This window comes from Ochotona curzoniae, unplaced genomic scaffold (genome assembly GCF_017591425.1).
Source record: "Ochotona curzoniae isolate NIBS_2020 unplaced genomic scaffold, NIBS_Ocur_1.0 scaffold_274, whole genome shotgun sequence".
In the NCBI taxonomy this organism is placed as follows: Eukaryota; Metazoa; Chordata; class Mammalia; order Lagomorpha; family Ochotonidae; genus Ochotona; species Ochotona curzoniae.
Window position 1 is genome coordinate 5,746,360 of NW_024467101.1, and position 141,011 is coordinate 5,887,370.

A 141,011-nucleotide genomic window follows, 5' to 3' on the forward strand; every position below is an offset into this window, starting at 1 on the left:
CTGCGCCACCGCGCAGGGCCCGAGGATCTTTTTTTCTGTCTCCTTCTCTCTGTAAATCTGCCCTCCCCCCCCCCCCAAATAAGCAAATCTTGGGGGAAAAAATAAAAAGAATGCCAACACTGATCCCTAGGAGAAGGTAAATCCTCGAGGGCCGCCCGAGCCGTGTAGCTCAGTGTTGCGGTCTGCTTTGCTTCTTGTGAAAGGCTTGTTCAGGCCAAGCTTGTGCCTGTTCCCGAGGGAGCTTTGCTGTGGGAGAGCCTCGGAGGTCTCGTGGAGCTGCTGGGCGGCTGGAGGAGCTGCCCAGGGAGTGCCTGACCAGGGGAATTGCTCGGCCTGGATGGGAAGTGGAGCCACTGGAACACTAACTGGCGCCCATATGGGATCCCAGTGCATGCAAGGTGAGGACTTTAGCCACTAGGCTGCTATGCTAGGTCCCCCCAGCTTTTTTTGTTTTGAGATACTTGAAGTGCTGTGCATCGTGTTTGTTGCTTCGCTCTACTTTGTGGTCTCCATGCGCCCAGAGGACTTCAGCAGGCCCCAAGAGATGTTCTGGTCAGTAGTTCCTTCATGACTGGACAGAGGCGCTAGGCCTCCTGAGGCATTGTGATGCTTTTAGTGGTCCTTGCTGTTAGTAGGGGCTGTTTAGGAAGCCTGGGGGGCGCCTTCATCCAGCTGAAGTGGTTGGTTGGTGTTTGACATATGGTACGTGAAGACCATCAGCGTTCAGACCCACTGCATTGGGGGCTTTTACTCCTGTGATTTGGAATGCATTTTAAATAATTTACATAGACCAAAAAATGTTTATGACCGAGACTAGAATCTAATTCCATTGCACACAATGCATTTTTAAAAAAGATTTATTTTTTTTAATTGGAAAGGTAGATGTACAAAGAGGAGAAGAAAATAGAGGAAGATCTTCCGTCCAATGATTCACTCCCCAAGTGAACCCAATGGTCGGTGCTGCGCCGATCTGAAGCCAGGAGCCAGGAGCTTCTTCTGGGTCTCTTGTGCATGGGTGCAGGGTCCCAAGGCGACAAGCAGGGAGCTGGATGGGGAGTGGGACTTCCGGGATTAGAACCGATGCCCATATGGGATCCCGGCGTGCTCAAGGTGAGGACTTTAGCCACTAGGCCACACCTCCGGACCTGATATATTTCTCTTAATGGCAGAGAGCCTATGAGATGTATTAGCAGGAGGCTGGAAGAGAAGTGCGAGGTAGCAGGGATGCCAAAGTGCAGCCTGGTATTGTGGTATACCAGTGGCAGCTCCACCCATTGTGCGCCAACACCCACTCTGTAAACAAAGCGTTTTTAAAGCATACATTGTGTTGCAGTACATTTAGCCGCTGCTTAGGATGCCCGAATTCCATATCCAGAGTGCCTGGATTCAAATTCCACCTCCACTTCTTATCCAGCTTCCTACTAATGCCCACCCTGGGAGGCAGCAGGTACCACTCAAGTACTTCGGACCCTGCCATGTAGGTGGGAGAGCCAGGTGGAGTTCCTGACTCCTGGCAGAAGCCTGGCTCAGCTCCAGCTGTCGTGGGCACTTGATTTCCTGTAGTACTTTTAAGTTAATGAATTTCCGAAGTCAACCTGTCATTTCCTCACCTTACTGGTGAGAAAAGCTGTGATGAGTCTGTTTGGAGAAGGTCTCGGGTCTGTCTGGTCATCTTCTGTACCCCCTGGGCTGATGCGCAAGTGGAGGGTAGAGCCGGAGCTGAGAGAACCCCTGATGGGGTGGATTGCTGAGATGAAGAGGGCAGAAGGGAAGGGCTAGGCATGTTAGGTAGCTTGGTCTTTACTCTGGCATTTTCTGTAAGGGGCAGGCAGGAAGTTGGGCAAAGGCTGGGACAGAGTCCCCAAGGTTTCCCTGCGTCTCAGTCAGTGTTAGTCATGGCAATGTGCTCCCACGCCTTATCATGTGGGGGGCGGGGCAGAGCCCCCTGCGCCCTGGCTCACAGTTTCTGCCACCAGACCAGTTGGTACAGTTTGTGTTACTTGAAGGCAAGCCAGTCCGGAGTGTTTGAGCACAGGCTAGGTAAAGTAGTCAGCAGGGCTGTAAGAACAGGCCTTTTCTTTTCCAGAACATTAGTCTTTTTTGTTTGTTTGTTTTAAGAGTTACTGATTTTGGGGTCCGCGTGCCGTGGCCTAGCGACTAAAGTCCTCACCTTGAATGCCCGGAATCCCATATGGGCACTGGTTCTAATCCCAGCAGCCCCCCTTCCCATCCAGCTCCCTGTCTCTGACCTGGGAAAGCAGTCAAGGACGGCCCAAAACCTTGGGACCCTGCACCCGCGTGGGAGACCTGGAGTAAGTTCCTGGCTCCTGGCTTCAGATCGGCATAGCACCAGCCATTGCTCTCACTTGGGGAGTGAATCATTGGACAGAAGATCTTCCTCTCTGTCTCTCCTCCTCTCTGTATATCTGATTTTGTAATAAAAATAAATCTTAAAAAAAAAGTTATTGATTTTGAGTTGAAAGGCATATTTACAGAGAGAAGGAAAGACAGAGAAGGTCTTCCATCGGTTGGCTCAGTCCCCGATGGCCGCGATGGCCAGGTCGGACTGATTGGAAGCCGAGAGCTGGATCAGAAGTGCAGTAGTCAGGACATGAACCAGTGCTCAGATGGATTGCCAGTGCTAGCAGGTGAGCAGTTAGCCTGTTGAGACACTGTGCCAGCTCTGGTTATTCTGTCGTAATAATAGGTGGAAATCTTCCTGAAACAGACCCTCACACCACCCCCCTCCCCTTTTGGTTCCCAAAATGGTTGCTCAGTCATCCTAAATAACCCTTAAATTTAAAAGCAGGCTTTCATTTTTGTTAATTATGCTACTCTCCCCAAAATGATGCCTGATGTCTTTCCAAACATGATATTATTGTAGAAACTGCTTTTCTAGCGCAGTTAACACTTGTATATATGCCGTAAGGGTGTGTCTGGCTTCAGCTCTGTGCATTGACAGTGTTAACTTCAACGCCTTTTAAGCACTGGAATCAAGTATATGCACTTTGGAGGATGAAGGTTGTGATTTTGCTTGTGGCTGTATAGAGAAGCCCTGGTTTCTGAACCAGATTTTGGTGCAGGTTTTTTTTTTTTTTTTTAAAGATTTATTATTTGGGGGGCCCAGTGCAATAGCCTAGTGGCTAAATCCTCTCCTTGCATGTCCTGGGATCCCATACGGGTGCTGGTTCATGTCTTGGCTCTTCCACCTCCTGTCCAGCCCCCTGCTTGTGGCCTGGGACAGCAGTGGAGGACAGCCCAAAGTCTTGGGATCCTGCACCTGCCTGGAATACCCGGAAGAGGCTTTGGGCTCCAGATTGCCTCAGCTCCAGCCGTTGCAGGTGGAAGACCTTTGTCTCTCCTTCTATCTTCCAATACAAATAAATAAATAAAAAAAATTGTTTTAATTCAAAAAGCAGAGTTAGAGAGGAAAGATAGAGATCTTCTATCCACTGGTTCACTTCCCCAAATGGCTGCAGTGGCCTGAGCTGACCAGTCTGAAGACAGGAACCAGAAAGCTTCTTTGGATCACCTACTTACATGCAGGGGCCCAAGGACTTGGACCAATTTCTGCTTTCCCAGACCACAAGCATTGAGCTAGATCAGAAATTACACCACGGTGCTGGCATTAGTGCCAATGTTTTGATCAATTTTTTATGGTGCTTCTTGATAAAAGACACATGCTGTATAACGCATTCAGCTCCGGGATTTCTGGAAACTCTTGCTGGCTTGTGTGTGGGCACAACAAACACTCGAAATTAGGGCTTTGTTGGAGAATTGGGCAAGTCCGGTCACCTGCAAACAGCTGCACCATGCAAATTGCCGGTTGTGAGCCCAGTGCGGTAGTGTAGCAGCTGAAGTCTTCGCCTTGTGTGCACCGGCATCCCCTATAGGTGCCGGTTCTTGTCTCGGTTTCTCCACTTCCCATCCAGCTCCCTGCTTGTGGCCTGGGAAAGCAGTCAAGGATGGCCCGAGGCCTTATAACCCTGCACCAGCATGGGAGACCTGGAAGAAAGAAGCTCCTGGTTTGGATTGGCTCAGCTCCTGTGGTTTGGCCACTTGTGGAGTGAACTGGTGGATGGAAGATCTTTCTGTCTTTCCTCCTCTTTGTAAACCTGACTTACCCATAAAATTCAATAAATTAAAAAAAAAAAATACAGTACCAGGCTAGTGAATATGTCATTGAATGCTGGAGGTGCTGGCCCCCGGGCTGTTGCTCATCAGTTCTGTTAGAGGTTGGGGTCCTCTTTTTCCTGGATCAAGTAGGGCGTACTGTGTAATTGTAAATAATCAATGCAGAGACTAATGTGCCTTGGGGATAGGCACATCCTGACAGGCTAGCCGAAGGGTTTCTCAGCCTCTGTCTTCCCGTCATGGCCTCTCCCTTCCAAGTGTTGTTTCACAAAGTAAAAAAAAAAGTCCTCACAAAGCTATTTCTAAGATGCTTTCTTCCAGTTTGAGTCTCAGCATCACGCTGTTTGTTTCTGCAGATTTGCTTGTCAATGCATCACGAAGAGGCAGCCCAGAATGAAGAAAGCAAGCAGGAGTGTCGGCTCAGCGCCTAAAGTGTCTGGGGTCAGCAAAACGCAAACCGTAGAAAAGGTCAAACCGGAAAACAACTCCTCGGCACCTGCTGGAGGCAAGCTTGTCAAACCTGGCACAGCAGCAGCCCTGTCCAAGGTATTTGAATCCACACCGGGTTGTTCTGAGGGTGACTCTAGGATGCTGTCACCTTTAATCCCTGACCGTCAGCGAGGCTGCAAGCTCCACCCGTGCTGGGAGCCTGTGGCCTTTGAAGCTAGTCTACCTTGAGGTGGTGGACCTCCTTCGTGACTTTGGTCTATCTGTATGAATGAACCCACGCAGCTGGCTTATGTGTGAAGGAGAGAATGCAGCCCCTGCCTTAGCTAGGGCAGTACACTGCTGTGAATCAGAGGTGGAGTCGGCCTCACGGGCGTGGACGGCGTCGCGTGTCCTGGGGTAGTGGGAAAGCAGCCAGTCTCAGGAAGGTCAATAGTGTGTCTGGTGCAGGAAGTTGTAATGAAAAACGTACTTGCACCACGTCTCCAAGGGCGAGCGTCAGGACCGTGTCCATGAGACAAAGACTGTTCTTTCTCACCCCACGCAACACTTCTGTACCATAAACTCCTGTTTTCCTGACGGGGTTCCAGTGTTAATCCTAGTTTAAACTGGGGGATATTAATCTGCTGAGAGCAGAGTTTATTTGTACTCTCTGAGAAGGCGACTTTAGTCTTGTTGGTCCTAGCATGGGTGTTACCGAAGGAGGCTGTGGGCTACCAGGAGCTACCGTGCAGGCTGTGCTCCGTAGATCTGTGCCCGTGGAACAGTGAGCGCTTACGGGACAGGAAAGCTTCCTTCTCAGGCCAGAGAGCCTTCGTTCTGCACTTGTTTGCTTGAGGGGTGTGGCGTTCCGAGTAAACTTTGGGTGCCAAAGACCAGGAGGGGGTTTCTGCAGATCTAATAGATGAAATGTAATCTGTTTAATGAAAGCCTTTTATTCAAGGCAGGACCTTAATAGATGGTGGCTCAATTATTTTAAGAAGCATTTTGGACCTGGCACAATAGCCTAGTGGCTAAAATCCTTGCCTTGCATGCGCCAGGATCCCATATGGGCACTGCTTCATGTCCCAGTGGTCCTGCTTCCCATCCAGCTCCCTGCTTGTGGCCTGGGAAAGCAATCGAGGACGTTCCAAAACTTTGGGACTCTGCACCCATGTGAGAGACCTGGAAAAGTTCCTGGCTCCTGGCTTTGCAGCTCCAGCTGTTGCAGCCACTTGGGGACTGAATCATTGGACAGAACATCTTACTCTTTGCCTCTCCTTCTCTCTCTATATATGACTTTCCTATAGGAATAAATAAATCTGAAAAAAAAAATCATCTGAAAGGACCGCTGATGGAAGACTTTCTTGTATATGCGTTGAAAGGTGTAGCAGGAAACGCCAGTTTGTCTATGCCCAGGTCGTTGGAATTGATCAGTCCGTGGGCTGCGAGATGTCTAGCAGATTGTCTCTTAGGTACAGTCCTAGCATGCTGCTAGATGTCATGCCGTGGCCTGGAGAATGGTCCCTGGAGCAGACCTTTGCCCTACTTCCCGTCTGGTCTGAGCCCATGTTCTGAGTGACCTCATTTCCTTGGTGGCAGTGCCTTCACTGGAGTAAGGCAGGTGGCATTTTTCTGACCTGACTGGTTACTCAGATGCCAGGAGTCTTGGGATTGGAGGCGTTTGTGGCTGGGTGACCTGTTACTTCCGTGACTGGAAGAACAAGTTGAAGCGCTGGCATTTGCTGCACGCCACTGCCTCACTCAGCCTGGCTCTGCCTCGCTCTGCCTCGCTCTGCCTGGCTCTGCCTCGCTCAGCCTGGCTCTGCCTTGCTCTGCTCGCTCTGCCTCGCTCTGCCTCGACAGTGGCAGCAGTGTCTGCAGGTTTACTTTGGTGCATGCGCACAGCAGCACATCACATCTTCTGCAGCTTGGATCTGGAGTTGCTGGTGGTTTGAACTTGAAGAGTGAGTACCTTTCCATTGTAAAGTGAAGATGGTATATCTGTTCTTGTCAGCACATGCCAGGTGTTGAAAGCTTTGTGCTGTCTTGGCAGGATTGTTTAAGTCTGTGTGTGTATGAGTGTTTCTTTGCCTAGTGTAAGTCATTGCTTTCTCATAACAAGACCATTGGATAGAAATTGAAGTAAGAAGAAAATGGGAAAATAAACAGACAAGTTGAAAACATTAAAGAACTCAGAGGGACTGGTGTTACCTCACAATAGGTGCTGCTTGACACACTAGCGTGTCTCATCAGAGTGCCAGTTCAGTCCTGGATGCTCTGCTTCCAGTCCAGCTCCCTGCTAATGTGCCTGGGGAGGCAACAAAATGTGGTGCAGGTGCTCGGGTCCCCTGGGGCAGCCTGGATGGAGTTCAAGGCTCCTTGCTTCTGCTTGATCCAGCCACGTGGGGAGTGAACCTATGGTGGAAGGTCTCTCCATCTCAGTGCTTCTCCCTTGCTTTGTTGCTCTGCAGATAAACAAGGAAGTAAAACCTGCCCCACTCATCTACTACTCTGATCTCCCTCTGTCTGTCTTGAACACTCCCTAGACTGGTGTTTCTAAGTTTTCCTTTTCCATAGATAATTCCCACAGCCTGAATTCCTGTATCCGCTGTGGTGTGATGATTAACCAGATGAGGTGTTTGACTTTCAATGACTTAGATACCATGTGCACATACTCAGCCATTTGTGTGTGGACACCCACGCCTGTTTATCTGTCACCGCGCGCTGTCCTCATGACACTTTAATTATGGTGGCAGGGCACGGGGCACGCATTGCTTCCTCCCTGTCCTCTGGGGTACTGTTGCAGGCTAGCTCTAGCCGAGGTGCAGAGAAGGACCGCTCTGCTCCAGGTCAGCGCTCTGCTGCCCGGAGCCCTGTGAAAGCACAGACGCACTGCAGCACAGGGAGCAGAGGGCAAGGATCCCCACTGTCGTCAGAAGCCATGGCTCTGGGCCTGTGTGGGGATGGCCTTCTGTGGGGAGGTGGTCCTCACCTGCGCTTCGCAGAACGCATGTGCCGTTCTGGTGGTCGTGCTCACACTTGTGAAAGTGGCATGCTTTTTCTTTTTTTTTTTTTTTTTTTTTTTTTAAAGATTTATTTTTATTATTTTTTCATTGGAAAGGCGGATATACAGAGAGGAGAGACAGAGAGGAAGATCTTCCGTCCGATGATTCACTCCCCAAGTGAGCGCAACGGGCCGATACTATGCCGATCCGAAGCCAGGAGCCTCTTCCAGGTCTCCCACGCGGGTGCAGGGTCCCAAAGCCTTGGGCTGTCCTCGACTGCCTTCCCAGGCCACAGGCAGGGAGCTGGAAGGGAAGCGGGGCTGCCGGGATCAGAACCGGTGCCCATATGGGATCCCGGGCGTGCAAGGCGAGGACCTTTAACCACTTGCGCCACCGCGCCGGGCCCATGGCATGCTTTTTCATTACACCAAGAATGACCCCCCCCAAAACAGTTGAGAGTTAATAACCTTCAGTTGCAATATTAAATAATTGGCAGCTCTTAACAGTTATTTGTGACCATGTCCCTGCTGAGTATAATCTGTCGTACAAGCAGACCAGCTCTGAAACTGAAAAGCCAAAATTTGAAGACCAGTCATAACATTTGAGATGAAGATGCACGCTTACGTAACTTGAACTTGACTTTGAGAATCATGTCTACCTGGTTGCAGTATTAGTTGTATCTGGAGATGTTTTTTTTTTTTTAACCAAATTATCTGAATTTCACATTAGTTAAGTAAGCTAAAAATTCATTCCTGCATGTTTTTGGACTGTTTGTTGGGAAGCAGGTGTTTGTATGGGAATGCCCATGTGTTTATAACATTTTGTAGCAAAAATGAAGAGGGCCCAGTGTGGTAGCCTCGTGGCTAAAGTCCTTGCCTTGCACGCTTAGGATCTCATATGGGTGCCAGTTCTAATCCCTGCTTCCCATCCAGCCCCCTGTTTCTGGCCTGGGTAAGCAGTTGAAGATGGCCCAAAGCCTTGGGTCCCTGCACCCGCTTGGGAGACCTGGAAGAGGCTCCTAGCTCCTGGCTTAGGATTGGCTCAACTCCAGCCATTATAGCTGCTTGGGAAGTGAAGCCACAGGTGGAAGATTTTCCTGTCTCTCCTCTCTGTATGTCCAACTTTCCAATAAGAATAAAATCTTAAAAAAAAAAAATAAAAAGAATAAAAAAAGTGTACAGAGTCCCCAGGGATTCTGTAAGTAGTTTAGTGTAAAACACAAGTTGGAAAGTACAGAGTGTTTCAAAATTGATTTGAAAGGCAGAATGACAAGGTGTTGAGGTGACTCTCATCTCCTGGGTTACTCCCCAGGGGCTGCATCAGCTGGAGTGAGAGACTCCATTTGTCTCTGCCCTGGGTGGCAGGTGCCCAGGTGCGAGGGCATTAGCAAAACAGCCAGGACATCAGTTAGCACTCCAGTATGGGTGGGGTATCCCAAGTGGTGGCTTCATCTCACTGTGCTACAATGTAGGTCCATTTCTTAATTTTGTTTTTATATTTTTGTTGAAGTGTAACACATCTGGAGCGGTTCATAGAATGCAGATGTGCTTAATGAATTGTCACACAGTGAACATAGCCTGTACCCACTGCCTAGCTCAGGAAGCAGAACGGCCTTCTCTCAGAAGTCTTCCTTTGGCCCATGCTTATTCACTGTCCATTCTCTTCTCCCCAGAAGTAACTATTGTCTTAAACTTCTTGTTTTTGAGAGCTTGTCTGGAGATTCTAGCAGGGGAGCGCAGCTACTCATGTACCCTTGACCGATGACCGGTCCTCCTCTAGCGGGGATGGTCGTCCTCTTCGACCGTGCACGCTGCTTCGGGAGGGACGCACATGGAGCGGTGAGGGAGGAAGGGGACCCCCGCCTAGCCAGCCAGATCAGCCGAATCAACCCTGGCGATCAATGGGGTGACAGATGTCGCAGCCAGATCGCCCTCACATCCAAACTTCTTGTTTTGAAAGAAGTATTTGAAAAGCAGAGTTACGGAAAGGGGGAGAGGGAAAGACACAGGGAAAAAGGTCTTGCATTTGCTGGTTCGCTCCCCAAATGGCTGGAGCTGGTTCAGTTTGAAGCCAGGAGCCTGGAGCTTCCCCTGGGTCCACTGCATGGCTGCTTTGGACCATAGTCTCCTGCTTTCCCAGGTACGTCAGCAGGGGGCTGGCACTTGAACCATTGCCCATATCCTGCTGTGCCGGAACGCTGGCCCCTCAAATAACCCACTCCGAGTGGCAGAGACCTCATTCATGTAACTTTATTATGGTATATTGTGTTAATTGCTCTGTTTTATTAGTTGTTGCTCTTAATGTTTTCCAGTGTTTATCTTATAAATTCTATCAAGGTATGTGTATGTAAAAAGATTATATGCAAATATATAGTTTATTGCTATGTATGGCTTCAGGCATTCCGTGATAATCATGGAACTTTATATCCTGCGGGTAATCGGGGACTACTGTAATTAGATTCTCAACCCTAGAATATATGGAAAATAGTTTCAGACTTGCTCATTCATATCACTGCAGGAACTAAATCTATCAACTGAAGTTTAGTATCTGTTTATACCTTAAAAAGTGTAAACTTGAAAAATTGTTAACTCCCTAAATGTCTGTGTGGGCCCTGACTAGGCCAGGGTGGAGCTAGGATCTTGTAGCTTTATCTCAGTCTTCCACGAGTGGCAGGGGCCCAAGGACTTGGGCCATCTTCTGCTGCTTTCTCAAATATATTAGTAAGGAACCGAATTGAAAGTGGAGCAGCTGTGTCCATACGGGATGCCTGCATTGTAGGCCATGGCCTAACCCATTACACCACATTGGCAATCATGACCATTTTTTTGGTAGTTAAATACGTCATGTATTAAAATGTACCGTTTGTGCTTTTCCACGATTGGTATCTGAGTGTAGCAGTATTTTGCATGAAGAGCTGTTTCCGTGAACAAGCTTATGTATAAGTATTATAAGTATTTTGTATTCTTAGAGGTATGAGGTGAGTTGAATTCCTAGAGGTAGGATTGCTGGGGAAAGGTCAGTGTGTGAGCTTTGTCGGCTCTTCCACTTTCATCAGGCGTGTCTCGGCCTGCCTTCCCACGAGCTGTTGAGGAGGTGCCTGTCTCCCACAGCCTTCGCAGAAGAATGTGTTGTCAGACTTCTCTGCTTTCGCCCGTGGGAGAGGTGACAGGTGATACCTTAATGTGTATGTTGTGAACCAGCTGTGTGTGTGTGCGTGTATACATTGATTGTCATTTTGCTAGTTTTCTTTTGGGCCTTTTCCCCTTCAGCTTTTCTGTGTTTTCTGAGAGACAGAAAGAGAGTTAGTTTTCATCCACTGGTTCATTTCCAAGATACCCACAGCATCTGAGGCTGGGCTGGGCCAGCATGGAGAACTGGGAACTTGGGTCCGTCTCCCACATGGCCGGCAGGAACCCAGTGCAGGAGCTGCGTGAGTGAGAACGTGCCATCAAATGTGAGACTGCATTCCAGTGTTCGCTGCAGGCACCTGAGCCATTAAACACCCAGCCGCCCCCCCACTCCTCACAGTTTTTCTTTTTTTAATTTAGTTAGTTAAAAGGTAGAGTTACGTAGAGACAGGAGAGTTTTAGCCATCTTTCATTCACAGTGATTCCCAGGATGACCCAGGATGAAGCCAGGAGCCTGGAATTGTAGCCAGGTCTCCCATGTGTGTGACAGGGATCAAGTCCTTGGGGCCACTCCCTACTGCTTTCCCAGGCACATTAACAGGGAGCTGGATTGGAAATGGAGCTGCCAGCCTCCCAGCCAGTGCCCACGGGATGCTGGCTTCACAGGTAGCAGTTCAACTCAGTATACCATGACACTGGCCCCAGGGATTACTTTGAATTTGCCATTTTTTAACATAGTTGATGGCTAGTGTTTGTCAGTAGAAGCAAGTCTTTTTTTTTAAAAAATGGTTGCTTTTGATTTTTTTAATAAGATTTATTTTTATTTATTTTCATTACAAAGTCATATATACAGAGAGGAGGAGAGACAGAGAGGAAGATCTTCTGTCTAATGATTCACTCCCCAAGTGACTACAATGGCCGGTGCTGCGCCGATCTGAAGCTGGGAACCAGGAACCTCTTCCGGGTCTCCCACATGGGTGCAAGTCCCAAAGCTTTGGGACTGTCGTCTCAGGCCACAAGCAGGGAGCTGGATGGGAAGTGGAGCAGCCAGGCTATGAACCAGTGGCCATATGGGATCCTGTGGGAAGTGGAGCTGCTGGGGTTAGAACTGGCACCCATATGGGATCCCAGCGTGTTCAAGGCGAGGACTTTAGCTGCTAGGTCACGGTGCCGGGCCCTAGGAGCAAGTCTTAGAAAATATGAACAGCCCTTCATGATTAATGTATTGTCTCCCTGCCTGTTGATATAATTTAAATTTATCATAATGTGACAACTCCCATTCATCTGATTTCATTCTTTGAGAGCATTGATGAAGTTTTTTCCCCTTCTCTTAAACAAGCTAACATCTTTTTGGTCTGCTATTCCTCACTGCTGCAAGTTCCAGAGAGTATACTCAGCAGGTTCATTTTAGCTCATGGGTTTTGGATGATCACGGTCCAGAGTCTGGTGAGCCCCACTGGTTTGGCTTTGGATGCAAGGAGGGGCCAGCAGAATGAGGAAGCAGAGGGAGACAGGGAGTGTGTGTTTTGGGAAGCCACCTGGTTTGGTCACAGGGTTCCCACCCTAACAGCTGACTCTGTAACCAGTCAGCTTTCCAGGGATCCACCTTCACATACCATACATAGTTGGGTTAGTGTCCCTCCTTAACCCATTGACATAAGATTCTGGAGTCTGGGCCTGGCATGGTAGCTTAGTGGCTAAAGTCCTTGCTTTACACATCCCAGGATCCCATATGGGCGCTGGTTCATATTCCAGCAGCCCCGCTTCCCATCCAGCTCCCTGCCTGTGGCCTGGGAAAGCAGTCGAGGACGGCCCAAAGCTTTGGGACCCTGCACCTGTGTGGGAGACCTGGAAAAGGCCCTGGACTCCAGGCTTTGGATTGGCTCAGCTCCAGTCATTGCGGCTGGTTGGGGAGTGAATCATTGGATGGAAGATCTTGCTTTCTGTCTGTCCTCCTCTCTGTATATCTGATTTTCCAATAAAAATAAATAAATCTTTAAAAAAGTTTCAGGATTTGAGCTGTTAGTGTGTGAGCCTCTGGAGGCTCCTCAGACTACTCTCTGTGTGGTCACACCTGCCTGATGACGCTGTGGTGCGTAGTAGCACTTTGACAGTTAAATGCCAGAAACAGACACCTGTCTGGTGTGGAGGTGATGAAGTTCAGAACCGGAAGACATTTTACAAATTAATTCTGAATCATTCCAATTTGTAGCAATGAATTTCTAATGATTAAGGTGCTTAAAGATGTGAGAATAGGTCTGTAGACAGAAGGCAGAATTTTTTTTTTTTTAGATTTATTTATTTTTATTGGAAAGTCAGATTTACTGAGAGGAGAGACAGAGAGAAAAAGGTCTTCCATCTGCTGGTTCACTCCCACAGTGGCCAGAACAATCAGAGCTCTGCCAGTCCGAAGCCAGGAGCCTGAAGCATCCTCAACGTCTCCCATGTTGGTCCAGGGTCCCTAGGCTTTGGGCCATCTTCCACTGCTTTCCCAGGCCACAAGCAGGGAGCTGGATGGGAAGTGGAGCAGCCAGGCCATGAACCAGTGGCCATATGGGATCCCGGTGCGTGCAAGGCAAGGAGTTTAGCTACTAGGTTTCTGCGCTCGGCCTGGAAGGCAGTATTTCAATCAGTGGCTTAATTTGTACCTTCACCTTGAATGAGGAAACCTTTTGAGTTAATTTCACAAATCCTTAACTCCTCTGTGTTTTCCTTTATTTCTAGGAAAAATTAAAATAACATTTTGCTTAAGTAATTTTGTAGCCAATCGCTTTATCTGTATTTTTTTTTCTTTTTTGAGAACTCATATTTCAAACCATCTTTGCAAGTTATGAATATTGCAGGGTCTTTTCCAAGAAGCATGATCATTTAGATAGACTATTAACTTTAGTATTATGTCTCTAGGTTTTTTTTTTTTAATTACTATGTCACCAGTCCTTAAAAATAAAATAACAAACTTAGATATTGGGTTCATCATTGGTTCACTGTAGTGTCATGAAGAATGTTTTACTGTCAATAAAATTTCTCTAGAGCAGGATGGTGCTTTCTGGGGCCTTCTGTGTAGTCGGCCTGTGTAGTCCCACCCAGCGAGTCCCCGTGTGTGAATCACGTCCTGGGGCAAGGATGATGCCTTTTCCTGTCCCTCAGTGCCTGCGGTGGGAGTGGCACAGCGACAGGTGCCCCTAGTCTGACTACATGGAGATTAAGTATTTTCAAAAGAAGTGTGTGCATCTTTATAAACCTGTACATAGATGGTTTTTGTCACATCCTGGGACGTATTGCCTGCCTTCAGAAACTCTTTGCAGAATTTTAGATTTCAACAACTTTGTTTAGTCTCAGGATATTGTTTAATTTTTGGTCTTTCTTCCTCTCTCCCTTTTTTTCCTGTGGCTCCTAGACCAAGAGCAATGATGACCTTTTAGCTGGGATGACTGGTGGGATAACTGTGACTAATGGTGTCAAAGGAAAAAAGAGCACCTGTCCCTCTGCAGCAGCCCCAGTGTCCGTCCCGGCCATGACCACCGTGGAGACCAAGTCCAAGAGCAGCTCAGGTACGGTCAGACATCACCACTTTTCATTTGGGTGGAGTGTGTTGGTTTTGGGGTGCTGTTCCATGGTGCGGGCCCAGGGCCCACATCTTTTTTCTTTTTAAGATTTATTTTTATCGGAAAGGCAAATACACAGATAGGAGAGACAAAGAGAAAGATCTTCCATCCTCTGATTCACTTCCCAGATGATTGATTGCAATGGCTGGAGCTGAGGTGATCTGAAGCCAGGAGCCAGGAGTTTCTTCCTGCAGGTGTGGGGTCCCAAGGCTTTGGAACATCCTCGACTGCTTTCCCAGGCCACAAGCAGGGAGCTGGATGGGAAGTGGAGCAGCAGGACATGAACTGGGATCCCACTCATATGGAATCTCAGGGGATGCAAGTCACTAGACTATCATAATTGTTCCAAGGTCTCACATCTTTAATGCCCACCTTTCCTATAGTTACTTTGAATCAAATTCCAGAATTCTATAATTCTGTATTTTTTTCCATTAAAGTTTTTTATTGTTTTTGAAAGGTAAGTGTTCTTTTATTAAAATATCTGTTTGTTTGAAAGGTAGAGTAACAGAGAGGAGAGAAAGAAAGCACGAGTTCTTCCATCTAATGGTTCATTCCCCGAATGGGTGCGACAGCCAGGGCTGGGCCAGGCTAAAACCGAAATCTGACATTCCATCTGGGTCTTCTGTGGGGGTGGCAGAGACCTAATAGGATGTGGACATCCCAAGTAGAGTCTTAACTCACTGTGCTACAGCACTGCCTAAGATAAGGGATCTTTTAAAAGTATAATTACAGGGCGAGTGTTGAGGTATATTGGGTTAATTCATCGCCTGTGCTGCCGGCATCCCATATGGCTGCTGGTTTGGGTTCTGGCTTGCCCACTTCTGAGCCAGCTCCCTGCTAGTGCATCTAGGAGTGCAGTGAAGGGTCACCGGAGAGCTTAGGCACCCGAACCCATGAGGGAGACCTGGGAAAAGCTGCTGGCTCCTGGCCAAGAGCCAGCCAGTGAAAGACACCTGTTTCTTTCTGCAATTCCGGCTTTGAAAGAAATCAAAGGATTAAAAAAAAAAACCCCACATAATTAAAATACCATTGCCATTTCTTATAATGATTAGTAGTGTTTAAATACTAATTATTCAATAAATATCTATTTTCAGCCAGTCTAATAATGCAGGTTTTACTGGTTTTGTTTGGATCTGTGTTTATTGAAGTTGATGTAGGAGGAGGTTTTAGAAGGTTCCTGGGAACTGTGCTTTTTGTTTGTTTGTTTAAGTTTTATTTGGGAGGGAGGGGGGAGAGAGAGAAAGAGAGGAAAAGGGAGGGAGAGAGAGACAGATTGAACAGTCTGCTGGTTCAGTCTTTGAGTTCCGGCCCTGGCTTGGCTGATCTGGGTTGGGATGGAGGCTGGGAGTTGGGGATTCAGCCCAAGTGTCCCATATCACTGAGCCCTCCTCACTGTCTATATTCCAGAATTTAGCCCCATGGGGAACTTAGACACTCTGGTGCGAGTGATGGGCGTCCTGATCTGTCCCCTAAATTCCCACCTTACGTCGAACGCTCTGAGGTTCCCTTGCATCACCACTGAATTGTCTTGTTTTGTTTTGTTTTAAGTCACCCACCCACCACTATATCTCTTACTAAGCTTTCCGTTTCCTAGTTTGCAGCTTTGGAAACAATTTCATACATTTCTTTGTATGCCCAGTTTTTGTGTATTGATTTATCTGTAGATTTACTTATTTATTTTCACCACTTTTGTGTTTTACTTATTTAAGGCAGAGTTATAGAGGAAAAGAAGGGGTGGTGTGTGATTAGCCAGAGTCTAAATTGAAGCCTTGCTTTTTGCTGGCATCATCTCTTTATCCTCACTCCTGCTCCGTGAGGTAAAGACTGCTGTTATCACCGTAGAGATGAGAAGGCGGCATTTAGGAACCTCAAGTGTCTTGCCAAAGGCCATGTGTTCATCTGCTCTGTAAATGGTTACTTGAGTCCCATTTTTTACCAGGTCCTTAAGCTGTAGTGCGAGAGTGCTGGTGTTGTGGTGCAATGGCATCGCGTCGTCCGTGATGCTGGCATCACATTGTCTGTGTTGGACCGCAGAGTTGAGATCTGGCTGCTCCACTTCCAGTCCAGTCCCCCACAGCCCACTCTGTCTCAGTCACTTATCTTTATCTCTTAAAAAGATTTATTTGTTTGAAAGGCAGAGTTACAGAGATAGATCTTCCATCCTGGTTCACTCCCCAAATGGCCTCAAGAGCCGGAGCTCAGTCAGACCGGAGCCAGGAGCCTCTGGGTCTCCCGTGTGGGTACTGAGGTCTGAGAACTTGGGCCATCTCACATTGCTTTCACAGGGACATTCGGAGGGAGCTGGGTCAGAAGTGGAGCAGCCGGGACTTCAGCTGACACCAACATGGGATGCCGGAGGTGCGGGATGCTCCTTAATCCATTACACTACAATTCTAGCTCCTTCTCCCTCATTTTATAACTCTGACTTTCAAATGGATAAAGTAATTTTTTAACTTCCCCTTAGGGGGGTGTATTATTGTGATGAAGAAATAGAATAATCTGAGATACCAGGCAGTGTGTTGGTGTGATGAAATCCAGCAGCCTGAGGGAGAGGAGGAAAGCCAGAGCACATGAGCTAAGAATTCAGGAGACTGCCGTGGGCTGCACTGTGTCCTGTGTGGGGCGGGAGCCCGAGCACTTGTTCAGCTCCCGTTGCTTTCCCACGTGCGTTAGCAGCGAGCTCGAATAACAGTGGAGCAGGACTGGAACGGACTCACGAGATGCTGGTGTGGCCTGTGGTAACCTGGCCCTCTGTACCACAGTGTTGGCGTGTGTGTGTGTGTGTTTCTCCCTTTGCTTTTTTTTTTTTTTTAAACCTCTTGGCTCAGCTGGAGCATTGTTAATTTTTTCCCTCATTGTCTCTCCTATCCTTTCGCTGTTGAGAGATTCACAAGACTCACGGACTGGCTTTTCGTTCAGTTGTGGATGATGGTAGAGATGGGAAAGGGTTTAAAGTTGGGAGAAGGGAAGTTGTACCATCTTTTCCTCTTCTGACCTCCATTTTTTTTTTGTTTGTTTGTTTCCCCTAATCCTATAGCTTCTGTCTGACTTCTGTTACCAATTTCTTTCCCCTTCTCCATTCTTTATATTTATTTGTTTGAACAGATACACATAGACAGGGGGATACATAGAGAGATCTTCCATCCTCTGGTTTGCTCCCCAGATGACTGCAGCAGCCCATTGCTGGGCCAGGTAGAGCCAGAAGCAAGCCAGGAACGCCGACAGGTTTCCTGTGTGGTTTCAGGGGTCCTAACACTTTTGGGCCATTTTTTGCTGCTTTCCCAGGCTCATTAGCAGGGAGCTGGATTAGAAATGGAGCAGTTAGGACTTGAACTGGTGCTCATATGGGATGTTGACATTGTAGGTACTGGCTTAAAACACTAATCCACAATGTCAACCTTGCTCCCACCCTTTTTTTAAAGATGTATTTATTTGCAAAACAACGAGAGAGATTCTCCAGGTGTAGGTTCACTCCCTAAATGGCCACAGTGGCCAAGGCTGGGTCAGAATGTGTACTCTGTCGGGGTGTCCAGTGTGGGTGGCAGGGATTCGGTTCCTCACACTGTCTCTGTTGCCTTGCAAGGCACACTACCAGAGAGCTGGGTGAGAAGCAGAGCTGCCAGATTTGAACTGGAGCTCATATGGGTTGTTGGTGTTGTAGGGTGGTGGCTTAATTTGCTGCTCCACAACATTGGCTCCAAGATTTAAGCATTTAAGCAAGACTGTGGGTCATGCAGGCACGGTTCATGCGTTAGCATTATGTGTCACTGTTTTTTGACATTCAGAGAAATGGTGTCAGATGGGTAAGGTACAGATTCCTGAACTGGACTATATGGGTTTCAGTCTTTTTTTTTTTTAAGATTTATTTATTTTTATTGGAAAGACAGATGGACAGAGAGGAGGAGAGACAGAGAGGAAGATCCTCCATCTGATGATTCACTCCCCAAGTGGCTGCAATGTCCGGCGCTGCGCTGATCTGAAGGCAGGAGCCAGAAACTTCTTTCTGGGTCTCCCACGCAGGTGCAGGGTTCCAAGGCTTTGGGCCGTCCTTGACTGCTTTCCCAGGTCACAAGCAGGGAGCTGGATGGGAAGTGGAGCTGCTGGGACTAGAACTGGTGACCATATGGGATCCTGGGGTGCATTCAAAGCGAGGACCTTAACCATTATGCTATCACGCCGGGCCCTGGGTTTCAGTCTTGTTTGGTCTACTTATGACTTGTGGCATGTTGGTGAGCTGTCTGGCCCTCTTTGGCCAGTGGGATGCTGATACCATGGTCGTTGGGAGTTCAGTGAGGCTTTTCCTTGTTAGCATGTGAGAGGGCCAGTGTGAGTGCGTGCAGTGAATGCTGGGGATTGTTAGCTAGGTTTGCAGTTCCTGTTGGGGCAGCTGTCTTTGTGGCATGCATGGAAACTCTCAGGCCTTTTCCAGGGTCACAGATTCTTGTGTTTCTTGAGGGCCCCTTAGATTTTTGGTTTGTTCTGAAGCCACTTTTCCCTTCTCAGTCAGCTTTGGACCCCTTTGCCATTTGTCTCTGCAGTCAGTTTCCTGGCTGGCCAGTCCTCACCTCGTTTTTGTCCAGCCTACCCTGGCTAATTGGCCTAGCACCCTGCTTTTGGACTCAAGTTAATGTGAATATCTTTTTATTGTAGAGCAGCTCTATTGAGATGTAATCCATATTCCATAATGCTGTACTGTCTTCAGGTCTATATTTGGGTATATTTCTTTTTTATTGGTAATTAAGAAAATGAATGATCTGCTTCTGATGAACAAGAGATTTAAAGAAAATAGGTCCTTCAGGCAGGATTCCCATGAAGTCCTGTGAAATTTATTCCCTAGATTTCACCTCCTGAGACGTGGGGCATGAACTGGAGGTCTTTCTCTTGCTGACATTCCTCCATTAATTTCTTCCCTTTATATACATAGGCACGAGTTCTTCAACCAAGCGGAGCACTTCGACAGGAACTAAGGAATCCGGTTCTGCCAGAGAGAGGTTACGGGAACGCACCCGCCTCAGCCAGAGCAAGAAGCTGCCGTCGGCAGGTCAGGGGGCTCCCGAGGCGGTGCTGGGCAAACGCTCCCGCAGCCGCACCACTGCGGAATGCGACGTGCGCATGAGCAAGTCCAAGTCGGACAATCAGATCAGCGACAAAGCCGCCCTGGAAGCCAAAGTCAAGGATCTCCTCACGTTGGCCAAGACCAAAGATGTGGAGATTCTGCATCTGAGAAATGAACTCCGCGACATGCGCGCACAGCTGGGTATCCAGGACGACCATGGCGAGGGTGATGAAAAATCAACAGAGAAGGAGACCGTCGTCACTCACCCATCCACTGATGTGGAGTCCACCTTGCTGCAGTTGCAGGAACAAAACGCTGCCATTCGTGAGGAGCTCAACCAGCTGAAAAATGAAAACCGAATGCTGAAGGACAGGCTGAACGCGTTGGGCTTTTCCCTTGAGCAGCGCATGGACCATTCAGAGAAGTTGTTCAGTTACCAGTCCCTGAGCCCCGAGATTGCTGCGGGCAGCCAGAGTGATGGCGGGGGGACCTTGACCTCCTCAGTGGAAGGCTCTGCCCCCGGATCAGTGGAGGACCTTCTGAGTCAGGATGAAAACACGCTCATGGACCACCAGCACAGCAACTCCCTGGACAACCTGGACAGCGAGTGCAGCGAGGTCTACCAGCCGCTCACGTCGAGTGATGACGCACTAGATGCCCCGTCGTCCTCGGAGTCGGAGGGCCTCCCCAGCATGGAGCGCTCTCGCAAGGGGAGCAGCGGCAATGCCAGCGAGGTGTCCGTGGCCTGCTTGACGGAGCGCATCCACCAGATGGAGGAGAACCAGCACAGCACGAGTGAGGAGCTGCAGGCCACGCTGCAGGAGCTGGCTGACCTGCAGCAGATCACCCAGGAGCTGAACAGCGAGAACGAGAGGCTCGGGGAAGAGAAGGTCATCCTGATGGAGTCCCTGTGCCAGCAAAGCGACAAGCTGGAGCACTTTGGCCGCCAGATCGAGTACTTCCGCTCCCTTCTCGATGAGCATCACATCTCCTACGTCATAGACGAGGACGTGAAAAGCGGGCGCTACATGGAGCTTGAGCAACGCTACATGGACCTGGCAGAGAATGCCCGCTTCGAGCGGGAGCAGCTGCTTGGCGTCCAGCAGCATTTAAGCAACACCTTGAAAATGGCGGAGCAGGACAACAAGGAGGCCCAGGAGATGATAGGTGCGCTCAAGGAGCGCAGCCACCACATGGAGCGCATCATCGAGTCCGAGCAGAAGGGCAAGGCGGCCCTGGCAGCCACCCTGGAGGAGTACAAAGCCACGGTGGCCAGCGACCAGATTGAGGTGAACCGCCTGAAGGCCCAGCTGGAGAACGAAAAGCAGAAGGTGGCGGAGCTGTATTCCATCCATAACTCCGGAGACAAGACTGACATTCAGGATCTGCTGGAGAGCGTGAGGCTGGACAAGGAAAAAGCAGAGACTCTGGCGAGCAGCCTGCAGGAAGATCTGGCCCACACCCGCAACGAGGCCAATCGCCTGCAGGACACCATCGCCAAGGTAGTTTCACAGATGGAAGTGGTCCGGGCCAGTGTGCCGCAGCAGCTGTGCTCAGAGTTGGGCCACGGGGTCCCTGTGCCATTACCTTGTATGTGCCCTGATACTTGTTAAAGCTTGAGAAGCGTTTCCTCTCCCCTCCCCCTCCAGTCTTTAGTTTGTTTATTTGAAAGGCAGAATCCTAGAAGGTGGGGGGAGACAGAAATATCTTCCATCCACTGGTTCATTCCGCAGGTGCCTGCAACAGCTGGGGCTAGGCCAGGGCAAAGCCAGGAGCCAGGAGCTCCTTCTAAACCCCCCTGAGGAAACATGAATCCAGCTACCTGGGCCATCCTCTGCTGCTTCCTCAGATACGTTGTCAGAGACTTGGGTCCGAAGTGGAGTAACTGGGACTCGAACCAGCGGCCTGATGGGCTGCTGCCTTTGCAGGTGGTGTTTTAATCCTTTAGGCCACAGCATCAGCCCCAGGAATCATTTTCTTTATTGGAATAGACTGAAGAGGATTCTGATGTCACTTTCACTGTCTTGTCTTCCGTTCTTTCCCTGCCAGTGAGGGGATGGGGCTGGATTTACAAACTACTGCCAGAATGAGACTGCGTCCTCTTTCCAGGCCTGCCCACGGAGCCAGCGTACAGTTTTACATCCTCAGCTTTTCTGCACGTTGGTGTAGACAGGGGATCAGTGTTCCAGTCTGCAGGAACAGCAGTTCCTGCTCCCACTTACCCTGCTGTGGTTGCACTTTTCCAGAGAGTTTTGTGAATTTAAAATATTCTTGACTCCCGAGTCTTCTGCTCCTTCAAGTCTGCCATTTATTGCTGGCAGTGACCTTCAGGCTGTTCCCCCAACCCCCCTGTTTGGCAGGTGTGCAGCGAGACAGTGATGGCACATGCTCGGGGTCCCCTGGCGCTGCCCTTGAAATGGCTTTTTTTTTTTTTACATGGGTTATAATCCTAACATTCTGTTTATTTTTTGTATTTGTTTTAAAGACTTATTTTATTTTTATTGGAAAGGCAGATATACAGAGAGGAGAGACAGAGAGGAAGATCTTCTGTCCGATGATTCACTCCCCAGGAGGCCACAACGGCCAGAGCTGAACCAATCCGAAGCCTGGAGCCTCTTCCAGGTCTCCCACACGGGTGCAGGGTCCCAAAGCCTTGGGCTGTCTTCGACTGCTTTCCCAGGTCACAGGCAGGGAGCTGGATGGGAAGTGGGGCTGTTGGGATTAGAACCGGCGCCCATATGGGATCCCGGGCGTGCAAGGCGAGGACCTTAACCACTGCGCCATCGTGCCAGGCCCCATTCTGTTTATTTTTTATTTATTTATTTTTTTAAAAAGATTTGTTTTTATTATTATTTTTTGGAAAGGCGGATATACAGAGAGGAGAGACAGAGAGGAAGATCTTCCGTCCGATGATTCACTCCCCAAGTGAGCGCAATGGCCGATGCTATGCCAATCTGAAGCCAGGAGCCTCTTCCAGGTCTCCCACGCGGGTGCAGGGTCCCAAAGCTTTGGGTCGTCCTCGAGTGCTTTCCCAGGCCACAGGCAGGGAGCTGGATGGGAAGCGGGGCTGCCGGGATAGAACTGGCGCCCATATGGGATCCTGGGCGTGCAGGGCGAGGACCTTAACCACTTTTGCCACCGCACCGGGCCCCATTCTGTTTATTTTTAAAAATCTTTATGCACTGCTCTTGTAAAGTAAGAATTTTTAGCATGTCACTGGTGGAAAACTTTAATTATTTAGCTTTTTTTTTCCTTTTTAGTGATTACTTTTCCTTTTTAGAGATACTATTAGAAGAAGATGTGAGCATCTGAGTTGAGGTCCATGTGAACAGCTGTACATTAGCAAAGACATCGCTCCAGAGCATTTTCCTTTTATTTATTCGTTTTTTTTTTATTTAAAGGCAGAGATAGGGGAGACAGAAAGAAAGATCTTCCATCCACTGGTTCACTCTCTAAGTGGCCACAAAAGTTGGAGCTGAACCAATCCAAAACCAGGAGCCAGACGCTTCTTCCGGGTCTCCCATGTGGAGCAGGGTCCCATTGCTTTGCCAGGCCACAAGCAGGAAGCTGAAAGGGAAGTGGAGCAGCCAGGATGTGAACCGGCACCAACAAGGTATTCTGGCACATGCAAGGCCAAGATTTAGCCACTAGGATGTTGTACCTGGCCCTGCTTTCTGTTTTCAATTCCACACTGAAGCTGTTACAGGACGCCCACTTTGTAAAAAGCACATGAATCTTTAATCAAATACATACCTTCATTCTAAACTTTGGAGAAGGCAGAATTTCCCCCAAAATGTCCTCATATAGCATCTAGGTGAGTTCAGTGATATGTTGCTGATGAAATTAGTATATGCACCAGTTTATACTTAAACACATTAAAGAAGATTTTATGTTATTGGCAGGGAGCTGGATTGGAAGTAGAGCAGCTGGAACTGAAGCCAGAGCCCATGTGGGATGGTGGCATCACAGTGGCGGCTTTACTTGCTGTGCCACAACTCTGGTCCCTGAGTCTTTTTTTTTTAATTTAAAAATTTTATTTGTTTTTATTGGAAAGTCAGATATACAGAGAGGAGAAAAGAGAGAGAGAAAGATCTTCTGTTGGTTGATTTACTCCCTAAGTGGCCTCAACAGTTGATGCTGCACCGATCTGAAGCCAGGAGCCAGGAGCTTCTTCCAGGTCTCCCACGCGGGTGCAGGGTCCCAAGGCTTTGGGTCGTCCTTAACTGTTTTCCCAGGCCACAAGCAGGGAGCTGGATGGGAAGCAGAGCTGCCAGGGTTAGAACTGGCATCCATATATTATCTGGCATGTACAAGGCAAGGACGTTAGCCAGTAGGCTTCAGCACTGGGTCCTTAGAGTGCTTTTAAAATGCTTTTTCACTGATACTACACAGGTTGTTTTAGTTCACGCATCGCAACTCACCCTTAGGTTCTGTTTGAAACAGGGTGTTTTTCAATTCTGGAACTTACTTCAGAACAACTCTGCTTTTCTAAATCTGCACCATTTGTTTTCCATAGGTAGAAGATGAGTATCGAGCCTTCCAAGAAGAAGCTAAGAAACAAATTGAAGATTTAAACATGACACTGGAAAAGCTGAGATCAGAGCTGGAAGAAAAGGAGACAGAAAGAAGTGACATGAAGGAGACCATCTTTGAACTTGAAGATGAAGTGGAACAACATCGGGCTGTGAAGCTGCATGACAACCTTATTATTTCTGATTTAGAGAGTAAGCAATGGGGGAACTTTTTCACTCCTGTTCTCCTGTGCTGGTTGGTGTGCGGGCCTGGCTTGCCATCCGGGATGCAGTACAGGTTAGCAGTTGTGGTGGGCACAGCAGTCCAACATCTGCAGTAGCACAGCTGGCTTGCAGACCTTGGGCCTCGTGGGTAAGGTGCCGTGTCCCGCCGCAGAGTGCCTGGCCTCAGCCTGGCTCTGCTTCTGCCCCCGTCTTCCGGCTCACACGGAGTCTGGGAGACTGCCGCGATGGCTCAGATAACAAGTTGTAAGAAGAATATAAAGCTTTTCTTTGTAGAAATTTTCACGAAGAACAGGGTAGTTGCGTGACCTTCAAATGTCTTCCCATAGACATTTATCACGGGCAAGTGAGGAGACGGGGCGTGCAGAAAAAATAGCCGGGAATTACACAGTGGAAAAACTGGGTAGGACTTGTCCTGGGTGAGTGACGGAGCCACACAGGAACGGAACACGACGCTGGCTGGGCTGCAGTCGGACCGGGACACACGGTTCCAGTTAGTCACAGAGAAACATTTCGACAGCCCAGTGAGGAATGTTCCACTGCGGAGGGGGCGGGTGGCGTGGTCCTCAGAAATACCAGTGTCAAAGAAGACAGTGGCTGCGCCCGTGTCCCCGATGCAGGCACATCCAGTTAAGCGCCTGGGTGAGTCTAGTTGTGTGAGGGCTGGTGTCAGGGCAGGATGACAGCCTGGAGATGTGGATGGTGGGTGAGGTAAAGGTGCAGTCAGTCATGAATTTACGTCAAATTGACTACTGTAGTCATGGAAGAGAATATCCCTGTTCTCAGGGACTCACGACGTTCAGTGTCTGAGGAGTAAACACCCATGATGCATACCCTCGAATGGTTCCCAGAAAATTTAGAGAGAGCTCGATGGGGTGAGATAGCAGCTGTTGAAGCTGGTGGCTACACTCGGCAACAGGCAGATCTGGTGCTGGTGTTTCCCTGTCCTATTCTGCACGGTTTTTCTAAATTTGAAATTATTGCCAAATAGTACATTCAAAAATTAAAGTACGTTTTCTTCCAATCTGGATTTCTCTAGCAGAGTTTGAAGGTGCAATGTTTTGATATTGCTCGGGTGAGCTGGAAAAGGAGAGTGAGGGTAATGTTTTTGACTTGTGAATTGCAGCTTTGTGGACTTGTGGTTCAGGCTGTAGCTCTCCTGGGATCCACCAGTTTATTGTTCCTTTTCATAGTGAAATGACTGGCAGGTCCAGCGTTAGGCCAGACCCATGTGTGACATGGATGTGTGAATGATGGACAGCGGAGAGTGGGTCACTGCCACAGCCCTCAAGTATGTCTCGTGGCGACTCTAAGCTCTCGTTAGCTGGTTCAGCTTCTGAGCGTTGACTGTAGGGCTTTCTGGAAGTTCTGAGGCCTCTTTGTGCAGAAGGAGCTCCCCTTGGGATTGTCTTTTGGACATGAACTGTCACAACTTGTGTTTGAAAATCTTTTATCATACTGCTCAGGTCTAGTTTGCGTTTTGAGCTGGTAGGGCTCCTCTAGTTAAATGAAGAAATCTGGAAAATGTTCAGATTAGTTTGAAAGTTCATTGCATTTTTCAGTTTCTCAAAAAGTTTAGAATGTGGAAGGAGTGACACCTTGTGGTAATTGCTGCAATAGCTAGAAGATTGTTAGACAAGATTTCTGCAACACAATTTTATGTCACCAGGTTAATGTTAATATATTTTCAGGGGAAAATGAAGATCCCGAATAAACTTTTTAGCCATGTAGCTTCTCTCTTCAATTTAAACATGCAAGTATGTAATTAGGAACTGGCTTAGCTAGCACACACTGTCTATAATTGGTGGTTAATATTTTTCACTCTCTGCCTACCTTATGTGTATGTATGTTTTACTGAAGTAGTTGGCAGTAAGTTGTAGGCATCATAACACTTACCTCATAGATATTTCAACGTACAACTCCTAAAAAAATTTCCACCGTAACCACAGGACTGTTACCACATCTAGTATAATTTGTCATAATTTTCTTCTATCATCGAATGGTAGTATGTTGATTTTCCCAGCTGTCCTCAAGTTTATTTTTGTTAATCTTCGTAGTGTGATAGAAGTTAGCTTTTTGCCTTAAGAATAGCATTTGAGGGCCTGGCTCGATGGCGCAATGGTTAAGGTCCTCGCCTTGCACCCGGGATCCCATATGGGCGCTGGTTCTAATCCTGGCAGCCCCGCTTCCCTTCCAGCTCCCTGCCTGTGGCCTGGGAAAGCAGTCCAGGACGGCCCAAAGCTTTGGGACCCTGCACCCGCGTGGGAGACCTGGAAGAGGCTCCTGGCTTCGGATCGGCATAGCATCGGCCGTTGAGCTCACTTGGGAAGTGAATCATCGGACGGAAGATCTTCCTTCTGTCTCTCCTCTCTGTATATTCACCTTTCCAATAAAACTAAATAAATCTTTAAAAAAAATAGCATTTGAAGTGCATGTTAAGGCAGCACTTAGTGTAGGCAAGTTGACAACAGGGAGTTTCATTAATCGAGAGATGATTTTCTTCTGTGGAATGTTTTAACAGCTATCATCACAAATTCATTTTAAACATTCTTGTCGTTTTTCAAAGAAACAGTGTCTGTCAGTAAGCACTCCTCACTTGCTCCAAGAAGGTCCTTCTTGCCTTTGGAATTCACAGATTTTTGTTTGATACGTTATTTTGTATATTTATTTATTTGAAAAACAGAATCACGGATGCCAGTCTTCACTGAGCAGATGCGTGTGTATATATAAACACACATACATATACACACAAACACATATATATGTATTTAAAGATTTGTTTTATTTATTTTTAATTGGAAAGTCAGATATAGAAAGGAATAGAGACAGCGCGGAAGATCTTCCATGTGCTGGCCCACTCTGCAAGCGGGTGCAATGGCCAGAGCTGGGCCGATCCGAAGCCAGGTGTGAGGAGCCTCTTCTGGGTCTCCCATGTAGTGCAGGGTCCCAAGGTCTTGGGTGTTCTCAGCTGCCTTCCCAGGCCACAAGCAGGGAAGCTGGATGGGAAGTGTGGCCTCTGGGATATGAAATGGCACCCATATAGGATCCTGGCACATGCAAGGCAAGGACCCCAGACGCTAGGCTACAGAGCCAGGCTCGATGCACAGATTTTTTTAGGAAGAGGGACAGCATGCTGGGATGGAGTGTTGGAGGAGAAGTTGATGGTGTTTGGGTTGCTGCAGCCCTCTTAGAGCATGATTTTAAAGGACAACACGGATTCAACAATCCAGTGCCCCAGATGTGCCCCTCAGAAGCAGTGTTACCAGTTTGCAGCTGTGCACAAAGGAAGGCCTGCTTTCAGCCTCTCAGAGCAGGTGGATTGCCCAGGCACACAGGGTGTCTCAACTCTGCAGCTACTTCAGGCTGAGGCGGCTGCCGAGGGTCTGTCCTGCCCACAGGAAGCCACTGGGCAGTGTACTACACATGCGTGGTACTTCCATAGTTAAAAACCAATGAGCGTTTCAAAAGTACCATGATGCTGAAATGGTAGGCAGACATTAAGAATGCTGATGTCTATGGAAATCTCTGCACTGAATAACTGTGTGTGGCTGTCAAATATATTTTTTACATTAGTGTCTGTTATCTACTGCTAGATTAAAAAGCTGATATAACAGTATAAATATTCTAATCACATTTTTCTTTTTGAAATTATTATTTTTTATTTGATTCAGAGATAGAGAAGTTCTTTTTTTAAAATTTATTTTTATTGGAAAGTCAGATTTTACAGAGAGAAGAACAGACAGAAAGATCTTCCATCTGCTGGTTCTCTACCCAAGTGGCTGCAGTGGCTGGAGCTGAGCCAATCCAAAGCCAAGAACCTGGAGCTTCTTCTGGGTCTCCCACATGGGTGCAAGGCCCAAGCCCTGGACTCATTCTCTGCTGCTTTTCCCAGGTCAATTAGGAGGGAGCTGCCTTGGAAGTGGAGCAGTTGGGACTCGAACCAGTGTCCTTATGGGAGGCTGAAACAAGCTGCAGGTGGCAGTTGTACCCAATATGCCACCATTTCGGTCCCAAATTGTATATTTAAAAAATTTTATTTATACTTGTCCTCTACTGTTTTCCCAGGACATAAGCAGGAAGGTGGACTGAAAGTGGAGCAGCCAGGGGCCTGGCCTGATAACCCAGTGGCTAAATCCTCTCCTTGCATCTGCTGGGATCCCATATGCAGTTCGTATTCCGGCTGTTCCACTTCCCATCCAGCTCCCTGCTTGTGGCCTGGAATAGCAACAGAGAATGCCCAAATTCTAGGGACCTTACAACTGGGTGGGAGACCTGAAAGAAACTCCTGGCCCCTGGCTTCAGATGGGCTCAGTTCCGGCTGTTGCAGCTACTTGGGAAATGAACCAGCAGGTGGAAGATCTTTCTTTCTGAATCTCCTTCTTTCTGTATATCTACCTTTCCAATATAAAATTAAAAAAAAAAAAGATCTTCCTTCCAGTGATTCACTTCCCAAGTGACCGCAACGGCTGGAGCTGAGCCACTTTGAAGCCAGGAGCCAGGAGCCTTTTCCAGGTCTTCCACACAGATGCAGGGTCCCAAGGCTTTGGGCTGTCCTCGACTGCTTTCCCAGGCCACACAAGCAGGGAGCTGGATGGGAAGTGGGGCTGTTGGGATTAGAACTGGCGCCCATGTGGGATCTCGCTGCTAGGCCACTGCGCCTGGCCCTCTGTCACGCTTGTCCTTTTCCTTTCCTCTGGAAATCTCTCTTGGAGGTCAGTGGGAAGTATGTGACCCTGGACAAAGCCAGATTAGCATGATGACAACACTGTGTGTGTGTGGCGGGGACTGTTCCTAGGATGAGTTGGCAGTGAAGGTCACTGTGAACTCTGACCCTGCACACTCCCAGAAGTCACGTGTCTGTGTGCTGCCTGGCTGATTGACAGAGTCTTGGTGGAAAAAAGATTATGCACTCCTTTCACAGGAGGGACAGTGTTTGGAAAAGGCTGGTCTAAAAGTAGTGAATATAGCTGTTGGCCTGACTTTTAGACTAAAAGTATCTTGGTTAAAGGGATCGCATTGTAGTTACGATCGGTGGAATGAAAGTTGCTGTTGAGATGCAGCCAGCAGGTGGCAGTGTGCGCCCCCCGGAGGCTTGGAGGAGGAAGGAAGCCGGCTGCCGGGCCTGCGGCTCTTCATCCCTCCTGCCTGGCCTGCTGAGTGGTCCCCCAGTGAGACCTGCTGCTCTCCCCCATTTCCAGCGAGGAGAAGCACAGTGTCATACACAGTCCTTTCTGTTGCTGGATGGACTGCAGACGTGATTGTCAAATGTAAGTCATACTCCCTGGGGAACCTTCACTGCACTTTTATTCCGTCCAGACACGTTCGCTGGGTGCCAGCCCCCTGCTTTTTAAAAGAACAGCCATAGGTGTGAAGTGTGCCAGGTTCAGAAGCGATGTTCTTTTAAGCATAGTGATTATGTGAATTCTGGATCAAGAGAAAAGGAATGAATGAAATTTGAGAATTTTTTTAAAAAAAGTGTGAGGAAGAGCAAGTGACTTCCCATATGCCAGTTTGCTTCCCAGGTGTTTGCTGAGACTGGGGCGGGAGTTGGGAAGAAGAGTCGGGAACACAACCGTGGTCTCCCACGGAGGGTGGTAGGGACAGAACGGCTGGGACTGTCACTTCTGCCTCCCCCAGCAGGCTGGGTGCAGGAGGACTGTGAGCCCGCCCGGGCGCTGCGGTCAGGGAGGGCATCTCGGCCAGGAGGCTGGGACTTCACGGTGAGCCTGAGAGAAGATGGCCGGGTCATACAAGGTGCCAGCGATGAAAAGGGAGCTGCAGTGGGCCTTGCGGTCCTGACTCTTCTCTGAGTTTTGTCCACAGTGAGTCCTTGGTAGTCAGAAACAGGAGAGCAGCTGTCGGTGCGTGTCGTGAGAAGCCGCGCGCTTGGCTCGCTTGCCCGTCGTAGTGAAGAAGTGTTTCCCGCATGTAAATGGGGAGAATCTAAAGCTGCGCTCCCTGCCGTCTCCCACATTAGCGATGTTCCGGTGTCCATCCCGTACTCCTTATCTGTGTCCGAGGAAGTCAGCCAGAAACGCCGACTTCATCTGTGTGTCAAGTCACGGAGCTGTGTTCCCTTGCTGGTTCCAGATGTCTGCCACTGGGGACAAAGATCTCAACTTTAAAAACACAACGATCCAAGCATTCAGTGAAAAGTGAAAAGCATAGACGGCATCCAGAGGCTCCAGCCGAGCAGGTCGCAGGCGGGACTGGGATGGGGAAGGCGAGCCCCCGAGAAGCGTCAGGGGCACGTGTCGGCAGGCTTGCTTTCCCAGTGTAAAGTCTGTCCGGGTGCCTGCTGCTAAGTACCAGAAGCACGAGAGAATGTTCTTTTCTCGGAAACGTCAATGGGCACAGTTGAGATGTTCCTGACGGTGGTTAAGTCCTGTTAATAGAACACTCATTTTTAAAAGCCTGGATAGTGGTTCCATTATTGCTTTCTTCTTCCCTCCTGTTGCCATTAGCTTGCATTTGTCTTCAGACACCTACTCCGTTCTGATGGCCTGCCATGTATGTGCCAGCGATGGGGACCGCATGGCTCCGGTCTTTAAGTGTTATCAGCCTGGGGGAGAGACGGATGAGCGAGGAAATGTGATACTATTGGCAGTAGCCTGGAGAGAGGCTGTATAAAGCAGAGTTGGAACACAGAGGAGAGCAGGGAATCTTCTAGAATGAGGGCACAGCATAAACCGGAGTAGAGGATTTGCCAGAAAGTAATTGGTTCCCGGGCTCCTTAAGTCACCAGCTGTGATAGGCTGAGTGGCTGGTGCCAGCATCGTGCTCCCTTCCCCCTCCAAGACACAGTTATTATTTATTTTAAAAGATTTGATTATTTATTTTTATTTAAAGATTTGTTTTTATTGGAAAGTCAGATTTTACAGAGAGAAGGAGAGATAGAAAGATCTTACATCTGCTGGTTCACTCCCAAAGTGACCTCAGTGTCAGAGCTGAGCCGATCCGAAGCCAGGAGCCAGAAGCTTCTTCCAGATCTCCCACATGGGTGCACATTCCCAAGGCTTTGGGCCATCCTACACTGCTTTCCCAGGCTGCAATCAAGGAGCTGGATAGGAAATAAAGCAGCTGGGACATGAACTGGTGCCCATTTGAGATCTTGGTGTGTGCAAGGCAAGGATTCAGCCGCTAGGCTTCTGCTCTGGGCCCCTGTTTAATTATTTGAAAGGCAGAATGACTGAGTGAGAGAGCAAGAGCAAACAAGAGTGGGAACCTGCTTCTGTCCTCTAGTTCATTCCCCAAATGCCTGCAACCTCAGGATTGGGCCGTGCTGAAGCCAGGAGCCTGGAACTCCATCCAGATCTCCCATCTGAGTGCCAAGGACTCCAGCATTTGGGCCGTCACCTGGTGCCTCCCAAGCACATGAACAGGGAGCAGTGTTGAAAGCACAGAGTAGCTGGGGATGTGAGCTGTAGGCCCTGCGAACAGAGGCTTACTGTGCTGCCTCACAGCACCTGCCCCATCCTGTGTGTTTTTAAGCACAACTCCCAAATGCTGGGTGGCTGGCCTTTCTGTTTCTGGTTCCAAGGAGACTGGCCTGTGCTGTGCCTTATCTTCATATCAGCACTCTATCCAGGAGGATTCTTTTCATGCTATTGATGTTCATTAAACATTAGCAGAGTGAATGAATATTGTTCTAAAAACATTCATGTTGTACAAAAAGAATTTGAGAAGTTGTTGATTTATGTTGATAAAGCTTTCCATATGATCTATTGAAGAAATGAAGACTCATTTGAAAGGCAGGGTGATAGAGAGAAAACGGTCTTTTTGTCTGTTGGATCACTTTCCAGACGCCCGTGACAGCTGGGACTTTGCCAGGAGGCACGTCGGGCTGTCCCAGATGGGTGGCAGGAACCCGAGGGTGGGGGCTGTCTTCCACTGTGATTGAGTGCATTAGCAGGAAGAGCAGTCCAAAGCATGGGGACTGGAAACAGGGGATGTGGGATCCTAAGCGGCAGCTTAGCCTGCCATCCCACAGTGCTTGTCCCCACAGGGTTTGTTTATGCAGCATCTCCCCCGAATATTAGATATTTAACTAAGTCACCACTTTTCTGGAACTTGCTTCACTCAGCATATAAAGGAACTTGGGCTTTAGGTCAGTAACCCTAAGATTAAAAACTTGTATTTTAGTAACAGCTGATTTTTGTTTCATTGGTTATGAGCAAACGGTGTGTGTGTTTCTAACAAAAGATTTGATTGAATTTTTTGCTTCAGAAGGAAGGAAGTGATCCGGTCACTGATTTTCTCAAAATCTTAGAAAGTAGTATTGTTTTTTTTTTCTAAAGATTTATTTATTTTCATTGGAAAATCAGATATACAGAGAGGAGGAGAGACAGAAAGCAAGATCTTCCATCTAATGGTTCACTCCCCAAGAGGCTATAACGGCCAGAGCCGAGCCAATCTGGAGCCAGGAGCCAGGAGCCTCTTTTAGGTTTTCCATGCAGGTACAGAATCCCAAGGCTTTGGTGCATCCTCAACTGCTTTACCAGACCACAGGCAGGGAGCTAGATGGGAAGTGGAGCTGCTAGGATTAGAAGCGTCGCCCATAAGGGATCCCAGCGCGAGGACTTTAGCTGCTAGGCTACTGCGCAGCTAAATGTAATATTGTGTAGAACACGAACTGGACATTCTTTTTCAGACCATTTATTTTGCTTGTTTGAAAGGCAGGTAACGGAGAGAGAAGGAGGTCAGTCTTCCGTTCCTGGTTTACTCTGCAGGTGTCTGTGTTAACACAGGAGCCTGGAACCCTTCCAGGTCTCTCTCGTGGGTGGCAGGAGTGCGTGTGCTCAGATCATGTTCTGCTGCTTTCCCAGGCCCCAGAACATTTGCATTGGGACTGATGTTTGGGTGTAGCCGATTGAGCCACTGCCTGCTGTATTGGTACCCTGGATGAGTGCTGGCTTGACTCCCAGCCGCTGTACTTCCAGTCCAGTTCCCTGTTACTGTGCATGGGAAGGCAGTGGAAGATGGCCTGATACTTGGGCCTCTGCCACCCGCAAGGAGACTCAGATGGAGGTCTAGGCTCCTGGCTTTGATCTGGGCCAGCACCACCTATTGCAGTCATTTGGGATGTGAATCAGCAGGTGGAAGAACTGTCTGTTTCAATAAATAAAAATAAAACCAATAACCAAAAACCGAAGTTTCAAAATGTTTATGCAGGATAACTTTTTTGGAATGTCATAAACAGATACCACTTCTCTTTGTATTATTTGTGTATGTGTTTGTATTGGTAAGAATGTTTTTAGGGGCAGCACCATGGCATAATAGGCTAAGCCTCTGTCTTTGATGCCAGCATCCCATGTGAGCATCAGTTTGTGTCCTAGCTTCTCCACTTTCAATCCAGCTCCCTGCTTGTGGCCTGGGAAAGCGGCAGAGGATGGGTCAAGCGCTTGGGACCTCTGCCCACATGTGGGACACTTGGAGGAAACGCCTGGCTTCTGGCATTGTATCTTTGTGGCTGTTTGGGGTGTGAACCTGTAGATGGAGGATCGCTCTCTCTGTATGTCTCTTGACTTTCCAATAAGGATAAATATTAAAAACCAAAAAACTGCAAAAGTCAGAATTAACCGAGGAGAGACGGACAGAGATCTCTCCACTGGTTCACTCCGCCCTATGGGATGCTGGCACCGCAGGTGGGGATTCTCGTGCCATGCTGCAGCACCAGCCCCTGTGTGACTGTTTCTTAAAGACAACTCTAACAATAGATATATTTTATTGTTTTTGCAGATACAGTTAAAAAGCTCCAGGACCAAAAGCATGACATGGAAAGAGAAATCAAGACCCTGCACAGGCGACTTCGGGTAGGATGCCTCTCTGCGTGCTGTGTTGCCATAAAGCACGGCTTTGTGAACTCTGACGCATTGTCCCCCAGCTTGTGGTGCTTCGTCCCAAGCCATGGGTGTGAGGACAGCGCTGACCCTGGTGGGCCTGGCACCAGAAGCAGGTGCCCTCCTCTTAAGCCAGGACTCGGGGGCTGGGCTTTGGGTCAAGGAGTATGTAAGTTATGTTAGGGACGATGGATTCAGAAGACAAGAATTGCATTTTGGAAATGACATTATTGTCATTTGATGGTAAAGTATCCCAGACTGAAGCTGTTGTTTTCCCGTGGGTCTGTGAGCTTGCCGACAACAGTCACTCCTGTGCTGCAGAGGTTGGTGTTGCTGGACGGGGGAGGCTAATCTCACAGTTCTGGTCCTTCCATGATGCCAGAAAATCGCTGCTGGGGTGAGCGGGGGCTGGGCCCGGGCGCAGCCCAGCTGTGGCCCCCGTGCCCGGGGAGGCCCAGGCCTGCCCCGCCGTCTGCACCCAGCCACGCCCGCATCCTCCATGGCTGTGGGAAGCGTCAGACCGTGTCGTTCTTACCGATTCTTTGTCTAGCTTTGTGTGTCTATATTGAGTTTTGTGTTTTTCTTCTGGCTTCCTCTTCCTTTTCCTTTACTTTTGATTTTTTTTTTTTCCTCCCTGTTAGTTTTTGATGTCAGGATATTTATAGTTTGTCACTGTATGGTTCACATACCATTTATATACCTTCCTGAGCTTTGCGGAGATAAAGCTCTGTAGATCTCAGTTGGTGTTTATTTTTGTAAGATTTCTTAGCTTTGAAACTTGCACAAGGAAGGGAAGCCTGACATTATTTCTTATTGACATTTATTGGGTGCTGAGAGTGCTGGGTGTCCCAGTAGGCAAGATCAGCTAGAAAAGTCTTTCTCTCTTTGATCACAAGTTCACTGATCATTGTTGCATTGCCCGATAGAAATAGCTGATAACACTTCTTCGGGATTCAAACAGATTATTTTTGGGAGGTTGGGGCATTGTGGCAGTCTAGTCCCAAGCAAGTGTAATGGCCTTGAAATGACTCTAAACTGCCATGTTTTGGAAATAAAATTTGAGTCTTTGGGCTGCAGGAGGAATCCGCGGAGTGGCGCCAGTTTCAGGCCGACCTCCAGACCGCCGTGGTCATTGCGAACGACATCAAATCGGAAGCCCAGGAAGAAATTGGCGACCTGAAGCGCCGTCTCCACGAGGCCCAGGAGAAAAATGAGAAACTCACAAAAGAGCTGGAGGAAATAAAGTCACGCAAGTACGTTCTGAGAAGCCCACCACGCACCTGTGCGTCCGGGTTGTGTGACGTGGTGTGATGGAAGGAACGCGGGCAGTCGTCGTTGACTGAGGATTGAATTTATTTATTTGGAAGGCAGGGTGGCAAAGAGAGGACAAGACAGAGAAAGAGATCTTCCATCCAATGGTTTATCTCTTCCAAATACCTGCAATGGCCCGAGCTGGGCCAGGCTGAAGCCAGGAACCTAGCACGTTGGCTAGTGCATTGGCTGTCTCCTGCTGCCTTGCCAGTAGGATATTTGTAGGTGTCTCGGCCCCAAGTGGAGCAGCCAGAATTTAAACTGACTTTCTGCCTGGGGTGTTGGTGTCCCAGGGGCTGGCTTCGCTTGCCATGCCACAACACTGGTCCCAAGTTACAGGGTTTAACCCTGTGGAATTTAGAACTTGTAGTGGAAACTACCTAAACTTCTCACACTGTATATTAAAATGCAGACAAGACCACCTGCTTTCTGGTGTCATTGCAATCATTTAATAGGACAATGGCCACCAGACGCCTAGGACAATAGCCAGTAGGCTTAGTTAAGTAGTATTTTTGAAAACCCAAATAGAGAATGTAAAGGGGGGAAAAAAAGCAAACAAAAAAAAAAAGGATTTAAAGGGAGTTTTTGTTCATCACCACTTGAGGAACTTGCACTTGTTTTATCTTATAACCACATGCATGTACATGGTGGCATTTTGTTTTTTCTTTACATCCCTGTTATAAGACGTGGGTGTCTGGATCATGAGGCTGGGCCTGCTGTGGAAAGCCTGCCTCAAAGGAAACATTCCACTGGATTCTAAAAGCTCAGCAGTCGTTGAGACCAAAAGAGGTAGCATACCCTTTTGGGGAACACTGATCCTTAAGATCTGCAGACTCCCGGGGGTTTTCAGGACCCCTATAGGGGCTTGATGAAGTCAGACCGTTTGCACAGTGCTGACATGTTTACCCCCGTCACTATGCTGCCTGCACAGAGATGAGCAAACAAGTAACAGTGGAAGAATCAAAATCAAGGCCTTGGCCCCAGAGTGTATCTGTAGGCACTAGAGGTCTCCACTGCCACAAGGTGGCTCCCCTCACGATGTCCCTGGGGAAGGAGTAAGCGAGTAATTTGGCTGAATCTCAGTCCGGAATATGCTTTCCAGTGCTTCACATGACAGGGTGGGCAGGCATGTATCCACCCCGGACTTCCACAAGGCGCCAGCTGGAGGAAAGCCCTCTGTGAAACTTAAGCCCTTGAGCTGCTTTCTGTTTCCATGGAGCACCATCATCCCTTGCCAGTGACTGACAGACCATCCCAATTATGTGTTTGGTGGACACTTCTTGAGAGTAATAGAGCCTGTCACTCAGGGCCACTGTGGGCCGTGTGGGGTGCACTGATGGAATAGGGCCTTCAAAGCGGGCATTAGGAGTTTGGAAAACTTGTAACTGTGGTCGCAGGCCTGGCAGCATGCCATGGTGAAAGACTTGTCTGATGAGATCATTGGAGACTAGCACATGCAGTTTAAAAATGTAATATAATGACAGGCATTTGGAAAGTCTGTGTAAGTCAGTGAACCAGTATTTTCCTTATGAGCCATGCACATTCCATGGTGAGAGCCATTCAAGGTTCAGGGTAGAGCAGTGGATCTTTTTTCTTAAAGGTGATTTTGAAAGGCAGTCAGTGAGGAGAGAAGGAGAGAGATCTTCCGTCCGTTGGCTCACTCTCTGGCCGGAGCTGGGCTGATCAAAGCCAGGAGCTCCCTCTGGGTCTGCATGGTGGCAGCAGTCCAGGGACTTGGCCGCAGTAGCAGGGAGCTGGATTGAATGGGAAGCAGCTGGAATTTGAACTGGCACCCTTATGTGATGTCACTGGTGGTGGTGTCACGTGTTACGCTACAGCATTGGCCCCTGCATTCTATAACTTTTCAGTAACTTCTGCTTGTTACATTCTCTTTCTTTTTTTTTTTTTTTTTTTTAAGATTTATTTATTTATTGGAAAGTCAGATACACAGAGAGGAGAGACAGAGAGGAAGATCTTCCGTCCGATGATTCACTCCCCAAGTGAGCACAATGGTCGATGCTATGCCTATCCGAAGCCAGGATCCAGGAACTTCTTCCGGGTATCCCACCACATGGGTGCAGGGTCCCAAAGCCTTGGGCCGTCCTCGACTGCTTTCCCAGGCCACAAGCAGGGAGCTGGATGGGAAGTGGAGCTGCCGGGTTTAGAACCGGCGCCCATATGGGATCCTGGGGCGTTCAAGGCAAGGACGTTAGCCGCTAGGCCACACCGCCAGGCCCTTGTTACATTTTCTTACGTTGTCGTGGAATAGGCTTGGTTAGCCAAGGCTATTAAAATAGTCTTCCCTTGGGGTCGCGGTGTTGTGTAGTAGATTAAACCTTTGCTTGCAATGCTGGCATTTCATGTGGGCAGTAGTTCAAGTCCTGGCTGCTCCACTTCCAACCCAGTTCCCTGCTAGTGGCCTTGGGAAGGCAGTGGAATCTGGCCCACATCCCTGGGGCCCTGCAACCACGTGAGAGATCAGATGAAGCTCCTGGCTTCTGGCTTCAGACCAGGCCAGCTCTTGGCACTGCAGCCATTTGGAGATTGAATCAGGGGCTGGAAGATCTGTCTCTCCAAATCTGCCTTTCAAATAAAAAATAAATCTTAGAAAAAGAATTCTTCCCTTTCTGTCTACATTATCCTCATGAGACCTGCTGTTTTCATATCATGGTTGGATTCAGGAAAAATGAGAATCTGTCTTACAGGCAGTTTAAGAGATATCACAAAACTCTACTACTCTTTTTGCAAAATTTTTAGTTTGAAATACATGTTTTGTTCCCAGTGCAATAGCGTAGCAGCTAAAGTCCTTGCCTTGCACGCACTAGGATTCCATAAGGGCACCGGTTCTAATCCTTACAGCTCCACTTCCCATCCAGCTCACCGCTTGTGGCCTGGGAAAGCAGTCGAGAACGGCCCAAAGTCTTGGAACCCTGCACCCGCATGGGATACCAGAAGAAGGTCCTGGCTTCAGATGGGCTCAGCTCCAGCTTTTGCAGCCACTTGGGGAGTGAACCAGCAGACAGAAAATCTTTCTCTCTTTCTCTCTATAAATCTTACTTTCCAATAAAATAAGTAAAATCTTAAAAAACAACAAAAACAACAAAAAAAAAACCCAAGTACCAATCATGACAGTTAGTTCCACCTGAGACCTTATGGTCCAAAAGCGCCAAATGGCTCTCAGTGGCAAATTTTCCTCACTACTGGCTTAATTTTTGTCCTCATATATACACGTTTAATAATTGTGTGGTGTTTATAAACTCTGCCAGTAATTGCCTATTCTAGGTGAGAGCTTTTCTGTTTGTCCCGTGCATTAGAGAGGGCCAGCAACGAGGCAGGATTGGTGAGTTGGGGCATCACACCGATCGCCTCTCAGACTCAGATTACCAGCCTGGGCCTGGGTTCTTTTTCCTTCATAGACATTCTGTGTGGATGCTGTAGCAGCTTCCTTCTGAACCTCTGACCTTGGGTCTGCGTCCTTGTGTGTCATGTGTGTCTGTGAGCACAGCACACACAGGACCTGTTGCAATTCCCAGACTCCTTGGCCCTAGGAGGAGACGCTCGGTGTGTCAGGGTCCTTGGCTCGTGTGGTGCTTGAATGTTCTCACCTCACTCAGATCAAAGTAGAACCTGGTGGTTATTTAAGTTACTTAGGATAACTTAAAATGAAAAATTTAATATCTCCTAGTACTTAGCAAGGAAGTGAAAGTGTTAGACTAGGTAATCAACTCAACTGATCTGGTTTTTTTAAAGATTTATTTATTTGGAAGGTGGAGTTTACAGAGAGAATGAGAGAGAGAGAGAGAGAGAGAGAGAGAGAGAAAGAGATAGGGAGAGATTGGTTTTTCATCCCTTGGTACACTCCTCAAATGGCTGCAATGGCTGGAGCTTGGCCAGTCTACAGCCATTAGAATGGAGCTTCTCTGCGGCTCCCATGTGAGTGGCAGGGGCCCAAAGACTTGACCTAGCTTCTGTTGCTTTTCCCAGGCACATTAACAGGGAGCTGGATTAGAAGTGGAGCAGCCAGGACTTGAGAGTTTGTACCCACATGGGATGCCAGTACTTGCATGTAGATGCTTTTCTTGTTATGACAGAATGCTGACCTTAACTGATACAGGCTTTTTTTTTTTTTGCTAAATTTATAGTTTATTTCAGAGAGAAAAAGAGATAGGGAGAAAACTTTCACCCACAGTGTCGCCCCTCAGATTCCTTGGCTGAAACTTGGAGCTAGGAGTGAAGTCTAGGTCTCGTCTGTGGGCAGTACAGACCTCATGACTTGAGCCGTCACCGCTGCCTCCCAGGGTCTGCACTGGCAGGAAGCTGGAATCAGGCTCTGGAGGTGGGACGTGAACTCAGCGCTCAGAGAAGAGCTGCAAGCATCCTAAATGGGGTCCCAACCACTAGGCCAAACCTGGCTGTTCCCATTGATACCAGGTTTTTTTTTTTTTTTTTAAAGAAAGGCTGGCATGTTTTCATGCTTTTCGCTCGGGAAGGGGAAGTGTTTATTTTCTCAGCCATGTGTTGAAACACCCCGACTTGAATGTCGTTTGCAGACAAGAGGAGGAGCGAGGCCGGGTCTACAACTACATGAATGCTGTGGAGAGAGATCTGGCAGCTTTGCGGCAAGGGATGGGGCTGAGCAGAAGGTCCTCAACTTCCTCAGAGCCAACCCCTACAGTGAAAACCCTCATCAAGTCCTTCGACAGTGCATCTCAAGGTGATGCTCAACTCTGCCTCAGGCCTGTGGTGCTCTCCCTTCGGTCGGCCTCCAGACAGTACTTCTGGGTTGCTGGGGGGTGAATTTTTAAAGCAGGCGGATCTGTTTGGATTCAGAAACATCAGGCTGGGGCTTGCATGGATTATAACAGTTAAGACTCATTAGTACGTAGGATAGCGTGTCTTTTTTAAATAAAATCACCTTTATTTAAATTCCCAATACGTAAATATATCTCCCTAGATGAACTTATAAACATTTTACACCAGAAATACATTTGTCTAAAACATGAAACCCCACATCTCTAGAAGTTTTTTTTACATTGTTTATCAACTTTTCCTGCCTAATAAAAGAAATGAGATGAATCGATATCCAAAAGTCAAGTGTAAGCTCATTTCATGGGTTTTTAAGCTCTCTTCCTCCAGTCAGAGAGCCATACAGGACACACACAGTTTGCACATACTTAGTTTGAAATAACTAAGTGACAGGAGGCAGGAAGCGGGCTTCTGGAGCCCAGAGTTTTCGTGTAGTCAGTTAATGTACAGTGGCACAGGAGGAGTCAGGAGGAGCCGGGTGTGGGGCCTCTGGAGGCATTCTGCACTATCAGTTAAACTTGAATGGAGTGGGAGGAAGTTGGAAGAGTGGGATGCGGAGCCTCCATTTCCATCCACACTGTGCCATCAATTACCCAGAAGTGGATGCTAGCTAATCAACCAGCTGCACGCACCCCTTACCCCATCACAGCAAGTGGCAGCTTAACACACAACGCTGGCCCAGAACACTTAATGCAAGAGAGAAAATGAAACGACAGGAGTAACCAGGATTAGAACCTTGACTACTCCGGGGCAGCAAACCATACACCTGTGGGGAAGAGAAGCAAGCGCCATTGCTTCTAGGCCTTTTGGCTAAGATCAAGTGAGAGGCGAGCGCCTGTATGCTGGGGTCAGACTCAGTGTTCAGTGTAGGTCAGGTCCTAGCTAGGGCAGAACATTGGTGATTCTGGGGAAATCTCTAAGTGGGCACCAGGCAAGAAAGCTCCCACTACATGAAGCTGTGTTGATTCTTTACTTAGTTATTTATTATTTGCTTTCATCTGTTTGTTTATTTTCAGTACCGAACCCTGCAGCAGCTGCAATTCCTCGTACGCCTCTCAGTCCCAGCCCTATGAAAACCCCTCCTGCAGCAGCTGTGTCCCCCATGCAGGTGAGTGTCTGGTCTTAGGAGAGCCCTCCCCCCGAAGCCGTTCACATGCATGTCAGGTGGGCCTGGCCTCCCCCGAAGCCGTTCACATGCATGTCAGGTGGGCCTGGCCTCTGGAAGGAGAGCCCTCCCCCACCCCCCCCAAGCCGTTCACATGCATGTCAGGTGGGCAGGTGATGGCCTCGTTTCTGAAAATGCTATGAATTTCTTCGAGATAAGTATAAATTGTGGTATTCTGAAAAACTTCCCGACAGTAAAGGTAACATCTGCCGTGTGCCGCATGCTGTTGTGAGTGCTTCATCGTGGCAGCTCATTTAATCCTTACGGCATCCCTCATGGGTGTCAAATGCTATTCATACCCCACTGTTCACTAAGGCCAAGAAAACTTAAAGGAAGAAGTGACAGCCCTAAGATCTGATCAGCATGGGAGTTTTGACCTGCTCTGTTTCTGGCCTGGGCTGGTTCACCCCTCCTTAGGCAACCTCATGGTCCCCCGCTCTCAGGAGGTCACCATATTGACCTCGGACACCCAATCGGCATAGCGCACTACAGCCCAGAACTCCTGGACTCAGGCGATCCTCTGGCCTCAGCCTCCCAAGTTGCTGGGACTACAGGCGTGCGCCACTGTGCCCGGCAGCCCTAAGATCTGAAGTGCCATGCATCACTGTGCCACCCCCGGGACATACCTCTATGTAGAGACTTCTTTAAGATTTCTTTTATTTTTATTGGAAAGACAGATATACAGATAGAAGGAGAGACAGAAAGATCTTCCATCTGCTGTTCACTCCCCCAAGTGACTGCAGAAGCTGGAGCTGAGCCCATCTGAAGCCAGGAGCCACTACCTTCTTCCAGGTCTCCCATGTGGGTGCAGGGTCCCAAAGCTTTGGGCCATCCTCTGCTGCTTTCCCAGGCCACAAGCAGGGAGCTGGATGGGAAGTGGAGCAGGTGGGGACACAAACTAGTGCTCATATGGCATCCCAGTGGTTGCAAAAGCAAGCATTTAGGTACTAGGCTATCATGCCAGGCCCTCTAATAGAGATGTGTGCTGCTGCTGTAGGGAGCTTGGATAACAGTCATGTTGTTTTCTATGTTGCCCTGGGTTTACTGGGTTTTCTTCACCGACTTTACTTGGCCTCACTCCTGGAGCTGTGCTCAGCCAGAGGTGGGTGGGGCCTGGCTTCCACATGAGAGTCAGCAGAGCTTTGTTAGATCCTGGACTGGAACCCGGGCAGTGTGGCTTCCATCCTTTCTTTTGATACCAAGCAGCAGGTTTCAGGGCCAGCTGCAATGCAGGGTGGGCTGAGGGCTGTGCAAAGCACTGGTTCAGAGAGGCGTGGCTTGTCCTTTGTGTTCAGGTTTTGGTAGCTGCTTCCCTGTGGATGGAGGGTTGGTACTGTAGTTCCCTCTGTGCCTTTATCTGTGTGCTTCTGTGGAGTGAGGCTGGGGTGGGGCAGTTCCACATGGGTGTGAGTGGCCTCAGAAAAAGTGGCCCAAAACTGAGTGACCCATGATAGATGGTAGCCGTGGTCACACCTTTTCCCAGAAGTGATAGAATCTGGACAGTTTCTCCTTGAGTTAAAGGTTTTCTGCTGTGTTTGTAGTGTCTGCGTGTTGTGTGAGTGAACCTATGAGCTCTCTGGGGAAGTTTGGTTGAAGTGTGTGCTCCCATTGCATGTATAATGCTGCAAGGGATCAAGCTCTGCATTTCCACACGTGTCCAAGACATTGTGACATTGTCTTAGTTTATATAGAGCTAAGGGTGTTTTATTGTCTACCCGTGATATTTAATGATTTCTCTGTTTTCTCGGAATCAGTTTTTTTTCCCGTAAAGATATAATTAAAAACAAAGAAAAGGTGCCAGGTATAATGAACCTCAACTAAGCTGTTTTTTTTTTTTCTGTGTAGTGTTTCTCAGTTGAAATTTAATGTACAGGGCATCATTTTGATAGATGGGAAATGAAAAAATGTCATTTCTGTAACTTGAGAAGAGCTGACAATTGCAAGTGACAGTTAGTAGCCCCGTAGCACATGATTGATGCAGTGTTTCTCAGACCTAATTGTTTGTAACAGTCACCTGGCCTCTGCCAGTGAACAGACTCTCTGGGGACTGGGGCCCAGGATGGAGAAGGTTGCTTTGTGAGCACTCTGGGTGGCAAGTCTGCCTTAGGCCTGGAGCGAGACAAGCGACTGCTATGGCAGATGGCGGGAAGGCCGGACAAGCCACAGGGAACAGCGGTTCTCAGACCTTGTGCAAAGGCTGTGCGATGCAGGTACCTGGAAAAAGAGTGAAGTGGAGAGGGGAAATTACCGCAGCTTGCATTTTTCCTGGAGGTATTTTCCAGACAGTAGGGCGGGAAGGATGATCCCCCACGCAGTAGGGAATGGTGAACCAATTGGATGTGAGGCATCACAGTAAGACTGCTAGACCCTGGGAAGAGCAGGTGCACGGACAGGCTCCTGAGTCTGTGTGGATGCTGTCTGTGCAAGCACAGGGAGCAGCGCCTCCAGGCGGGGCAAGACCAGCTTTCCAGGAGCAGCTGCGGAGCCTTCAGACAGATGGTCCCGCCAGCACAGGCCCCTCAAAGGCCATCCCTGCAACAGAACCAAACAGCCTGGGCTAGAGGCAACTCTAGGTCTGCTCTAGGAGACCCTAACAAACACCTTCAGCCCACCCAGGGAGGCCCAGAAGTAGCTGTGGCCAGCAGCGTCTGTGGTGACTCATAGAGTGTGGCAGCAGTGATGGAGTGTCCCTTTCAAGACAAGGAGATAAAAAGATGCACTTGGTCTCCAGTGTGCCTCTTGGTGTCTCCTGTTTCTGCTCGCTCTGTGGAAACCCAGTTACCTGGGGAGAGGCCCCCACCAGCTGCTCCAGAGTAGAGTTCTGCAACCCAGTGACAGCCGCGTGTCGCTGCCTTGTGAGAGACCTTGAACCAGAGCTGAGCTTGCGGACCCATAGAAACTGTGAGATCATAAATGTTTATAGTTTTAAACCTCTAAAGTTTCGGGGTAATTTGTCGTGTAGTATAGATAGCTAATACAGTAGCTTATTTACCCGCCAGAACAAAGTGTGATACTCTTTAAAGAACTGCAATAAATACAAGGCACAGTGTTGTAAAATACATAATGTGGCATGTAAAAATAATCACCAGACAACGATGAGGCAGGAAAATATGACCTGTAACCAGGAAAAAAAATATTAATCACTTGATACTGTCCTGGAAAAAATAGAAACGGTGGACTGATTATTCATTGATAGGCCCTATAGGCCTAAGGGTGTACAAGGGTTGTGTCCGTGGTAGGGAGAAGTGGCAGGTGAGTCAAGGAACCCAGGGAAAGACCAGCACGTTGCATGTCGTATCAGCGACCCCCCGTCTGGGATGAGGCACAGAGAGGTGAGAGGAGGAGGCAGGTGGGCTGAGCCTCTGACTTTTGGGGTGAAATCAGATGTCCTCATATATCCCAAATTTGAACCCAAGGAAAAAAGTGTTGGAAAAGAAAGAATAATTCAGGTTTATCCAAGCTGGGCAGTCACAGATCCGAGAAGACTCATTCACTAAGGCAAGGCAGACACATACAAACACATGTATGCTCCACAGCAAGGCACTACCCAAAACCCTAAGAAAATCTTGTTAATAAGGATTTATTTATATAAAAAGCAAGCCAGAGAGACAGATCCTTCAGCTGCTGATTCATTCCTCAAATGGCCACAACAGCAAGGGCTGGGCCAGGCTGAAGCCAGAAGCCTCTTTTTTTTGTTGTTGTTTTAAATTTTATTGCAAAGTCAAATATACAGAGGAGAGACGGAGAGGAGATCTTCTATCTGATGATTCACTACCCAGGCTGCTGCAATGGCCAGAGCTGCTCTGATCCAAAGCCAGGAGCCCAGAGCCTCCTCCAGGTCTTCCATGCCGGTGCAGGGTACCAAAGCTTTGGGGCATCCTTGACTACTTTTCTAGGTCACAAGCAGGAAACTGGATGGGAAGCAGGTGTTAGAACTGGTGCCTGTATGGGATCCCGGGCGCATGCAAAGCGAGGACCCCAGCCACTAGGCTACTATGCCAGGCCCTAGGAGCTTCTACCACATGTCCCATGTGGGAGAGCACAGGATTTGGGCTGTCTTCCATCGCTCTCCCAAGCACAGTAGCAGGGAGTTGGATTGGAAGTAGAATGAGTCGGATCTCCAACCAGTGCCTGAATGGTATACTGGCATTTGCAGGAGGCAGTGTGAGACTGACATCACCACGAATGCCACGTACCCGGGAGGAAAGGATAACATTTCAATAAAATGATTCTTTTTTTTTTTAAAAAAAAGATTTATTTATTTTTATTGGGAAGTCAGATATACAGAGAGGAAGATCTTCCATCCAGTGGTTCACTCCCAAGTGGCTGCAATGGCTGGAGCGGAGCCAGTCCAAAGCCAGAAGCCAGGAGCCTCTTCTGGGTCTCCCACGCAGGTGCAGGGTCCCAAAGCTTTTGGCTGTCCTCGACTGCTTTCCCAGGCCACAGGCAGGGAGCTGGATGGGAAGCAGGGCCACTGGGGTTAGAACCGGCTGCCATATGGGATCGTGGTGTGTGCAAGGCAATGACTTTAGCTGCTAGGCTATCATGCTGGGCCCAACAGAATGGTTCTTTAAGACTTCTGGTTTTTGTTGACAAAAAAAAAATTGATGAAATTTCACACACATTCATAGTAAAAACTTAATCAAATTAGAAAAAGAGGGGGACACCCTCATTCTAAAAAATGGGGTTTGTGCAAAGTCTCCAGTTAACATCATTGCTGGTAGGGAGACCCAGTACTCTGCAGCAGCACAGGGACCAAGGCGAGGAGGCTCGCACTCACCGATTTCATCGAGCGTTTGGCTCCTTTGTACAAGCAGGCCAAGGAAAGCAGTGAAAGCAGACTGGGAAATGAAGTGAAGCCATCATCATTTGCTGATGACATGGTCATTTATTTAGACAATCCCAAGGAAGCCACGGAAAAGCTTATGGAGATGCGCAGTGTTAACAGGTTACAGACTTGCTATTCAAAACCCACGCATAGACTTGGGTGTTCCAGCATGGACAGCTGGAAGTTGATGTACTTAGCAGTACTTGAATGAAATATGCATGAGACCTGCAGATTGGAAACTAGCAATCTCTAGAAGAATTAAGTAGTCAATGGGAAAAATATTAAGGTGTGGAAGATTCAACAATATTAGCAGCATTTTGGGATCCTTTGTTCTGAACAATCCCAATTAAGAGCCCAGCGCTTTTTTGGCTAGAGATGAGCAATTTAATGTAAAATTTAAATTGGAAATGCAAAAGACCCTGAATATTCAAAGCAACCTGGGGGACAAAAAAAGAACCAAACAAGAGAACTCCTACTGCACTTACACTAGGATCAGATCAGGACCGTGTGTTCTAACCTGCGTTTCAGCATGGTTCGTGGAATAGGTGCAAGTGCAGAAGCAGGCCAGTTGGTTTTCCGCAAGGGGACCAGGGCAGCCTAGTGGGTGAGTCGTAGTCTCTTCCACGAAAGATTGTGAAGCAGCTCAGTGTTCACGTAGTTTAATTACAGCCCTTACCTCGTGATACATCCAGAGGCTGAGACTGCGTCATCTTCCATGAAAAACCTAAAGCCACACAACGTCTGCATGAGAACCTCGCGCAACGCTATGATCCCCCCCCCCGTTTTGAATGTTCATGAATATTTTAATAACATTCTCTAATATTGAGACATCCACTGATGGTTTTAATATTTGTTGCTACTAACAATGAAATGCACAAGAAGCATGAATTTATCTTATACCATAGCAAATCAGGAAATCAGGACACAGTTGCCACTTCCAGTGTTAATCTTCAGACAGCAGCATCTCCACGAGGCTGATCCCCAGGCACTCGGATGCTACCAGCTTCTGAGGTGTTCCAGGTTTAAAGCGTGTCGGCACTGCCATTATCTTCAGCTTTTTTTCTGAATTCATTGTTGGGATCTTTCCAGTAAGGTTTGTCTCCCGCTTGGCAGTGCATGAATACACATCCTTTTGTAGCAGACTTCAGTGCCTCTTGTACAACTGGTTCAGCCTTCATGCAGCTGGGACACTAGCTTTTCCATCTGGTGTCCTCACACCCAGAAAAATAGGCAAAAACCATCTTGTCCTTGTATGTCTCCATGACCCAGCTGAACTTCTTGAAGCCAGAAATACACATCTCCTCGTAGCTGGCCATTGGGTGAGTGTGGACCCGGAGACTTGCACAAGTGGGTGGGGCTGCAGCCCACGTGGGACAGGTGATCATCACCTGTTAGAATCGAAAGTCATTTGCACACAGAAAGCAGGAGCCAGGAAAGCAAATTGAAAAATTTGGCATCAGAGTGTAGCGTGTTTTCAGAAGATACAAAGAAAATGCAAAGCCAAGCTTCAGACTGGAGAGACTAAATTCCTAATGTGTTTATCTGATAAAAGACTTGCATTTGGGAAAATGAAAAAGATTTAGGGGTGGATGGGTGGAGAAATAAAACATGTCTCCAGCAAGGGTGAACAAATGGCTTCCTGCCTGTGAGAAAATGCCCATCCTCCTTGATCATCAGAACAATGGAAATTAAACCTGCCCTGGGATTCTTCCCCGCAAGCCCTGGAGTGACCAGGATTAAAGACTGGCAGTATCAAGAGTAGGAAGGATGTGGAGGATCACTCATTTCCACTAAGCATATGAAAATAGTAGTTAGAAAGTACCTAGGTTAGAAAACAGGTGTTGGGGGCCTGGCGTGGTGGCGCAGTGGTTAAGGTCCTCGCTTTGCACGCCTGGGATCCCATATGGGCGCCAGTTCTAATCCCGGCAGCTCCACTTCCCATCCAGCTCCCTGCCTGTGGCCTGGGAAAGCAGTCGAGGACGACCCAAAGCTTTGGGACCCTGCACCTGCGTGGGAGACCCGGAAGAGGCTCCTGGCTTTGGATCAGCATAGCATCGGCCGTTACGCTCACTTGGGGAGTGAATCATCAGACGGAGGATCTTCTTCTCTGTCTCTCCTCTCTATATCCACCTTTCCAATAAAAATAAAATAAATCTTAAAAAAAAAAAAAAAAAGAAAACAGGTGTTGGGGGAGGGTAGTGATGTAGCACAGGGGGTCAGGCTGCCACCAGCATCCCTTATCTAAGCACTAGTTTCAGACATGGATGTTCTGCCTCTAATGCAGCTCCCTGCAAACCCTAAGGAAGCAAAGGAAGATGGCCTAAGTACTTAGGTCCTTGATACCCACGTGGGAAACCCAGATGCAGGGCTGTTGGCTCTGGGACCCAGGCCTAGCTGTTGGGGGAGTGAGCCAGCAGGTGGAAGATCTTTGGATTGCTCTGCCTTTCAAGATAGGTAATTAGATGGATGGGTGGGTGGTGGGTGGATGGAGTCATGTGCATCTTACGTAAGAGTTGGGGGAAGCTAAAGGTCTAAAGCATGAGAAAACACACAGATAAACTACGTGTTTGTGGAGATGTGGCAGGAGATGAAGCAGGGGAACTGAGGGGTTTGGGGTGCTTGTGGTGGACATTTCAGGCTGCTGGTGAATGCCTAAGTCTGGAGCAGAGGTGGCCAGGAACACAGCTGGACAGTATTGCTGAGTCAGGACCATGGCACTGGGACAAACGCATTGCGAGCAGGAAAAAGACTTGAGATTTGTTCGAAAGCAGGACGTGAATGATCAATAAAACTACAATTGGAAGTCATCTGTACATGTATTTGAAACCGATTTTTTAAAAATTTAGTGAATAGTATTTTTTAAGAATTCCCTTCTAAACGTCTTTTTAACATTTAATTTGAAAGAGTTAGGCATCGCCCATCTGTTGGTTCATTCCCCAACTGCCTGCAGCCGGAGCTGAGGTGTGCTGAACCCAGGAGCCAGGAACTCCATCCACATCTTCCACATGGGTGCTAGGGACCCAGAGACTTGAGCCTCTTCTGCTTCTAGCGTGTGTGTGAACAAGAAACTGGAAACAGTGGTCAGGACTTGTAACAAGAATCTCCAGTAGGAGGTACCTGGTTTGCAGCTGATGACTTGATGCCATCATAAAAGCCTGCCCCCGTTAAGAATTCTCTTTAAAAATAGGAATGAAATTGCCCTCAGAATACCATTGGCTGTCAGGTCTCTGGTGTAAGATTTGTTAATAGAGAAAGTGGGAGTGATTAAAATAGAGCCAGAGAAGAAATGGAAATGGATCGTATATAGCTGATACCTTGTTTGTGTCCGTGTCTAGATTTACTAGACTATACTATGAGAGGTGCCTGAGCTCTCTGATCTTGATTACAGCTGCATGTAAACGAATTTATAATTACAGCGTAATGAGTCTTTTAAAAAGTACATTGGTTACTTCTGTGTGTATTGTGTGTATTTGTGTTATAAAGTTACTGTGGTGGTATGGAAGGGATTATCTGCATTTATAACTAAGTGTCTACTCTCTCACATTCACTGCCTTTGTGAGTCACCGCACCACATAGAGCCTAACCTTGACATTGCTTATCTTGTGATTTCAGAGACATTCCATCAGTGGACCAATCTCAGCATCCAAACCCCTGACAGCCCTGTCAGACAAGAGACCAAACTTTGGGGAGCTCCCCGTTCAAGGTACAGCTCACATGTCTAACCATAGCAACATCTTCATACAAAGCTTATTAATAATATGTCTTAATTATAGCTCAGGAATTGGTTGTTCATAGTGCATGTTTCATGGCAGCTGGGTTTAGCATAGGAGGGAGCGCATGCACACCATTACGAGGCAGTCTTCATGGTTCCTCATGCAGAGGTGCTCTTGTTATCCTCATTTTTATAGATATTGCAGGTGCAGCTGCAAGAAGCTAAGTGGTCAACTGAACCCTTGGCAGCTGGACTCCAGACCCATTCTCCTCATCTCTGTACAGTGTGATTTAGGAGTTACAGAGAGAAAGAGAGAAGGAAGGAGGGTGAGGGAGAGAGAGAGAGAGAAAACTTCCATCTACTGGTTCACTTCCAGGATGGCAACAAAGGCGGGGGCTGAGCCAGGCCCGGCACTTGAACTGGCGCCCCCATGGCAGCCCCGGTGCTGCTCCCCCTCTCTACTGCTCTCGTTTTCCCAGCACCACGGACTCCTTTGTCTCCGCACCTCTGTGCTGACTGCTGTCTCCTCCATGCCTCGGGCCTCTTCTCACTCCCTGGCCTCTGCTGTGTGTGTGCGCTTGCTCTTGTGGTCAGTGTTGCCTTTCCTATGGCTTAGTCACTGTTTCTCTGCTGAGGATTGTCTGGCTGCTCCAGCCTGTTCATCTCCCCCCCCCCAGGACCCTACTCTGTGTCCAGTTTCCTACTTGACATCTGTTTTGATATTCACACACTGGAGGTGTCCAGCACAAAGTTCCCTGAGAGGTTCCTGAATGGCCTCTAGCTTCCCCGTCCCAGCTGACATCTCTGATGGTAGCTGTGTTCTCCACGAACCCTGGTGGCAACCTTGGTGATTCCGTCTTAGATCTGCTCAGCTGCCTACGAAATCCCATTGACCCTGCTTTTCAGGACTACTACGAATCATTGTGCTTCCTCTGCTGTCTCCCCATCCCAGCTGATGCTGCTCGGTGTAGTTAAAAAGGGAAAATCGAGAGAGAGAGATTGAAATCATTGATCCACTGGTTTACCCTCCTGTTGGCCAAGCTGAACCAGGAGCCTGGAATGCCATCTGGGTCTTCCATGAGGAAGACAGGGGCCCAAGCACTTAAGCCATCTTTCCCTGCTTTACCAGGAATGTTAGCCGGGAGCTGGATTGGAGGTAGAGCAGCCAGGACTCCAACTGATGCTCACGGGATGCTAGCATTGCAAGTGGTAGCTCTACTTGCACGGTGCTGGCCCTGGCTTCCAAAACTGTTTTGCATCTACATAGACTTACCTGTTAGTTCCATTTTGTATGAGCTTTTGGACAGCATCTTCTGGTCATGAGAAAGTGTGCCTTTGGCTGTATTCTCGCTGCATGCGCGAGGGTTCAGTACTATCTACACATGGTTGTGCTCCTGTCCAGTCACATCTCTTTTGCCCTGAAGTCCGTGCCAAGTACAGTCGGCCAGGAGCCAGGCATACCAAAGCTCTGGGAGCATGTGCAGCTTGAGCCTTGGGTGTGAGTTCCAGGCTGCAGGTGGCCTCAGGGGAGCAAGTGCTCTAGGAAGACATAACCTGACTTCATCTTGCCGAGCCAGGCTGCCGCTGATCCCCAGAGCCTTCTGCGTTCTCCTCTGCTGCTTTCCACATTCCCAGCAGGACAGGTTCCAATGGGGAAGGAAGTAAGCCGTACTCCTTCAGCTCTTCCACGTCACGTGATGAAACGTGGGTCCTGGGCCGCCTCCTGGTCAGCTGACCTGGGCTGTCCAGAAAGGGAACTCGCAAATGCCATCGTCCCATGTATTCCACGAGACTCAGGAAAGGATGAATTCGGGTAACTAGATAAAACTGGAAACTGTCCAGTTATTTGTTAGGTTGACTTGTGTGGGTGGAAGGGTCAGGTTCCTGAAAGCGCAGAGTGAAAGCATGAAGAATCTGTTCCTTGTTTTCTTATCTGGTGGACTTAGGGCATGGAGGTGCCACTCAGCAAGGGTGTGTGCTGGTCATCTGGGCTCATGCCCATCTTCTTCTTTTTTTTTTTTTTTTTTAAGATTTATTTATTTTTATTGGAAAGGCAGATATACAGAGAGGAGGAAAGACAGAGAGGAAGATCTTCCATCTGATGATTCCTCCCCAAGTGCCTGCAACAGCTGGAGCTGAGCCGATCCAAAGCCAAGAACCAGGCGCTTTCTCCAGGTCTCCCATGTGGGTACAGATCCCAACGCTTTGGGGCTTCCTCTGCTGCTGTCCCAGGCCACAAGCAGGGAGCTGGATGGGAAGTGGAGTTGCCAGGGTTAGAACTGGTATCCATATGGGATCCCGGCATGTTCAAGGCGAGAACTTTAACTGCCACGCTATCATGCCGGACTCCCACCTCATTTTTTACTTCACACTCCTACAATGTCTTAATATCGAGGATGGCCCAATGCACTCACGTGGGAGAACCAGAAGAAGCTCCTGGATCCTGGCTTCCGATCGGCTCAGCTGCAGCTGTTGCAGCCACTTGGGGATTGAATCATTGGACGAAAGATCTTCCTCTCTATCTCTCCTTCTCTCCTTATATCTGACTTTCCAATAAAATAAAAAATCTTAAAAAAAAATCTTAACGAGGCTTAGCTGGGATGTTTTAGATCTGTACAGGAGAGAGAGGCACACTTTGGGTGGATATTTATCCGGGAAGTTGTCACCAGCGTGATGTTTTAAACAGTCGTAAGAGGAGAGGAGTTGGAAAGCAGAACAACCAGTGAGTCCTGGCCGAGGGGAGCTGCTGTGGCCACGCAGGCTGTGATAAAGGACTAGGGTGGGATCTGCAGTCCCTCTTGAACAGCTCTGCTTCCTGAACTGTTTATCTTGGCACAAATCAAAAAAACTCAAACCCATGCAGTCTATAATTTTCATCTCAAAGGCTTAAATTGCCTCATTTCTGAAATTTTAGGAAGTACTGCCTCTTGTCCTGCTTACACTTGAATAAGAGAGTAAGCATTTAATAGTAGGTCTGGTATTCTGCTTTGTTGCATGTAGCATGCCTGCATGTCATTTGCAGCAAAACATTTTAGTCCAGGGAGCCTCATTAGAAGTGGGCCAATCAGATGTCCGTGTGTTAATACTGTTGGCAGTTGGATTGAGTTGCGTGAGGCATGATTGGAGCTCTTAGTGAACTTTTGTAGGTAGAAATGAGTTGGCATTTGTTTCCTATGCCAAAAAAAGAAAAGAAAAAAGGTGCAGATCGGTCCCCAGGTTGTAGGTTCTGGACATTGAAAAGGTCTTTATTTATTTATTTATTTAATTATTTTAAGATTTATTTTATTTTTAGTGGAAAGTCAGATATACAGAGAGGAGAGACAGAGAGAAAGATCTTCCATCCGTTGATTCACTCCACAAGTGACTGCAACTGCCAGTGCTGTGCTGATCCAAAGCCAGGAGCCTGGAGCTCTTCTGCTCCCACACAGGCGCAGGGTTCCATGGCTTTGGGCTGTCCTCGACTGCTCTCCCAGGCCATAGGCAGGGAGCTGGATGGGAAGTGGGGCTGCCGGGATTAGATTCAGACAGGGATCAGAACCAGACAGGAGCCATATGGGATCCTGGCATGTTTGAGGCAACGACTTAGCTGCTAGGCCTCTGCGCCGGGCTCTGTTTGTCCCCTTCTTGGTGGAGCTGGAAGTGTTGCATATGTGTGTGCCAATCCACACACTCACACTCTTACTCTCTCTCTCTCTCTCTCTCTCTCTCTCTCTCTCTCGCACACACACATACACACACGCACGCACACACTGTATGGCTGTCTGAACCTGTGAGTTAATACAAATGTTTGAACTTCACCAGTTATTCCAGCCTTCTGCCTTTCTTTATTTGTAACTTTGTTCTTGTGACAGTGAGAAACCCGAGTCTTCATTATCTATGTTATATCTACTTGTTTTTTTCAACCCTAGATTCTTTTTTTTTTATTATTGTTAATAACATTGCATTATGTGACACAGTTTTATAGGCACTGGGATTTCCCCCACCCCTCCCATAACTCTCCCCCCATGGTGGATTCCTCCACCTTGTTGCGTAACCACAGTTCAAGTTCAGTTGAGCTTCCTTCATTGCAAATATATACCAAGCATAGAGTACAGCATCTTATTGTCCAGATAAGTTCAACGGCTTCTTGGGGAGACCTTCTCTGGTCTGAAGGTAGAGCCGGCAGAGTAAAATCCCGGTCAGTTAAAAGCCCCAACAAAACAATATACAGTGTTATGGAATTAATTGACATAGTATTGAGTAAACAATATGCTGAAAATAATGCAAGTTCAATTTTTCAAAACACATGGGTTGAGACAGTATCAATGACAGGTTCAAAAAAAAATATTACAGGTTAAATTAAGGCAATTCTTATATAGTAATTTTCAGAATGAGTAAACGACACCCTTAGGAGAAACATTTTGTTTTGCTGGAAGAGAGAGGTCTTCCATGTGATGGCTTACCCCCCCCCCCCCCCCCCCACCACCATATGATTGCACCAGTCAAAGCTGGGCGCGGCCACAGCCAAGAGCTTCTGTAATTATCCCACACGAGTTCAGTGTCCCAAGTTTTGGGCCATATTCTACTGCTTTCCCAAGTACATTAACAGCTGGAATGCTAAGGGAGCAGCCAGGACTGAACAGGCACCCGTCTCGGATGCTGGCACTGTGGGGAGAGGCAGTGCTTACTACACTACAGCCCCGGCCCAGACAAACAACTTAGCAGAGTACAATATTCGTGTTATTTATTTTTTTTTCTCTGTAACGTCTCACTAAAGTACTCCCCCCTCCTAGAATTCCTTATTTCCTTTTCTGTCACTCCTTTCCTGTTGGTGTGGCTGTCATGCTTTCACAGTACGATTCATTTGCCCCAGTTTGAATTCCATTTACCCTCTCCCCCCCATTCTGGTTGCTTTTTAATTTTAATTATATACAATAGGATGTACTCTGTGTGGTGCGTGATTTAATGGGCTTTCAAACATGCATAGTCATGCATCTGTTAGCAGAGAATTCTGTCCCTAGGGTTCCCTCATACTCCTGGTTACAGTCAGCCCTCCCCCATACCACAACTCCTGGCAGCCAGCAATATGTTCTTCATCCTATAGTTGTGCCTTCCCCGAGTCTGCAGGAAATGAAATTGGCAATGTATAGCCCCCGGAGTTTGACTTCTCTCACTTAGCAGAATGCATTTATTTTTGCTGTTATTGGGGTACAGTTTTATAAATGAATGTCAATTAGATCTGGTTCGTTGTGTTGCCCAAGTCCAGGTCTTTTATTTCCTTATGAACTTCTGTCTACTTGTTATTAAACTCTGCACATCTAGTCAGTTTGTTTGTTTCTCCTTTCTGTCCTGTCACTGAGATGTCCTCGTTGAGTCCCTTTCAGCATGCAGGTAGGGAAGTTGTGAGGTGCACACATTTAGGATTGTTAGGTCTTCTTAGAGTGTGGCGCCCTTTATTGTCATAGAATGTTTCTTCAGGTCATACAACATTGCTTGTTCTGAAATCTGGTCCAGTACTTTGAGAGCTGCTTCTCCTTAATTTTTGACTTAGTTTTTCATTGTAAATTTATCTGAGAGAGGCTTACTTTCCTAATGCCTCCCAGGCGTTGGAACTGGCTTGGACCAAAGCTGGGAGCCGGGACTTCAGTCCAGGCCTGCCATCCATGTGATTGGTGAGAATTCAGTTTGTTGAGTGTAGCATTTCTCAGAACTCTTTCAACTGAGATTTTGCTTGTTTGTTCACTCATTGAGAGCATGTTTTCATTGATCATCCTTGAAATCATTGCTTTAAAATTATTTTCTGGTAATTCTAACTTGTAGGTGATCTTAACATACGTTTTCTTTTCTTTTGAATATGGATTTTTTTTTTTCTGTGTATGTCTGGTAATTTTTGGTTGTATCCTGGGTAGTGTGTATCACACTTGGTAAAGATTCTCGTTTCTGTTTTATCCCTCTGCAGAATATTGGTTTTTATATTAGCAAACAGTTAATTCCAAATTTTCTCTTGCAGTTGAAATACTTGTTCAGTTGTCTTTTCTTAATTCAGCTCGATGAAGAAGTATTCACACATGTACATTTCAAAGAATGGCTTGTCAGTTATTTGACCAGAGTTTAAATACAAAATGTGGGATCCTTTTCGTGTGGCTCTTCCCTCTTGGTGTTTTCCACACCCTCTTTTGTTTTTCAACAAATGTGGTTGTTCTGAAGCAGTAATATTATGGATTTTCTTTTTAAAGCCAGAGTTAGAAGAAGGAAAGACCTTCCATCTTCTGGTTCACTCCCAGGATGGCTGCAGTGGTCATCACTGGGCCAGGCCAAAACCAGGAAGCAGGACCTTCATTTAGGCCTTCCACATGGGCAGGAGCCCATCCACCTGTGCCATCTTCCCTGCTTTTCCAGACCACAAATACGGAGTGCGATGGGAAGTGGAACAGCCAGGACTCGAAGCGGTGCCCGTATGGGATGCCAGTCCTGCAGACCCTGGTTCATCTGTGTGTTTAGACTTTACCGTCGCTGTTGGCAGGAGCATTGGACCATTTAGAACTATTCTTCAGCTAACATAAGTTGCCTGTTCAGCTGCTGTCTTTTATTTTTCAGTTAATTAATTTTTAATAATTAGAGAAGATTCTTGTTTTGAGATCCTTTATTTTGCATTTAAATTGATTTGTCAAACAATAAAGGAACAATTGCTTCTGTAATTTTTGCAAGAGAGGCTGAAGGTTAGGTGTGCTCCTGGCTTCTCCACTTCCATCGTTGGCTGACAGTGGTACATATCCCCCAGGCTTGGCCCTTGGCGGGGCGTGGGCTGTCCCAGGTGCTGTTAGTGCAACGTTGACTGAGTCCTTTCTCCTCCGTCTTTATCCTCACCCTCTTTATTCTCTCCCTTCATTGTCCTTTGAAATGCTTTGCAACTGTCCTATGCTAGCTGGGGGTGGCGGGGAGAGGTGGGGAGACCAGACCCCCAACCCTCCCCCTGTCACCCACTCACTGCTGTGCTTTCTTTTTTACTCTTCACCATTTGATCACCCTGCTCTCCCCGTTTCCCTCTCACCCCTCAGCACATTCTAATTTGAACTTCTGTCCCTACCAATGTATTGAGGTACTCTACCAACAGCCAGCAGGGACCCCCATGCTACTGATCGCTTCCATCCCACCAGCCGTATGCTGACAATCTCCAAAACTGTGTGTTCACTTCCAGCTTTGTCCTGAACTGCCTCTCCCTCGTTGCCCGCTGCCATCTCCCTCAGTGCCTCAAAGGCGTTCATCTGTCTTCCTTCCCTAACATAACTGACCTTCCCTGTCTCTGTTATGCCGTACCTCCTTCCTTATGACCTCTGCATGCATTTGGGCAGCAGGTCTGTTGGTTCAGTGTCCTTGTAGAGTTCTTTGCCTTCAGTGATGCATCCGTGTGCATGTCCGTACCAGCTCTGGCCTGTGCAGTAACTGTTCACTGTGCACGCACCTTGCGTCTTCAGTCCACGCTGCCAGGCAGCGCCGATCCAGTAGACCCTCAGTGCCCAGACCCCTCACCCTGCAGTTGGCCTGCACGACCACCTTGCCGCCAGCCTGCCCTTGCCCTCCAATGGCGCAGTCCTGCATTTCTTCTGGTGCTTGCAGAGCACTTGGCCAGGAAGTAGCTTTCCCTTCCAAGCTCTGATTCTCCTTTGCCTGTATAAAAGCCATTAATATTCTAGTTTCCACTTCACTGTCACTTCCTGACAAGACCTTTCCGGACCTCCCCTCAAAATCAATCACGTGGCCGGCTGTGTTCCCAGAGCTCTGGGTGCTTACGGCAGCCCAGCACTCACAGCGTTAGGGCTGTCTGCTTCCATTCTAGACTTGGGGTTCCACGGGGACAAGCTCCAGTTGCCTTTCCTCTTTCCCCCTGACCTTTGCACCAGGCCCAGTACTGGCCAGTCCTAGCAGACACCCACTGATTTTTTGTTTGATGAATGGATTGAAGACAAAAATAACTCCATATGGCAGTAGGTTGGAATTTTTTTTTTCCAGTGGTATAATACAGTCTCTCCAGCTTGCTATGCAGTTTTCGTTTTTGTTTTTTAAAACAAAGTTGTAATTCACTTGGGAATCTTTGGCCTTTTTTTTTTAAAGATTTATTCATTTATTTGAAAGGCAAAATTAGAGGGAAAGAGACAGAGATCTTCTGTTCGCTGGTTTACTCCGTAGATGGCAACAATGGCTAAGGCTGGGCCAGCCCAAAGCAAGGAGCTTCTTCTGGGTCTCCCACATGCTCTCCCATTGGACCCTCTTCCCCTGCTTTTCCCAGGCATGTTAACAAGAGGCCAGATGGGAAGTGGAGCAGCAGGACAGCTGTGTGGGATTGCTGGCGTTGCAGGCACGGTTGAATCCACTACAGCCCTGTGCTGGCCCCAGCCTGCTCTACTGGCCATTTTCTACTGCTTTCCCAGGCCACAAGCAAGCAATGGCATAGGAAGTGGGGCTGCTGGGACACGAACCAGTTACCTATGGGATCCCGGTGGTGCAAGGTTGAGGATTTAGCCGCTAGGCCACCATGCTGGGCCCGAGATTGAGCTCTTGCAGGAAAAATACTTAGAGCACAGAGTGTCATGGTTGTGGAAAGTTGCCATGCATACTTATAGTGAACAGTGTATTTGGCCTGTGAGGCATTTTTGTACGTTTTTACAGAGTTCAGGTAAAGGACCTACCCAGGTGCTGGGCACACATGTCAGCAGTGAGTCCTGTGACCTTCTCCTCACTGTGTGTCCGCAGCGTGCCCTGTGGAAGAGGGCAGCCTTCGGGCTGCGTGTGGCTCCTTGGGTGCACTTCCCCCGGGCAGGGCCAGGATGGTGCCTGTGTCTGCAGCTGACGCTTTCCGTTTTGATTCCTCTCTCACCTCTGTTTTCGCTTTCTTAATTTGCTGCGTTATTTTGGGGGGAGACCAAGACTTTGAAGGAAGTGACCACAGTTTTGTAATCATTCGATGGAAATTTTTCTTAGATCTAAATGCCGATTTCTGTTTTGTTTTGTTTTTTCTTTCTTCAACGTCTGTGTCCTGCTGCCTTTGTTGTTTCTGTCAGGGTGTGAGTAAAATGCTCTTCCCGTAAGGATAAATGCCAGTTGTTGGCGGGACCCAGGATTCTGACCGATGCCTCCCGTAGGCTGTGTGCACAGGGTGGGGATTGCTCAAGATGGGCAAGCTGTAATGACTGCTGACAGTGTGGGGCCCACCTTTGTTCACATGCTCAGCCCGGGCTGCCCACTCCCCAGGCCAGGTCCCTCCTACTTCAGAGCAATGGAAGATGTCCTCTCCGGAGGAGAGACCATCAGTTGCCATTGCTTTTCACATCCTCACATTTTGAAGGGAGTGGTTGTTTAAATGGCCAGTTCGGAAGAAGTGGTAGGCATGCTGGGTTGGCAAGGACACCAAAACACACACACACCCCGCCACCACAGGCTGCTCCCCAGCTGCCACACACACACACACACACACACACACACACACACACACACACACACACACCATCACCACGGACTGCTCCCTGACATACACACACACCCCTGCCGCCTCAGGCTGCCCATGTGTGGACACACACACGCCACACACACTCCCCTCCTGACCCCCTACCCCAACCACCATAGGATGCACCCTGGCTGCCCGTGTGAGCTTCTCCTCTGCTGGCTCTGTTTCCCACCCACCCGAGGTCGCAGCCCTTGGGCTCTTGGTGTCTTCCACACTGACACCCTCATTATTCTTCTGGGGAGATGGGCTCTTCCCCCACCTCTCTTCTCTACAGAGCAGGGCCAGCTAGCTTTCCCTGCTGCCTGCTGGAGATCAGAGTGACTGGCTTTTCCGCTCGGTGGTTTTGTAGCCCGTTCTCGTTCTGTTGTTCTGAGGATCCCATTGGTCTTACTTGTGTGTGGTATGCGCATGGCGCCCAGGGACAAGGCTGTTCCTGAGTGTGTCCAGGGGACCTAGATGCAGTGAACCTGGGCTGGATTGTCCTGAAGAGGTGAGTGGCAGTCAGTAGTGTAGACGTGCCTGTCTGCATAGCTAGTGTGGCCCCCAGAAAGGAAACGCTGAACAGAATGTTCTCTCGTGTTCCTTCTCTTTTGGAGTTACTCTGGGTGAACAGACGTCAGGACTTGTTGGAGCCTGGGGGCTTGGGCTTGGGAAGGAGGGTGAGCCTTCCCCCGGCCCTGGTGCCCCTGGAGACCCTCCGCTTAGCATCTCATCTCTCGCTGTGACCTTTCTCCCTGTGCAGAGCATCTGCTGAGGACGTCATCCACCAGCCGGCCTGCCTCGCTGCCCAGGGTACCTGCCATGGAGAGTGCCAAGACCATTGCAGGTGACAGCCCTTCCCTAGGACGCCCCGAGAGTCACAGCCATCAGCCCACACCGCTCTCGTTAGGCCTGTAGTTGTGCTTGCCTCGGGCTCTTCACTTGGTTATTTTTCACTCTGAATTCACCTTGTAGGCTTTTCCAAAGTCTCCGGAGAGCACATTTGCAAAATGGGATTTAAAAACAGAAACAAATCATTAGATAGTTCCTTCTGTTGAACAAATATTTATTAAGTGTCTACAGCAGGGGTGGGGAAAGTCTGGCCCATTTAAGGGCTGCAATGTCATTTGGTCTGGCCCTGCCAAAGCAACTGCAGGCAAGACTCAAAATTCATTAAATCGACAGCAGGCTAGTCTTTATGTGAATTAATTGTTTGAGTGGCTTGCAAACTGTATTATAAATGGCCTTACCAGAACAGTTTGCCCACCCATGGCTTATGGTGTGTCTGGTGATACACTGAGAACACAGATTCGCTCTCAGTCAATACAGCATGAAACATTCAAGTTTTTCTCTCATAGAATGTCATGGCTGATGTTTGAATAATTATTTCAAAGCACAGCAATGGTTTTCTGGAAGTTGAAACTTTTCAAGTATGATAAAACCATCCCCCAAAATACTGAATTTAACAAGGTTATATAGTGTTCTAGAGCTAGTGCTTCTATTTTTCAATTGTTTGTGTTATTTTCCCTCTGTGGCCTTAGTTTATGCTTAATAGCTCATCAAGAAATTGGAGCACGAAAGGAAAAAATCACCATAAATCAATTAATGTTCCCCTTGTGTAAAGAGTGGACGAAGAGTTACACCATGAAAGGAAAATCCCCCGTAAAGCAGTTACCGTTCCCCTTGCTGATGGAGGGAAGTTAAGAACCTTTTCTGCACTTCAGAACCGAGAGTTAAAGTCCATGGGAAGTCTGGTGATGAGCTCAAGGACCATTCCAGGGTTCAGCTCCCAAAACCTTTCTCTGTGTGCTTTTCTTAGCACAGAGCCCTTTGGAGTCTCTCTCAGCCTACTTCCTCTGTTTCATATACAACTCAGAGAAGTGTTGTCATCCAGTTTCCTGGCACTCCACATGAAAGAACCTCCTGATGTTGAGCATGATAAGAACTGAGGGAGATGGGGAATTGATGGATGCTTTGGTGAGGCCACATCCACGTCAGAGGGTCTAGGTTCATCACTCCGCTCCCTGGGGGTGCTCATGCTGGGGAGGCAGCAGATGATGGCAGGGGGTAGTTAGGGCCCTGCCACCCATGGGGGACACCTAGGTTGAGTTATTGGCCCAACTATGGCTTCTGTGGACATTTGGGGAGTGAACTAGCAGATGGGAGGGTCTCTCTCTTCTCTCTCTCTCTGTCAAATAAATAAAAATAATATTTAAAAGCTCACAAAAATTATGATAGAAATTGAGAAAATTATGCCAGAAATATGTGCACATGTCATTTTAAGATCACTTCCTAGAACACGTGTGTTCCCAGTTCATCTTCAGAGCGTTGCTTTCCTAACCCAGGATTCTGTGTTCTTTGTGGTTACCCTAAAATCAAGAGTATGTTAGCCAATAAATCAAGAATATGTTAGCCAATAAATGGAGGGTACTTGGCAGCAGTAGGGCATGGGGAGTCACTGCTGCCTCACGAAAGTCCGTCCAAGGGTGAGACAGCTCATGCTTCCTGCCGAGCTGCAGGGGAACTTGTCTGGGGTTTGGGCCTTTGGTGTGTCACTTCATACAGGGCGCTCCTCAGCTCCCAAGGGCCCACCCAGCATTCCTCAGGGCCACCTCCTTTAGAACCACTTTTGTTTAACCGTTCTCGGTGCTGAAATGGCCACCTCCACCGAACTGGTCCTATAAAAGTCTAACAAGGTGCAGTGTCTTACAGCACCTGACAGTCAGAGTCTAGCTCTGGCTGCCTTGATCGAGTTTTGAAAACGCAGCCTGATTGACATGTGTGGGTAGCCATGTAATGAAGCATCTCTTTGCTTCTGGCTCCTGGGCAGGCAGCAGCTGCATTCATAGCGGCTGTGTTCATTGCAGCCGTGAGGGTTAGGCAGGGGTTGCAGCAGTGAGCTTTGGTTTTCATTTGTGTTGGGAAGGAAACGCATGTTCACATAGCACTCACTGCATGCTGTCTACATACAATAAAGGGTTGTCCTCAAAAACTCTTGATCTACTAAGAACCAGCGAGCATGTGGAACCCAGTGCAAGTGGTTCAACCAACTGCTCCCAGATTCTTTTGGTTTGCTTTTTAAAAGCATTCATCTGAGAGACAGAAACAAAGGCAGAGAGCCTTCATCTGTTGGCCCAACCCTCCAGAGGTCCGCAGCAGCCAGGGCTGCAAACCAGTCTAGGTCTCCCCATGGGTAGCCGGAGTCCACGTACCTGAGCAGTGACTGCCTGCCTGTCGGAGTCTGTCCGCTTGAGGCTGGATCCAGGAGCTAGAGACAAGTGTCAGACCTAAGCCCTCTGACGTGGCATTCTGGGGTCTTAACTAGCAGGCTGAACACACCTTCCTGCACAGATTTCTTAATGCAAAAGTAAAGAAAATCTCTCCCATTATACTTTAAGGGAACGTGCATTCCTTTTGGAATCTTCAGAAGAGAACGTCTCAGAAACTCAACCTAAGATTTTTTTTTTTTTTTGGTCACAAAATAAGTAATGCATGACTGTTTCTCACCCTCAGTGTCTCGACGGAGCAGTGAAGAGATGAAGCGGGACATCTCGGCGCCAGAGGGAGCCTCGCCAGCCTCTCTGATGGCCATGGGAACCACGTCGCCCCAGCTCTCGCTGTCCTCCTCTCCCACAGCCTCCGTGACCCCCACCACCCGAAGCCGCCTAAGGTAGAGAGAGGTCAACTCCGCTGGCTCTCATGCACCTCTCCTGGCCTTGAAGTGCACATGACCTGGCTGGAGAATGGTGTTGGCGCACTGTGTTCCTTGCCACTTACGGTGTTAAATGTTCACTGACTTATCCCACACCAGTTATCTTGTAAATGGTGTAGAATATACTGTTGTTTTTTAAAATTACACTTGAGTAGTTGGGTGCCGAAGTAAGCAATGTGAGATTTGAATGCTCGGAGTGTGGATAGGGTTGGGGAAGCCTCCCCAAGAGGGTGGGACTGAGTGGGCCCTTCAGGATGGTTAGCGAGAAGGTGACCATTGACGAGAACAGGACTTCCCTGGTGAAAAAGGACGAGCTGGGGTGAAGGGGAAGGAGAGGGGACATGGCAGGCAGGCAGGACTACGGATTCTGAGGACAGATGCCAAGAGCCAGGGCAAGGTGTCCTAGCTGTGTTGGTGTGATGAAAGATATTGAACAGGTCTACTCAAGGCAGCGGAGCCGCCGTGAAGTCAGGTGGGCCACTGTGATGTAATGGCAGCTCTATAGTGGAGTGAATAAATCTATCTAAGAAGGTGATCCAAGGAACACGCTGTCCTGGAGGCACATCAGGAAAAAGAGACGTCAGATCTGCAGAAGGGTGACAGCCGAGGAGGTGAAGAAGAGGAGGTGAAGAAGAGGAGGATTGGGCCAGGAGGTTTCCTTCTCCTTCTCCTTCATTCCTTCCTTTCTCCCTTCCTCCCTCCCTTCTTTCCTTATCCCCCTCCCTTAGCTTCATTTTTATTTATTGAAAAGTGGAGTTACAGAGAAAGAGAGAGGAAAGGAGGAAGGGAGAGAGAGCATCCATGCACTGATTCACTATACAAATGGCCACATGGCTGAAGCTGGGCCACTCTGAAGCCAAGAGCTTCTTCCAGGTCTCCCACGTGGGTACAGGATCCTAAAGTCTTAGGCCATTCTTTGCTGCTTTCCCAGGTACACTAGCAGGGAGCTGAATTGGAAGTAGAGCAGCCAGGACATGAACTAGCACCTGCTACCCCCACAGTGCTGGCCCTGCAGGAGGTTTTTCAAACAAAAAGATGGTTTCAGCAGCAGAATTTTAGGAAAAGGATCTGAAGTTAAATGCCAAAGGCGGTTCTAATTGTTTAGACTTGTTTGAGAATGTGATGCTACATTAATAATTGGTAAACCATATGTGACAGTGTAAGTTTATTTTGTTCATGGTTGTCTTGTGTCTGGAACCTCTTTGGACTGAGACATTAGGAACTACAGAGAAAAAAATGTCAAAAATTTAGCATCCATTGTTACAAAGATAAGGAAAAACCATTAAAGATAATTAAGAAGAATTAAAGGAAAGGTAGGTGTGGATTTCAGAAATTTGACCATACATTAATTTATCAGCTTGAGGATAAAATGGGATATTTCACACACCACCCCATCCCCACGCCCCAGTACCTTAAGCTTGCTTTAAAGCCCAGCTTTTTGGGATGGCAGTGGTCCCATGATTAGGGCACCAGGGAGACAGGTAGGGAGTGCAGTGCTGAGGGGAGCCAGAGTCTTCCAGTCTTTTCTGGTGGACTTCTTCCTCCCAGCTCCCCATTGAGGAGCTGTGGTCTGGCCTTGGTTTCCCCATTTTAAAATGGAGAGGTTAGGGGTGGAATTTGCGGTGACTGGGTTAAGCCACCACTGTCGCAAATCTAAGTACTTCCTTTGCAGTCCAACTCTCTGTTAATGTGCCTGGAAGGTGGTAGATACTGGTGTGAGAACGTGGGCCCACGCCTCCCCCAAGGGAGCTCTCACTCCTGGCTTTGGAACTCTCTGGGCATTTGGGGAGTGAACCAGCAGGTACAAATGCTGTCCTGCACGCTCTTTCTCTGTCAGTGACTCATCTGTTTCCCCCTCTCTTTGTCATTCAGTTTAAAAAAACAAACAAACAAACAAACTGACTTTTGTTAATGTGATGTTAAGGACGTAAGAGGTTAGAAACCGAAGGAAAGGTTGCAAATCAAAGCATAATGATGGTGGAAGGGAAGCGCCTGAATGAAGGATAGTAACACCATTTTCAGAAGCACCCCAGAGAGCATTCCGCCGATGGTGCAGGCATGTATGGGGTCGTTAGTGATTTCCACGTGGACTATGAGTGGGTCCCTCTCTTCGACAGCAAGGGTTCTGTGGGATTGTAAACTAAAAGTTGGCAAGATGAAAAGGGACAGAGTTGTGGAATGGTGAGCTCAGCTGCCCACATACAAGGCTGGCATTGCTTTGTCAGAACACTCGTTCAAGTACTGGGTGCCCCCTTCTGATCCTGTTCTCAGCTGCTGTGCCTGGAGGACAGTGCAAATGGGCCAAGTGCTTGGCTCCCTTTCATCCAGACAGGAGACCCAGATGGAGCTGTGGTCTCCTGGTTTCAGCCTGAACTAATAGGCCATCGACCATTTGAATAGTGAATCAACGTGTCTGTGTGTTACTCTTTTTCTCTCCCTTTCCCTCTATCACTGTGGCTTTCAAATAAATAAATCACTCTAAAACATTGAAGATATCTTTGCCATTAGATGGCCTTTGAATGTACATTTCTCCTGCTCAGAATGTAAACTAACTCTGTTTTCTTATTCTGATGCTTAAAACTGTTTCAACGTCAGCCACTTTGCTTTTCGCTTCCCAGGGAAGAAAGGAAGGATCCTCTCTCGGCATTGGCAAGAGAATATGGAGGCTCGAAGAGGAATGCCTTGCTGAAGTGGTGTCAGAAGAAGACAGAAGGCTATCAGGTAGTACACTCTTGTTGCTCACGTGCAAGCAGCTGTCAGAGCAAGTTTCCGCGCGTCATGGTTCACACTATGTAACTCTCATTCGCCATAGTCAGTCCTGCACTGAATCCAGGGACACGCACTCAGTGTCCAGCTTGAACTTGGCTGTGTAAAGTAAGTTTGTTAATCTTTCCAGAGCAGCCGCTTATTCTCAGCACTTTCTTATTGAAGTGATTCAATGAGCGTTTATTTATTTCAGTCACAGAGAGAACTTCCAGGGGCTAGTGTTGTGTTACAGAGATAAGCTGATGCTAGCACCCCATATGGGTGCTGCTTCGAATCCCGGTGTTCCACCTCCGATCCAGGTCCCTGCTGATGTGGTGGAAAAGCAGCAGAGGGTGACCCCAAGTGCGTGAGGCCCTGAACTCACGTCAGAGACCTGCAAGAAGCTCCTAGCTTTGGCCCGGCTCACCTTAGCTGTCCCTGTCTTTCCTCCTCTCCTTTGTCTCTGAATCAGCCTGTTAAATAAATATATATATTTTTTTTTAATTAAGGGGGAAAAAAAAGATCTCCTATCTGCTGTCCACTCTCTGTATGTTCACAGTGATCAGGCCAGAACCAGGTCAGAGAGGAGCCTGGCTCTCCATCCAGGTCTCTCCTGTGGGTGTCCAGCCCCAGTGCTTGGGCCATCTTTCACTGCTCTCCTGGGTGCTTTAACAGGGAGCTGATGAGAAGCAGAGTAGCTGGGGCTCACCAGTGCTCGTGTGTGATGTTGCCTAGCCTGGGGAATCACAACACCGGTCCCTGTGGCTAGCTTTTTGTCTGTCAGTTTTCCATTGCCATTGTGCTTTGTGTCTTGATTATTTCACATCTGGGCTGTTTTTAGTACTCAGCCATTTCCTCCCTTCTTTTTCTCTTTGAATTTCATTCAGAATTTATAGTTATTTTTAAATATTTATTTTAAACTTAGTTGAAAGGCAGAAATAGAGAAACACAGATCTTCTATCCATCGACTCACTCCCCCAAAAACCTACAATAGCTAGGGCTGGATCAGGCCAGGCCAGGAACCTGGAACTCAGTCCAGATCTTCTGCGTGGAGGACAGCAACCCGGCATTTTAGCTCCCAGCTGCTGCCTCCCAGAGTCCACAATAGCAGGAAGATGGATCAGAAGCGACAGAGGTGAGATTCGAACTGGGCTGTCCAGTATAGTGGGTGCAGGCCGCCCAGACTGGCGCACTAGATGCCCACACTTTGCCTCCCCATCCAGGTTTTAGCATTGTTAAAGATCACTCTCAAGTGGAGACTCATTCTCAGTACACAGTGGAAACTTGTGAGCTAGGTCCATTAAGATGTGGAAAAGTACAGTGTGGATTCCGGTTTCCTCACATATGGTCTTAGTTACAAGGAATCTGCCCAACCTGCAGCTGGTTTGTAAGAATCAAAGGTATTCTAATGGATAGAGCAGAACAATCTTAAATGAATGAGGATTTGCTGAAAATATGCAAGGGTGTAGCAAAATGGGTAGCTTTTGCGTTGTGGGGAGAATATACAATGAGTAACTGCCATGGGGAATATTATGATAGTACCTCAGAAAGCTTAGCAGAGAATTACCATGTAAACCAGTACTGTCACTTCTGCATGTGTATCAGAAAGAATCGAAGAGCAGGGGCCTGTGCTCCCAGCAGCGCAGTGCACCGCAGCGCAAACATGAAAGCCGGCCAGCTGTCCCTCGACACAAGGGCAAGTGTCGTACACACACATGGTGGAGTGTCAGCCTTCCTCAAAAAGAGATACAGGACTGTCCCGTGTGATTCCACTCTGTCTCTCAAATGAGTGATGGTGAGCCCAAAGAAGCAGAAGGAAAACAGTAATAGAGGTGAGAGAAGAAATGATACCAAAAATGAATGGAGAAAATTAATAAAAAACAAAAGTTGGCTGTTTGAAGAGATAACAAGTTCATAAGCCTTAGCTAGATTGATAAAGGCAAAAATTAAAAAAAGAAAAAGGCGGTTGGGGCTGGGGGAGAGAAAGACAAATCAGAGTAAAAGAGAGGACAGTGACCCTGCAGAAGTAAAATGCCACAATTATATGTATACAAATTGAATAGTCTAGGTGATACTGACAAATCTCTACAAAGACACAACTATCAAAACTGACTCAGAAAAAAAGAATGTAACTATACAGTTAAACAGTGAAAGAAACTGAGTTGGTAATCTGAAAACTTCAGTGAAGAAAAAGCCTTTACAGGAGGGCCCAGTGCGGTAGTCTAGTGGCTAAAGTCCTCACCTTGCATACATGCCGGGATCCCATAGGGGCACTGGCTTGTATCCCGGCTGCTCCACTTCCCATCCAGCTCCCTGCTTGTGGCATGGGAGAGAGGTTGAGGACAGCCCAAAACCTTGGGACCCTATATCTGTCTGGGAGCCCCGAAGGAAGCTCCTGGCTCCTGGCTTTAGATTGGCTCAGCCTTGCTGTTGGTGGCTGCTTGGGGAGTGAATGAGTGGGCGGAAGATCTTTCTGTAAATATGACTTCCCAGTAAAAAAAAGAAATAAATAAATCTTTTTTTTTAAAAAAAGGACCTTACAGGAATAGAGACTTCTGTGCTACAGATAAGTATATCAATACAAATTGGATAGTCTAAGATGATACAGACGAATCCCAAAAAGAGACAAGCTGTCAAAACTGGCTCAAGATGAGAGAATCTAAATACACAAATAGCAGCTAAAGAAATGATTGCTGTTCACAGAAGACATGATTTACATCTAGGAAGTGTTGAGGAGTTCTCAGAGTGTTGTAGCTAGTCGGCTTTCTCAGCCTAGTTGCAGGGTGTAAGATCCGTGCCGGGGGGGAAAGGGTGTGGGGGGCTGCTGTGGTGCGCCTGGAGACATTGCCTGGTACCTTCCTGCCTTCGCCTGGACCGGGGGGCTGTCTCAGCTCTGCTCCTGTTCTCAGCTTCCTGCAAGGCCGCAGGTCATGTCCCAGAGGAAGTTCTGTGCCTGTCAGCAGTCACTGCCCGCTTGTCCCTAGGGCCCGTGACCGCCACTGTCCTGTCTCTGACATTTGCTCGTTAAAGACATTTCACATCAAGGAGATCATACAATAGGTCTTTTGTGGTGGACCTCTTTCATTTATCGTTTTTGTTTTTTAACTTAAAGTATTCTTATTTGGAAGGCAGTGTGACAGAGAAAGCTAGCAGATGAGCTCCTGTCCACTCCCGAAGCGCCCACAGCAGACGGGACCGGGGTAAGACTGGGGACCTGGATCATGACCCTGGCCTCCCAGCACGAGTGGTGGGAGTCAGTTCCTGCAGCCGCCATCTGCTGCCGGCGGGCCCTCGTTGGTAGGATGCTGGCTCAGGAGCTGGCGCTCCCCTGCAGCCCAGGCACTCTGAGGTAGAATGGAAGTGCCTTAGCCTGTGCTAGCATCGTATTTTTGCCAAGTTCATATATGTTGTAGCATACTTGAGTATTTTGTGGCCTGTTTGGGATGAACCAAACAATTCATGATGCAGACACACCACATCTTATTGATCCAGTCTTCTGTTAGTGCGAAAGTGGAAATCTTCTCATTTGGGAAGGGGGTGCAGGGAAGCTGTTGAAATCTAGTGTGGCAGTGCACACTTTGGATACAGACTTTTGGACTGTCCCTGCTGTCAGGTGTGTTTGAAATTATGATCTTGGTACATATTTGTAAGCTGCTCCGTCTGTCTCCCCCTTGCCATCTGGTGGCTGTCCAGGATCCCTGCGTGAGGAGGAAAGCCGCTCGCGTGGGGTCTGGCACAGGTGGTGGTACTGACCGCTGCTTGTCCTAGTGGAAGCTTGGGCAGGCTCACCTTCCTGCCACACGGCCCTGTCCTCCCTCACCCTTCCTCCTGGGGACTGTGTGCTTCAGCTGAGAAGCCAGCCCCTGGCAGAATCGTGTTTGTTCCCCTTCCAGCCCTGCAAAGCTTCATCCCTCATCATTGTCCACACCCCCTCACGCACACCGAGCCAGGTTTTTCCTTAACTTGAACTCGGTCCAGGCTGGAATGTTTTTTGTCTGTTTTGTATTTCAAGGCATTCTTTTGAAATCTTTGAATAAATCACCTTCCCCATGGTCAAACCTGTACGATGTGTCATCAACTGAAGTTGCCAGTTTGCACACCTGTCTGCTCTCAGGACCGTGAGCTCCTTAGAAGGATCCTTGTGTGCCCAGGCTCTGGCCTGAGACTTGGACTGAGCAGAGCCAAGGAGCTGTCTGAACCTACCTGCTCCATCTCATGGGGCACCTGCATTTCTGTTTGAGAGACCTGGAGAGTGAAGGCCTTCTACTGATCACCTCTCAAATGCCTCCCGCTCCTAGGAGCCAGGAACACAGTTCAGATCTCCCCGTGGAACCCAATTACTGCCCTCCAGGGTCTGCCTTGGCAGGGGGTTGGAGTCAGGAGCCAGGACCAGGTAGCAAGCCCAGATCTTCTGCTGTGGGTCATGGATACTTTAATTAGGGTCAGCGCCTGCCCCGGTAGTTCATTCTTAGAACAGTGATGCTCAAAGCTGTGTTTGTAGGCAAGGGGCAGATTCCCAAAAACCTTAAAGGTGTGTGAGTTAAAGAGTACAAAGTGAGACCCTGGAATGTTGATTTTTCAAGCCTCTGCTCCCTTTCTCACCCCCGATCCAGGTATAGGTGGTCATGGGCCCTGCAGGAAACCTCACCAAGAAGAGGGGCTAGCACCTCTTGCTTTAGTGCTTGCTCAGTGTAAGCTCTGCTGCTTGCTGGGGTGCTGTGGCTGGGTCAGCCATGTTTCCATTTTCTGCGTTGGTACATGGAGCAGTAACCATGGCGGTCAGGCGATTCCTTTTCTCTAATTACTTCCTTGCTCGTTACAAGTGTCTGCTCATAGCTCTGCATTTCCCTGGCCCACTGCCTAAACAGAGTAGCTGTAGAGATGGTACCATCCCTCTCCCTTGATTGTAGAGTTGCACCTTATCTCCCGCTGAGCACCGAGAGAGAATTCAGGCATTGGATCTGTGACCCGACTAAAGTTGTGTGGCTCCTTCGAATGGAAATTTTCTGACTCTGTGATCTTAAGATGCTATTACTTTGTTTGGTTCAAAAAAATATTCCCTCATCAGCTGATTCAACGAACAGTATTTAAGTTTTTCCCGTTTTCCTGCTCTCCCAGTGCAGGAGTGATGCTGGTGTGCAGTAGGACAGTTAACTCCATAAGGAAAAGCCATCCCATGCACGCAGGGTCTGCCCCTGCTGCAGCCTTCTGCCCCCATCCCGTGCTTCCTCTGGACAGCTGGGTAATGATAGCTGTGTTTGGTTTGGGGACCGGGGGGATTGGCTTTCGTTTCCTGTGAGACTTGTCTGCTCTTGCCCTTCACATGTAGATAGGATGCTGGTTCCTTTTTGTCAAGGTCTGTGAGTTAAAACCATAGACAGTCTGAGATGTGTAATCCTTTCTGAGTCAAAGACATAACTGGTAGTGCTCTTAATTTGTCAAGAGCCATGTCGAAGTGCCAGAGCCCTTTCCCTACCGAGCTGGGACGTGAGTCGGAGCCCACAGCTCGTCCGGAGTTTGCAGGGAAGGGCGGGTGGTGACAGTCGGCCAGCTCGGCTGAGCAGGGGCTGTTACGTGACGTTTAGCACACACTGCTCTCCCAGACCCTGCGTGTGTCATTAGCGCCGGGGCCCTGCGTGCCCTGTGTCGAAGAAGCTGTCTAATCAACGGAGATAGATTCCCTAATACCCGTATTATCTTTCGTTAACGCTCTGAAGAGTCATCATAAAATTACTGTGCTGATCACTGTAATTTCATTAACTGTCCATTATGAAACAAGCCCTCTTGAGTTTGCTTTTTATCTGACAAATGTATTTTTCTGTTTTAAATTGTGCCCTGCCGTTTATTACTCACTGACGTTTGCAGATACTAGAGTATTAGCGTTGAAAGGACCTTGCTGTTTTAATTTATTGCCAGGTTTACCGACTTGGGGACACAGACAGTGTCACAACTATTGCCTTCAGTCTTGGCGCGCTCTCTCTCTCTCTCTCTCTCTCTCTCTCTCCTTTCTCTCTCTCTCTCCTTCTCCCTCCCTCCTCGGTGGCTGCCTCAGTTTGTAGTTACTTTTCAGGTTTTCCTTTTAATACGCAGTGAAATCTAACGGCTCTCGAAGCAACGACACTTCTGTTTTCCCATAAGCAACCACTTTGAGTTCTTTTAACTGTCTTCTTTAGGAAAGACGGATGAAGTAGGAGTGACCAACCAGGGGAGAGAGTAAGTAGTTTATGCATTCAGCGCACTTTTCTTTGGCTTGGAGATTCTGTATGTAAGAGCCTCATTGCTTCCTTTGGGAAAAACCTGTCTGTTTATCATCCAGAAGCTTCTGAAGGCCAATGTGAGAAAGCTTATCTCTGAGAATGGTGGCAGACCATCCTGCAAGGTGGCAGACACTGAAATGGATTGGTTAAATCTCCCGGAAAATGAAATCACTTAATCTAGTCCAAAACAATCTTGATAATTGAACAACAGATTTGAGCACTGGCCGAGGTAATTTAATCCCAGCCGAGCATTCGGAGTGCGTGGCTTTTCTGAGGGATGGTGCCCCGTTAGAAGATGGGGCATTTCTCAGTGGAGATCAGCAGGATGAGAACTGAGGGGGCCCGGATGGTTCAGAGGCTGTGCTGTGCTTTGCCTGCATCCTGGGGGGGACTCCCCCCTCCCCCAATTTAAAAGTTAATGGATCCAGTACACAGTGGGCTCTGGCTCAGGTACTGTTCTAGGTGTTGAAACAATCAGGAAATAGGAGCAGTTCTGATTGGCAGGAAGCTTAGGGCCTACTTGGTGAAATAGACATGGGTCTTGAAAATGTGGCAGTGGGGCTGCTGTGGGGCTTGGCTGTGAAGATGCCAAGCAGGGGGCCTGTGTTCAGATCCCAGCTTTGCTTCCCTTCCAGCCGTCTGCTGGTGCCCGAAGAAGGAGGCAGCTGAGGACGAGGTCCCCACCAGCCCCGGGAGAGCCTCGGGTTGAGTTCTGCCAGGTGCTCAGCTCTGGTCTGGCCCAGCTGCAGCTGTTGGGGAGCATTTGGGGGAGTGACTTAGCTGATACAAGCTCTCTGTTGATCCATGTTGCTCTGCCTTTCAAATAAATAAAAATAAGCTTTAAAGCTGGGACCATGGTGTTTTTAAAAAGTGGGAAAACTCACTATGCACTTGTGTTTGTAGTTATGGTAGAACAGCATACCTAAACCATGCTGTCTCAAGTACAAGAAATAAATATTCCCGAGGACACTGGGGACTGACCAGCACAGCCAGGACAAATGTGGCAGGAGCCAAAAGTGTGGAGGAAAAGAACACACATTGGGAGGCCCACATTTACCACTGCTTTTCCCCCTTAGGCATTTGCCAACTCCTGGAATGGAGCAGAAGCCAAACAGAAAGAAGCAGAGGTCCAGGGTTTGCTTTAGAACCATTGGGTAAGGAAAGGAAAATGCTATCCGAGCTACCAAAGCAGCCAAGAATTGAGGGTCTCAAACAGACAACAGCAGCCTGAGAGAGTAAACTCAACACTTGGCTTTTGCCACCTGGGGGTTTTTCAGATTCTAAGGTGATAAATGAGAAATTCAGTGAGAAGCTATGCTGTGGGAGCCAGTGCTGTGGCATAGCCAGTAAAGCTACCATCTGCAGTGCCGGCAGCCTGTGTCATCCGTATCATGGCTGCTCCACGGGGAGCAGAGCAGTTGCAGCCATGGAATGTCTTTGTTTCTGTCTCTGCTTCTCTATGCAAATCTACATTAAATCTTTAGAGAGAGAGAGAGAAAGGTTGGTTGGAAGTCATGAGCTGGACATTGACATCCTTCCCTGATGGGCTGGGGGAGTTGTGCTTCTTCCAGCTGCTGTAAAATGGGAAGTGTCTTCAGAGGGGGCGGCGTCATGACCCGCCCCTTCCATGCCTTGAGGTGTGGTACCCCTTATTCCATCATAAATCCCATCAGGCCAGTTCTAAAAGAAATGGAAGTCTTTCTAGCAAAAAAAAAAGGAGCAAGTAGTGCCGTCAGTCCGCAGTGTTTTAGGAAGCACTACAGCCCAGTGCAACCGGGGAGGAGAGCTAAGTGCGTGAGTAAGTAGGAGTGAATATTACAACCACGTCGTAATAAAAATGTCTTGTTAAAAGTACATGTGTGGTATGAAGTACCTGACACGGTGGCTCAAAGGGTTAAGGAAAGAGGAATAAACGTAATTAAGGTGTTGTAAAGTCCTTGCCTTGGCCAGCAACTTATGAAACTATTAATCTGTGGTAGACGCTAATGAGGGATGTACACTGTAAATCTTCAGGGCTGTTCTGTCACAGACGGCAGCTGTTGGCTCTGTGTGGTTGTCGAGCAGCGCTTGAAGTGTGGGGCTGGAATACCAAAGAAGCTTCATATTAAGAATGCTAACCCCCAGAGAACTCAAGAATCCAAAAGAACATTTTTTTTTTTTTTTGCATTGTGCTTAAGCTAACTTTTTGACAAAATGCCAAGACAATTCAAGAAAAAATAACAGATTTATCTTGTCTTGCTCTTAAGTCAGTAAGCTTTTTTTTTTTTTTTTTGTAAGATTTATTTATTTATATTGAATGGCCAAGAGATGGAGAGCTCTTCCATTCCCTGGCTTACTCTGCAGATGGCTCCACTGGCCAGAACTGGACCAAGCTGAAGCCAGGAGCCCAGCACTTCCTCCATTTCTGCCCCATGGCTGGGCCATCTTCTGTCTTTGCAGGTGCGTTAGCAGAGAGCTGGATCGACAGTGGAGACCAGCAGTGTGGGTGGCAACTTAACGCACTGTGCCATAACGCCCAAATAAGTGTTTTCTTGAGGCACCAGTCTTAAAGAGTGATAAGGTTTTGCATAGCTTTCCCATCTGTGTGGATTTGTAGGACATGTGGTCTCTGCTGCTCTGTCCTTGTACATCAGAATTAGCCATCGGTGAACACAGAAATGAGCAGACAGAGCCGGGTTTCAGTCAGCATAGACAGGAGAGCTGTGGTTTATGATCCTTTGCCTTAGAGGAAATCGTAGTTCATCTTTTAATTTGGTCTTTCACTGTTAGGCATAATGTTAGGATATGGTTTGTTTTGTTTATCAGGAATGGATGCTGACTTACGACAGATGTTTTTTTCTGCATCTACTGAGCTGACCCTACGGGTATTCCTTTTCACTGTGTTACTGTGCAAGGTTAAAGCAACCTTGCATCTGTGGACACATTCTACTTTTTCTCACTTTTGGGGTGGGGAACATCTGGTCCCCACAGTTTGTTATAAGGCCTATGAATCCACGGGATCTGGACCTGCTAAGTCTCACGGGCAGAACTCAAAACTGGTAGATCTATAGCAGTCTCATTTTAAAATTGATAATTTTGTTTGGCACAAACAATGTCATCTAAATGAACCCTGGCGGAATAAAAGTTTCCGCATCGCTGTTTGTGGGATTCTGTCTGAGATTGAGTCAGGTAGGATTTTGCCATCTGTGTCTATGAAGAATGTCAGGGTGCAGTTTTCTTACTTTACAATGTCCCTCACCAGGATCTGGTATTAGGATAACGACCTCATGGGAAAACTGTTTTTTTAAATATTGTTGCTTTATTTATTTATTTATTTTGAAAGTATGTATGGAGTTGGTGTGTAATTTCTTCCTTCTGTATTCAGCAGACTCTTCCCAGTGAGTGGGCATTGGTTGTGTTTCAGTCCAAATAACGCGGAAGGGCTGCCATTTTGTGGTCCTGGAGTTTTCCTGGTGGGGAAGTTCAAATTCAGTTCTGATCATGGATAGAAGACTATCCATTTACTCTTGTGAGCTGAATTAGTTGGCATAAAGCTGTTCATAATGTCCTTTTGTTATCTTTTTCACATCTGCAGACTTTTTGTATTCCTGGTACTATAATTTGTGTATTTTTTTTTTTCCTTCATTAACCCATCTAGAGGTTTATAAAATTGATTCGCCTTCTTGAAGAACCAGACATTGGCTTTATTTTCTTGGATGCTGGGTCTTCTGTTTCACTGACCGCTGCTCTGATGCCTCCCTGGCTTCTGTTTACTTGGAGTTCGTTTGCGCTTTACTCTCCTAAGGTGAAGGTGCCGTCTTAATTGAAACTTTTCTTCTTTTCTGATGCAACATTCCATGCTTTAAATTTCTGCTGAATGCTATTTTATTGACATACCATAAACTCTAATAAGTGTGTTTTTCATTCAGAATGGTGCCTACTTTTCCTTTTGAGTTTCGTTTCTTTGTTGGGTCTCATGGGTTATTTAACAAATATTTGAAAACTTTCCAGAGATCTTTCTGTTACTGATTGACTTGATTGTGCTCAGGCAGCATCCTTCCTCCATCTTGGGTGCCTTGGGGGTGCTGTTTCAGGTTTCTTGAAGCGCAGTTGTTTGCTGCCAGGAGGGAGGCAGCAGTTGATTGTTCTAGTAGTTGGGTCCCTCCACCTCAGCGGGAGGCTTGCGTTGAGTTCCCAGTGTCTGGCTTCAGCCTAGTCCTGTCCTTGAGGGTGTGGACGTCTGGGGAGTAAACTAGCCCAGGGAGAAGCATTTTTATGTTTCTGACTCTGCCTCTCAATTACATCTTAACGATTTGAAACTTGTTTTGGGTTCGGACTAAGATCTGTCCAAGTGTAATTTTTTGGACTTTTTTCCCCCCCAAAACATTTATTTGAAAGGCAAAGTAAGAAACGGAGAGGGAGGAGAAGGAGAGAAAGACTCCTCTGTCCACTGTTTCACTCTCCAAATGGCTGTGGTGACCAGGGGTGGGCTAGGTGGAAGCCAGGAGCTTCATCCAGGTTTCCCACAGGGGGTGGCAGGGCCTTAAGCATTTAGGCTGTCTCCTACTGCTGTTCCCAGGCACATTAGCAAGGGAGCTGAGTCAGAAGTGGAGCAGCCAGGACTTGAAGCAGTACTCAGCTAGGATGCTGTTGTCACAGGCGGCAGCTTTATCTGGCCCCGTGTGTGCAGTTGGAAAGGATGCTGTGTTGCTAAGGTTGAAGGCATGTTGGTGAATGGGATCTAATTGGTGAATTAAGTTCCATTGATTAAGAGTGTTGGTTGCATCTTACCTGCCCTTAACTATTTTTCCTCTACTTATTCTGTCAGCTGTTAAGAGAAGGAGATACTAGAATCCTTTGACTGTAGTTATGGATTTATTTCTCCTTAAAGTTCTCACAGTTTTTGTGTGTTTTGAAATTCACTAGATGCATAAGCATTTAGGGTTCTGTTCTTTGGAGAATTTGACTCTCTCATTTCAAAACTAATGATGCTTTGAAAAATATGGTTTATTTTCATTTTATATGGAAGCTAAAAAGATTGAGATCTTCTATCAGCTGGTTCACTTTCCACATGTCAGCAACAGCCAGAGCTGCGCCAGACCAAATGCAGGAGTTCAGAAGGCAGCAGACTGTGCTGTGTGGTTGGCAGCCATTACCATTGCCCTCCTGGGGGCACAATAGCAGAAAGACAGATCCGAGGAGTAGCGGGGATTCAGACCAGACGCTGGGGTAAGACATGGGTGTCCCAAATGGTGAACCAAGGTCACACCTGCCCCCAAACTTAGCTTCCTACAGTTAAGGATTACACTATAGATCTTGACATTTATTTGAAGGTCGGGATGACTGAGAGAGAGGGAGAGACAGAGTTCTAGAAATCTTTCATCTGTTGGTTCGGTCCCCAAGTAGTCTCAATGGCCGAGACTGGATTAGCCTGAAACCGGAAGTTGGAAGCTTCTGTCTAAATCTCCCACAAAGCTAACTGGTCTAGGTGCTTGAGCCATCCTCCATTGCTTTCCCAGCCACATTAGCAGGAAGCTGGATTGGAAGTGGAATGGCTAGGACTTGAACCACAGCTGATATGGGGTGCTGGCAAGCAGTGGGTTAGCCCCATGAGCCACAGTTCTGGCCCATATGCTACAAACTGTAAAATGGTTTATGTAAGGTTTTCCTGGCTAAATTTGGTACAAGAAGACAGCTTTGTTTCAATGTAGCTCCATTTCCTCCCTTTTCTTGTGTGCTTTTTGTTGCTGTTGTTAGACTTTTTGCATTTATTTTATCATATTCCCAAGAATGTGTTATTATAGTTACTTTAGAACAATGTCTTACCAGTTTAACAATTAGGAGAAGTGAGAGCAGTTTCAGGCAGGCCCCACTGCTGTTGCCTGGCACTTCAGCCCCTTTTATATCCTGCTCATTAATTGGCAGATGACCCGTGATCCACTTATAGGGCCCCCAAATGATTGTTTGTGGCCATGTTGTCTGGCCTGTTTATCCGTTTAAGTGACAAAGAGAAATGGAGTACGCTCCCATCTGCTGGTATCCCATCTGTTGCTCCCATCTCCCAAACGCCTGCAACAACTGAGTCTGGAGCAGGCCAAGGCTGGGAACAGGAAACTGTCCCGGTCTCCCACATGGGTGGCAGGGACCCAGCTACTTGCTAGATCACCTCTGCCTCCCAGGGTTTGCATCAGCGAGATATTGAAATTGACAGCCAGAGTCAAGAATTGACCCAGGCATTCTTAACATGGGACGTAGGCTTCCCAAGCAGCCTGTCCAGCGCTGGCCGAGTGGCTGCCCGTCTCTGCCCTCTGCAAGTACACAGAAACCAAAGAGCGTTAGCCTGGTCCTCGCAGAATTGTGCGGCCCCGGGAATGGAAGAGTCACTGTATTGAGAGCTAGGGGACAGACAAAAATAGCTCAGTCCCTCCCAACTTCCTTTGTCATTCCAGACTGTAGACCAGGGGAGAAGAGGAAGTTCTGGGGAATTGCATGAAGAGCTTCCTACGGTCCTTGGCACCCGTCTTACCACAGCTGGTGTCAGCCGCACTCCCTTAGCTGCTCCTCATACCCAGCGGTGCAGACTTGTGGACGTGGTGGCTTTTGCCACTGGGAGGAACTGTCCCCACCTGGAGAGGGAGTTTGCCCAGCAAGCACGGGTGGTTCTGATTCTGCCTGCTGTCTGGGTACTGGGAGAGAGGGGTGGGCAGGGGTGGCTCTCCTCGCTTGGTGCCTCTCCTCTCTGGTGGCTGAGATCGAGGGGTGTGATCCCTGCTGCTCCGGCCCATCTCGCCTGCACTGACTCCCCTCCTTCTTGTCTTCCTCTCGCCTCCCCGGGTGATGAGAGTCACGGCTGGGGCAGGGAGCCTGGAATGAGAACCTCTGGGGAAAGCTGGGAGTTCTGCCAGTAGAGAAAACGCAGCTACAAGAATGCGTGAGGAATTCCTGATGGTTGAGCCCAGAGCAAGAGTTGGTCTGCTTCCTTTTCTATAACTGGAACCTGAGGTCACAGGGCCCACTGGCCGGAGCCGTGAAACTTAAAAGGTGCTGGTGGCAGATAAGATTTTGACCTGAATCGAATTGAGGTTGAAAGTCTTGGCCTTTTTCGTCTCACATTGTCCGTCTGCCTGGGAAGTGTGTGTTCAGAAAGGTCTTATTGTCTGTAAATACCACTGTGTTCAGGGGTTAAGAATACTTGACAAAGGGGCCAAAGAATGGCCGATTTCATCGTCCCACCCATGCGTGCGTGGACAATGCCTGCTGCTGCTGAGTGCTCCCTTGTTGGAGCCAGGGAAACTCTTGGGGGTCTCTGGCTGGCTTGCAGGTCTCCACCCAGATGCTCCTGCAGGTCAGGTGAGCCCTGCATAAGCTGCCCCATGTTGTGTGCCGCATGTCGCAGGCCTTCCCTCCCAGCCTGAGTGCTCTGTGCTGCTCGCTACTGAGCTGATGGCTTCGTGGTCACAGCACACAGAAAGAACTGTTTCCTGTTTTCAGGGGGATTCCTAGTAATGCCAAATGCAACAGCTGGGAAGCAAACTTCCCAGAACTGCCACGGACTTCATTCTGTTTAAACATGATCTTGACAACGTCTGTTAAAACTTTATTTCCAGAAATGTCAGGGCTACATATTTTGTAAGTTTTATTGCTTAGTCCTATTACCGTAAGTGTATCTTATCATTTGCTTCGTAGGGAATGGATGAGAACACTCTATCAATTTTTTTATGCTTTTATGTTTTTTTCCCTCCTTGCACAAATTATTGATTGTGGCTGTGCAAAATGCCTGTTTCAACTTCCAGAGCCACCTTGTAGGGCCTACTGCTTGGCCAAGGGCATGGTCTGTGCCTGCTATAACTTTGATCCTGGAAGTGCTAGAAAGTGTGGGACCTGGAGGTTGGGCAGAGTGTCACCTGTAGCTACAGCTCTTCCACTCACAGATCTGTTCCCTTCCTGCCTTCCTTCTTCGTGTAACTGCCTGTGGTAGCAGAGCACACCTGCCGTGTGGAACTGATGGTCACTGCCCTTGCTTAGTCTCACGGCACTGCTCTCGTGCCACACCTCAGCATGCTTAATCTGCACTCCCAGATCTGAAGGAGCCTGAAGCCCCCATTTCACATGAGGGTGATGCTACTGTACCCCAAAGCAGCTCCATGCTTGCCTGGGACCATCTGATGGGATCTCTGGAGCCCAGGCCCGCACCCCCACACACACACTTGTGCACTGTCCTCCTGCCCCTTGGCCATGTCCTGGGCTCTGCAGTACATTTCCATAACTAGGTATTTGTATTGTGAGTAATGCTGAGAAATGGATGGGAAATCAGATAAGTAACATTTTCAAGAGCTGCTTAATTATTTTGCTAAAAGCAGCATCATTAAATTGTCTGGGTCGGATCATCTTCATACATCATCCCAAGGAGTGCACACAGGCCTGCTCCCTCACGTCCCGCGAAATCAGCCATACCCATGCCTCCCTGGCTCCGCCCTAGGATGGGCGACCGATGATGCACCGCGGTCTCTGCAGAGCTGGCTGGGCTATGTGGCTTGATTGCATTATCCCTGCGATTGCCCTGAGTCTCCATAAATAAGCTTAACTGGGGGGTCGTTCCGCAACCAAGCTTGACCTCTGCGTTTGTGAAAGCAGGTTGTTTGTAGCACTGCCCTCCTGCTGCCTCCTGGCAGATCCCTGTGCACGGTGGGCCAGCCTGTAGACTTCAGGCAAGGAGAAGCCGCTTTCCTTGCTGATGGGGCCTCTTGGGATCCCAGGAGGAAGGAGGTCTGGGTGTCTGCAGGCACCACCCAAGATGTCATGCCTCCAAAGGACCCCTGCAACTTACAGAGGAGGGCTGGGCGGGACTTGGGGGCACCTCCTCTCCCCACTCAGCCCCCTGCCGAGGTCACTTGGAGCTGGTGGGCCATGGGCCGTGATGGCAGTTGGGAGCTGAGGCCCTCTGGGCTTGCGGCAGGAACACTCACACGCAGCCTGTCTTACACACAAGCTTTCTCACAGCAGGCTGGCTGTGTTTTCGGGGCAGGTGTACTGCAGTGACGATGCCAGTTAGAGCACCCACAGCCACGTCAGGGTGCCAGCATTCAACAGCGGGCTCCACGCCCGACTCTGGGCCCTGGGAGGCAGCAGGTGATGGCTCAGGGAGTTGGGTCTGGGCCATCAGCTTGGGAGGCCTGCGTTACATAGCTCATAGCTTTGGCTCACCACAGTCCTGGCTGTTTGTTGCAGGTATTTGGGAAGTGAGCTAACAAATGGAAGCTTTGTTTGTCTCTTTAATAATAAATACACATAGGCATATTGAGGTCTGACTGACACATGTATAAATGACAAGATCACAGACAGCGAGCTTAGGACACAGGTGCACCTGTCACTGCCTCTGGGGACCCCCAGGTCATCACCACACAGGTTCCTTCGTGCATCCTCGTGCTGCCTTCATCCCAGCCTTCGGCCATAGGCAACCATGGGCTGGTTATCATTGTGTCTTATTTGTACATTTTCTCATTTGATGTAGACAGACTCATGGTGTGTATGGGGTGGAGTTCCGGCTCCTTTCTCTTACTGTGCTATTTGGAGATCACATCATGCGTATCAGTAGTTGTTTTTTTTTTCCACCAAGTATTAATCCATTGTATGGAATTACCACAGTTTGTGTGGTCATCGAGTGGGGGGACACTGGTCACTGCTTGTAGACAGTAAAGCTCTGGCGAACATTCAGTAGCAAGCAGCGCCATGGTGAGAAGTCCCCTGCAGTGTGGCTTGGAGCTGTCGTAACATCGGACCGTGGAACCAGCAGGAAGTAATTTCTTGCAGTTGCAGAGCCTGGTGGTCAGGGTGTCATGAGGGGCTGTCTTCTGGGTGGCCGATGGTCCTGTTGTCTTGTGGCTGAGCGAGAGGCGAGGGGCCTCTTTGTCGGGCATTCATCCTTCCCGAGGCCTCGCCTCCGCCCGCCACCCTTCTGCACGATTAGCATCCTGGCACACAGGAGCTTCAGCTCCGTTGGATGGGAACATGGTGGGTCGTGTGGCAGGTGTGGGTGTGACCCTTGAAGAAGCTGCGGACCCATCTTCCTGAGCGGCCGGCCGCTCTGCTTGACCTCTGGCCACCCATGAGGCGGCAGTGGCTGCTCACTGCCCTGGCCTTGGTGGTCTGCACATCCTCCATGTGCCTGCCGGCCTTGTGTGCCTGGATGGAGTGCTCAGTTCCTGGATGGAGTGCTCAGCTCCAGGTGGAGTGCTCAGCTCCTGGGTGGAGTGCTCAGTTCCTGGTGGAGTGCTCAGCTCCTGGTGGAGTGCTCAGCTCCTGGGTGGAGTACTCAGCTCCTGGGTGGAGTACTCAGCTCCTGGGTGGAGTACTCAGCTCCTGGGTGGAGTGCTCAGCTCCAGGTGGAGTGCTCAGCTCCTGGTGGAGTGCTCAGCTCCTGGTGGAGTGCTCAGCTCCTGGTGGAGTGCTCAGCTCCTGGGCTGTTTTCTTTTTATTCCCGCCCCTCTCCCCCGGGGATTTAAATCCTTTATAAAATACGTGATTTGTAAATGTTTTCACCTAATCTGGGACTTTTTTTCTTTTCCATTTTCTTTTTTAGATTTTTTTTTATTGGAAAGGTAGATCTACAGATAAAAGGAGAGACAGAGAAAGATATTATATCCACTGGTTTGCTCCATAAGTGGCCGCAGCGGCTGGAGCTGAGCTGATCCAAAACCAGAAGCTAGGAGCTTCTTCTGGGTCTCCCATGCAGGTGCAGGGTGCCAGGCTTTGTGCTGTTTTCTGTTGCTTTCCCAAACTACAAGCACGGAGCTGGGTATGAACTGGTGTCCATATGGGATCCTGGCATATGCAAGAAGAGGATTTAACCACTAGGCTATTGAGCTGGGCCCTTTGTTCCACTTGCTTAACAATGTCTTTGTTAGCCTCCCATTTATAAATGTGCTCTTTTCTTTTATGATACCTGCCTTCTTTTGTTGTTCAGGTGGTCAAAGATGCAGCAGTTAAATTATCCCTTGGGGCATAGCAGCATCCTATGTCAGAGTTCCTGGGTTTGAGTCCTGGCTTTGCTTCCAGTCCAGCTTCCTGCAGATACACACCCCGGGAGGCAGCAGGTGACACCCAAGGACTTCAGTTCCTTCGAGCCACAGGGGCGGCACGGATGGAGCTCTGGGCTCCTGGCTCCGGGCTGGTCCATTTAGGGACTGAAACAGCAGATGAGCTCTGTGTGTTCCTCCCTTTGAGCGCTGAGGACCCTTACTGAGGTGTGAGAGGGCGGGAGGAGACAGCGAAAGGATTGGAGACAGCATGGCAGAAGGGGGCGGAAAAAGAGCGTCTCTTCGCCACGGCAAGGTCATTTTGTCAGGAGTAACCATGACTGCTCCAGCAAGAACACACTGGGGAGTCCGCTGTGGGCCCCTGTTGTTAGAGGCACTGCCCCCCGTTCCTCTCTGCTCTTCTGAGAGGAAACTAGGTGTGCAAAGGGCAAAGGTCAGCGGCAGCGCTGAGCAGAGTGAGAGCGGCCTTGTGTCCATGGCAGAGCAACGGAGCCTGTTCCGGCGTTCCTGCTCAAGTGTCTCGGCTCCCTCCTCCTGTGAGGTGTTTTTTCTTCTGTGCCCTAAATCATTTCCGACCTGCATTTGTGTTTTTGTTTATTTTGTTTAAAGGTTTATTTATTCTTCTTGGAAAGGCAGATTTACAAAGAGAAAGAGAGACAGAAATTTTCCATCTGTTGGTTCGCTGTGCCAGGGGCCTGCTCCAGGTCTCCCATGTGGGTGCATTTATAATGCCTATTAGCACGCATGCACAGAGAGGTCACAGCACACAGTGAGGGCTTAGATGTGGTTTAGAGGGTGGTCTTTGCCTGCAGGAACTTTCCACATCGTTTCCGAGACATGCTCTGTCCAGGTCTTCTAAACGCATGCTTCCCTGGGCATGATGTAACCTTTGTCGTGACTCATACTTGTAATCACAAGCCAAGCACCCCCTCACTGAAGTCCACAGACACCTGGTTTTATGCGACCGCTCCCCTTCCATCCCCCACTGTCCTCCCTCCTGCTGCCCCTCACCCGCCTTGCCGCATCCCTGTGTCCTATGCCAAGAAAAAAAGAAAAAACAAAAGAGGTTGAGGGCAGCTCCTATGTAAAACAGAACCAGAAAACGGCCTGGGATCCAGAGCAGAATACCGCACCCTGGGCTCCAGCTGCCACCATCGCGGCCCTGGGGCCAGCCACGCTCTGTCAGCGACAAGGCAGTGGCATCTCCTCCTGTGGGGTCCACAGTCTGTGTTCTAGGGCTCCTCCCTGCTCATTTACTGCTCTGAAGGAAAGGCAGTGAGCCAGCGAGCCTGGGCCCGCCACACATGTATGCCTTTTATAGATGTCTTGCCATTTCCCTCTGCCAAAATGGTACCAGGTAGGTGTGGAAACGAATACGCTGGCAGATTCGAAAGGACACTTGAGTTCCTGCCCTGAGCAGTGCAGTAAGTTCATCCTCGGGTGAGCGGACTACAACGAGCAGCTCTTTCCTGAGATCATTTCCTCCCCAAGCCCAGGCAAGACCACGGGGCCTTTCCTGTCCACGCCACCGCCGGGGCTCGGAGGGTCTGGGGTCCGGCATGAGTGACGCCTTGTGAACAATCCCAAATACGGGAAGAGCCGTGCTCAGGGAGGCCGTGTGTGGCTCCCAGTGTCCTAGCTGTGCAGCAGGCAGGTGGCTCCATGAGGGACTGCCAGGAGGGCCGTGTTGCCCTCCAGAGCGCGCACGGGTGTCGCCGACAGCTGTGGCCTGGATTCATGGCATGCTACCGATTTAGCAGGGAAGTGGGATGCCCCGAGCCTAAATTATACTCCACAAATATTAGTATTTGGATGAATCCAACTGCATCACGTGGCTGACTTTGAGGTTTTATAAAGTGTCCAGCAGCACTCATTTTTAGAAACCATGAGGGTATTCTTTTTTCTTAAAAAAAAAAAAATCTCTCCTGAGGCTTTCAGATACTCTGGATACTTTCAGATACTCTTCCTTCCTAGTTTCCTGCAGATGCCAAGTTTTCCCTGCAGCACCAGGTCGAGACCCCACACTCCCTTTACCCTAAGGGAAATGCAGAGTCTCTGGGTAACCAAGTTTATGTGCTGTGGGCCCCTGTCGTTGTGGCTGCTCACGGAGCTCTTTGGTGGTGGTCCCTCACCCGGGGCAGGCAGAGACTCCTGATGTTTGGGGGCGCTGGCTAGAGAAGAAGAGTTCAGGAGCTGACACCCCCATCTTGTGCCACCCTGCGGCCTCTCTGAGGTAGGGGGAAGCAGGAAGGCTTGCATTTGGGAGCTGGGAGACAGAGAGGCTGGGGGTGAGGGCAGGCCTGGCAGAGGAGCTGCCTCCAGCCCTCACGGCCATCCTCTGAGGACATTGCCCTGACAGGCAGTTTTACAGTTTGCACAGGAGAAAAGTGAGTTAGTGAAATGGTGCCCTCAGGTCTCTAGCCAGGTGCCAGCACCCTCAAAGGCTTGGGGGTCTCCCCCAAGGCCTGGAGGCTTCTCTCATGCCCCCTTGGCTTTCAGGGACCATCCTACAGAGTGGCAACTTCCAGCTCCACACAAGGAATCCCCTAGGATTAGAGCTGGTGGGGCTGCCAGGTGTCAGGGCCTCATTCCTAACCACACGTAGGTTGGTTAGCCAGTTCCCTGCTGGTGGACATGGGGCTTGTGCCCCCGTCTTGGTTGTTAGCAATAGTGTCACAGTGGTCCTTCCTGCAGAGGGATCTGTTGGAATACCCGTTTCCAGTTCTCCCAGCTGGGTGTGTGGGACGAGGTTGCTGTGTCACACGGCTGCTTTGTGGGTCACACGTTGCCTCTCGGGGGAGCTGCCTGCTTCTCTTGATGTCCCCATCTGCAGTGCGCCAGGCCTTTCTCTTCTCCATGCCCCCGTGGACACATTCCTTCTGTTTTTAAAAAAAAGAACGGAGTCTCCCCCCAAGTGAGTGTGACAGACTACCTCATTATGGTTTTAAGTTGCATTTTCCTAATGATTACTGGTATTGGACCATTCTTGTCTTCTTGAAAAAATCGTTTACTTAGCTTCATTTTCTTTGAAAGGCACAGAGACCAGAGAGGCCTTCTGTCCACTGGTTTGCTTCGTGATAGCCAGTCCTGGGCCAGGCCAGAGCCGGGTGCCGGGACCTCAGCCTGGGAGCCAAGCAGCCATGTCACTGCTGCACCAGAACCTGAGCATCTTGTTGGCTGGTTGGATGTTTCCTTGGGAGGGACTGCTCTGCGAGTCCTTTACCACTTTTGCATGTGGGCAGTTGTCTCGTCTGCCCAGTTATGTGTGTGTGTTTGTGGAAATTTTCGTGTGTACTGTGAGGTGATAGGACCAGTCGCATAATCGTCGTAACTTCCCGGCTGTAAGCCATCAGTACAGGGTCCCCACGCGTGCACTTGCAGAATCCCACCACGAGCCTTGGTCTCTCTGTGGCTTCAGACTCGCCGTGAGCCAGGATCATCCCTCTTGAACTGAATTGCAGTGGGAGTCCTGGTTGCATGTGAGTTACATCTCCTTCAGCACCGGAACTGTCCTTCCCTCTCTTGGTTCTGTTACTTTGTTCTGGAAGGCACCTGGTCGAGTGTCTGGTGGATGCCCATCTCAGAGTGCTCTGGGCAGGTCCCTGGGGTTGCCCCTGGGACAGACTGGCAGACGGAGCTGGAGGATGGCCTGGTCTGTGGTCAGGGCTCCAGTTGGGCTCCCACCACCTGCAGGCCTTCCCAGACCATCTCCATCACGGCCCCAGGGCCTCCGGAGAGTGCTCTCAGGTGTCTCATTTCCCAGCGTCACACATGGCTTCAAGTTGGGCTAGGTGCATTTGGGAGCCTCCTCAGGAACTCTGGGAGATGGCCTCTCAGCCCATGCGGCTGCTGCCGTAACCTCCCACCTCCCACACTGCCGCTCCCTGCTGCCTCCGTGCGACACACAGGTCGCCTGGCGTCCTGAGGAAAGGGGTGGCCAGGTCTGCTGCAGTCCTGGGATTGGACACCCCACCCCACTGGCACAGTTGGACCCTTGACACCTAGGCAGTGGTCTGCATTCAGTGAGGGTGAGGGTCCTGGAGCCCCACCCACACGTGATGCCAGGCCCTGGCCTCAGGGACTTGCTGGCTCACCCTGGCCTACCCGCCCTTCCTCTCTCCTCCCTGGAGCAGGGCACCACAGTCCCCAGGGCCACACGGTCCCCAGGGCTACACGCTCAGGTGTGCAGTCATGGTGGGTCTGGCTGCCCACACTGTATGCCTCCCCAGCACCTGGCAGGCTGTGCGGCGTCCCCTCCCCCTCCCCGGGACTGCAGGCCTTCTGTGTTTAGCGGCAGGCTACGGTACCTGGAAGCATAAAACCAACTGAGTGGTTCCCCCCATCAGACATGCCATTCTCCCACCCCCACCCCAAGGAGCAAGGGGGCCTCCCCCACCCCACTCAGTTTCCCAACCCTGTGCTGCTGCACGGGAGCGGCCCTGCCAGCCTGTCGCCGGCAGGTTTGCCTGTCTGTGCCCAGTCGCTGTCCTGACGCAGCCCGTTGCCATGAGGACTGCTCGGCCCCTGGTGGGCCCTGGGCTCTCGGCAGCTGGATGGCCCTGAGGAAATGGGGCCTGCGCGTGTCACCAAACATGACTCACGCCTGGCTTCTTGCCCTGCATCCATAAAAAGTGGCCTTTCCTGAAATAGATCAGAACTTAATAGCTATTTAAGGAGCATGTGGTATTGGGGGGTGGGGTGAGGGTGTATTTTATGGCCCTTAATTAAGCCTGAGAAATTAAGACATCGTGAGACACTTTATGACATGCTGTTGATTCTTTTCGGAGAAGGGATGGTTCTTCCTGGACTTTCCCACCGCGCGCCTTCAAGTGCGTGCAGCAGGCCGCCAGCCCAGGGCCCACCTGACCCAGTGGTGCTGATTCAAGCCGGCCAGCAGGTGACCCCCCAGCCCCACTCCTTGCAGGGTGAGAGCGCCGGAGGCAGTTGTCCAGGTCCAAGTCCCTGTCTTCACAAGAGAAGGTGAGAAGGGCTTGAGACAAGCACTGCCTGTGGTCCGTCACATCTCTGGTCCACATTTCCCAGACAGACAGACAGACAGACACGCGCCTTCAGAAGACGAGGCTGAGCTCCACAGTAAGACTGCTGACCCTTCATGCTGGCCTTCCATGTCCCTCCTGGCGCAAAACTAGAGGTTTCCTGGTAGGTTGGAAAGCCCTAAGTCAGCCACGACCCTGGACGCAGATGCTCAGCCAGGGCCTTACGTCCCACGTGCCAGGACGGCTTCCGCCTCAGGGCTGCCCTGCCTTTCAGTTGCCCCTGCCTCAGTGGGTTCCCGGCCATGCCGGCCCCACTCTGCCCTTTCACGCCCTCTTGCTCGGGCACCTGGTATCTCGCCCCTCACTGGCCCTCTGTCCACTCGAGGCTGCTCCCCTTGGTGCTGTCAGTACAAGTTCCTGGGGGCTCTGTGCGAAGCCTCCTTGCCTCTCGCTGGTTGCTGTGGGTGTGTTCCCTGGGGTCCTCAGCGTTCCCTGTAGCATCACCTCTCTTTGGCCTTCAGATATCTCCAGGGAACCTTGAACCCAGCATATCGCACACTGCTTCTGCCACGGAGCCCCGTTCTCCATCAGGGACTCTGTGTCTGTCCCACTTGCACGTGCACTCCCCCGCTCTGCGCTCGTCTGTCTGACCAAGTCTGTTTTGCTGTAGGCCTCAAGTGTCCCTGGGTCCCTCCTCGCCTTTGCCCCCATCTGGGCCCCTCCCAGTCCCCGGCTCCTGCCTCCTGCTCTGATCCTGGTGCACCCACCCTTGGTCTTAAAGCCTCAGTGGAGCCCTGGACTGTGTCACGCTCTGTCTGGCAGGAGCGGCTCCTGAGGCCTGGCCCCATGGGAGGACTGAGTGGTCCTTAGAGAGCATTCGCTCCAGGCTCTGCCTGTAGGCCCAGCTGCCTTTACCTAGCCCATGCCTGGGCTGCAGAGCTGAGGATGACACTCCGCCCCCTTCTTGCCGAGGCGCAGGTCCCCCTACTGTGAGTTCAACAGTCCCAGAAGCTGTTGCAGACCTGTGCAGAGCAGCTCCGTGACCACCGCTCCTACTGGCGCGGCCGGCTCTGCCTCGGGGCCTGTGGACCACTTTCAGATCGGAGAGAGTGTTTCCCCACTGCTGTGGATTGAATGGATCCCCTAGGAGTTGAATTTGCCCACTTGAGATGCAGAGCAAAGCGAAGGCTCACTCCCATCCACTGGCGCGCCATGCAGCTGCCCACACCAGCACCGGATTCAGTGCAGGTTGTCCTGCACCATGGTGATCACAGCTTCGGGGTTCAGTAGCTGCTCACGTGCTCAGGGCCAGCCTCACTGCCAGATGAGGAACATCCCCCCAGGAGTTGGGATTTCCAGAGGGTTAAGACTTCCCATCAGCCCTGAGACAGAGAGGACCAAGACCCAAAGGCTGTGCGGTTTTATTCCATGTAAAAGATTTGTTTGTTTGGCTGCAGTGGGCCCAGGTGGGCCCAGACTGCACTGAAGTCAGGAGCCAGGAACTCCATTCTCATCTCCCGGGTGAGTGGGACCTGAGCCCAAGTGGGCCGTTTTCTGCTGCCTCCCCCAGTCACATCAGCAGGGAGCTGGATCGGAAGTGGAGCAGGCAGGACTTGAACTGTCACAAGGAGGACCATCAGAGGTGGCTGCACCGAGGAGCAGGGCTCCAGTGAGGAAGAGTGGCCTGAGGCATTCTAGATGACTTTGTGGCTGGGTGTCCTGCCTGGGGCAGAGCCCTGTGCCACACAGCACCTGTCTTCCCTGGCTGTGTAAAGCATGGCCCACAGTTGCCTCCTGTGTGGTATCTGTGGACCCCTTACAGGAGCCCCGAAACGTGTCTGGAGTTTCAGACATGCTGGGGAGCAGGGGAGAACAGGAAGGGAGAGTTCAGTTGTTTTATCCAGGGCACAAATCCCAGCAAAAATTTTCTTCTCGGTTGCCCTAAAAATCCAGGTTCAGCGCTTTGCTGACCCCACCTGTGGCAGGAGAGGGGCCCCACACTGCAGGGGCCAGCCCTCCGCAGGCAGTCACTGCCTTATGAGAAAGCATTGCATGGTGGCCCCCGGGCCCCAGGCCTGGAGCAGAAGCCTGGCGGGCGGAGCAGCGAAGGGCTTCTGCCGGCCACCTGTAGCTGCGCAGTGAGAACCCCAGGGACTTCACCCATTGCTGCCATTCCTGGCAGCCTGGAGCCCAGTGGGCCAAATGTGGGGACAGCTGGCAGTGCACGTGTGGTGACTCCTGTGGGCAGGGATGGGAGAGGCCCAGACTCTGGTCATCCAGGACACAGTTGTGGCTTTCCATATATCTCCTCTCTCACAAGCTTGCTAGTTGGTAGATTGATGTGCTGTGACAGCCGGAGCAAGTGGGGCACCGGGCTGGGGGCACGCTCTTCCAGCTCCCTGATGGCTGTCTGTACCCTGGTTCGGAGCCCCAGGGAGCCCGGCTGTGCCCATGCCGCCCTGGGTGTGTGCAGTCAGCATGATTGGTGACGAGACAGTTTCATGCCCGAGCGATCAGGCAATAACATCCCCGTTGAGGTGGGACAGGGCCTGTTCCCTCCTGCCGCCTAAGGAGCACCCCCACTTCAGGGACCACTGCATTTTTGCCCCCCGGGGCTCTGTGCACAGAGGTGGGAGCAGAGCAGGGCTTGCTGCAGCTTGCTGTCTCCTTAGGGACCTCCCCTGAACTTGGTCACAAGCATGAGGCCTCCCATGGGGGTGTGGGGACACCCAGACTCCCAGGCCAGGCAGCTGAGGCCCCGAGGTGAGGCCAGGCACGTCACAGCCCTGCACAGCCGCCTGCATCTCAGCGCGCAGAAGGGGCTGCTGGGCAGGAAGTCGGGGTTGGTTTTCCTCCAGAAGTGGCTGTGACCCCAGGGCACAGAGCTGGGGCTGGTTGTGTTGCTGCTGGGCTTCCTGTCTGTGCCCACAGCCTTGTCCTTCTGCACACAGGGCCCGGGGTCCCAGCCGTAACTTGTGCTGTAAGCCGTGGTACCTTCAGTAGATGTCACCCTTGGCTTTGCGAATGAGGAGCCCCGTGTTTCGTTCCCCCTAGACGCTGCTGATTTCACAGCTGGTCCCTTGGACCGCCCCTCGCTTGTCTTGCTTCCTTCCTTCCTTCTTCCGGCCTCTGCTCTGCCCCAGTCTAGGCTTAGCTCCTGGGCGTGGCACCTCATGCATCATCAGACCTCACCCCACACACACTTACGCACACGCCCCATGGGTCTCGGCCAGCAGAGCATCTCTAGAGCTCTCAGGCAGAGCCTTGGCCTCCTTGGAAAGTGCTCCTGGGGGGCCGGGCCGGGGCTGCTTGCCGAGCACCTTGGACAAGTCCCCTGGGCCAACTCACTTCCTCTTGGCTCTGCTGGCTGTGACTCAGGTGACATCAAAGTGGCGAGCACACGTGTATGTGCCCAAGCATGCATGCGTGTGCTGCAGGGAACTGCAGCGCTGTCTACTCCGAGGTCCCTGCATGAGGTCATTGGGTTCCTTGTCGCAGGGAAGAGAGGGGGTGACTGTCACGGCCAGGACGGAGACCCTGGGGGCAGGTAGCCTGGGGTGGAGCCCAGGTACTCCAGGCAGACACAGTTGGGATGGCAAGTGTGGTTCTCTCTGCGGATCCTGGGCCTGGAGGAGGGAGGGAATCCCAGGAGCCTCCTGCTCTGTCCTAAACTGTAAGCCGGGGTCGGCTCCGGGACGCCGGCACTCAGTCAGCTGATGGGACATGGGGCACGGCATGAGCAGCGAGATCCGAAGCGAGAGGTGTGTGTTCCTCACAGAAAACTAAAATATGTGTGGTTTCCTCTTCGGCAGACTGATGGCGGGCCGGGGAGTTCGTGGCACGCCCACCAGGCTGCTGTGTGGCGCCCGTGGTTGACCACCCCCCACAACAGGCTCCGTGTTGGCTGCAGATGGGTTTAATTTAGGCAGCAGATGGGGTGTCCTTCTAAAGAAAAGGGTGGGCCTGCTGGTCCTGTGGTTAAGACGCCCAACTTGCATGTTGGAGGGCCTGGGTTCAAGTCCCGGCTCAGTTCCCCATTCTAGCTTCCTGCTAACGTACACCCTGGGTGGCAACAGATATTGGCTGATTTATTTTTAAAATTTTTATGTACTTATTGAAGAAGCAGAGAGAGAGAGATCTCCTGTCCACTGGTTCACTCCCCAGATGCCTGCAGTAGCTGAGACAGTGCAGACTAAAGCTGAGAGCCAGAAACTCCATCTGGGTTTCCCTCGTGGACAGCAGTGACCCAGGCAGCCGTCCCCTGCTGCCTGCTGGGGTGTGCGTGTGCAGGACGCTACGGTCTGGAGCACCTGTTCTGTCAGCATGTGCTGCTGGCGCTGACTGCTAGAAGCAGTGGCAGGCATCATTTGTGGTGTGCCCAGGCCCCCACCTGTGCTCACGTGGCGTTGATGGCGTCCCAGCGTGTGCACACCCTGAGACCGAGGCCTGCTGGGAGGGTCTGCTGAGTGCTGGAGAGCCCAGTGTCAGTCAGCCCCGCTGTCCGATCTGCACTCCCTGCCACGGGATGTGGAGTGGCACGTGAGCGGTGTCACGGGCCAGGGTGGGGGCACGGTGTGCAGCTGGGCCTGGCAGAGCCGGCAGGTGTCTCGGGTTGCAGGCGCCCAGCCATGGCCGCACACTGGGGTTCCGTGCTGAGCTCACCCACGGGGTGTGCCGTGCATTTGGGAGGCTGTGTGGCGTCTGACGGAACTCACCTGGTGCCTGCCCTCCCCACAGAACATCGACATCACCAACTTCAGCAGCAGCTGGAACGACGGGCTGGCCTTCTGCGCGCTGCTGCACACCTATCTTCCCGCCCACATCCCCTACCAGGAGCTCAACGGGCAGGATAAGGTGAGCCAGGGCCCCAACCCCGGCCTCCACGTCCTGCTCAAGGGGGCAGGGCCTGGGATGGCAGACAGCCCCCTCTACTCCCAGCGGCCCCAGTCCTGCTCTGTCGCTTCAGGTGAGGCTGTGGGCACCCAAGCCAGCCTGCCCCTGAGTATCCTGTCTGAGGCATTGCTGTGCTGCATGCCAGTGAGAGCAGCTGGTCCTTCCCAGGCTGTGACAGGCCCAGGGCTTCACCAGGCCGTGGCCAGCATGGGGGTCCCCGGGCTGCCTCACCTTTGTCCTGGCCTTCACTGTGGGATCAGGACCCTGGGCCACCACTTCTAGGGAGCGCCTCAGCTCAGGGAGGAGGGACAAGCCTGGCACCCCAGCCCTTGAGCCCTTGCACCCTTGACTTCCCTGCAGACACCCGCAGATCTGCAGTGACTCCCGCAGGTGCCCACAGGAGCGGGAGGGAGGCTCATGGGGTGGGGTTTCCCACTGGGTGTCTGGCAGAGTGTTTGGCAGGCTAAGATAGGTGTGGCAGGAGGGAAGGGCAGCAGGCGTGGCCCGTGGCTGTGTAGTAATGAGGGCCCTTCTCAGGGTGTTTTGGACTCAGGTGGAGGTACTGTTGTCCATGGGGCAGGGGCAAGGCCACTCCCCCTGCCTCCTCACCTCGTCCTCACACTGTAGCTGTCCCATTCCTCTTTCAGAAAAGGAACTTCATGTTGGCCTTCCAGGCAGCCGAGAGCGTGGGCATCAAATCCACACTGGTGAGTGTAGCTGCTGCTCCTGGACCAGGGGGTGGGCCCGAGGAGGAGTCTCCAGCCATTGCAGGGGGCACTGCCTGTGCCCCTGCCTGTGGGGACGTCTCCCACAGACCTGACCATGTTGGCCTCCAGGCTGAGGGCAGGCCAGCTCCATGTGCCTGGAGGGGGAGCAAGCAGTGAGCTATACACGACCCACGTGTCCACAGGCCTGCACCGGGGCCCTGCCAGGGCTCCCCACTGACTGTTGCTAGCCAGCCTGGCTTCATGGGGGAACATGCCACATCCACCCCCTACAGCCTCTCCATGTCCCCCAGGCCAGCAGGTGCACAGTGAGCAGTTTCCAGCTCTCTTCAGGAGGCTGGCGTGGCATGAGCTGGCTCCTGCCCTCTGCCAGGTCACGGTGGGTGGCTCTCTTCTTGTGTGCTCGGCACCCGCAGGGCTGCACCCTCACAGCCGTGACCCCCCGGATGGGGCCAACATGTCCCTCAGGCATCATCCTATGCGGTTTCATCTCCCTCCCAGGCCCCTGGCAGTCGAGGCCCTGCCTGTGGTTCTGGGAGCCCCTGGCTCAGGGACAGCACAGCCCCCATTTGTGTCTGGCGTCTGAACCAGGTGGTTTGGCGCAGCCCGCCAGGCCAGGCCGGGTGGCGACCTGCAGACTGAACCAGGCGTCTCCTCTGTCAGGACATCAACGAGATGGTGCGGACCGAGCGGCCGGACTGGCAGAACGTGATGCTCTACGTGACGGCCATCTACAAGTACTTCGAGACCTGAGTGCAGCAGGAACCGCCTGGCGGCCGGGGCGCCCCTGTAATTCCTGAGCGCAGCACGAACTGCCCGGCGGCCGGGGCGCCCCTGTAATTCCTGAGCGCAGCAGGAACCGCCCGGCGGCCAGGGCACCCCTGTAATTCCTGAGCCACGCACTCCTAACATCGCCAATGACTCTAGGCTGCCCCGCAGGGAGGGCCGCCTCTGATCCTGCCGCCGGAGCAGGGCACAGCACGCCTCCCGCAGGCCAGCTTCAGGGCTGCCTTCCTCAGAGGACTCTGAACTCTCCTAGTGGAGCGCTGGGGTGGACAGGCTCGGGCAGGGCCCGGGCAGAGAGGGGGTGGCGATTTGTGGGGACTCACGGGATGGGGAGGGCTGAGAGGCCTGTGGCCCCCCCAGAGGATCTGCCTTCCAGCACGAGGGGAGCTGGCCTCTGCCCTCCATGTGGCAGGGCCGTCCCACACGGCCAGAGTTTGCTGCAGGAGCCGAAGGAGGGCCCTAGGTGAGGAGCAGGTGCCCAGCCTCACCCTGCCACCTGCGGGGCCGGGGAGCTGGCTCAGACCCTCGGGACGCCTCCCGCCTGGCAGCGGGTTGAGCTCCGGCTGCAGCTCCGACTCCCGAACGAGGACTGGGCTGAGGCGTTCTGGCTGAGGCTGACACTTGTTTTCTCGCAAGCAATACTGGGAAAAACATTTCCGTATCAGCACCAAAGTGAAGTCATTCGCAGAAGAATAGAAACAGCACCCAGAGGCGCGCACCCTGGGGACGCATCGCAGTGGGAAGTGAGGGACACGTGGCCGGGGACCCAGCCACGGGGCTTTGAGCCGCTGGACATCGTCCCCCTGGGCCGGCGTTCAGGAAAGTGCCTTAGCTCCTCGCCCGCTCCCCGGGGCACGGTCGGGAGGACCCGGCTCCCAGAATGCCACCGAGGCCTGCAGCTGCCGGGGCCCCGCTCTCCAGCCCCGCGCTAGACCAGGACAGAACACGCGTGGCAAGCAGTGTGCGTGTGCGCAGCGGGAGGCATTGTCCCTGGGCCTGCGCCCCGGCCACCCCCGCACCGTGGCCATTCTCTTCCACTCCCGTTGATGGCCGGGGCGGCTGAGCCGGGGGCGCGACTGACTGCTGGCCAGAGGAGAGTGTCGTCATTGTCAGTGGCCCTGCACCCTGCTCTGCCAGGTGTTACCTGCACACGCATTTGCCCCCAGGAGGCCCTGTCTAGCTCCCTGGGCACAAGCGTCCGGGTTGGCACCACCCACTTTATTTATGATTTCGTGGTGGGGGTGGGGAGCACCTCCTGTCCCTTGCTGGTCGCAGTTCATGGGGTCACCAGAGACTCCTAGAGGGAGGGTGGGGTCGCCTCGGCCTCCTACACTTCCCGCTGCCATGTTTGTGGGCAGCTGCGCAGGTGGTCAGACTCCAGAAATGGGACTTGTCACCTGTGGGCCTGGCCCAGGGCAGCCTCCAGCCTGGCTATCCCGAGGCCGCCTGCCCTTCTTCAAGCACAAGCTCCCTGGGGGGCTCGGGCCAGGCCGCTGGCCACTCCCACTCTGCCTGCTGGCCGCAGTACTGTGTATTGTTCTCATCTTACTCTCGAATGTATTAAACTTGCTTAACACACCAGGCATGCGTCGTCTTTGCCCTCAGAGGCCGGCTGCAGGAGTAGGCACCTGCACCCCGTGGGGACCCAGGACTGGACAGCTGTGGGCTGGGGTGAGGGTGGCGACCTGCTTGGCACCCAGAGGTGCTGGCACCATGCCATGGTGGTCGGTGGGCCGACACTCAGAGTGGAGGTGGCTGTGATCACCCTGTTCCCACTGAGGCCTCAGAAACCATCAGAGCTGCCCTGCAAGAGAGACCCCTACAGACCCCTGGTCAGAGTAGCCCATGGCTGGCTGTCTTGGTTGCTGGCTTATTGTTTTGAGAAATGTATCTTTTTAAAAAATAAGATTTATGTTTATTAGGCAGATTTATTACAGAGAGGAGAGACAGAAATAACTTCCATCCACCGGTTCACTCCCCAAGTGACTGCAACGGCCGGAGCTGAGCCAATCCAAAGTCAGGAGCCAGGAGCTTCCTCCAGATGTCCCACGCAGGTGCAGGGTCCTGAGGCTCTGGGGCGTCCTCTGCTGCTCTCCCAGGCCCCAAGCAGAGAGCTGGACGGGAAATGGAGCAGCCGGGACAGGAAGTGGCACTCATATGGGATCATAGCACATGCAATGGGAGGATTAGCCAATTGAGCCATTGTGCTGGACCCATAGAAATGTATCTTGGGGCCCGGCGCGGTGGCGCAGTGGTTAAGGTCCTCGCCTTGCACGCCCGGGATCCCATATGGGCGCCGGTTCTATCCCGGCAGCCCCGCTTCCCTTCCAGCTCCCTGCCTGTGGCCCGGGAAGGCAGTAGAGGACCGCCCAAAGCTTTGGGACCCTGCACCCACGTGGGAGACCCGGAAGAGGCTCCTGGCTTTGGATCAGCATAGCATCGGCCCGTTGTGCTCACTTGGGGAGTGAATCATCGGACGGAAGATCTTCCTCTCTGTCTCTCCTCCTCTCTGTATATCCGCCTTTCCAATAAGAAAATAATTTTTAAAATCTTAAAAAAAAAAAAAGAAATGTATCTTAAAGTGAATAAAACTAGAGGATAAAACTCCAAGCACCGCCCAGACAACTCCATCTTACACCTTACACCTGTCAAGGGAAGGGGCGGGGCTCTGACATCACCCACTTGGGCAGGTGGCCATCTGGAGGTGAGACTGCAGCCTCAGGGGTGTCCTCACGGGCATCTCCCACCCCCTGCGCACAACTCCGCACTGAGCACCCCCGGGTTATGTGGCAAGGACCCACATTGCAGCCTTCAGGCCTTGGGCACAGGCTGTACCGCCAGGCCCCACCCCATGCTGGGCTCCACGCACCCCACGGCCTCGTGTTCCACTCAGCTGCTCCAACTTGCTCTGTACTGCTGGAGCAACACTTGCAATGTGGGGTGGGGGACTTCCAACCTGAACTCAGGGAGCGTCCAGGACTCTTCTGAGGGGCAAGTCCAACAGACGGCCGCCACAGCACTGCCATCCACGGCCGCGGGGGTTCTGGGCTTGAGTACCTGCAGCTGAGGTCCAGGCCTGGGCCAGGGCCGCAGTGGCTGCACCTGGGTATCCAGCGCAGTGGGAGGAACTGGAAGGCGTCACTGAGGTGACGGCCCACGTACACCTGAGCTGCGCCTGGCCGGAGCCTGCAGCCTGGAGCCCAGACCCCGGACCCCGGACCCTGGACCAGAGGGTGGAAGACCTGGACAGCCTGTGTGTCCCCCGGCAGGTGAGGAAGAGGGTGTCAGTGGCCTGTGGTGCAAGGCTGAGTCCTGGCAGGAGGCCCAGCCTCGAGGGTGGGAGACAGGGAGCCCTTTGGGCCTGTGGTTGTTGGCAAACGCTGGGACGCACTTGGCATGCAGGGAGCGGTTCCCACGGCTTCCAAATGGTAGCCCCCAGAAGGGGCTTCCCCCAACCCTCCAGTCTGACAGCGACTGCAGGGAAGCCTGGTAGGGGGCGTGGGGAGGGGGACGGTGGGCTTGCTGGGGTGCTGTCCCAGTCCGAGCTACAGCAGCGGGGGAGGGGGAAGCTACACTCCCCAACATCTAAGTGGGAGGATGGGGGCTGCCTCTATGTGTGCGGGTATCTCGAAGCTTCTGCTAGCCAATACGGGTGAAGGGGGACCCTAGGAGGCTGGAGCCTAGAACCCCCCGAACGGGCAGGAGTGGGGTGGCTCAGGTGTGCAGGGCTCAGTGGGTGCTGGGGCCGTGCGCCACGCCCCGCCTCTCCCTGATGCAGCTCAGCTGGCCCCAGGGCGGACAAAGGAGGCCAGAGGCGGCCCAGGTGCATCCTGGGCAGGAACAAAGGGCCGAGGGCGTGGAGAGGGGGGCCCGCAGCCCGGCCACGGAGTCTGGGCCTGGACGGAAGGAAGGGCGGGCGCCCCCGGCCTTCAAAGGCGGCCAGGGCTGCGGGAAGGCCTGGGGGAGGGGCGCGTGGACGAAGGTGCGGAGCAAGCTGGGGCCCAGCCCGGGCATCCCCTGCTGGCCCGGGGGCCCAGGCACCTGCCCAGGTGGGCCGCGAGGTGTGCCGCTCCCCTCCTGTCTGGGCAGGGACCTTAACTGGGGTCTTTGTCAGCTGAGGGTCCTCGTGGCAGGCCCAGCTGTGGCTGGGGGATTGGGACAGGACCAGGGCAGGAGAGAATGGGGCTCCGGCCTGAGGGAGGGGTGGGGGCTGAGGATGACACGGGATGGGGTGAGTGGAATGAGGACCCCAACATGGATGGTCCCGGGGTGCAGGCTGCTGAAGGAGTCTGGGGGAGGCGGCCTGGGACAGGGGACCCCTAAGGTAGTGCAGGAACAAGCTAGCTCCTAAGGGGCGAGAGGCCGCTCCCCATCCGGGCCGGGAGCTCCTCAGCTAAGGGCCGAGGCAGTGGGTGCTTGGAAAGGCACTTGAGGCAGAGTTGTCCCTCGGGGTCCCAAGCTGGTCCCTGCCCCTCCTGGGACCCCTCCATCCCAATCCCGGTGCTTGCTCCTTTGTGGCCTCAATCTCCAGCCCCGCTCCCCCGAAGGTGCGGGTTCCGCCTACCTCTGCCGCTCGCCCCCACTCATCCCCACTCATCCCCCTCCACACAGTCCTCCCCCTCAACTCCGCAGTGCCCGCCCCCCACAGGATGATGGTCGGGGTCGTAGGCCAGGTTGTTCCAGTTAGAGATTTCCAGAATCTGGATAGGGAGACGAGGGGGGAATTCCCAGCCCAAGGGTCTGAGCTCCGAGGTCAGTCCTGTGGTGGCCCACCCCGCCACCCCGCCTTTGGGAACCCCTGCTGCCGGGGTCCTGGTGAGGTGCTGCTGGGGTGCTGACATGGTGCTGGCGGGGTGCTGCTGGGGTCCTAGTGGGGTGCTGATATGGTGCTGGCCAGGTCCTGCCGGGGTGCAGATATGGTGCTGGCTGGGTGCTGCCAGGGTCCTGGCGGGGTGCTGGATGGTGCTGCTGGGGTGCTGGCAGTGTGCTGATGTGGTCCTGGCGGGGTGCTGCCGGGGTGCTGATATGGTGCTGGCTGCTGCCGGGGTGCTGGTGGGGTGCTGGTATGGAGCTGGCAGGGTGCTGCTGGGGTGCTGACATGGTGCTGGCCGGGTCCTGGCGGGGTCCTGGCTGGGTGCTGATATGGTGCTGCTGGGTCCTGGTGGGGTGCTGGTATGGTGCTGGATGGTGCTGCTGGGGTGCTGGCAGTGTGCTGATGTGGTCCTGGCGGGGTGCTGCCGGGGTGCTGATGTGGTGCTGGCTGCTGCCGGGGTGCTGGCTGCCGCCGGCCTCGGTTGCCCCGCGCGGCGGGGCGGGGCGGGGCAGGCGCTGCGAGGGCCCGAAGCCGCCTGCAGGGGGCGCCCGCGAGCGGCGCGGCCGGAGCCCCAGCCCGAGCCCGAGCGGCCGCCGAGAGCAGCGGGATCCAGCGCGCCTGCAGGTCAGCAAGGGGCGCGGGGCGCGGGCCGGAGGGGCCGGAGGGGCCGGAGGGGCCGGAGGGGCCGGAGGGGCCGGAGGGGCCGGAGGGGCGGAGGGGCGCGGCGGCCGGGCCCGTCGGAGGCTGCGGGCCGCGAGGCGAGGTCGGCTCGGGTCCGCGTGCGCTCGGGGCAGCCCCGGCTGTGCGGTCCCTGAGAGCGAGTTCATGGGGTGCCGGGGGTGGGGTCCGAGCTCGCCCCGCACAGCGCCCGCCCGGGAGCCGCCCTGATGCGGTGCGGTCGGGCGGGCCAGGGAGTGCGGGACCGTCTGAGCGCCCAGGACGGGACCGGAAGGTGCGCGGAGAGGCGCGGAGCCGTCGGTGCGTGCCTAGGTGGAGCGCTGGGATGCATCCTCGGGGTGCGCCCTGGCTGCGCCCGGCTGGGGGACAGCGAGGCGCGGGTGTGCGCAGGTGGCGGGCATCCCGGGGGCCCCGGCGGGGCTGGGGCGGAAGAGCGCGCTCAGAGTTGCCCTGGGGGTAGTGGTGGCGGGAGACCCCCGGGGTAGGGGGCGCCCACTGCGCACTGGTCCTAGCCATCGCCCTCACCCTTGGCGGCCCTGGGCCAAGTAGGAATGGCGGGAATGGTGGTGGCTGTCCAGGCGTTTGGTGTGGATCCAGCCCAGCAGCCCCAGGAGGAGTCCCCGTGTCCCAGCCGCTGGAATTTGAGTTTCCCCGACTGCGTAGTGGGCGGAAGGGGACTGAGCTGCCTGTGGCCGGGGAGGCCGGCAAGGGGGGTAATGAGATGGGAAGCAGGTGTTCTGCGCCCTTGGAGAAGGGAGAGGCCAGCCGTCTTTAGCCTCTGCTTCCCCATCCGTCTCCCTCTGCCTGCCTGGCCTGCTCTTCCTGCCTTCCCGCATTTGCGCCCTCCACAAGTCTCCCGCTGGCCACCCAGGGCTGTTCCCGATGGCCCTGGCCCTTGGCAGCACGGAGGTGCCTGTGTGGGTGTGTCTGGTGGTGGGGGAGCTGACCACTGAGCTTGGCCCGGTGGACCTTGGGTGGGGCTGCGGAGGCCACAGACCAGGCAGGGGCTCCTGAGCACTCAGGAGCCTCAGCTCTGGCCTCTGGACATCTCTGGGGCCAGCGATGCTCCGATGCGCCAGTGCTCCGGGCAGAGCAGGTGCTGGCCTGAGCTGGGCTGGCCCAGCCTCTCAGTTTGTTGCCTGGAGGCAGCTAAGGACAGCCCCCACACACATCTGGCTGGAGCCGTGCCTTGCGCCAGACCTCAGCAGGCCACGGCCCCGACCTCAGGGGAAGCTGAGGCAGCTGGGATGTCCAGGTTCCCATCCGGGGTCTGGGGCTCATCCACGGGCTGCCCTGGACAACTCGTGCCACAGGAACCTCTTATCAAGCCAGTCGTATGGCTGTGCTGGACCACAGCTGTGATGCCAGGAGGGGCAGGTCCTTGTTGGTGCTCAAGCCTGGAACCTGGAGGAGCCTGGGTTGACCTCATGGGGCAGGGGCATGCCAGTTGACAGAGGAAAGGGTGGGTTGGGGGTGGGTCTTCAGCACCTGCTGTGGCTGTTGGCATGGGGAATGGCACAGCAGTGACCTGCACCCCACAGGCACCCTTGTTCTCTGACCTGCCTAGAGCCCCCTAACTCCGGGTGAGCCAGGAGGCCTGCTGTGTCTGGCAGGACGTGTTCTGGGTGCTGAGGGACAGCAGGGGTGAGAGCAGGTGGGAGGCCAGGCAGTGTTGGGGGGGTGGGTCAAGAGGTGGGGGGCTGCAGTGCCAGAGGACGAGACCAGGTGTGGGTGGGACAGAGCTGCGATGCAGAGGGGGGACTCCAGGAGATGTTCCTGAGTAGAGCCTGTGGCCCCGGGTGGAAGGAAGGAGCTGTTTAGGGGAGCCCCTGGAACCTGGGGGCTGCGGAGGGTCCGGGTCCGGAGGGAGGGGAAGCAGTCTTCCCCCTGCTGTGCCCAGGCCCAGGCCTTCTCTGATGTGCCTTTCCCACCAAAGCTGTTTTCTTTGCTAAAAATTTCTGCCCCAGCCCCTGTCCCATTACCTCTTTGTGCTCCCAGTCTGGACCAAATGACCCTTTCTCGCAGGAAGCCACCCTGGTTTGTCTTGGGGTTCACAGCTCTCCCACAGGGAAGGTGCTGTGCTGTGGACCCACCTGTGCGGGTGCTGTCGCTGTGTGGGCTCCAGCGGGGGCCACCGCAGGGGCTGCCTGAGCCCCGCAGAGAGGAGGGCAGTGGCGCTGGGTGCTTCTTTGGTGCTGGGCAGAGTGTCCTCCTGTAGCCCTAGAGGGCTTCATTGGTGCCCCTTGGTGGTGGCGTAGCCCATGAGCTCCCGGGGAGCAAGGGGAATGGGGGAACCAGCCCAGCTCAGGCCCCAGTGCGGGTCCGTGTCTCCCAGCAGGGCCTGGGTGCTCATGGCAAGCCTCTTTATCTGTCAGAGCCCCCAGCACCCACCACCTGCGGGGGCCGGGGTGCAGGTGCAGAGACAAGCCTATCGTGTGGCACTGTCTCATGGCCTGCGCATTCCTGAGGAGCTGCGTCGTGCCCTGCGTCCTGGCGAGTGTGTGTCCGGGAGAGGGTGGTCCCCATGTGGGCTGTTCCCCCTCCTCCCCCAGGGGGTCCTCAGCTCTAGTGTGTGTGGTCTGGCTACTTGGAGGACTCTGTCAGGTGAGGTGGCCTGTGAGGGGGTGAGTGGCCGCACCGGGAGGCGGGGAGCTGTAGGTGAGAATGGAGGAGAGGTGAGGCAGGAGCTGCCTGGAGGCCAGCCTCTGTCCGCAGGAAGCTGGTTCTGTACCGGGTGCTGCCCGAGGGCAGCAGCAGCAACGGAGCCACGGGCTGGGGCGGGCGCGGGCACTGCCGAGGGCGCAGGGGCCAGCAGCACCGAGAGGCCGTGCTGTGCTTTCGGATGCCTGCGGGAGGGACGTGGGGTCTCCTGCACCCTGTCCTGGGGCAGTCAGAGGCTTGTGGTTTGGGGACAGGAACCCAGCTGTCGGATTTCATGGTTGCTTCTTCACTGGTTGCCTCCACGCCGGCCTGCTGAGCTCATCCAGGCAGCAGCCGATGCCCCTGGGGCGGCCTTGCCCGGCTCTCGGCTCGCTCAGCGACTCGTCTTGGGGGGGCTTGTGTTATATATACTATATATAAGGATTTTCAATATTTATTTACTTAAAAGGCAGAGTTAGAGGAGGAGGAACAGAGATCTTCCATGTGTTGGTTCACTCCCCAAGTGGCCACAATGGCCAGAGCTAAGCCGATCCGAAGTCAGGAGCCCGGGGCTTCTTCCAGGTCTCCCACACAGGTGCAGGGTCCCAAGGCTTTGGGCCATCCTCACCTGCTTTCCCGGGCCACAGGCAGGGAGCTGGAAGGGAAGCGGGGCTGCCGGGACACGAGCAGTGCCCGTGTGGGAGGCGGACACTGCGGGCATCCCAATACTACCTGTTATGCTGCAGCTCAGGTCCCTGCAATTCCTGCATTTAAAGTGTTGTGTGTTTGTATTATCTGGAAGGTAGACAGAATGAGAATGATTTTGTTTTGCCCTCTGATGGTTCACTCCCCAAAGGCCTGAAAGAGCTGGAGCTGGGCCAGGCTGAAGCCGAGGCTAGAATTCCGTGACTTGAGGCAGGGGCCCAAGTGTGGGGGGCCGTCATCTGCTGCCCGGGGTCTGTGTTCGCAAGGAGCTGGATGGGAATGGGAAGCGGAACTGGACTCAAACCCAGGGACCCTGCCACAGGCCCTGGGCCTCTCAAGCAGTGTGTGTGTGTGTGTGTGCGCTGCAATATGCTTTATTTAGTAATACAGAGGGACAAAAGATGTTTAGTTTATTCATTCACTGCCCAAACGGCTGCAACACCCAGGGCTGGGCCAGGTAAAAGCCTGGAGCTCCATCCAAGCTCTCCTACTTTGGTGCCAGGGACCCCAGTGCTCGGGCCGTGCCTTCCAGATGCCTGGCCAGGGTGCTGAATCAGAAGCGGCAGTGTCAGCTCCTGTGCCACCATGCTAGTGCCTCCACCAAGCAGCGCTGCTGTGCCACCTGCCTGCCCCAAAGCCCCTCTCTGAACGGCCCTGTTAGATCCCTCTAGACCACCTTCCCTTTGGGAGTGGATGAGTCTCCATGGTTGATATACCCTTTGCTCATGTTCCTTCACCTTCGTTTCCCTCCCATGCATGGGAATTGTGTGTTGCAGCTCGTCTGGACTGGCAGCAGAGGTCTGGGCAGACAGTGGCCTGTGGGACCCCGAGGTCCCAGGGCAGTGATCACCTCTGAGGGGTTTCCAGGGTTCTTCTGGAGAATGCCCCTCCCAAACCCTGCCCCGCTGCGGGCCAAGCACGGGAGCAGGTGGCACAAAGAGCCCCGTGGACCCGCAGTCAGGATGCTGCCACCGCACAGAGCCGGTACTTAGTGGACGTCCACTGTACAAAAGCCCCCCGAGGATTCCTACAGATGGGAGCTTGTCCACCCAGCAGGCTCTGTGGATGGGGGTGTGTGAGGAGCCGAAAGTGGGCCCGGAGATGTTGGGGTTTGATGAGTTAAGTGGTGTTTCATTACCGTGGCCCGCTGGAGCCACGGCGAGCAGGCCCGAGTGGCGGTTTGGGGTGTCGAGCGCTGGGACTTCTGTGGGGTGGCTCAAGGCTGACGTGCCTTCCGTGGCCTGTGCATGTGCATCTGGTTTATATAGGACAATGCTTGCCCTCTGCCCTGTCCCGACAAGGGACAATCACAGGGAAATATCACATTATTAGTATTCAATTTCCTCTCTTGCCTAGCAACAGAGGACTCGAGGATTAATGAGATTGAAGCAACAGAGAGGGCTAGGAAATTGCCAGACGGTGGCCCCAGTCCCCTCCCCTCGGGCCCCCCGACTTTCCTTTGGCTCCTGGAGGGAGGCAGCGAGCACCTTGAGGCCCCAGCAAGTCCTCCTGCTGCCGGGCCACTGCAGCGCTGTGTGCCTACGCTGCCTCCCCTTGAAGTTCATTTCTGGGCTGGTGAAAACGCAGGCGGCCGCCGCTTCCCCCCATAGCTGCGCAGTTTGTCTAGGAGGCTCCAGGCAGGTGGACTCTTGGAGTAGGTTTTGGCAGCTCTCACCCACAGCCAGCTGTGTGTCTTGCCCTAGCTCTGGTCAGTGGCACAGTGGGATCCTGATATCAACCAGAATGGGGACAGGCCGGAGTAACACAGCATGGGCCAACTGACCAGCCTGGCAGAGCTCCCGGCCCCTCCTTCCTGTCCACCCCCCGTGGTACCTGTGTGCCAGGCTCTGCGTGGCCCTGCCTGGGGAGTGGGCTCTGGCTGGGCAGACACCTGCTGATGTTGACCGGGTCTGGGCAGGCTTCAGTGAGGATGCATGGGCAGCCAACAGCTGAGGCTGCAGGACTGCCACACCAGGCCTATGACGTAACCCCAGGCAGAAGGGCCGGGGTGGGTGCTGGGACCCAGTGCTGCTCAGCAGAAGCTGAGAGGGAGACCCTGAGAACTGGGGGTACACAGGCAGGTGCCTGTGGCTCCTGAGAGAACGCTTCGCTGAACAGTTCTGGAGATGGTCCTCGAAGAGCAGTCCCTGACGGGCATCACAGCTGACCCGTCAGTCCAACCCTGAGCCCCAATTCCCCCTGGCAGAAATGTCCTACCTTGTCAGCCCCCAACAGGGTAGTCCCGGGCTGTGTCACTGCGGAAACTCAGTGCCCCTCCTGAGCATATGACATTGGCCTGGGCTGGTTGGTTGGTCTGGCAGAAGGCGGTGGTTCCTTCCGGGGCAGGTGTCCCTAGGCAGGTCCCCAGGAGGCAGCATCCCTAGGGAGAGGTGGCTCCTCTCAAACTCGTGGGGACTGCATGGTCCTGGCTGGACGGTGGCCTGGGAACCTGCCTTCAGGCCCCTGGGCAGGAGGCAGACTGGGGCAGCCCCAGCTCTAGCAGCACCTGTCAGACCTGGGCCCGGGTGGGAGTTGGGTGGGCTGCCGGCCAGCAGCACTGAGGGACGTGGTGTACATCTGGGGATGGCACCAAGACGGTCTGGCCTCATCTTTGCCCTGAGCTCTGGGAACAGCGGGTCGACCAGCTCACCTCCCTTGCAAGGACTTCGCAGGACTCGACCCGTTCTCTCCTCCTGCCAGGGCCCTCAGTGGTGAGAAAGGGCCTGCTGGGTGCAGGAGATGCTCAGGTGTGTCCGCAGGCCTTGTGTGAGCCACTAACATCATTGCAGTTTGAAGGGAACCTGGGGTCCATCTATTTCAGCTTTCCTGTCACCTGGGCAAGGGGTGGGGACAACTGGCCCCGCAGGAGTGACCTCTCCAGGTCCCCAGGGAACTGCAGAGGGAAGATGTTGCCACTGAAAGGAAGGTGGCTACTGCCACCTACATGTGCCAGAGCCCCTGAGGAGAGGCATTTGGGGGTGGGCAGTTTGGGGGGTGGGCAGTAGCCTGCTTGCACTGACACTGTCACAGGATCAGGTAAGCTTGGGGAATTGGGGGCTGAGCTCAGGTGTGCCAGGGAGACAAGACGGTGCTGTTGACAGGTGCCACTGATGCCCTGTTTTCCCAAGATGCTCTGGTGCGGGGGGTGGCGGAAGGAGACTCCTTTCCTGTCATAGATGAAAGGTGGAGTGGTCTCCAGTAGGCAGACAGGCCCAAAAAGACCACAGCACCCTGGCCCCGCTCCCCGCTCCCCCAGCAAGCTCTGGCTGAGCACCCGCTCTCTGCCAGGCACCCGACTTGTCAGTCATCCGCTGTGTCAGCCAGGCAGAGGAGTGGGTGGGGAACAGGGTGTGGGAGGAGGGGGGGAGGTGGCTTCCCCGAGGAAGGGAAGCAGCTAGGGTGCCCGCCCCGCCCCGAGGCGGGGGCACCGGGAAGCAGCGGGGGCAGGCTTGTGGCTGCTCCGCTGTCGGGTACCTGCTGCCAGAGACCGACGGACAGCTCGCAGGCACCCTGGGTTGGAGCTGCGGGGTCCAGGTCGCCACTGTCCCTTAGGTGGGCACTACAGGCTCCTGTGGGCGCTCCAGAGGGATGCAACGGGCCGAGGCAGATGGAGAAGCTGCCCCAGCCAGCCTGGGTGGGTGGGGCAGGGGAGCCTGAGCAGGAAAGAGGGGCAGCAGCACTGTGGGGTAAATTTGGGGACCTGGGAGACTGGTCAGGCTGTCACAGAGGCCTGGAGAAAACTGAGTGTAGGAAGCCAACTTGGGCAGCTGAACTGATTTTGTTTTCCTGGAGGAGCGAGAGTCTGGGCTGGCCCTTGATCGCGCCCAAGGGGCTGGGACCCTGGCACCGAGGAGGTGGGGTGCTGGAGCCAGAGGGGGTCATGCTGATGGTCCCACAGGGACAATCCCTCCCTGGGCAGCAGCGGCCACCTCAGTGCAGTGGTTGGTGAGTGGGTCACTGCAGGAATCGCCCTGCATTTACGGAACCAGCTTTGCTCTGTGGTCCTCCTGGGCCACTGTCCCTAGCAAGTGAGGACTGAGTTCAAACTCTCCCATGTCCCTGCTGTGTCTGGTGAGGCTGGGTGAGGAACGGGTCCTTGAGCCTCTGAGTGGGACGGGGCTGGAAGCCGGAGCTTCCTCGTGGGGTGGCCATGAGGGACAGGCCAGCTCTTGGGTTCCACCGCTTACCAAGGCTCTCCCTTCGCAGGAGCCTTGAGGACGCCGAAGCTGAGCCAGCCATGCCACTGTCGCCCGTGTCCCTGGAGTGTGCCTGGTCTGGGAAGCCTGGGCGTCACCTGTGAAGAGCCCTGGACGAGTGGCACTGACAGGGATGCTCCTGACCCTCCAGTGAGGAAAGGGCTCTGGGGCCTGGGCCCCTGCACCTGGGCTGGCCAGACAGCTGGGCTGCAGCTATGCACCGTGAGCTGGCCTGGCCCGTGTCCCCGCTGAGCCTGCCCGTCCGTGGCCGTGCCCACCATGGGCTCCTGGGCGTATATCACGGTGGAGCTGGCCATCGCCGTGCTGGCTGTGCTGGGCAACGTGCTGGTGTGCTGGGCCGTGTGGCTCAACAGCAACCTGCAGAATGTCACCAACTACTTTGTGGTGTCGCTGGCGGCGGCCGACATCGCCGTGGGCGTGCTCGCCATCCCCTTCGCCATCACCATCAGCACGGGGTTCTGCGCCGCCTGCCACGGCTGCCTTTTTATCGCCTGCTTCGTCCTGGTCCTCACGCAGAGCTCCATCTTCAGCCTCCTGGCCATCGCCATTGACCGCTACATTGCCATCCGCATCCCGCTGCGGTGAGTCAGGGCCGGGGCTGCGTGCAGCCTGGGGTGTGGTTGGTGGTATCTGTGAATGGAGGCTGGGGCTGCCCACAACGGTGCCATGCCCAAGACACAACGCGCCTGGTCTTCCCAGAGCTTCCCCAGTGCGATGCCCACGGTTGGCTGCTGGCAGAGTGAGCGGCCTGGGCGTCAGCTGAGAGAGGAACATGGTGTCGCAGGCCCTCAGTGTCCAAGATTGCCCGCCATCAGCCTTCCTCAGCTCCCTGGGCCAGCCTCCCAGCAAAAATAGCAGGAAGATGACCCAGAGAGGGGGAAGTGACTTGGCTTGATGCCACAGTGAGTCACTGGGACCCACATGCAAATGCTGCTGCTGCCGACGCCCCGGGTCTCCAAGGACACGGCCTAGGCCTGCTGGAGGGGGTTTCACAGTGAAGCGTGTGGAGTGACCTTAGCCAAGCACTACGCAAGTGCACTTTCCTGGTGGCTGAGTTTACTTGGGGGGGCGGGGCCCTCTGTGCTTGCCTGGGCCACCGGCGAGGCTACAGAGGATGTCCCCCTCTGGGGGCCTGTGCCCCTGAGCAGCGCCTGCATTGTCCCCATGGCGAGGTCTCCCAAACACGGGGAGCGTTGGCCAGCGGAGGGAGCCCTACACTGGGCTCCGTGAGCAGTGGGAACTTGGCCTGTCAGACCTGCTGGGGCACTCACGGGTCATTTCCTCTCATCAGAGAAGGAAGCCAGCTTTCTCAGCGTCCTGTAAGTGGGTAGCAGAGCTCAGATGTGGGCTGGGAAGAAACGTGGCTTTCACCTTTTGGGCCACAGCCACAGGTGGTCCCTGTCTCCCGCAGGCTGTACCTAGGGTCCACTGGGGAAGGAGACATCCACGCCAGGTAGCCCAAGCCAGCTTGGTCTCAGCTTGCCCCGTGGATGCTCTGCGTTCTGGGGCACTGGACCCCTTGGAGAAGAGCAGGGGACTGAGAGAGCCAGCCACTCCTGGACACGGCCTGGAGATCGACTCAGGTCTCCTCTGTCCCCATTCCTGGCAGAACAGAGTCCGGTGGCCACTGTGCATGCCCAGGCCCAGGAAGGGGGTGTGTGTGAGTGCTGGCCAGGCTCCGGAGTCCAGCTTGGGCTAGTGGGGTCTGAGGACACAGGAGACTGGCCTTGGCTCTACTCTGAGTCTGGATGAGTGAATCCTCAGGCAGAAGAGAGGCCCACATCCCCACCTGTGAAGGGACGGTCTGTCCCCAGCTCACTCAGCCACTGGAGCGGCTAGGCTGCTGGGGACCCTGAACATGGCCAGCAGGGCCTGAACCCCTTGAGCCCTGGAGCTGGCCCTCAGCTGTCTGCTCTGTGCTGTGCTCTGGAAGGCTCTGGAAGGCCTCTGTAGGGAGCTGATGAGGACCATTCTGCTCCTCCCTGAGGGCAGGGTTTGATAGTGGCAGCCATGGCTGGGGCAGAGGTGATGACCTGCTTGTCACTCGTGGCCAGAGGCGAGGAGGGATTCCAGGCCATTTTGGTGTTACTAGTCCTTAGGACCCCTCATGTTCTGCTCCAGGGCTCTGGGCACCCTGAAGTAGCCACATGAGGGCTGACGTGCAGAGCACGTGTACATGTGTGTGTGTGTGTGTGTGTGTGTGTGCGCGCGCATGCGCGCAGATTAGACTTGGATGGCTCACCCCATCCTCAACTCTGTCAACTCCATCTCCGCCACAGTGGGGAGCCCAGCTCACTCCCAAGGTAACCTCTGAGAGGCGCCCTGGAGGCCCAGCCTGGAGCAGTCTGTCCTCTCTCCCTAGAGCTGGCTGGGCCCGGTGAGAAAGGAGCGTGGCCAGAGGCTGGGCTGCAGCTGTGTCCCTCAGAGGATGCTGGGAAACCAGGGTCCAGCCAAGGGTGCTTTATTCCACAGACTAAGGAACTCCTGCCTCTCTCAGGTGGCAGTTGGTGCTAGGGTGGGGGTCCTTCGCGGTGATGAGCACGGACTTTTGAGGGGCAGGCCGGGGAGGCGGGTGCCTGGTGGGTCTCGCAGGATGGGCAAGGGAGTTGAGGACATTTGGGGGAGGCAGGCAGAGGCCTTGAGGAAGGAGTGAGCCTGCAGGCACTGAGGGGCAGAGGACAGAGGGTTGAGGCTTGTTCTGTGGGTCACGGACTCCTCTGGACAACTCAGAAAAGTGCCCTCCTGGCCTCAGACACAGAAGTCCCTCCACAGCATCATGGACTCAGAAAAGGTATCTCGGGGACGGGGCGGGGGGGGGGGACTTCCCACCAGCAGACCCCAAGACGACAGAGGTTCTTTGGCTGTAGAACCACCGGGGACAGTGTGATGGAACGTGTCCGATTGTTGTAAAGTACAAATTTATAGAGACCAGGAAAGGGGAAGGCAGCAGGGTGGTCCCCAACAGTCCTCCCTACCCAACAATGACACTGCAATTGGCTAGAAGGCACGTCTGTTCTCCTCGACCCTCCAGTCATGTCACAGATCATTCTGCATGCATGACTGGGAGCTGTGCCACAGGTCATGGGCAGGTAAGCCGTGAGCCGTGCCCACCACACAGCAGGCAGAGATCCAGGGGCAATCTCCCACATCAGTTAATTTTAGGGGCAGTGTCATGGGTTAAGCTGCCACTTGGCTTGCGATGCGGGCATCCTATATCGGAGTGCTGGTTTGAGTCCCAGCACCTCCACTTCTGATCCAGCTTCCTGCTGGGAAAGCAGTGGAGGATGGCACAAAGGCATGGGCCCATGCCACCCACACGAGACCCAGGAGGCGTTTCTGGCTCCTGACCCAGCCCTGGCTGTTGTAGACTGCGGGGAGTGAGCCAGGAAATGACGGAAGACCCATCTCTTAGTCTTTCGTTCTCTTTTTTACTCTTTTAAATCATTCTTCATAGATTTCAATGGTTATTTTTTTTTTTTTTTGCAGCAAGATAGTATTTTTAGTGTTTTTATATGAACTTTTTGAGGACTCATTATAGGCATGGATTTCCAAATGTTTTGAACCAAAGTCAACCTCTTTTAATTCCATTTTCTATGAACTGTTCAGACAATAGGTAAGTTCCCCTTACCAATCATAATTGTTTATATAAAGTATACATATACACACATTTTTACTGAAATGGCAGATTTACAGAAAGATATCTTCTATGCACTGATTCACTTTCCAAATGACCACAGCAGCCAGAGCCAAACTAATCTGGGCCAAGAGCCAGGAGCTGCTTCCCATGCAGGAGCAGGCTCCTATGGACTCGGGCAAGCCTATGCTGCTTTCCCAGGCCATAAGCAGGGGGCTGGATAGGAAGTGGAGCAGCCAGGACTCAGACCGGTGCCCATATGGGATGCTGGCGCTTGCAGGCAGAGGAGTGGCCTGCTGTATCCTAGTGGCAGCCCCCATCAGGTGTGTTTTAGAAGGGGCCATGCCTGAGTGTGCAGGGGTCAGAGTTTGCCCTCACGTGGGGCTGGCAGAGCTCAGCTCAGCTCCCTGGAATGGCCAAATGTTGTACTGCAAGAGACTGAGTTGTGGCTGTCAGATATAGCCCAGGTGATGCGCCATGCCATGGCTTGGCCATGGTTCACCCTGTTCCTTTCTCCTTGCGCCCCTGGATCCAGAGCTGTGAGTGTAAGGAGGTTGGTTTTGAAAAACAAAACACATTTTTTTTTTAAGATTTTTTATTTTTATTGGAAAGACGGATAGACGAGGAGGAAAGATTTTTTGTTTGATGGTTCATTCCCCAAGCGGTTGCAACGGTTGGAGCTGAGCCAGTCCGAAGCCAGGAGCTTCTTCTGGGTCTCCCATGTGGGTGCAGGGTCCCAAGGCTTTGGGCCGTCCTCCACTGCTTTCCCGGGCCACAGGCAGGGAGCTGGATGGGCAGTGGGGCTGCTGGGATTAGAACCAGCGCCCATATGGGATCCCAGCGTGTTCAAGGGGAGGACTTTCACCACTACGCTATCACGTCGGATCCAACAAAACACATTTTAAAGTAAGCTTTGGCATAGTGTGGGTGCCAGGCCCATGTCTCCTTGCGAGAGGCTGTGTCAGGACCCCTCTTGGGGCGGCTTCCCCTGAGTGTGGAGTGCTGCTGACACATGGTATAGTGCAAGACTTCCCCGTGTGGGCTCCGTTCTCTGCAGAAGCCAAAGCTGGGCTGCCCAGGGATTTCCACTCTGCAGCCCCAGGAGGCTGCAGCTAGTCCCAGGCCCTGTCCCTCAAGCCTGCCTCTCCTCAGCTCTACTTCTCCAACGGAGAGGAATGCAGGGAAAAACCCCAGAGTGGCCGGCCAGAGCTCCACACCATCCCTGTGCCTCCACGCTTCCGGCCAACAGGAAGCTCGCCCTGCCTGGGGCAGTGCGCCTACATGACCCCCCTGTAATCTGTACCTCTGATGTTTCTGGGGTCCCATTTTGCAGAGGAGGAAAATGGAGGTTAGAGTGCCCAAGGGATAGAACATTCTTGCTCTACAGAAACGCAGCAGGCGGGGTATGATCCCAGGGAGGAATGAAGTTCTTGGGGGGTAAAGGTGTCTGAGTGGACGCAGCTTTGCCCCCAGCAGTGCTGTCTGTGGGGTACCAGGAACAGCACCTCCAGCAGTGATGGGGGTGGTGCCTGCCACCTCCCGGGAGACGGGCCAGGCCTGTCTGCAGAGCTGCGCACGCCCAGGCCCTCCTGTGGGGGCCCCTGCTAAAGCCACAATGGCAGCGCTCTGCAGAATGGGCCTGAATTGACACTCACTGTGGCCCAAGTTGCCTCACGCTGGCTTGATCACCATTCCTATCCAGGGGCCTTTGTTTCCGCATCTATGGAGATAGAAGTCAGAAGTCACCAGAATTTTGTGTGGTTTTTTAAGGTTTACTTATTTTAATTGGAAAGTCAGATTTACAGAGAGGGAGATGCACAGAGTGCGAGCTTTAATCTGATGCTTCATTCCCCAAATGACCATAATGGCCAGAGCTCAGCTGATCCAAAGCCAGGAGCCTCCTCCAGATCCCCCACGTGGGCACAGGGTCCTAAGGCTTTTGGCAATCCTCTATTGCTCTCCCAGGCCACAAGCAGGGAACCAGAAGGGAAGTGGAGCAGCTGGGATACAAACTGGTACCCATGTGGGAACCAGGCTCATGCAAGATGAGGACTTTAGCCACTAGGTTAGGGTGCTAGACCCTTGTGGGTCCCCCGCCCCAAGATTGACTTTTTTTAAATTGGAAAGGCAGATACAGAAAGATCTGTCTGCTGGGTCACTTCTCAAGTGACCACAGTGGCCAGAGCTAAGCCTATTGGAAGCCAGGAGCTGCTGCTGGGTATCCCACATGAGTGCACGGGTTCAAGCACTTGGGGCCATCCTCTACAAGCAGGGAGTTGGAATGGGAAGTGGAGCCAGAACACAAATGGGCATCCACATGGGATGCCAGCATTACAGGTGGAAGATTAGCATGGAAACCACCGTGCTGGCCTGTTTCCTTCTCTTTTTTTGGCAATATTTAAAACTTGGGAGACTTTACCCAAAAATCAGCTTCCCTACCCCTCCTGCGTTCTGGCAACATCAGACGCAGACTCCACACACAGAAGCAGGAATGGGGAGAATGCCCACCAACCTGGCATACATGTTTACCACCCTGCCTGGGGGCTGTCACTCCTGGAGTCAGGCCGTTGGTGTGTGTTCCTTGGTACCTGTCTCGGAGGTAAGTGCAGAGGCCCTCTGAGGGACGGGGCTGCTGTCCCCTGGTGTTCTGCTTGCTCCTCTCCCAGTTCTCTGCCCCTCCTCTGATTGAGCCACTCTCCGAGTCTGTCCGGGCATCCGCGTGCTCACCTGCTTCCCTGCTCTGAGGCACGTCGGGTCAGCGTGAGTGGGCAGGTCGCGTGTCCTCTCTGGATCTCCGTGTCGAGGCTGCTATGTGCATGTGGAGACGGGGTCACCTCATTTCTCTCCAGGAGGCTGTGGGTGTGCAGGTTTGGAGGGGGCATGGCTTCTCATGTGGCTAAGGGCCTCCATCCCTTCAGTGCCACTCCATGCTGAAGCTCCTTGGGGCTGCTGGAAATGGAAAGCAGCAGCTCTGATTAGCTGCTTCTACGCCCCCAGTCAGCGCCCAGGTACACCCTCAGGACCAGTTCCCCCGGCCCCGGCAGTTAACAGAGGGGGCACTCCTTCCCTGCTTGCTTCCAAAACCACACGAATCCCCTCATCTGAACTCCCATGCTAAGTCTTAGCATCACTGGTAACCCATGGTGCTTTCCACCTCCAGGGCACCCACTGCGTCCCAGGCCTTGTACACAGGCACCCGGGGCCCTCTGGGTCTCTCGTCGCATGGCCGTGCCTGACTTCCCAGCCTTCTGATGCGGGTGTTTTCTCTCTAGGTACAACGGCCTGGTGACTGGCTCGCGGGCCAAGGGCATCATTGCCATCTGCTGGGTGCTGTCATTCGCCATCGGCCTGACGCCCATGCTGGGCTGGAACAACTGCAGTCAACCGCAGGAGGGCGGGAACCACTCGCGGGACTGCGGGCCGGGCCAGGTGGCCTGTCTCTTCGAGGACGTGGTCCCCATGGACTACATGGTGTACTACAACTTCTTTGCCTGCGTCCTGCTGCCCCTGCTGCTCATGCTGGGCATCTACCTGCGCATCTTCCTGGCGGCCCGGCGGCAGCTCAAGCAGATGGAGGGCCAGCCCCTGCCCGGGGAACGCACCCGGTCCACGCTGCAGAAGGAAGTCCACGCCGCCAAGTCGCTGGCCATCATCGTGGGGCTCTTTGCCCTCTGCTGGCTGCCCCTGCACATCATCAACTGCTTCACCCTCTTCTGCCCCAAGTGCGGCCACGCCCCGCCCTGGCTCATGTACCTGGCCATCATCCTCTCCCACACCAACTCTGTCGTGAACCCCTTTATCTATGCCTACCGCATCCGGGAGTTCCGCCAGACCTTCCGCAGGATCATCCGCAGCCACGTCCTGAGGCGGCAGGACCCCTTCAAGGCCGGGGGCACCAGCGCACGGGCCCTGGCGGCCCATGGCAGCGAGGGGGAGCAGGTCAGCCTCCGACTCAATGGCCACCCCCCAGGGCTGTGGGCCAACGGGAGCGCCCCCCACCCTCAGCGGCGGCCCAATGGCTGCACCCTGGGGCTGGTGAGCGGGGGCAGCGCCCAGGCTGCCCACAGGGACAGCAGCCTCCCAGCCGCCCAGCTGCTCGGCCATGGGAGCCGCGGGGTCTACCCAGCGTCCCCAGGCCTGGAGGAACCCCTGACCCAGGATGGAGCAGGCGTTTCCTGAAATCCACAGAGTCGGCGCCTTCCTGGAGGAAGAGAACCTCGATCTTTGTTGCCATATGGAGAAGAAAAGCATGAGTGAGCTGAGACCCCTCAGGCGGGCTGGTTCCCACTTCAGACTGAGAGGAGGGAGCCCCGGGCTGGGGCAGCATGAAGCCCAACAGGAAAGGGGGTAGGCTCCGAGGAAGCAGAGGTATTGTACTGGAAAGCCCCTGGCTAGGGCCAGGGTCATGGCACCAGCAAGGCCCTGCCATCCACTCTCCCAAAGCATCTGGAAGCCGCCTGTGTCCGCAGAAGGTGCGACCTAGCATCCTGCCCTGGTCCTGAAGCTGGCAGTGACTCCAGTTGTGCCCTCCCCACCAACACACGCATCCCCCAGTTCTCCTAGACCCTACCAGAATGTCAGAGCTGCTGGCCTGGAGGTGGCATCTGTCACTTTTCCAGGAGAAAACGTTAAGCATGAGTCTACGGCTGGTCCTGCTGCTATCCTGGCACCAGACGTCTGCCCGGGCAATTGCAGGCTGCTCTGCAGCCACCCTGAGCTGCCCTGCACGTCTTGGCTCCAGGGTCCCCTCCTGGGGGTGACAAAGTTGGGCTGGAGGACAAGGGAGTTGTAACCGGGCCAAGCAGGGCCACAGGCCCCAAGGGAAAGGCTGGGGCCAGTAAGCCCCGGGCATTTGCCTGGAGAGCTCAGAGCTGTCCAGTTAGCGGCCCTGACTGCCTGCCTTTCCTCTAAAGGGAATTTTTTTGTCAGATAAAATAAAAATGAGCCATATTGTGTTTTAAGCCTGTCCAACAAGCATGATGTCTGGAGTTCCTTTCCCTGTTGCACAGCCAGGCGCGGCACACACGGGAGTGCGTGTTAATGGTGTGTATGTGCCTGCATCTGCATCCCAGGAGGGGACAGGCTGCCTGCCTACACCAGAACCCTCATGTCTGTGGGAAGTGGCTCCAGGGGTGAGAGAGGGTACTGTCCCCTGTGTTCCCCCACAGCCTCAGGCATTTTTCTGCTGGTCCTGTGAGCTCCCCTCCTGTCAGCTGTCTAGCCCCAGAGGTCTCTCTCAGGTTATCTTACCAGAGCCCAGCCCCCAGCTGGAGGCCACAGAGGCGTTTGGGGCTCAGCTGCCCCCTAAGTCACACCTTCCCAGGATCTCTGAGGAACCGCGTTTGCTGGGGTTTCCTCCTCGGCGGCTGGCCATGGAGTGTCAAGTCCAGGGGCCGTCAGCAGCCCAGGAAGGGGTCGGAGGGCACTACAACTCTGGGCTCTGGAGCATCCTCACACAACCCTGACTTACACATGATGAATCAAGTCGGAGAAGTCCACAGGTCACACAGCTACTCAGCAGTAAAAGGTTAAAATGCAGCTCTCTTGGATTGCAAAGTCCATGTGTTTTTTTTAACCCCACCTCTTTTAGGAGCTATTTTGACCAAATTAAACACTGTACACCAGGCACCCATCCCCACTCTGCTGCAGAGAGGAAACATGACAGCTGCCGCCTGTGTGGTCACCCTGCTTCCTGTGCCCAGGAACAGCCATCATCCTGGGTTCCAGGTTGTCCCCTGCTCATCTGGATACTGTCAGTACGGAGCACTCCTGGGATGGTGGCCCAGTCACACAACCTCCCAATGGCTACAGAGGGAAGACACCTTGGACGATCTGGGCCCCTTGCCCAAGGCTTAGGACTCCCTGCCTGCCATGGGGGTTCGTAGGCACAGCCAGGGTTAAGGACCAAGTTCAAGGGCAGAGTCAACACGTGAGCACATGGCACCCTCCCTGCTCCAGTCTGTGTGGGCTGAGGGCAGCACAGGGTCCTTGACTGGGCCTGTGCCAGGGAGGCGTGACTTAGGGGGCAGCTGAGCCCCAGACACCTCAGTGACCTTCAGCTGGGGCTGGGAGCTGGGAGCTGGGCTCTGGTAAGATAACCTGAGAGAGACCTCTGGGGCTAGACAGCTGACAGGAGGGGAGCTCACAGGACCAGCAGAAAAATGCCTGAGGCTGTGGGGGAACTCAGCAAGGGTATGGGAGGCCGCTGTTGGTCCTTGCAACCAGCTAGTGAGGGAGAGGCCAGAAAGAGAACTAAAGTGGAGAGAAGAAAGAGGCCTTCTCTGTCCAGCTTTGTCTGAGCCCTACTGGGAGGCAAGCTTTGGATGCAGGCTCTGTGAAAAAGCCAGGGCCCAGGGCATGAGAAAGAAAAGGATTCTGAGTATAACTGTCCCCCCCCCAGGTCCTCCTAGGGCCAGCCCAGCCCGCTCAGGTGGCGCCCATGGTGAGCAGGCTTCCCACCCAGGAACATGGGTCATTTCCCTGACCACAGAGGATACTTGTGGACAAGATCGCTGTCCACGGGAGGAAGCACTTAGAGCAGCAGGGGGCCCCTGTGGGACAGATGCGTCTCTGCACAGGGACCCACCCCACCATCACCAATGTTTCCTCCACTCTTTCTAAATAGCTGGGGGTGAGTGGCAGGTTTTGTGCAGGCCCCGGCGAGTTCAGGGTTCTCAGATCTCTATGCTGGTGGTCCCAGTACCTCTCCAAGGTATGTGGCCAGGGATAGCCAAGGCCTGGCCCAGGTTGGGTCTTGGCTCACCCCTGGCTACTCTGGGACACGCCCTCTGGTGGGTGGGCTCTCTTGTCCCCCTCCTGAACCAACAATTTCCCTGCTGTCCTTCTTGGAGGCAGCACAGAGGGTAGACTGGGGTAGCTGGGTAGACCCCAGTTCAGTGTGCTGACCAGGGGTGGCAGGCAGGGGGAGTACAGGCCTTCTGGGTCTTGGTAAACCAGCAATGGCCGCTGCTGCCTTTTCAACTATGGTAGAGGAACCGAGAGGCTGGGGATGCAAGTGCTCAGGAAGCATGGTGAGTTCTGAGAGCCGCGCTGGCTGAGGGACTCAGGAATCCCATGCGTCAGACATGGGACACGCTCCTATCCTGCCATTCCGTGCAGTCTCTGGCATGGCCGCTGCCCCTGTGGGTGCCCTCTGCTGAGGGAGACAGGACCGGGAGACCCCCAGCAAGCTGCGAGGCAATCAGCTCCTTCCTGGCCCTGTGCAGTCACCACCTCCTCCTCTCCCCATACCCATCCCTGTCCTGTTCCAAGGCACCCGCGCTGCAGCTGTCACACATCACTGTCAATGACTGTCACTGTTAGGACAGCCCTGTCAGGCTGCAGACCCAGGGCAGGGGGTGGGAGGTCAGAAGACTCACTCAGCAGGCAGTTGGACAGACACAGACAGCACTCAGGCACAGGAAGGGGGCGGGACTAAGTGACAGGCCAGGCCCTGGAACCCACACTAGACTGGGCAGGGGGCGTTATAACTTACCCAGGGGACTCTGAGGAGGGATTCCCCTCTACCCACCCACGCACACACACGAAAAAGGTTTGCATAGAACCATATGAATGTCTTTGCCCTGAGTAGGGAGGGGGCGGTGAGGAATCAGCCACTGGACAGACACACCTAATGAGCAGCTAACAACCAGATAAATGTGCACACAGAGCTAACAATCGCCCTAGGAGAGGGCGGAATGAGAGTCACGGAGGAGATGCAGGCCAGGGGAGGCCAGGGGAACAGGGGAAGCTGGCACTGCTGTGGCCCTGGCCCTTCAAGGTGCTGGGTTGGGACCAGGAGCCGGCGGTTCCAAGGAAATCTGGGCCTGATTTGCGTCTGCCTACACAGAATTATGCCATCCATTTGGAGGCAATTTTCAAGTTAAAATGTTGTCAGAGACCTGTCACAGTTTTGATCTTTCTTTTCTGTTCTCTCTCAATCCACCCACATTTTCTAGTGGGGTTGGGAAGGGGAGCGAGGGTGACAGAGCTTGGTTTAGACTCAGAGATTTTTGGAATTTTTAAAGGTAGACAGGACTTTTAGAAATTACTGAAATTTCACATACGAAACTTTTCAGGTAGAGCTCAATGCCACAACTGTTCCGTCACTTACAGATGGGTGGGGAGGGGGACTGCAGGCACAGGTACCCCTCGGTTAGCCTCAGGCTACGAGTTCAGAGACACTAAACAGTTCTACCACTTGCTCCCCTCAGCCGTGAAGGGGTGGGGGCAATCTGCACCAGCCCCGCTGCTGACGTCTGGCGGACTGTCGGGGGCTCACCCTCAGAGCGGCCAGGCTGGCTGTTGGGACGGGCGAACAGACATGCTGGAAGGTTTACTGCGGCAGTGACGTGCAGCGTTACCATCATTATCACTGCGGTAACAAACCCACGAGGGCGACGCATCAGCTGCCCTGGGGTTCTGAACGGAGCCTGAGGGAAGGCAGGCAGAGGGCAGAGACCTGCTCTCCCTGTTCTGCGAACCTCATTGCTCTGCCTTGCCGGATGAAGAAACCCAAGAGTGGTTATACCATGGGCATGTGGAAGCCTCTGGTCTCTGGGGATCCGGCGGCAGCCATGGACTGGAGTCTGAGCCCATCGAAGAGGTGAACAGAGAAGGGATAGAGTGAATGTCAGGTCAAAGAACCAGGATTCAAAATGACCTCAGGGGGCTGGACAGGTATGAAACCTCACGTGAGTGTACAAGTGAGATCAGGGAGAGAGGCCTAGTCTGCTGTCGGGTTACGACAACCCAGTGCGCAGGTTCAGCTGCTGACTGCAGGACAAGCCCAGGAACGCAGCGGCCACAAGCCTGTCCTGTGAACAGGTCACAGGGGCTCACTCAGTCCTGCTACAGCAGGAGGCTCGTGTCCAGCTCTCAGCACCACAGCTAGGCAACACCTTCCATCATGAGACAGCTCCCAGTGATACTCAGCTGAACGGAACCAAGGGCTCAGGACAGGGAGGGTCTGGAAGCTGACCATGGCTACAGGAAGCGAGGCTGGAGAATATTCAGGGAGGGCTGTGGCAGCAGGTGAGGACAGCATGGAGGAACTCCAGGGCTGTTCAAGGTACGGCAGATGTTCCAGTAGAAGCAGCCTGTTCCTGCTGGAGTCGACAAGGACGCTGGGTCCGTAGTCTGCTCCATGGACAGCCAGGTCCTGCTTTGCGGCCCTTTTTGGAGCCTCCACTGATCCTCAAAGCCACAGGGCCAGGAAGGATGGCTCAGTTCCTGTGGTCAAAATGATCAGTTTTTGCTTTCTGGACACCCAAAGCAGGTACAAGGGCTACAAACGGGATTGAGAGGAGAGAATGAGAGAGTGAAAAAAAATAAAGACAAAAAAGATGGAAAGAAAGGAAGGAAGTCACCCTGAATCAAGCTGGTGGGTACAGGGTGAGAGGTGATCATCTGGCTTGAAAGGAATCAGTAAGTGTCTCAACAGAACACACCCCAAGGCCTGTGGTGACCACGTCACCTCGACTGACGGCCCTCTGTGGTCGGGTGAGACTAGCTGCGGACACAGGGTGGAAGAGGTCCCATGTAGCTGGGGGTTAAGCCAACCTGGCCAACTTTGCCCAATGTTCTCACCTGGTGAGGGCAGGGGTCCTCACCACCTCCTCCATCCCACCCTCCCTGGTCCTGCCGCTTGTTACTTGTTCAATCGTTTTGATTGACAGGGATGCCCCTGCTTCCCTTATCTGCCTACATCCCATCTTATGCATGCTGCTGATTCTTTCAAGCATGTCCGGAACCTGTTCTATCCCTTCTGCTCCTGGTCTTGGTGAAGCCTCAACGTCACTGTCCACCTGGCCGGGCTGCAAACCGACCCCTCTGTGTTCTTCTCTTTCGTCAGAGTCTGTTCGGTCCAAGCAGTCAGAGCTGTTGTCTCCAAGCCCTGCTCCCTTGCTCCAGGACGTGCGGAGGCCCTAAGTGGATGTCAACCCCAGCTTGCATTTGCTGGTATGGGCACTCAGGGCCACAGCTGTGCTATCCAACCTTGTCTGTGGCCACCCACTTTTCCCTCACCCCACCCCTGCCAGAGCCTAACCTCTTAACTCACTCCCCGCCTCTGTGGTTCCGGCAAGCTCCACCAGCCAGGAGCCTTCCCAACGAGTGCTCGGTGAAGGGGGGAACCCTCCTTCTGTGGCCTGCACTGGAGCCCTCTCTGCCACTCCTTCCTGAATGCCAGCTTCTGGTAACATCTCTTCTGCTGCCAAGTTATGGGCTCAGCTCCTGGAACATGTGCTGGTTTTAACCAAAGTGTGTTCTATTTCCCTACTAGAGCCCACACTGTATTCTCACTATGGATTTCCAGGGTGTGGGGTGGGGGTGCCACTGACTCCACCCCAGGACTAAGCCTGGCACGGTCACCAGACGTGTTGAGAATGAACAGACCTAGGAAGGACAGGGACCTGGGTCCTAGCTTCTCTGTGTCATCAACTGGCCATGTGCCTTAGGGCCTGGTGGGCAAGTTTCCTTTCCTACTAAAAAGATGAGGCAGCTGGAGGGACACATATGTATGTGGCTGGGGACTGACCTAGCTCTGAGCCTAGCTAGGGAGACATGGACAAGCACTGGGAGACAGAGAGGGAGATGGTGAGCTAATAGCTCTGGAGGAAGGAAGGACATGCTGGGCTAATGGGATAATTGGATAATCCTCAGAGCTAGGGGCTGCCAGGCTGGGGCCAGCTGTTAGAAGCAGACACAAATAGCACAAGCAAAACAAGGGCGCTGGTGCAGGAAACAGCTTGCTGAGACGTGGAGAAGGGGCGGGGGTGGGGGTGGGGCAGGGGGACAAAAAGAAACCGGAGCCCCCTGCTGTAGGGGTGTGGGGGACAAGCCCTTAGGACCCCTGTGCGCTGGCCTGTTCATGAAGATCACACACAGGCACCCTAGACCCATTTCTGCACCAGACTGTTCTGAGGCTTACGCTGGCCTTCAACGTGTTCCAGTTCCTCAGGGCCATTAGAGGGACTGTCCACTGGGGATTACGTGCAGGTGGGGGCATCTGTTGGACATGCCTTGAGAAACTACTGCTGAAAATAATAGTTTCGGATTCAGGGCTCAGGGGCCCCATCCTGACGTTGGGCAGGGAGCAAAAGAAATTTTGGAGGTGGGAGGTGGGGCTGGTCTAGAGGTCAGAATCTGGCTTCCTCTGGGTCACCAAATCCATGAGGTGATCTCTCCCCAGCCTTGGAAAGCTCAGCCACCCATGGGGACCACGAACACTAGACTCTCTGCAGGGCTGTTAGAAAGACAAAACTGAGACTGTGAATAAGAAAGTCATGTGAAATTTAAAAGTATTTTGCAAAGGCCTTCATTTTCACTCCAACTTGGTATGATTTTAGAAAAACTTTCCCGAGTCCCAATTCCTTCTACCGCACAGTAACATCAATCTGGATGCTCTTTAAATTTAGTCTCAATCCTAATTCTTCCATAAAACAGTATATTTACTCCATAAACTCCATAAGGAACTATGAGAAAATGGAGGCTAATTTTATGCATGAACACAGAAAGGAAATATTTAACATCAGCCAACCATATCCAGCAATTTATATAAAAATATTATAAATCATGATCCAGTAGGGCTTATCCCAGGAAGGCAAGGATGGTCTAACATTAATCATTTATATCACATATAATAATAAAGAATACTACAACAGCACAACAGAAGCAGAAAGTGCATTTGATAAAAAAAAAATTGAGGGTCTGGAGGCGTGGCCTAGCAGCTAAAGTCCTTGCCTTGAATGCGCCAGGATCCCATATGGGCGCCAGTTCTAGTCCTGGCAGCTCCACTTCCCATCCAGCTCCCTGCCTGTGGCCCAGGAAAGCAGTCGAGGACGGCCCAAAGCCTTGGGACGCTGTACCTGCACGGGAGACCTGGAAGAGGCTCCTGGTTCCCGGCTTCGGATCGGCTCAGCACCGGCTGTTGCGCTCACTGGGGAGTGAATCATCGCACAGAAGATCTTCCTCTCTGTCTCTCCTCCTCTCTGTACATCTGACTTTGTAATAAAAAACAAATCTTAAAAAAAAACTGAGCACTGATTCATAGTAAAACTCAATAAATATGAAGTTATTTCATTTTCTTAACACAATAAAGCCTATCTTTTAAAACCCCACAGGAGGCATCGTAGTTCAATGATGAAATATAGCAGCCCTTGCTTTCTATCTGGTTCAGACCAAATCCACTGTTCTATTCAATATGGGTTTAGACTAGGGAAGGAAAGTGGATATCTACAATTAACCGCCTACATAGAAAAAACACAAAATATTCTGTTTAGAGTATTATCAAGAGTCATCAAGGTTGTTGGCTATAAGATCAACATAAGAAAGCCAAAAGCACTTCTGTATGTCAACAAGATTAATTAAATGATTTTTAAAAAAGTAAAAAGACATCATTTATAACAACAAACATAACGCACTAAGGAATAAATCTAGCAAATATAAACAAGAATGACCCAAAGGGATTAAGAGCCGCACCATGTTCACACAGGGGAAGTCCACATGCCAAAAAAAAAAAAACAAAACCCAAAAAGCAAACAACAAAAAACTAACAAGCATTGCAAAATCAATCTGGAAATCAAGTGTATCCCCTAAAACTTCCAGTAGGTTTTTCATGAAATTTGGCAATTTACTAAAAAAGAGGAGGAGCCAGAGTCTAGAAGAACCAAGCTACTTTCCTTCCTTCTGGAGAAGGTGGTGGTTTGCCCTGACAGATGTCTACAGAGAAAAGCCAACGTCATCCTGCCAGGATGCGGCAGCATCAGAGTGACCAGGCTGTGAGGCTGTGAGCGCTGCAAGCAGACCTGTCCCGGCAGAGGATGGCCTAGTGGCGGTCACATGACAACCCCCATGAGGGGGTGTTGCGTTCTCTCAACGGCTGAGACTGTGGAGTTCCAAGGGGAGAAAGAAAAACTGAAAACAGGGCGAAGGTGAAACACAGAACTCGAAGACTTTGAAAGGGTGAGAGAAGATTCCTGAACAGAGACAGATTTCTTTAGACAAAGGCCATGAAAGAAAAGGCTACCACTAAACTGGCTAATTTTGAAAAATTAGTTTCATTTTATTTGAAAGAGAGAGAGAGACAGAGACTTAGCCAAGTGTGCTGATCCATTCTGCTAAGGGCTGTGACAGACAAGGGTCATGTGACAGCTGACCCAGCACTTGAGCCATCAGTGGTACCTCGCACAGTGCAGATGCACCTCGGCAGGAAGCTGCACAGGCAGCCGAGGAGCCAGGACTGGAACACAACAACAGCCCATGTGACATCACAGGTGAGCCAGGTGGTAACTTAACCACTGTGTCACACATCTGTACCAACAAACTGCAACTTTGAAAAAAAAAAAAGTACAAGTACAAAGCCACAGACTGGGAGAAGATACCTGCAAAGCACACAATCAATAAAGGGTTATGTCCATATGTAGAGTCAAAAGTTAAGTTTAGGGCCCGGCACGGTGACACAGTAGTTAAGGTCCTCGCCTTGCACGCCCGGGATCCCATATGGGCGCCGGTTCTAAACCTGGCGGCCCCGCTTCCCATCCAGCTCCCTGCCTGTGGCCCGGGAAAGCAGTCGAGCGAGGACGGCCCAAAGCTTTGGGACCCTGCACCTGCACGGGAGACCTGGAAGAGGCTCCTGGCTTCGGATCGGCTTAGCTCTGGCGATTGTGGCCACTTGGGGAGTGAATCATTGGACAGCGGATCTTCCTCTCTGTCTCTCCTCTCTGTATATCCGCCTTTCCAATAAAAATAAAATAAATCTTTAAAAAAAAAGTTTATTTTGATATATTTTTTAATCCATGCAGATTTTAAAAAATATTTTATTTATTTATTTTAATCAGAAAGGCAGATTTAGCTGGTTCTGTCTCTAAATGGCCACAATGGTCAGAGCTGAGCCAATCTGAAGCCAGGAGCCTCTTCAGGGTCTCCCACATGACTGCAGGATCACTTTGGGCCATCCTCTACTGCTTTCCCAGGCCACAAGCAGGGAGCTGGATGGGAAGTGGAGCAACTGGGACATGAGCCGGCACCCACGTGGGATCCTGGCATGTGCAAGGCGAGGATTTAGTCACTAGGTTATTGCTTGAGGCCCAGGTTTTTTTTAATGATACACATTTCCATAAACTTGAAGTTTCCTCATGTAACTCCTACGAAAGCAAACAAAGAATGGGACTGCCACTGCGGTGCAGCTGATGAAGCCACTGCCTGCTGCATCCCACATCCCAGTGCAGGCTGCTCTGCTTCTGATCCAGCTCCTACCGCTGTTCCTGGGAAAGCAGCTGGGGATGGGCCTCTGCCAAACACCCCATGTGCACCCACACAGAGTTCCAGGGTCTTCAGTCTCTGGCCATGCGGCCAGCAAAGAAGTGAATCAGTGGATGAAAGATCTCTCTCTTCTCCCTCTTTCTCTGTGTGTCTCTCATTCTTCCTTTCAAATAAATACATATTTTAAAAATAATATAGACAACCTATTAAATATTCAGGTAAAGATATAATCAGACATTTGAGAATTAAAAAAAATTGAAATTGTTTAAGAAACATGAAAATAAATGCAGTCTCACTAGTTAGGGAAATTCAAACTCAAACATTTCACAGCCATCCACAGCCAATTTGCAAGTGTTGGTGGGGATGAGGATGGACGGACGGACGGACACACACACACACACACACACACGCGCGCGCGCACACACACACACACGACATCTGGCAAAGTTGAAGACGTCTACACCCCATGACCCGGCATTTTCCATTTTGAGGCCTCAACCTTGTGTGAAGTCACATACATTTCAAAACCCTTCACTGTGTCACAGTTACACTGAAAAAGCTGATGCAATAATTTTTACTATTTCGCATGTTTTAGAGATGAAATGGATATGGAAATATATGTGTACAACTACGAATTGTTCTTCGACAAATTGTCACACACAAGACAAATGCATTGACTTGATACACCGGTACCTTTCTATGTTCCAAGTTGATTTCCCTGTCTCTGGATTAGGCCTGGATCAGACTTTTCTGCCGGTACACACGGCTTGTTGTCTTTCTCTCACATTCAGCCCAATAAATTTTAATGACATAATTTAAATGCTGCTTCCTACTAAGACATCTCTGCGTTCTTTTAATTCTGACATTGCAGATGAGAAAACCAAGATCCAAATTAAAAAAAAAAAAAAAGTAAGTTGCATCGTGCTGAATTCCCATGGGCTGATAGATGGCGGAACTGAAACTGTGGCCTTGCGACCCCGTGGGGAGGCGAGGTCCCACACCACCTAAGAAGGTAGAACTCAGCGCTCCTCCCAGCGGGACAGCCCAGCCTCACCTCCAAAGCTGCTGCTAAGCCTGTCCGGTACGGGATCAGTGCTTCATCTGTGAACCGGCCATCATCCTTGCAGGGCTGCTGAGCTGCATATCTCGTGAGCAGAATCTAATGAAATAAAGTAGAAAAGTGCTAACTATGAGAAAGTCTATCACCTTATTAGACTCAGGAGCCAGACCTGCCTGCCGTCTTGCTGAGAGGTCCCCTTGCTGCAAATAAACTTGACTATGAGAACGTCATTGCTGAGGATGTAAGGTGGAGCGGTGGAGGGAGAGGCTGATCTTGGGAGAGCCCACAGGGAGATGCGGTGTCCCCGAGTTCTCAGGCACAGAAGGTCCCACGGATAGTTTGCTGTCCCTGTGGGCAGGACCGGTCAGCCCTGATCAAACACTGAACCCGGCTAAGCTTGTCTTTAGACTCTCTTCCCCTGTGCTCCCCTGGTTTGGCCTGACTTGCATCTCTCCTGCACTGCAGAAGGAAGGAGGGGTCTGGTTTCCACTGCTCCCAATTTCTGAGGACTGTGAGGTTGGGAACACACTGTGGTTGCCCCATCTGGGCAGGAAGCGAGCACTGTCACGTAGAGCTGAGCACCAGGCAAACTGCACTGTTTGAGGCCTCGCTCCATAACCAGCTTTGTGCTGAGCGGATCCCTTTGCTCAAACAGGAAGACGTCTGCTTAGGCCTCTTCCTACAGGCTCCTGGGGACATGGTCACCCCCCTGTGCAGGCCCCTGGAGAACGATACATACACAGAGGGATGGTCACAGAGGGTGGTGGACAGGGAACGACTTGGAGGGTTAAGGCCTGCGGCCTCCCTACCCTGCGTTCCCTGACACTGGCAGGTGGGTGGGCAGGCAGACTGGCAGCCTGGGGTTCCTAAGGATGGGGCTGGGGCTAACACAGCCTTGTCTTGCCAACAGTACAACAAGGGAATGTTCTCCAATCTCCTGCCTTGCAATGCTGCTAAGAAGATTAAATATGGAAATGAGCATGAAGGCGAGCGAGACAGGCAAGGAGTCTTCCAAGCCTGACTGGCCTGACTCCAGCCCGGCCGACCCGGGCTGCCTCCCAGGACCCTGCTCTCACCGGAACTAAGGACGTGAGGGCTCCACACGGGAGGCGCTGCCCTCTGGCGTGACCCTTTATCTACACAGGATTGTTTGCTCTGCCAAATAGACCAAAAGGAAGGAAGTCCTGCAAGACATTTAGTTCTTTTCTTAGCCCTTCCATGGCTGACATATCAGGAAACCAAATTTTGAATGGGAGCAGGAGGGATTCCAGTTCATTCCTCGTGCCTGCACAAGGGGTTAGTCCTGTAGGAGGCCCCATTCTAGAGCACGGGTACATTTCTAGAGCTGAAGGCGGGCCTCGGCTCAAAATCTTTTCCAAACTTAACGTTACTAGGCTTGGAAATCCATCACTAGAACCTTGTTTCCACTATACAAGTCAAAAGTTTTTGTTTGTTTATTTTTCACCTCTTTCAAGTCACAGAAAGTCATGCCTACAAAATCCTATAAGCCAGGCCCAGTGCAATAACCTAGTGGCTAAATCCTCGTCTTGCACTGGTCATATGGGTACTGGTTCATGTCCTGGCTGCTCACTTCCCATCCAGCTCCCTGCTTGTGGCCTGGGAAAGCAGCAAAGGATGGTTCAAAGCCTTGGGACCCTGTACCCATGAGAGACCTGGAAGAAGCTCCTGGCTCCTGGCCTGTCTCAGCTCCAGCCAGTACAGCCACTTGGGGAATGAACCAGCAGATGGGAAGATCTGTCACCTTCCCTCTGTAAATTTGCCTTTCCAAAAAAAATTGATAAATCTTTATAAAATCCTATCAATGGCCTCAGTGTGAGGTGAGAAAGTGACCCTTTCTCAAGTGCAGGCTCAGATAGAGGGCAGGCCAGAGCCTGGAGACTGCCAGGAGAGGAGACAGCCTGCAGCAGGACCCAGAGGGGCCTCTGAAGCCTTCCCATCTGCACAGTCAGGGACACCCTCCAAGCACCCATTCAAGCTCCCTTACTTTGGCCTGGGAAAGCATTCAAGGATGGCCCAAAATCTTGGGACCCTGCACCCATATGGGGATCCAGAAGGAGCTCCTGGTTCCTGGCTTTGGATTGTCTCAGCTCTGGCCATTGTGGCCACTTAGGGAGTGAATCAGTGGGTAGAAAAGATCTTCCTCCTTTCTGTATATCTGAAGTAAATCTTTTTAAGGCAGAGTCAGTCTCTCTCTCTCTCTCTCTCTCTCTCTCTCTCTCTCTCTCTCTCACACACACACACACACACACACACACACAAAGAGACTGAGGCAGAGTGAAAGATCTTCCATCTGTGGGCTCACTCCCCAAATGGCCACAATGGCCAGAGCTGGGCCAGGCTGAAGCCAGGACCTTCTTCTGGGTCTGCCATGAGGGTGGCATCAGCCCCAGCACATGAGACAGAAACAGCATTCTTATGGTATGCCAGGGATGGAGGGGGCAGCTTACCGTGTCACTGGCCCTGTCACCTTTCTTAGGCTTTCTCTGCGGGAATTGACGGTACTGAACTACATGACTACAATGTCTGACTCAGATCTTAGAGTCTAGGTTGTTTTAACTGATAGGAAACCACTATGAAGGCTGGAAAGATTTGATACAGAGGGAGGAATTAAGATTTAATTATTATATAGCGATGGTTGATGAAAATTGCATATTAAACATGTGCATTTAATTTTACTACATCTAAAACTCCCCTAAATGAGATTTTACCCCCAAAGGGCAAAGTCTGCAATGGAAGCTTTTGGAAGGGGAAACAAAACAAAACAAAACATGACATCAGAAATTAAATACCCAACGGGAGAATTAGAAGACAGATTGAGGATATTTTCCAGAAAGCAGAGCAAAAAGAAACTATGACAGAACAGATAAATTCATCCCAATATCTGAATAACAGGAGCTCTAGACACAGAACAAAGGAAATGAAGTAACTCAAGAAAACATTACAGAATCAAAGGATGTGAGATTTAGGATGAAAGGGCTGTTAAGTGGCCAGCACAGCAGAGATGTGTGTTACTGTGAAATTTTTTAAAGATTTATTTTTACTGCAAAGTCTGATACACAGAGAGGAGGAGAGAGAGAGGAAGATCTTCTGCCCACTGATTAATTCCCCAAGTGGTTTCAATGGCCAGAGTTGAGCCAATTTGTAACCAGGAGCCAGGAGCCTCTTCCAGGTCTCCCTCGCAGGTGCAGGGTCCCAAGGCTTTGGGCTGTCCTTGACTGCCTTCCCAGGCCACAGGCAGGAAGCCTGATGGGAAGTGTAGCAATTGGAACACAAATGGGGGCCCATAGGATTCCCAGCACTGGAAGGGGGAAGATTAGGCAATTGAGCCATTGTACCAGGCTTTCTGTGAAATTCCCTAACTAGGGACAAGAAAACCTCCGGCCGGGAATCAGGATGGCCTTGGCCTTCCTGACAGCAGAGCTCCTGTATGAAAACTCTGAGACCAAACAACTGCCTATCCAGAGCTCTAGACTTCACTAAGTGCTGTCACACACGCAGGGTTTTGGAATGCTTATTTCCCTTGTATTTCCAGGAAACCCCTAGAAGACAAACGTCATGAGGAGGAAGAGCAGGGCAGGCATTTGGGCTAGAGGTGATGCTGAAGTGCTGACTTGAGTTTGAGTCCTGGCTCAGCCTCTGACTTTAACTTCCTGATAAGGAAAACTCAACATGGCAGTAAATAATGGTGCAAGAAGCCTGGCATCCTGGCGTAGTGAACTAAGCCTCTGCCTGTGACGCTGGCATTCCATATGGGCACTGGTTCTAGTCCCAGCTGCTCCATTTCTGATCCAGCTCCCTGCTGGTGTGACTTGGAAAGAGCAGAAGATGGTCCAAGTGCTTAGACCACTGCATCTTCATGGGAGACCTTAGAAGTCTCTGCCTGGCTCAGCCCTGCCCCTTGTGACCATTTGGGGGACTGAACCTGTGAATAGAACATTGTTTCCTTTCTCTGCAATGCTGCCTTTCAAACAAGAATAAAAAATAGATCTTAAAAAAAAAAAAAAGGTTATAGTTCAAACAGCTGGCTCCCACATGGGAGACCTGGATTGAGTTCCCAGCTGCTGGACATAGCATCGCGGGCGTTTGGAAAGTGGAAGCAGTGGTTGGAGCTCTTTTTGGCTGCCTCTCTGATAAATAACTTTTGTTTTTCTTTTTAAGAGGAAGACCTGGGAAATGGCAATCCAATACAGGAAGCAGGTAGCGGAATGCCCGAGAAGACAGTGAGAGGGGACGGCTGGTAGGCTGGCGGCTGTATAGCTTGCTTCTCTGGGCAGGAGAGGCGGCTTCCTGAGAAGAACAGACCGAGAGGAGCTGCGGGTGACTGGGCCCTCAGGTGGCTGCAGCGATGACTGATAGGATCTCAGAAAGCCAAGTGCATGGCAAAAAAACAGAGATGTTGGAAAGGCAAAGAAATCACAGTAGGTCACATGGCTTAGCTGTGACTGGCATCTACACTGTCATATTAACAAACCAACAAACCGCTGGTCCACCAAAAGATAGGCAGTAACTCTCTCTATCCAAGGCACAGGGGGAGGCTGCATATGGCTTGACAGGGTGAATGGAGACAAAGGCGCTAAATCCTCTGCTCCCAGAGTGAGAAATGAACAGATAACATCTAAACCAAAAAATCAGGAAGTAGCATTACAAACGTGTTATTTAGAGATAAGTAAATTCCAGAAGAATTAGTTAAACAAGTTGAAAGTGGGCCCTCCACGGAAAGGGAAATGGGGTTGTGTGGGTAGAGGGAGGCTGAGGGCTGACTGCTCTTTGTTTTAATAAGCCTTGTAGAACTACTTCTCTTTTTTAAACGATGTGCCTGTATCATACTGATAAAATTTAAGATGAGAAAGATGGGTGTGGCGAGGGGTAGTGAAACCAGCGCTTACCGAATGCAGCTGTGTGCCCAACACCTGCTTGCACAGCCGCATCCAGTAAGCGCTGGGGTCCACATTGTATGAGCCGCTGCGGGCCACACACAACACCGTGTGAAGGTGCTTCCCCTTGAGGGGCTACACAGGGGCTGACCCCACACCTTGCTGTCACCTCAGAGGTCACTCGTGCTGACCAAGGTGTCTCGCATCTGAAAGCAGTGGCAGGCCATGGTGAAGGCGTTACGCATGAGGATCTGTGGGAGGCCCGGGTCAGCTGCTTTGGGTTCACACATGGAGGAGAGCAGGGCACACAGAGGTAGCAAATGGCCCAGGGAAACATGCAGTCTCATCATGGGAACAGGCTCTGGCGCTGGGAGCCCGAGGAGGAGAGCCAGAGGGCCTGTTGGGCACAGCACAGCTGTGTGCCCAACTTTGGTGACACTCTGTGGGGATTTAGGTCTCTGCTTCAGTACATCAAACAATGACTCGAGATAGTGAATTCTGCTGTCAGCTGCTAGCAGTAGCAGTGTAACGCAGCCACATCCCAGGGACCAAGCCCCATCTGAGACGCCAGTCTACCCAGCTGAAATGAGCTGTAGTCCAGGAGAGCTCACGACACCGGGCATAATGTGGAAGGAAAATATGCCAAGCTAGAAAAGCTAAGACCCAGTTTCCCTAGTCATGTCTATGCCATTCGTTGCTTTGTCACTCACCCTTGTGATTCCCTTTTCTTCTTCATAAGATATATATATATTTTTTTAAGATTTATGTCTCTGAAAGGCAGAGATGCAGGGAGGAATGGAGGGGGCGGGGCAGAGAAACCTACCTGCTAGTTCACTCCCTAAATGGCCAAAAAGGGATCAGGGGTCGGAACTCCATCTAGGCAAGGGCCCAGGCACATGGCCCACCTACCAAAGGTTGCTTCCCCAGTCACAGGAGCAGCGGGAAAGCTGCACTGGAGTTCATAGGGAATGCTGGTGACTCAGGCAGCACCTTCACCTGCTGCACTAGGCCAGGGCCCCTTCGGTCTTCGAGGGTCTCTTCCTGGCATGTAAGTGAATGCCCTGCAGCACAGTGCCAGGCGGTTTTCATGACTGCGACAGGATGCCTGGGTAAGCTACTGTATGAAGAGGATGATTCTGACTCACGGTTCTAGAGGGTCTGTCAGGGACCCTCCTGATTGCACTGCAACATGGTCATGCACAGGAGTCTGTGGGATTCAAACATGGGGCCTCGGCCTAACCCCTTAATCTAATCCCAGTCTGCAGCACTCGCCCCTACACACCACAGTCCGATGTACGATTCCTGCCTGAGTCCTGAGGCGGGTGGCATGGCGGCCACAGGGGTGGAATCTTAAACAGCAGCAGACGGGTATCTGGGTCTGTTTTATTCACTGCCCTGTCCCAATACCCAGTTGATGGCCTGACACATAGCATTTATTAATAAATACTTTGTCAATGAGAGCAGAAGATAAGGAGAATCAGTTTAACTAAACTGTTAAAATTGGAAAATTATACCAATCAGTGGCTTAACTTCACAGGTGGGAGGAAAAATTTTTTAGAAAGCCCAAGGAGGTGGGAGCCAATGTTTTCACTCACAGGAATTAATGAGGACGGGGCTGAGACAGAGACGTCACAGCGCTGGAAACTACCAAAGCTGAGTCTCCTCCTTTCTATCTTGAAAACAGAATAATGCTATCTATGTCAAAAGATTTTTGTAAGGATTAAGCTCAGGGTCTGGCGGTGCGGTGGCCTAGCGGCTAAAGCCCTCGCCTTGAATGCACCGGGATCCCATATGGGCGCCGGTTCTAATCCCGGCAGCTCCACTTCCCATCCAGCTCCCTGCTTGTGGCCGGGAAAGCAGTCGAGGACGGCCCAAAGCTTTGGGGCCCTGCACCCGCATGGGAGACCTGGAAGAAGTTCCTGGCTCCTGGCTTCGGATCGGCATAGCATCAGCCGTTGCGCTCACTTGGGGAGTGAAAGATCTTCCTCTCTGCATATCTTTGTAATAAAAACAATAAACCTTTAAGAAAAAAAAAAAAGAATTAAGCTCAGTTTTTGGCCAGGGCAGTGGGGTATCAGGCTAATCCTCCCTCTGCAGTACCAACATCCCATATGGTGCTGCTTTGAATCCTAGCTGCTCCACTTCCAATCCAGCTCCCAGGTTTATGGCTGTGGAAAGCAGCAGAGGATGGCCCAAATCCTTGGGTCCCTGAACTCTCACAGGAGACAGAAAAGCAGCTCCTGGCTCCTACTTTCCACCCAGTCCAACCCTGGCCACTGCAGCCACTTGGGGAGTGTACCAGCAAGTGGAAAGATCTCTCTTGTCTCCCCCTCTCTCTCTAACTCTGACTTTTCAAGTAAATTAATAATCTTTTTTAAATGAAAGTTATGTATGATATGTCAACACATATTTTCAAGCTATAAGTATCATAAACTATTAATCAGTTTGGCCAGAATCCCTCCTGAATAATATCTAACAAATCAGCTAATTAGCAAGTTTCCTCTGACAGCTGGTTATCATTTTGAAAATCATGCTAGCAGGTGTAGTGGCTGGCATCCCACATGGTACCGGTTCAAATCTCAGCTGCTCCACTTCTAAACCAGCTTCCTGCCAATGTACCTGGGAAAGCAACAGAAGATGGACCAAGTGCTTCAGCTTCACCAGAAGCTCCTAGATGCTGGCCGCAGACTAGCCCAGTTCCAGCCATTTGGGGAGTGAACCAGTGGATGGAAGACCTCTCCCTCCCTACCTCCAACTCTGCCTTTTTTAAAGATTTATTTATGTAATTCTGCTTTTAAGTAAATAATAGATACTTAAGAAAGAAACAAAATGGAGAGAGAGAATCAAGATGGCAGAATGTGGTAACAGCACACTTAGACAGAAAAGCATTAGGCAGTGTGAAGCAGAGAGGGCACATTCCACACAATAGGAGCGGACAGAACAGCAGCAGAGGGGCACCTGGAGACTGACAGACACAAGAAAGCAGCAGACACAACACTGTGGTGTTGTAGTGACTGATACCCCAGCAGCATTTAGCAAGCAGTGATCTGAACTGCACTGGCAGCCGGAACTCTACCAGCAACAAGGTAGGAAGGGGCATTTACTGGGAGCTCAGGAGGTAAACCCAAACAAAGAACTTCCTGTCCTGCTGGTCTGTTTGATTTGACCAGGAACAGACAGAGCAGCAGGTCCCAGATGATCAGTACAGGAACAGGGTGGATTTCATAGCCCCAGTCCGCCCCCTAGAGCCAAATCGGGCACCATTTTGTCTAGAGAGACAAAGGCTATGGGACAGGACTGTGCATTCACTGAGCTGGGAATGAACTAATTTCTGGCTCAGTGAACTGTAACAATGTGGAATCCCACAGGTTCCACCAAGATAGGTCTGGGTAGCCCCCAGACCTGATGGCTAACAGATCAAGAACTCTAGCAGTGGCACAGCAGGTGCCATTTTGTACAGTGTGAAAAAGGCTTTAAGACTACAGGAACAACAGGGAGCTGCGCATGCACTGAGCTGGGCGAACACACTGAGCTTAGCGCATTGCACTGGTCCCACAGGAAAATAATAATTGACTTCAGCATCGTACGGGTCAAAATAGGTCCATAAGACCTTCAGACCTAATGGCCAACAGATTCGAACAAGATCAGCACCACCAACAACCAAGCTATCTAGGACATCTGGTGTCTCCCTCATCCTGGGAACTGTTCAAACCAGAAGTGGAAGAAAGGTTTTACCGACAATGCTGCAGCCTCAGCACTGGATCACAGGAGGTAGAGAGGAGTAGCCACAAGTTGAGGTTACTGAGACCATGGTAGAAGTCTAACATAAGAACCCCGGCCTGGACTCGCTGAAGGGAGTGGCACAAGTGAATGCAAACAGCCATGTGCCAACCATAGTAATTAAACTGAATTGTAGACCTGTGTGTGACACAGCTTAGAAACCTGCCCCAAGGAAAAGAATCTGCTAACCAAAAATATAATGACCAAGACCAAAAGAGACAAAGGCAAAATGAATATTACTGAAGACTCCCCTGCATTGCCAACCTCAGAGTTAACTGAGGAATACATCAAGAAAATGGGGGATACAGAATTCAAAACACTTGTTATAAAACTTCTTACAACGAGAAGCACGTAATACAGGAGGGAGTTCAAGAAATTTAAGAAACATGAACAAGACATGAATCCGATGAAAGCTGATGTATCAGACATGAAGAATACAGTGGAGTAAATTAAAAGTACAGTGGAGAGTCTCCAAAATAAAATGAAGCAAGCAGAAGAAAGAATCTCAGAATTGGAATATATTTCTTGTCACCAGGGGGAAACAAAAAGCTGGAAGCAGAGCTGGGTCAAGCCAAAAAAAGTATTCAAGAATGGAAAGACACTATTAAAAGGACAAATATAAGAGTTATGGGAGTCCTAGAAGGTGCAGAAACAGAAGCTGGGTTTACAAACGTATGTAATGAAATAAGGGAAATTTTCCCTAATATAGAGAAAGAAATGGGAAACAGCATCCAGGAGGGGCACAGAACTCCCAACAGGGTTGACCAAAAGTGATCGTCACCACAATACATGATAATCAAGCTCTCTTCAGTTGAACATAAGGAAAAGATCCTTAAATGTGCACATGAAAAACAACTGACATACAAAGGAATGCCAATTAAATTCACAGGAGATCTCTCACAGCAAACTTTACAGGCCAAAAGAGAATAGAGCGACACATTCCAGATTCTAAAAGCAAAAAACTGTCGGCCCAGGATAACGTGCCCAGCAAAGCTTCCCTTTGTCTTTAAAAATGAAGTAAAATTCTTCCACAGTAAAGAAAAGTTAAAACAATCTTACAAGCATGCCCTACAAATGATGCTTAAAGATGTTCTCTTGTCACCAAAATCAAAGGCAATTGTGAAGAACATCCCAGTAAAATAACAGCAGAAGACCAAATCAATGAGCAACCCATTGCTAAAATGACAGCACCAAATTACCACCCATTCATATTAACCCTGCATGTAAAATGTCGTAAGACAATCAAACATAGATTAGTAGACTGGATTGAAAAAACAAAACCCATGTATTTGTTGCCTACAGGAGACATATGTCACCAACAAAGAGGAAACTATATATCTCACGGATTTTGTTTCTTCTCTTCAAGACACTTTCTTTACCATTAAATTCTTCACTGACTCATAAATCATACAGTAGCATCATTTTCTTCAAAAAGGTTTTTTTTTTCATTTCTTCAGTGACACATTAGTCATTCAGTAGCATGCTATTTAACTTCATAACATTTTTAATTTCTTTTTTTCTTCCTGTTTTGTTTTGTTTTGTGGCTTTTCATTTAAGGGGATATATAGTAACTGTGTAGTGGAAACTATCATATCCAGTGGCATGTTATTGAACTTCATGGTGTTGTAAATTTCTATTTTTCTTCCTATTGATTTTGAATTGTGGCTTTTCATTTAAAGGGATGGATAGTAACCATATAATGGAGACTATCATATCCAGACGTGAGGATACACTGCAGTGGGCATCTCTACTTCCAGATCAAAGATGGATTCCCAATGAAACAGTTTACTATATCATGACAATAGGATGCTGGACTCTGCCACTGTCCATGCCCGCAATGATGGACGTATGACTGTGTATGAAGAGCTATAGTATAGTAATAATATAGGGTATTATTAATGTGGGGGATGGAGTAAGGGAAATCCCAGGGCCTATGGAACTGTATCATAAGATGATAATAATTTTTAAAAAGTAAAAAAAGGAAAAAGAGAAAGAGAGAGGAGAAGGCAGAAAGGAAATCAAATTGAAAGAATTAAAATGATAGGTAAGCTTTGATGGAAGACTGGACAAAGCAGGGTGCAGTCTCGACTGGCCAAGGGCAGACAACTTCATGCTGACCCAGCTTCCCGACATTGTGGACCTGGGAAGCACATGGGATGGCTCAAAGCAAGGGATCCTGCTTCTCCCATGAAGACCCAGATGCAGTTCCAGGCTCCTGCTTATGCCTGACCCCAGTTCCTGCTACCGTAGGCATTTGGGAAGCGAGTCAACAGATGGAGGATCTTTCTCTGCCTTCATATATCTGTATCTATATCTACATAGAATATAGATATATTTTTAAAGTAACTGAGGTCAGCATGTGGCACAATAGGCTAAGACATGACCTGCAACACTAGCATTCGAGATGAGCACTGGTTCAAATCCCAACTGCTCCACAGCTGATCCGGCCTACTGCTAGTGTGCTTAGAAAAGCAGTGCAAGATGGACCAGGCCCCTGCCATCCTTACAGGAGATCCTTACGCTTTGGCTTGGTCCAGTCCTGGCTGTTGAGCTTCTTGGGGAGTGAACCAGCTGGTGGAAGACATCTCTGTGTCATTTTGTCTTCAAATAAATTAATTTAAAAAAATAGGAAATAGAGGAAAATATCTGTGTGTGGATTTAGAGATTCAAAATTAATTACATGAGTTTCTTTGGGAATGAATTCTGCCAGCCTGGCCCAAGCCCAGATGTTGTGAACATGTGGGGAATGAACCAACCAACAGGTGGGAGATCTCACCCTATCTTTCAAATACATAATTTTAAAAGCCTGTTTTATAATAATACATCTCATGTAATTTGTTGAATACTGTACTGAAAGTGAAGAGAAGATGGCTGTATAAGTGAACTCTTATGTGCCATGTTAAAGCCAAAAACATGCAACCATCGTGACTCTCCACTATTTGTACAGCGAAAGTCACAGAATATCCCTTCTGAGAGATTCTCTAAAAAGAGTGTTGCTTCTTAGTCGCACTTATACTTTTAAAAAATGTTTTTATTTACATGAAAGGCAGAGTTTTAAAGAGAAAGGGAAAGACAGAGAACAATCTTTGTCAGATGTCTCACTATCTGAATGGCTGCAACAGCCAGAGCTGGGCTAGTCTAAAACTAGCAGCTTCTTCTGGGTCTCCCGTGTGGGTACAGAGGTCCAAGAACTTGGACCATCCTTCACTTTTTCCCCAGGTGCATTAGCATGAAGCTGGATCAGAAGTGAAAATAGCCAAGACATGAACCAATGCCCACATGGCAGCAGCTTTTACCCACTATACCACAGGCCCTGCCCGTTATTACACTTTGTTCAATCTCTCCCCCTAAGGGAAGCTGACACCATTTCTTGAAGCAATCCTGGGGAAAGCTATGTCAGGATGGTCTGAGGCCTGCCAACAACCATGTCAGATTAAATCCATTCCACTCAACCTACCCGAGAGCTAAGAAGTTGACTGTAGACTCAGGAAAGATCTTAAACCAGAAGTAGCCAGGTAAGCTACACCTGAATTTCTAAAGATTTATTTTTATTGTAAAGGGAGATATACGGAGAGGAGAGACAGAAAGATCTTCCCTCTGCTGATTTCACTCCTCAAGTGGCTGCAACAGCTGGAGCTAAGCCAATCCGAAGCCAGCAGCCAGGAACTTCTTCCAAATCTCCCATGTGGGTACAGGGTGCCAAGGCCATCCTCTACTGCTTTTCCTAGGCCACAAGCAGGGAGCTGAATGGGCAGTGGGGCTGCTGGGACATGAAGTGACACCCATATGGGATTCTAGCACATGCAAGGCAAGGGCTTTAGCCACAGGGCTATCACCTTGGGCCCTGCACTGAGATTCTTGACCCGCAGAAACCGCTGGATAATAAGTCATACTGCTTTAGTCCAATAGAGGAAAGGCACTTGCTGTAATAGTTAAGACATCATTTGCAGGGCCCGGTGCGGTGGCGCAAGTGGTTAAGGTCCTCACCTTGCATGCCCGGGATCCTGTATGGGCGCCGGTTCTATCCCGGCAGCCCCGCTTCCCTTCCAGCTCCCTGCCTGTGGCCTGGGAAAGCAGTCGAGGACGGCCCAAAGCTTTGGGACACTGCACCCGCGTGGGAGACCCAGAAGAGGCTCCTGGCTTCGGATCGGCATAGCATCGGCCGTTGCGCTCACTTGGGGAGTGAATCATCGGACGGAAGATCTTCCTCTCTGTCTCTCCTCTCTCTATATCCGCCTTTCCAATAAAAACATAATAAAAATAAATCTTTAAAAAAAAAAAAGACATCATTTGCAGGTCCAGGTCCAGTGCAATGGTTCACTGTGCAACTGCCAGGATCCCATATGGGTGCTGGTTCATATCCTGGCTGCTCCACTTCCCATCCAGCTCCCTGCCTATGGTCTGGAAAAGCAGTCAAGGACAGTCCAAAGCTTTGGGACTCTGCACCCACCTGGGAGACCTGGAAGAAGCTCCTGATTCCTGGCTGGCTTCAGATGGGCTTAGCTTTGGCCATTGTGGCCACTTGAAGAAAGAACCAACAGATGGAAGATCTTTCTTTCTGTATCTTCTTCTCTCTTGTAAATTCGCCTTTCCAAGAAAAATAAATCTTTAAAAAAGGAAAAATACCTAGTTTGAGTCCCAATTTCACTTCTGATTCATTCCCTGCTGATGCAACTGCAGGAGGCAGTGGAAATGGTTCAACGGAGTTCCAGACTCAGGTTCTGGTCTGGCCCAGCTCAGCTGCTGTGGACATTTGAGGAATGAACCGATAGATCCAAGATCTTTTTGTCTTTGCCTTTCAAATAGGTAGAAATAACAAAATATGAAGCCACTAAGTTTTAAGGTAATTTGTTACATAGCAATTGAAAAAGAATATACAAAGACGGTTAATATGTTAAACAGCTATAGATGACTAATACAGAAGATCTGGCTCAAGTCACACCCCTGAATTTTCCTTGACCAGGCCGAGCTCAGAGCAACCTCTGCTCCAGCTCACTGGTGGCTGAGCACATCTGCAACTCCAGTTACCTCCTATCCTTCTGTGCTCCTTTGTCTTTCCAAGGAACTCTAGGTTAGCAGTGGCTCACATTTCTTGTGGGTCCCTATCTGAAGTAGATGTTTGGCCAAGCAGAGAAAGAAGTGGGATTTGAGAACTGTGTCAGAAGGGGGCTTTTCATTCATGTTTAGTGACTGAACAACGACATGTAAGTGGGAAACTGAACATGAAAAGCAGCAGCACAACTGGGGAGAAACTGACTTTTGGTCTTCATTGAAACGAGGTTGCTACAGCCAATACAGTCAGTCAGTTGTCTTCACAAATTCTTGCTGGCAATTTCCTTCTTATTGTGTGCGGGGGCTTAGCCTTGGCTCGGCAATGGTGACAGGCAGCAGATAGGAGGTTCTTGGACGCGGGGGTCACCTCAGAGGAAGGGAAGTCAATTGTTTTCTCAGGGCCCCTTCTTGCACGTCTGCTCTTCTTGGGGCTCCTGTAGCAGAACCGTGCTGAGGCCCATTTCCTACACGTAGCACCATTTAAAACACACACCCCACATACAACAAACCAAATGCAGAGGGAAAGGGGAAGGTGGGGGATGGCTGCTGAGGACCAGAGTCACTAAAAGTTCAGGCTAATAATAGACAAGGAACTCTGAGAGCCGCTCGCTCGGCTATGTGACCTCCTGCAGGGGCTTGGCCAGGAGCCCAAGCCAGCTTTGTTTTTTCTGTGCTTTAACAGAGAGCACTGGCTTGGGAATCAGCATACCCAGGCACCTGGGCACAGGCCTGGTTCTACCATGGCTCTCTCTGGGACCTTGGGTAAGTCCTTTCCTCTCCCTGTGGCGCAGTTTTCCATGTACAAAATGAGCGATGGACTCTGCTCCAAGAGTTTCCAATGCTAACACTGAGAGGATACAAGGAAGACAGAGAGAATGTTGGTTGCCTAAGGGAACAGGAGACACACCTTCCT

At 51.4% G+C, this 141,011-nt stretch overlaps 2 protein-coding genes and 1 pseudogene across 4 annotated transcripts; 2 read left to right on the top strand and 1 right to left on the bottom strand.

The window, feature by feature from the left end:
* The first annotated feature begins 4,482 nt into the window (after positions 1-4,482).
* SPECC1L (sperm antigen with calponin homology and coiled-coil domains 1 like) lies at positions 4,483-94,384 on the top strand. Of its 2 annotated transcripts, XM_041003610.1 has the most exons (15): positions 4,483-4,680; positions 14,094-14,247; positions 19,226-20,859; positions 23,874-24,081; positions 33,850-33,923; positions 35,028-35,203; positions 39,812-39,975; positions 41,084-41,175; positions 49,673-49,763; positions 59,996-60,079; positions 62,746-62,902; positions 65,563-65,665; positions 92,696-92,812; positions 93,499-93,558; positions 94,240-94,384. In XM_041003610.1, the coding sequence occupies exons 1-15, from the start codon at positions 4,528-4,530 to the stop codon at positions 94,327-94,329; spliced, it is 3,357 nt and encodes a 1,118-aa protein (XP_040859544.1). In that variant the 5' UTR covers positions 4,483-4,527; the 3' UTR covers positions 94,330-94,384. The 2 variants fall into 2 exon arrangements, with proteins under 2 accessions (XP_040859544.1, XP_040859543.1); XM_041003609.1 differs by lacking the exon at positions 92,696-92,812 and having other exon boundaries at positions 4,494-4,680.
* LOC121171903 lies at positions 47,003-47,376 on the bottom strand (annotated as a pseudogene).
* Positions 94,385-99,747: 5,363 nt separating the features above from the next.
* On the top strand, positions 99,748-116,008 carry ADORA2A (adenosine A2a receptor). 2 transcript variants are annotated; one of them, XM_041003783.1, is made up of 3 exons: positions 99,748-99,799; positions 107,405-107,996; positions 114,322-116,008. In XM_041003783.1, exons 2-3 carry the CDS (start codon positions 107,674-107,676, stop codon positions 115,226-115,228), a joined length of 1,230 nt encoding a protein of 409 aa, XP_040859717.1. In that variant the 5' UTR covers positions 99,748-99,799; positions 107,405-107,673; the 3' UTR covers positions 115,229-116,008. The 2 variants fall into 2 exon arrangements, with proteins under 2 accessions (XP_040859717.1, XP_040859718.1); XM_041003784.1 differs by lacking the exon at positions 99,748-99,799 and adding an exon at positions 100,006-100,153.
* Positions 116,009-141,011: the final 25,003 nt, after the last annotated feature.

Coding starts and splice junctions, on each gene's coding strand:
- SPECC1L (XM_041003610.1), top strand. CDS start 4,528: ATGAAGAAAGCAAGCAGGAGTGTCGGCTCAGCGCCTAAAGTGTCTGGG. Junction 4,681..14,093: donor CAGCAGCAGCCCTGTCCAAG/GTATTTGAATCC, acceptor TGTGGCTCCTAG/ACCAAGAGCAATGATGACCT. Junction 49,764..59,995: donor TGGGGAGCTCCCCGTTCAAG/GTACAGCTCACA, acceptor CTCCCTGTGCAG/AGCATCTGCTGAGGACGTCA.
- ADORA2A (XM_041003783.1), top strand. CDS start 107,674: ATGGGCTCCTGGGCGTATATCACGGTGGAGCTGGCCATCGCCGTGCTG. Junction 107,997..114,321: donor GCCATCCGCATCCCGCTGCG/GTGAGTCAGGGC, acceptor TTTTCTCTCTAG/GTACAACGGCCTGGTGACTG.